The following is a 122,171-nucleotide window of genomic DNA, read 5'->3' as shown; positions in this document are numbered from 1 at the left end:
TGAGACGAGTGTGGAAGACTACCTACTCGACCAGAGATGTTCTTGAGTGTTAAACCCAGCCCACTCATCTCACATGGGTGGCACATGGGAGCGCATGATAGGTATTGCGCGGCGCATCCTCGACTCAATGCTCCTACAAGCTGGACACTAGGCTAACTCATGAGGTTCTGACAACGTTAATGGCCGAAGTCACAGCTTTTATTAATGCAAGACCTCTGGTGCCTGTCTCCTCTGACCCAGAAGCACCTCTAATCCTGACCCCTGCAGCTCTCCTCACCCAGAAGTTCGGTGTAGCCTTACCTCCCCCCGGAGACTTCACGAAGTGCGACATGTTTAAGCTTCAGTGGAAGAGGGTTCAAGTTCTTGCTGACACCTTCTGGGCTCGATGGCAGAAAGAGTATCTCAACACACTTCAGAGACTTCAAGTGGCATCTAAACAGGCCAAACCTGAAGGAAGGGGACATTTTTCTTCTGAGGGATAAGCAAATAAGAAGAAATTAATGGCCAACGGGTGTCATTGTGAAGGCTCTCCCAAGCAAAGATGGGAGTAGTCAGGAAAGTGGAGGTCAAGCTCACCCGTCATAAGACTACTAAGACTTTCTCCAGACCCATCTCAGAGTGTATTCTTCTCTTGTCTCCAGAAGATTAGATTATGTAAATGTTTATTGGGGCATTTTAAATAATGCCAGATGGGGAGTGTAATGGAATGGTTTCCTTTATTTTTAGAGCCTCCCTGTCACTAGGGGCATAGTTCCATTATCTTTAGAGTCTTTTGTCTTCTAGTGGCATAGTTATGTACTGCAGTTTCAGCTACTTCCTTGTCCTGTGACAAAGAAAATGGTGAGGCTTCAGTGCAGCAATATTCATGCTCCATCATTAGCCATCACCTAGTTTCTACCCCTTTGAGTGGCAATATCCGTAAGTAAAACTATTATCCATCATTGCTAGAATCTTTATTTTGAAGTATTTTTTACATATTTGCTACAGTTTGTATAATTTTGGTAACATGTATGACAGCACATTTTAATGATGGCATTCAGGCTATACTTTTGATGCTAGCGTAAATACAGTGTTCAATGCAATACCTGATTAGTTACAACTTACATTTTATTCCTGCAAAGAAAAATGTTAGTTTTATACTTACCTTTGTTTCCTGAAAAATAGAGGATTAGTTATCCTAACTATAACTCTAGATTGAGTAAGCTATTTTGTATTGTATACTGATGTATGCTTTTCTGTATGTTTATTTTCAGTTTCACACTTCCTTGTTATTAAATCCCATCCATGTACAACACTGGTCTGTTCCTTGGAGGATATGATGCAAGGGAGAGTTTAGCTGGCTGTAAAAACCTAATATAGGACAAGAGTCACATTGGGTGTAGCAATAAAATGCTGTTTCATAAGATATTGAATATTATGGCATTGAGGCATGGCTAACAAATGAGGTGGTGTGCATAATTCTGATTGCCACTGTTATCAGCCCAAGTCGGTTTGTATGCTTGTGCATTTCCTGTCAGTGGGTGTTTGAGTATTTTTGTAGCCTTGTGTGGCTGCTCGCCCCTTCTCTTTGAATGGCTCTGCAAAACAGATTGGGGAAGCTGTCCTCCCCAGTTTTAGCATACAATCTGATTTCACAATCAGTCTTAGCAGACATGACAGTTAGATGCAAGTGGATAAGAGAGAGCGGCTGTTCAGGTGTTCATTTTACACTGTTTGCCAGTAGTGTTTCTCAGTTTGGACCACTGTCTGGTACAGGAACACGAGCTGCGTCTCACTGGGTGAATACTCCTGAGAACATTACTCTTGAAGAAAGTGACAGGCTAAGGGGGCTTCACCGTCAACGGCAATTACTAACTGACAAACTGTAACGTGGCCTTCGTGTTTCACTGAGATCTACAAGCATAAACACTCCGACTGAGCACAGACGGAAGAGTTTAAAATGTTGACGTTGTGTCATACTTTTATACCATGTCAGTATAAAATCCCATTTGTGACACAGGCGACGCAGTTATTTAAAAAAAAAGTCACACTTGTTACAAGTTTTCAGCTGCCTGCTTGAGACGTCCATCTTTGTGTCAGTGAAGCACCGAAGAAGAACTGCACTGATCTTAGTTGCACTGTGCACAATAGATCTTGCTAAAGCATCAGTAGCCACATTGACATCGAGCATTAAACAATGCAGAGGGTTTTATTTATTTATTTTGATTTTGGTATAATCTATTGATCCCCGTACGGAAATGCTTTCTCTGCATTTAACCCATCCTAGCTGTGTAGTTGGGAGCAGTGGGCAGTCGCCGTGCAGCACCCGGGGACGAACTCCAGTTCGTCTTGCCATGTCTCGGTCAGGGGCACAGACAGGAGTACTAACCCTAACATGCATGTCTTTTTGATGGTGGGGGAAAGCGCAGCAGCTGGAGAAAACCCAACACAGACACGGGGAGAACATGTAAACTCCACACAGGACGACCTGGGATGACTCCCAAGCTTGGACAACCCCAGGGTTCGAACCCAGAACATTCTTGCTGTGAGGCAAAAGTGCCAACCACTGCGCCACCATGCCGCCAGTGAAGGATTATAAAGGTGCATGTTATTGACATCAAACGTCCAGATGGAGGAGACTGATTAAGATCTCCAGCAAATGTTCCATCTGTGCAATAACATTCAGACTAATTAGTCATATGTGGTAATGCAATCACTGCTGATTTTTTAGGGATAGTGCCCTGAGCGACAGCATCCAGTATGCCAATGTGACTATGGAGGAGAAACCCTTGCGGTTGATCTGATGGGTCCATGGCTTACCACCGTGACAGACTAGATAGAAAGAAAGACTAGATAGAAAAGTGGCTGTCATTGTAATGATGCAAACACACTGATTCCTCTGTGACCACATCCTTGATCGCTGCTTTGGACACTACACAGAAATAAGAAAAACAGCCAGAGATTGAAAAAAACTTCATTAACACAGATGAACGATTTATGAGAGCTATGGGTATATAAGATGAAAACATAAAATGTCCATTTAATCTTGAAAAGGATGCATGTATAGAAAGCTTTTTTTCCTCTCTCACCAGTACCCATTGCACACAAACTGTTGATTTTGAGGTAAGATTGACCTACAATTAAGACATGATAGATTAACCTACTATGATATTGAAACAGTCATATCTATATCCATTTTGTGACACACTAGCAGATGAATGGGGCTTTTCATGACATCTTTTGTGCAATATGACAACCACCACGACTTGAATTACAAGTCATAAACGGTATGGTGACCAGTGGTTAGCACTGTTGCCTGCCTCACAGCAAGAAGGTCCTGGGTTCGAACCCCGTGGTTGTCCAACCTTGGGGGGTCATCCCAGGCCGTCCTCTGTGTGGAGTTTGCATGTTCTCCCCGTGTCTGCAGTGGGGTTTTTCCGGGTGCTCCGGTTTCCCCCTCCATCAAAAAGACATGCATGTTAGGGTTAATACTCCTGTCTGTACCCCTGACCAAGGCATGCTGAGATGAACTGGAATTGGTCCACGGGCGCTGCACTAGCAGCTGCCCACTGCTCTTAGCTACACAGCTAGGATGGGTTAAATGCAGAGAAGAACTTCCCCATGGGGATGAATAAAGTATATCAAAATCAAATAAATAACAAATTAAGCATTACTCTTCCTATCATCTGTATAACTTTTGGAGTGCTTGATACAAAGCAGACATGCAAATCCTGTGGATTTATAGGACAAAATGTGTGGCTGGTGGGCAGACCTTTGTTGCCCTCTGCCTTGACCTCTTTCTGGGTAGCATTGGCTCGGCGGGGGGACGAATAAGCAGAATGAGCCAATGGCTCTGGCCACAGCAGCTGAAACTTGACATGTAATTTCATAACCATGCTGAGAAATAATGAGCAAACATTCCCAGAGCAGAAAAGTAGATTTTTTTTAAATACCCTTCACTGTTTAGTCGTCTGAAAAACAAGACTTTCCTCATCTCTTAAAAATTTCAAAAGAAAAAACAACCACCGAAGATACTCTTTCCGAGTGAAACTGAGAAAACCCCAACAACGGATTGACAGTGAGCAGGAAGCAGCTGAATACACACAGTAAAAGCTGCAGGTCCACATGAGCGAAAGTCGGGCTGCCACGATGCGCCTGCCATACACTTTCATCAGTTTGGCACTGTGAGACACTTGTCACCACTTCCTGTGTGCCGACTTTGCTGTGATTTATTTCATGTACCAATAGTCATCAGTTTGCAATCTGCACTTCACAGGGTTTAAACAACTAGGGGTAAATGGGTCCTTGTGAAGTGTGATGAGACAGTGAATTCTTGTCTACCGGTTGTGGATGTGGGTGTCAGGTAATTAACACAATGCAATTAACGCAATGCAAATGTTAGCAGGTTTTTCTTGTTAGCCTACAACTACTGTCTTACAAAAAATCACACTGCAATACAGACAGGTGCAAAAACAACTCTGCATGAAATAGTGCACACACGCATATGCCTGAACATAGCACATAGTCCATGTGGTTGATCTGAAGCTCCAGAAAGGTCTGAAAGGACTTCCTGTCTCAACCTCTGTCATGGTGGCTGACAGGGCCTTAGTGATGCTAACACTGGCTGCTTGGAACTCTTCCTTCAATCACTGGACAAGGCCGTTAACCAACCTGATCTTTTGTTGTATCAACGTTATATTGAAACACTCAAATCAGCAGAGAGAAGGCAGTATTTTCTTGTTACTCATGTTACATATTGCAGTTGTTGCACTTCGATCATCTGAGATTTTTGTGTAATTTTTTTACAGCAGTGTCAGATGCGCCTTTGTCAACGCAGCACTTACAGCAAGCAGATACACAACTGCACAAGGTGCAAAACACATACCGACACAGGGTGAAGTAAGGACAGACTGTGGTTTGAAGAGTTTCATTAAAAACACATAGTAGGTAACAACTGAGTAGTGACCACAAGTCTCGTCAGTAGTCAAATTGTGACTCACAGTTTCATCACTCTGGTTAAGACATAAATAATGGGACTGGTATTTTTTATTTATTGCACAGACAGACTTGTTGCGGCTTGGCGCGAATGTTATGTGATTAGCTAAAATGGTTTTGTGCTGGGTTGAGATGGCAGCAATAGATTAAAGTAGACATTGCAATATTACCATTTTGTCCCCCTTAACAGTGATGTCTCCAGTGAGGTGAGATTACAGACTTTTAACTTTTGCACGCTACAATTATTTTTGCATGACATGGTAAAAAAAAAAATGTAATCCCTAAAAAGTATCTTAACTGGCATATGTAGAATGTTGTCTCATAAAAATCAGTCCTGTTGTCACAATGAGCTTGACATCTTAATTTACTGAGTTTGGTTGGTCGCAGAGAGTTCTTCACTCTATGTGAACCACACTGCAATTCACGACCAACCAGGAGCCAAGGAGAAGAACCACCACAAGTTCTTGTATTGAAATTGCATTGCAGCATTATCATAGTCCTAGTCATTCACAGATCAACTCATATACATACTACGTATTCAGCTTTCACATTTAGTTCACAATACACATCTGCCTTCTCCCTGTGTTGCTCGATTCAATTTTCATATTCTATTCTCGTCTTTTTCTGGCCACCTGAGATGTCAAAGGATATGGCTCTGGCCACCTACATCGCTAATACTGATGCACCAATTAACGTAGCGTGAATGAATCATGATCATAAGATGCAATCTATTATCTTCACTTCTAATTCAAAGTTATAACTTATAATAATAATCATTACATTTATATAGCATTATCCCTAGGTGTGAATGTGTGTGTGTGTGGGCCCTGTGATGGCCTGGCGGCCTGTCAGGGGTGTCTCCTCGCCTGCCGCCCAATGACTGCTGGGATGGGCTCCAGCATCCCCTTGACCTTGAGAGCAGGATAAGCGGTTTGGATAATGGATGGATGGATGGACTTTTATATAGCACTTTTCTAGACACCCAAAGCACTTAACATTGAAGGGGGTAACTCACCTCAACCACCAATGTGTAGCACCACCTGGGAGATGCATGGGAGCCATTTTGCACCAGAACACTCACTACACATCAACTTATAAGGTGGAGAGGGAGGAATCATTGAGCCAATTTACATGGGGGGATGATTAGGTGGCCAGTTGGAGAGAGCCAGGTTGGGAATTTTGCCAGGACACTGGGGAAACCCCTACTCTTTACGATAAGTGCCATGGGATCTTTAATGACCACAGTGAGTCAGAACCTCAGTTTAACGTCTCATCTGAAGGACTGCATCTCCTACAGCCCAGTGTCCCCGTCACTGCACTGGGGCATTAGGATTTTTATTTTTGTTTTTTTTAATGCACCCTACTGGTCCACCAACACCACTTCCAGCTGAAACTCATTTTCCCGGGATGTCTCCCATCCAAGTACTAGCCAAGCCCATACCTGCTTAGCTTCCGTCATTCAGCGGAGCTAGGGTACAAGTTGGCACGGCTGCCGGCCATGTGGAAAGGCATTGAAATATTGTTAGTTTATATATTTCATCAACTGCACAAGTAACTCGAAAGAACCTTTGAAACAACATGGGAAGTGCCGGCTTAAAGAGCGCCTCCTTCCCTGCAGCATCAGAAAACACAGCGGGTGAGGGAAGAAACTGTGGTCAGGGATACTCCAGCATCTATCCCGCTAGCAGCCATGCCACAAGGCTTCTTTGACCCCCCCCCCAAAAACATAAAAAGAATAACCAGAAATAAGACTAACCAAAATGTAAGTATTAATTGATGAAAAAGACAAAAAAAATCTTCCAATTTGGTAAAAGCTTTTATTACCCCAGACTTTGCACAATACAAACAAATGCACATCTAGTACAATATCGATGTATCATACTCTACAAGAGCATTACATCATGAACATAACCATATACACTTTTATCACCCACAAGAATAAGAAAAATCCACTGTTAAGTTTTCAGATAAAAATATTCTATGCACACTGTGTTGGGACAATAGGAAATATAGGAAATATGAAATATCTTTCTAGGTCACTCTTCCTTCCAAACATTAATTTGCAAGAGCAGAAATATAAATGTAAGAAATTAAAGTAAACATGTCATTTTTCCATTCATCAGTTTCATTCTTTTCTACCCAAAACCTTCCTCCAACATGCTATAAAACAGATTATAGTGAATGGAACATAAAATAAGGTCAAGGACCATCATCTTAAAGCTCTTTTATGTTTATGAACAAACTGACTTGGAAGTGAATTCTCCCGGGTGATTACTGGCTTTAACAGAGCAGCTAAAATTTAGCCCAATGAGCAGGCTAGTCATGACGAGAGGCAACCATCAACGACATGGCGCCATACACAGCACTATGTATAACCTACAGCCCTCAGATAAATCAGACTAAAGGCAGACACTACCTGCCCAAATCAGCATATGGACAAGGCCTCTTTAAATAGGGACATGACAGTACTTGCATAGAGCAATGAGGGAAGCCAACTACTTACTCTAATATGAGCTCCAAAATTGTAATGTAGAAGAAGAAAAAAGCACACCTGAGGAAAGCCAGAATTTGTCACTGCTTTGTTTTGAATCCATCCTCTCCAAATCTGCCCTTCTTTCCCAGTAAGTCCTCTACTAAAGCCAATGACTACTCAAGATGCTGGATAAAGCGGAATATAAACACTTTTTCAGGGAAGCTCTCCTTCCTGTTTTCTCTCTAATTTTAGAGCGGCTGAATTAACAGTTCTCTGAAACCTATTAAATACAACAGTTGAAAATTTTGGTTCCCTCTTAACCCCATGGTCATCTGTGTTGCATCAACTACCTTGGGTGATGCTCATTCATCTGACTCGTATCTGAAATACAAAGCACAGTTGTCTTAATGAAAGAGAAAATTATAACACTGGTCAACCACATCTGCACCAGTCTATTACATAAACAGGGAATGTACACACAATGTGTTTCCTACTTCTACAAACCCACCAAAATTCTGGGATTCAATACAGTGTCAATTCAAACTTCACTGTTCACCAAGCTTACAAAGGAAACAACAGGCAAGTACTGTGACACACGTAACAGACTGCTGCAACGGACTCCACATAGGCAAACCTTATATAAAAGTTGATCAACAATGTAAAAGTTCTGATGGGGGTTAAAAAAACTGCATTGTTTTCTATGCAAATTCAAACCTGAGATGAGGCACTCTAAAACAGTGCACAAAGGGCATTGAGACAAACTGCCATCAAACTCAGGGACATGAACACCTGAGAAGGACCTGTTAAATTTTGTCCATATAGATAAAATGCATAGTCAGTGTGAACAAGATGGTTTTCTTCACTCACCTCTGCAGTCGTTTTCTGATCTCTTTAATTTGCTCATTCTTCTTGGTCAGGATTTCCTTCATGTTGCGGTAGGCAGCAGTTTGCTGAAACTTCTTCTCCAACTCCTGAGTACATCACACAAATGCAGACAATATAAATTGCATGCAATCTGAATGTACTAAGGTGGTACAGCATACGATGGGGTGTCAGTAAAAAGTGTTGGGCTTTTTGCTCAGAAAAAGTAATGCAAACTCCTGATATTTCTTCTCCATGATGCCTAAAAAATTGCCAATTTGATCCTCCCCCTTCAAAAGTCTGGATCACTTTATTTTCCCAATGCTACTATTTTGATAATAAAGATGAAGTTTATTTTCAAATATACTTATCTGTTGGCATGTCCAAGTAGTGGATTTTTTTTGTTTGTTTACCTTTGTGTGAATCTCCTTCAACTGAGAGGACAACGGCTGATTATGAGAAATGTTAATTAAGGGATTTTGGTGGAATACAGCTTTTATATCATATAAATGTAATATTCAAGATACAATCCTGCTGCTTTACATGTAGGAAAATGTATTTGTTGATACTTTCTGTTGCTGGCATATTTAAAAAAAAAAAGGCTAATCTTTGTATATCCAATCATTAACGCTTTAGTAGTTCCTTTTTTAAAAGGTTACTGTCGGGTAGGAATTTCCCAGAAAAAATTATTACAGTGCATGGCATCTGATGTCTTCACCATAGCAGCCAAACGTGAAATGGTAAAGTAGGCAGTTTTATGGGGAAGTAAGATCACTGACAACTCATTTCAAATGGATCTCTGGGATTTCCATCCATTATCCAAGCCGCTTATCCCAACCGGGGTCGCGGGATGCTGGAGCCTATCCCAGCAGTCATTGGGCGGCAGGCAGGGAAACACCCTGTACATGCCGCCAGTACATCACAGGGCCGACACATACACACATTCACACCTGGGGGACAATTTAGTATGGCCAATTCACCTGATCTACATGTCTTTGGATTGTGGGCGCAAACCGGAGCACCCGGAGGAAACCCATGCAGACACGGGGAGAACATGCAAACTCCACACAGAAGAAAACCCGGGATGAACCCCAAGGTTGGACTACCCCGGGGCTCGAATCCAGGATGGAGGAAACCCACGCAGACACAGGGAGAACATGCAAACACCACACAGAGGACGACCCGGGATGACCCCCAAGGTTGGACTACCCTGGGGCTCAAACCCAGGACCTTCTTGCTGTGAGGCGACCACACTAACCACTGCGCCACCATGCCGCCTGATCTCTGGGATTTAAGGTGGTCAAACAATTATGCAGTTACGTGTATCAACACAGGGTTTCACCGAGTTGAACAATAATGACAATCTTCGTTACTGCAGCTTTAAGAGTGGATGAAAATGGAGTGAAGAGTTACTCTTACTAGTAACTGTAATATCACTTAAATTTAAGAATGTATGTCTGCACAAGTCATTATCAGTGAAAGTAATCATACTGCTGCAACATAAGACTGAATCACACATCATCACTAATCTCTGCTGTTCAGCTGGTCAGGCAAAGAACAGAGGTGGTACCTTCTCTGTCAGGGACAGCTGCTCCTGCACTCGCAACAGCTCATGCTTAGCGGAGACCAAGTTCTCCTGCAAGTCCTTCTGGGAGGCAACATTGGCACTAAGAGATCTCTCGTAGTCCTCCCTCAAAGCTGTCACGGTGTCCTCTAGGTTGTTGATCTCCTGTGAATGGGTAGCCAGCTTGGAGAAAAATTAAATTACACATCTAATAAAACTGCATGCAACACTGTGGACTTGATAAAGAGACATATACAGTTAGGTCCATAAGTAGACAGTGCCACAATATTTGTAATTTTGCCTCTGCACACCACCACAGTGGATTCGAAATGAAGTAACAAATATGTGATTGAAGTGTGGACTTTCAGCTTTAATTTAAGGGGTTGGACAAAAATATTGTATTAACCGTTCAGGAATTACAGCCAGTTTTATATATGGTCACCCCATTTTCAGAGGATCAAACGCAATTGGACAGTTGGCTAACAAGTGGTTTCATGGGCAAGTAAGACCCTTTCCATCATTATTCCATGACAAATTAAGCAGATAAAAGGTCTGGACTTCATTCCAAGTATTTACATTTGCATTTGGTAGCTGTTCATTGGAACTCTCAACATGAAGTCCATAGAGGTGTCAATACAAGTGATGAAGTCCATCATTAGGCTGAAAAATCAAAGGAAATCTATCAGATGGATAGTAAACACTTCAGGAGTGGCCAAATCAACATGTTGGTACATTCTTAAAAAGAAAGAATGCACTGGCAAGCTCAGCAACACCAAAAGGCTTGGAAGACCACGGAACACAACTACAGTGGATGATCGCAGAATTCTTTCCCTAGTGAAGACAAACATATTCACAACATCTAGTGAAGTCAAAAACACACTTGAGAGGTAGGGGTATCATTGTCCAAGTCTACAATCAAAAGACACCTGCATGAAAATACAATACAGAGGGTTTATGACAAGGTGAAAACCACTGGTGTCACTTAAGAACAGGAAGGCCAGATTAGACTGTGTTTAAAAACATCTAAAAACCTACCCAGTTCTGGAACAGAGTTCTTTGGACAGGTGAAGCAATGATTAACTTGTACCAGAAGTATGGGAAGAGGAAAAGTGTGGAGAACAAAAGGAACAGCTCATGATTCTCAGCATACCACATCATCTGTCAGATATGGTGGAGGTAGTGTTATGAAATGGGCATGTGTGGTTGCCAGTGGAACTTGGTCATTGATGTTTATTGATGATGTGACTACTGACAGAAGTAGCAGGATGGATTGTGACGTTTATAAGCATATACCATTTGCTCCGATTTAGCCAAATGTCACAAAACTGAAAGGATGGCGCTTCACACTGCAGATGGATGACACAAAACAAGCTGAGAAAGCAACCCAAGAGTCTCTCAAGGCAGAAAAGTGGAATATTCATCAGTGACCAAGTCAGTCACCTGACTTGCTTTTAACTTGCTGAAGCTCAAACTAATAGCCAAAAGACCCACAAACAGCCAGCAACTGAAGGCAGCTGCCGTCAAGTCTTGGCAGAGCATTTCAAAGGAGGAAACTCAGAATTTGAAGATGTCGATGGGTTCCAGACTTAAGACAGTCATTGACTGCAAAGGATTTTCCTCCAAACATGAAATATAATTGTTATAATCATAGTTATGTTTGTTTTTCCGATTACTTTTGAGCCTCTGAAAATGGGGTGACCCTGCATATCCATGGCTGTAATTCCTGAACAGTTAATGCCATATTTTTATCCAACCCCTTAAATTAAAGCTAAAAGTCTACTCTTCAAACATATCCCAAATACTTCATGTCAAATCCACTGTGGTGGTGTACAGGGGCAAAATTACAAATATTGTGTAACTGTCCAAATACTTATGGACCTAACTGTACATAGTGAGCATTAAAAGACATATATAAACAGTGTTGTAAACATAAAGAAAATCTTTTAGTCACATTTACAATAATTATAAAGATAACTCTTGGATCAGTTGCAGATACATACAATTGCAAATCCAAGTTAGCAGATAAAGTAAAAAAAAAAATTCAAAAAAAAGAGCAAATATTCAGAAACAAAAAAAGTGGAAAAAACTGAGTAAAATATGTATAGAAAAAGGCAGAAAATCAAAATGTAGTCTTAAACGAAGACTCAACAGTATTACTTACAAACCCAGCTCTTACAAAACAATACCTGTTTTTCACCCTGGACCTTCTTAAGGTCTTTCAGAGCTCTCTCAGCCCTGGTTTTCTCATCAAGTGCATTCATAGCCTAAAAAAGGAAATAGGACACAGAGTTTTAAGTGCCGTATAAGAGTAGTGGGGATATTTCAAGTAACTCATAGTCCAAAAACTTTACTTGGGGGGGGGGGGGGTTCTCCCCTTTCTCCTAAGGTCCCACCATTTCAAAAGTACTAATGTGGCTGAGGAAGGCATAGACTTCCATATGCATCCTCCAATACACATGAAGCCAGCTGTGTGCTTCTTTTCAACTGCCAGCTGCAGGTTTCTCCATGGGAACGTTATGCATTTGGAATGTCACGCCATTTCCCCATAGAGACGTACTGTACGGGTACCCCACTACTTGTAGGAGTTACCATTAAAATGGCAGGGCATGTTACCCATACTATTTCCTCAACTAGTAGCCCTGCCATTCGTGTAACAGCTGGCAAAGCCGGAGGCAACACCATGGCCAAGCATTCCAAAACATAAAAAAATAAAAATAATATGTTTGATTTATATACCTGGGATTCTAAAGTCCGAAGCCTAGCTTTAAGTTTGTCATTTTCCTCCCGAAGTCTTGTTATTTCCTGTAGAAACGTTAAAGAAAAAACATATGAACAGCTGCACTGGTGTAATGTAATGTAATGTAATGACGATCCAACTCTTGACATTAAACCAATAAACAACGCCAAAGTTACAGAATCCTTTACCTTGTTTAGAAGTTCAGACACACCACCTTCATTCAGTGGTGCCAACTTGGGTTTGCTGATCTCCTGGACAACCTGAAAATAAGACAAAGAAATAGTATGCAGTTCAAATAATGATAATGTGCACAGAACTTCTGTGATCAAAAAACATCTTTGACCCTATCTATATAATTGTTGATTCAACACTGAGAGCATAACTTTTTAGTCATGTTTTTAGTCAATGCTTGTATGCCCTTTTGTTGCATACATGTGGAGGCAATAATATTTTAATATCCAGCAAGTCTCACTAATAAATGTGAGTCATAAACTCAGGATGTGAAAGTGAGCCCAGGAGTCCATGTAGTTTTTATCAATCAATCAATCAGATTTTATTTGTATAGCACTTTTCATACAAACAAATGTAACACAAAGTGCTTCATACAGTAAAACAATAAAATCTCCCCCCTCACACACACAAAAAAGTGAAAGTACCAGCAAATATTATAAAAGTACAGACAAGTTTAAAACTAAGTTAGTAAAATAAATAAAAGTGCCATAAACATTGATTAATTAAGAGTAACAACAGAGCAGAATATATAAAAATAGCAAAATATATAAAATACTCACACACACACTATGAATTTAGCTGTAGGCTGTTCTAAAAAGTAAGGTTTTCAACATGCTTTTAAATGTGTCCAGTGTGGGGGCCTCTCTCTGGTCCTCAGGCATTCCATCTACTTGGGGCATAAATAGAAAATGCAGCTTCCCCTGCTCTAGACCTAGCATGAGGGATGGTTAAAAGGCCACTGCCATTGGACCAGAGTTCTTGCTGGTTTTTAAGGAATTAACATGTCTTTTATATAGTGTGGTGCAAGGCCATTTAGCGCTTTGTATACAATCAAAATAATTTTAAAATCAGTTCTAGTTTTGACAGGGAGCCAGTGGAAAGATCTAAGAACAGGTGTAATGTGCTCATACTTTTTAGTTCTGGTGAGAATACATGCTGCCGCATTTTGCATTAACTGTAGTTGGCGCACAACTGATTTTGGGAGGCCGGTGAGTAGTCCATTGCAGTAGTCTAATCTACTTGTTATAAGTGAATGGTTTAATTTCTCACAGTCTGATACTGATAGAAAACCCCTTAGTTTTTTAAAAATTTTAAGATGGTAGAAGGCTGATTTTATGAGATGATTGATGTGGCTCTTAAAATTTAGATCACTGTCTATGATTACACCAAGATTTCTAGCTTCACTTTTGCACTCCAGAGACAGAGAGCTGAGATTAGCTGCAATTCTCTGTCTCTGAGTCTTTTCACCAAAAATAAGCATTTCTGTCTTGTCTTTGTTCAGTTGTAAAAAGTTATCTGACATCCATAGATTAATATCATCAATATACTGAATTAGGGAATGTATTGGATCTAGGTCATCTGGAGATAGGGATATGTACAGTTGTGAATTATCTGCATAATTATGGTAATTTATTTTGTGTTTCTGTATAACATGTGCAAGTGGGAGCATATAGAGATTGAATAGTAGTGGTCCAAGAATCGAACCTTGGGGTACCCCACACATTAAACCCACTTTGTCAGAGGAAAAGTCTCCAATTAACACAAAGAACTGCCTGTCCTGAAGGTATGTTCTAAACCAATTGAGAACTGGGCCAGAAAGGACAACCCATTTTTCCAATCTCTCTAGCAAAATATCATGGTCAACAGTGTCAAAGGCGGCACTGAGATCCAGGAGCACAAGAACAGACAATTTATTAGAATCTGTGTTCATATGCAGATCGTTCACAACTTTGACAAGTGCTGTTTCTGTGCTATGGTGAAATCTAAAACCTGATTGATAAATGCCTAGAAGGTTTTTAGATATTAAATAGTTATTAAATTGAGAATAAACTGTTTTTTCAAGAATTTTGCTGAGGAATGGTAAGTTGGAGATGGGCCTGTAGTTGGCAGTAACTGTTGCATCAAGATTACTCTCCTTCAGAAGTGGTTTAATGACAGCTGTCTTAAGTGCTGCTGGAAATATACCTGCCTGAAGAGAGTAGTTAATAATTTCTAAAAATCATGTGCTAAGCAATTAAAAACATTTTTAAAAAATTTGGTAGGGAGAGGATCCAAGCAGCAGGTGGACGACCTGAGCTGCCTAACAATATTGTCTAGACTTTTAAGGTCTAGAGTGTCAAAGTGAGACATGGCGCCAGTGATATTTCTGGAGAACTGGAGGGTAGGTTCATTACTGGATCTTGAGGCACCAATGTTCTGTCTAATGGCAATACTTTTGTTATTGAAGAATGTAGCGAATTGCTCACATTTTTCAGTGGACATCATCTCTGATGGTTTGGAGATGGTGGATTAATAAGTCGGTCAATAGTAGAGAAAAGCCCTTTACTATTGTTAATATTTTCATTAATGATTTTAGAGAAAAAAAGACTGTCTTGCCTGTTTAATTTCTTTGCTGTACTTGTTCAGTCTATCCTTGTAAATTTCATGGTGAATCTGAAGTTTAGTCTTTCTCCACTGTCGTTCTGCCTGGCGACAGTCTCTCTTAAGCTGCCTAACAACCACTCCGTTTCTCCAGGGGGCTTTCTGTTTTTCTATGTTTTTAGTTTTAACAGGTGCAATGTTGTCAAAGATATTTCGTATTTTTGAGTGGAAATTGTTCACAAGATCCTCAGTTTGTGATGACATGAACGGCGACAACTCATTTACAGTTTTCTGAAAGGTTTCAATTGTATTATTGTCAATGAAGCATTTTTAATCATTCGAGTGCTCTTCTGTTGTACAGGAAGTGCAGACACATCAAAAAATATACAACAGTGATCAGAGATAGCAACATCCATGACACAGGGTACAGTAATATTAAGTCCTTTTGATATGACTAAGTCTAGAGTATGCCCCTTATTGTGGGTGGGTCCAGAAACATGTTGAGTGAGAGCAAATGCCTCCAGTAAGCTAATTAGGTTTCCAGCATCGGGGTCTGTTTGATTGTCAACATGAACATTAAAATCGCCCAGGATGATGAAATAATCATAATAAGTGGAAATCATAGACAGTAGCTCCGAACATTCACCAAGAAAGCCATGTTTAGATTTTGGTGGCTGATAGACAGTAATTATTAAAATCGTAGCATTACAATGTATAGTAAAAGCAAGGCATTCAAAAGACGTGAATTTCCCGAGGGGGATTTCCTTGCAGCTATATGAATCAGAGAAGACAGCAGCTATTCCACCGCCTCTCTTATCAGATCTGGTAGTATGGAGGAATTTGAAGCCAGGAGGTGCAGTCTCAATAAACGCGACTGCACAATTTCTATCCAGCCAGGTCTCAGTCAGTAGTGTGAAGTCCAAGTTATAGATACTTATAAGATCATGAACTAAAAATGACTTATTAGTTAGCGACCTGACATTTAATAAAACCATTTTTATTGTCTGAGGTGCATGGCTTTGTGGGGGACTGATAATTGAAGTCCATACTGGCAGCAAATTGTTTAGCTCCCTGTATGTTACAGGGAGATTACGGGGTCTGTGTCTATGGTTTATTATTACAGGAATTAGTATGGCAGAGTGACAGTCATTGGTATGATGGATCGAACTCACCAAAGGACCTAAATAAGTATGGTTTACAATGGAACCAAAATGGAAGCCACTCTGCTCCTGTGGACGTCGATTAGTGACGGAACTGTCCGCAGCTGTGTGCGGGCACCAAACATTATTGTCCATAGCACAAACACGAGAGATGGAGACAATGGAATAAAACACATTTGCAGCCAGCATTCATGAGCCTGCTCGAGTTGGATGGAGTCCATTACGTTTAAAAATAGAAGAGTGCTCCCAGAACAGATGAAATTTGTCAATAAAACCAAATTGTAAACAAGAGCACTGCGACTGAAGCCAGGTGTCCAGCTGCAAAAGTCTGCTAAAACAACCAGTGCCACGGCCGAAAGTGGGAAGTGGGGCAGAGATAAAAACTTCCTTCTTACTAAGTTTTAGAAGGTCAAAAAGCTGCATGAAATCCGATTTTAAAACCTCTGACTGCTGCCGTGGAATATCATTTGTGCCAACGTGAATGACAACGTTCTCAACAGAGGTATATTGGGATAGCAGATTAGGAAGCGCTACCCGAATGTCATTTACCTTGGCACCTGGAAAGCAGTGTGTTGCAGCTCTGTTGGACTTGACTTCCCTGATGATAGAATCACCCACAATCAGAACAGAAGATGGCTGTGGAAGGGTGCAGTAGAAGAGTGCACTCGACCATCATACATCGGTGGATGGGGGCTCCCAGCCAGTGTGGGGGACACAGCACCAGGGGAGATGCCACCAGTGGCCAGTTTAGAACCAGCAGAGTGTTTGGACACTGCCTCCTTCAACAACCTATGTCGAATGGATGAGGTTTCTTTTTGGGATCCGGGGTGGTGAGCAGTAGCCGGTGGTCAGCAGTAGCCAATGGTGAGCATTCCGCTCCTGGATGCGACACACTGGTCAGCGGAGGCACATTTTTGTTGACCAGAATGTCAAATCCATTTGCTGGAAGGTCAGGAGGAGCAGCTGAGGAAGAACAGCCAGCCGGATCAGGATGTACCAGGGGAGTTGGAGAGGTCAGATTTTCCAAGACTTGAAATTTATTTCCAAGCTGGAAAGCCTCATTTGAAAGCGGTTGGAGGTGGTGTTTAGCCAGGCAGTTTTTACAGCTCTTAACCTGGACCCAAGGCTCTGGGGTGGATGGCATTGAGCAAACTTGGGGCTTAGGTTTTGCTCCAAGGCTGAGCCACATGTCCTCCCCCAAGACATGAATACTGTCCACATATATCAATGAGTGTGACAATGCAGTTGATTTGTTATTACTTGACAGTGTGCAGAAAACCACATGGCAACCTGCCTGGCATTGGTGTCAAAAGCTGACAGCTATTTTCGCCATCAAAGCTACATTCCAAAAACACTGCACCACTGTCTTGTTGTCTAAGTTACTGATTTATTGAGTTACTGGTTTATTTATTGAGTTATTAAGTTACTGCTACTACACTATGGGGAACCTATCTCTGCCTAAGTGAGGCATGGCAGCACATTACAAATACAGTACCTTATTAGAGGTTTTAAAGTCAGTCTTCTCAAACTCAGCCACTTGCTCTAATAGTTCCCTGTAAAGGTAGAGTTAAAGATAGATGGTCAGACAGGGCATAATGATGACAGGAGAAGTAGGAGATCGCTTTAACTCTTACAAACAATGCCAACTTAATGCACTGAACTCTGTAAAATACAGAAGCTTGAGCAGAAGGACAAATTTATTGGATCACCTATAACACCAGTCATCAAATGTAGAAACTGTGGCTGTTGTTATACCAAAGAGTACTGATCAAATGACCACAGTAGCCTCTTGTATGCCTTATATGTTGATAAATGGAGATTTTTGATAACACCCTGTCGAACAATAAATATTGAAAACTTAAAGCCGAGAATTTAGGTGAAGATCAAGTCTCTTACTTGACTGTAAATATTTGAAAGAGGGAAACACAACACCTAATACAGTTGTGTAGAAAATTTTTCAGTACATGTACAAAAATGTTCTTGTGGTAAGCAAAGCAGTTCTCTACTTTGCTTAAATGTGGTTTTAAAAAGCTGCTGAATGCACGTAGGTTGGTGGTAAGGGGCGTATACGCCACCTCCAACACCCTAACAGCCACCTGGAGCTGGGGCCTGGGGGGGGGGGGAACATACGGCGATCGTTTATCTACTTAAGTGCACTTAAACAACGAACAAAACAACTTTCCAAAACAAGTCAATGTTTGTGACATCAGTAGAGGCTAAAAGGTCGACAAGGTGAGACAAAGTTCAACGAAACCCGAGCCTTAGAAGTACCTTAGCTTACATGAGTACAAATTCAAATCAGTTTTCATGTGCACGCTTTTGTTTTTTTACAAAGTAACTATCCCAATTTCTGCATGAAAGACAATGGATTGTAGTGTTTTTAAAAAGCCAGCTGTAGGATATTGAGTTTGTCTTCTATTGCTCTTATATGAAAGATCCTCCACATGCAATTGCATGATGAGGAAAGACGGGGGACTGGTACACCTGATAGTATAATACATAAAACTTCAAAAAACCTAAGTCCAGGATAATGGACTGGGCATATCTTGTGTTTGAATAGATGTTTTTTAGCGTTTCAGAACCAATCCTTGTCAGTTTTGCTCTTTTAAGCCAAGACATGATGATAAACGAGCAAAATGTGACTTCAGTGTGCTTAAAAAAAAACATTATTACATTTCTTGGCACATTATCAAGAGTAAGAGATCATCCTCGATGCCCGCATCACTCTACACAAAAGCAAGTAATATTAGAAATGCCTTCCGACAGTCCTGGCAGGCCTGCTTAGTAACCCTAATGTTCTCTTTGGTTAAGGGACCTTTATGGTTGCTCTGGCCCATGATGTTCCTTTTACAACTGTGAGTTGCCAGCCTAATGTAGATGATGTGCTCAGTCCTAATGTATACGTTGTCATCTCTAACTCCTTCATGTTAAGAGTACTATTTAAAGACAGCGTAAAAGACTTGGACTCTGAAAAACCAAAGATGGAAAAATAATCTCAGAGTAAATTTTTTGCTTTTGCACTAAACAAGTCACTACTCTTTTTTCCTAATAAATGTTGCCTAGTTGTGAAAATATCTCACAATGGTTCTTTGGTGTAATATGTAAACCCTCAGTAAAACCTATCTACACATGTAATAGGCGCTGTCATGTCAAGTTAGGTTTAACGTTAATTATAAAAGACATCACTAAAATGGAAAAGAATGATAGAACCCACAAGTGAATGTGTAGCTTGGCAGTGACGTATGTGCCTGGCTCACATGCTTGAACCTAGCTAAATTGAAATAGTGCTGAAGAAATGGGCCTTTGTTTTAAAATGGAGTTGTTCTCAGTGAACATTTTCTAGTGAAATGTGTGATTATAGCTCTGTTGCACTGTTTATGCCTTTGAACTACTACATCAAACTGTTTTTAAAAAGTAGCTTTCAATGGTGTGCTCCCAGCTATGATTTCTGTGACAACTATAGGCAAACCCCTTCCTCCTGCCGTCCTCACAGCCCCACCTGTTCTCCAGCTCTGAGATGTCAGACTGTAGTCGGAGATAAAACTTCTCAGCCTGGGAGAAGAGTTGTCTGAGCAGTAGCACGTTTGTGTGGGCTGTGTTGATGAGCTCTATCTCCATTTCCCCACGCACCACTGCCTGCAACCCATCCAGCATCTCCTTCACTTCATCCACTGTATATGTTTCCTCCACAAGTCTGCAGACAGACACGGATAGATGTGCAGAAATAAAGACAGACAAATATCTGTCAGACAACAGATAATCACTGGTTACACATTACAAAATTACACCAGAAAGGGTAACTAATATCTGACAAATCACCTGCTGTCTTTGAGCTCTTCAAAGCATGAGTCGATTGTCTTGAGTCTCAGCACCCTCTTTGAACGTGCAAATCGCATGTAGTTGATTACTTCATTCTGATGCTGTTGATTAAAACCAAATTCAGCCTGTATGGCACAAGAGGTAGAAAGAAGGTCGATGTAGTTAAGAGCTGTTGTAAGGGGTCGTTGGTTACCTGTTGCAATGAACGTATACAAGCAATTAAAGCTAACAGCTTGTCGTCTCCCTTGGAGAGGATTTCCCTCAGCATCAGACTGGGCCCGTAACACGAGCTTGCATGGATAACTTTACCATGTATGGGGATGCTAGCGTTAATTATCTATTTTTCATCTAAGTGGAGCAGCAGGCACATTGGAAATCAACGCGTTTAGACAGTCGGCTTTGTGGGTAACGTTAAAGTGACAGAGAGCAGCTAACGCTACTTACCATGATGGCTAGGAGGCTAACGTTTACTCGCTAGCTTGTAGACAGTGCTAATCCCACACACTGTTAAACAGCTAGGATTTTACCTTGTGCCTTCCGGTACACAACTAATCAAACAAGCAATCAAATGTTACTTGCAAGACAGACTTTTCAAAGGACCTGCTCTATGAATGCAATTTGGCCGTGTGGTTTAACATAGATAATATCTCAGAAGATTAACTGTCAAAGTGACTAGCTTAGCTTCAGTGTTTGCCTCTAGAATGTACCTTGGTTACGAGGGACAGCGTCATCGCCTTGGTTACCGCTGCTGAGCTCATCGGCGCTACGTTCCGTATGCAAACAAGAACTACTGTTACTTTCTTTACATGTCTTAAATTCCACTGCTACACGAATCAAGCCTTCAAAATATCTGAATTTAACAGAAGAAATAAAAGTCTGGATTATTAGAATAATCTAGCAAATGGGTGAAGGCTACATTTTTAAGGCTACATTTCATTTAAGAAAATCCCCCAAATCCAAAACGATCACATCTGACTGCAGTTACTCTTTATTCAAATACAATGTGACCTATGATTACTAATTAGGATTGTGTAATATCAGCAATGCAATGATGACATTGTGCTGATTGCATTCAAAAGCGAAGGGCGGAAATCGGCTACATAGTTTCCTTCATTAACCGTGATTTCATGCAGTCTGCTTGTGTCGAAACTGCGGTTTTAAAATGTTTGTTGCATCAAACTGTGGATCATAGATCTACGTTATCAGCTATAAAGAATTTTCAAATTGTTGTTTGGAGATACAATAGACAATAAAACCAAAATTGATGTGAAAGAACGGTTAATCTCCTTATTGAGATTTTTAGGATTTTTTTTTTCATTTTTCATTTTATTTTTGTATTTATGGTGAACATACAGTAGGCCTTTAATGTACAGGGGGGGAAAGCCCCATGCCGGTATAAATAATCTCCCATTAGTATTTTGACTTTCAATAACTGTTCAAAATTATCTACTGATTAACACAACATATGACCTCCCCCATCATCTGACTGTGGGCTACTTAATGTAAACTGAGGAGAAAAAAACGTTTATAGAATTTCACTTGGTCTTTCTCCTCCTCTTTTCCTGAAGCCCAGTGGAAACTAATATTCATTTTGTTAAGATGGATTCTGGAAAAAGAAGGCAGCCTCTCTCCTCTTGCTCATAAATGAATTATACTAACGGGCAGCACATGGTAGGCCACTAGATCAGATGCTTCAGAGCATGACCACTCTGGGCCACCCCATTCAAGTTTATTTAGTCACGTCAGTCACTCACAGAGACCACCATGTTTCCCCTTTACCTTCAATCACGGTGAGTTTCTCAGACTTCTACACAGATGCTAGGCCATTTAAAGTGAAAACAATACTCTGGCAGGAAGATTGTTATACGTATACAGTATATTAGAGGGACGTGTTTGAATTAGTACAGCTATTTCAAACAATTTTTGTAGCATAGTATACTTGTGACTTATTGTTCTTATGCATTTTCGCTGTTTCATGCCTGCCTTTTTGATGTGATGTATCATTAAATGACCATTATCCTCCTTAATGAAATGGAGAACCACATAACATGGGAATTCTGAGTCTGGATTGCAGCTGTGCTGACCAACGATACACAACAACTCAATAGTTGAAATTCATGCCATGAGGATCTTGCATTCATAAAATGAAAACAGAATGAAAACAAGTTATAGTAATTCCATTTCAGTAGATAAGAACTAACTTAGGGTCGTGGCTGACACAGTGATAACCCTCACTATTACAACGGCCCATTATATTTTGGAAATACCAAATGAAAATTGAATTTCCCCCCAGGAGGGGGTTTACCCTTTCCCCTTGTCCAAGCCCCTTCAACTTGAGAGACTGAGGTACATTTTCCAAAGAGCCATTGCCTGCAGGAACTACGTGCTAAAAAGGGTATATAATCAGAATAAAACTAATTTACACCACGATATTCGAACTGTAGTGGCAAATTAACTGTGGTGGCCTGCACATATAGAACTTGGACATCATAATACCATATTAACCATCTCCATTCAAAGCATTGTTATATTGAAAATGTTAGTCTGTATACAGTTAGCAATAACTGAAAGGGGCATGTGCAATTTTTTGTGTGCATTTTTAGGAATGCGTGCATGTGAAGTATTCTGTCATAGAGAATAGTACATGCATTATCTCTCGCTTAATCTGGTCAGCAGTGGCATTCCAGGGCATATAGTTGTTTCATCTGGTTGAAAAAATCAGCGGAACTTGCCTCCTTCTCATATTCAGTGTCCAGCTACATGGCCTAGAGAAAATCTGACAGAATGTAACATATAGGATAATGTTAATTCAGATTGCACATTTACTACTACCCTTCTATCAGAAGTGAGAGTGAATAGACATGTAAACACTATTCCTGTCTTTGTTGTTTAGTGAGAACATCTTTTTTTTTTTGGTCCCTGTGTATTGCAGCAATGGAAGGCTGAATTTAGGTCTGCCTTCTTCTAAATGTAAAAAGAGGAATGCTGACAGATTATCCTTCTTGATTCTTTACTCTGATGATGATGGTAAACAACAAAACATTAATACATGTTAATGACAATCATGGCAGCATAACTTTTAGGCAGGTTTGATTTAGGTGTGTGGGGGGGGTTGACTATAAAATTATTTTTTGCAGACGAGAAAAAAACTATTTTCTTTCATAAAAAGACACAATAAAACAACAGTTAAGAAAACAATCACTGGAGAATCATTGGAGAGGAAGTATTGAAGTATACCTGCCATGTTTGAAAAGTGTCCCTAGGGGGTGCAATAGGTTTGAATTTCAGATAATATTCACCGTGAGCTCGCAGGAAAGACATGAGAGAAACTGAAAATGTTGACAGATGGACAGAATGCAACTGGAGAATATTTCTCTGCCCTTGCCTTATGTATTGTCACAACTATATCAAACCATTAGCATTCAGGGTGACAAAACGCGCACGCACACACACAGAAAACACGCACGCACGCACACACATTCACTTGAGAGAGAGACAGGAAAAGTAATAGACGTAAACAAAATAATAGAGATGCGCAGTAGGTTCCAGCAAAGCAAATCTCTCTCTCTCTGTCTCTCTCTCTCACACACACACACACACAGGGGGGCAAGAGAGGTAAACAAAGCAATAGTGAGAGGCATATGAACTCCAAAAAGTAGGTTGTCGTTTAAAGACGTGGGATACTGAAAACAAGAGAGTAGAAAAGCCGTAAGTTAGTTTTCAAGTTGTCTGACTTTTACAGTTAATGGAAGAAGGCGACAATCGTTGTATATCCTCCTGAGACCCGGCAATTGTTATAGTTTTAGGTTTGCTTCAGGCTGGGCGATAAGGACAAAATCAAATACCATGATATTTTTAACCAAATACCCTGATATTGATATTGTGGGGATGACAGTTGGTGCTTTCACAAAACATTTACACAATCAGATTTTGGATACATTTTCGTCAGTAATGCCTGTATAATAACTAAGTGGGTAAAGGCAAATAATAGAACAGGCAGAACAGTCTGGTCCATTCAGAAAATGACATCACTTTACTGTAATCCAGCCTTTAAAACCGGGAAAAGAAAACACTCATGTCATCTCACGTTATTACGACAGCCAAAATCCCAGACAATATCTAGTCGCACATAACAATAAAGATATAATATCGATATATTGCTCAGCCCTAGGTTTACTTAACTTCTTTTTATTCAGTAACATACCGTCTTTAAGTATTTAAATCGTGTCTCTCTCTGACGTCACTGGAGTTCAAACCTAGGACGCAATATTTTATTTTGTTGAAACTGCATTTTGGTTCATCATGCCGTGCAGCAGGTGGGTATGGTTGTTTTTGTTCTTTGTTGTTGTTTATCTAAACTGTAAATGATTTAGCCTGCAAAGGGAATACTTTAGTCTCTGGTAACCTCACACAAAATGGCTAAATAAGGGCAACCGATCGTGTGAAAACCACTCGACTGCTGTCAGTATAGGGGCACAGAAATAACGCGAATAAAAATCTATAAATTGTTAAACAAAACTGTTTCCAAGTCAGTTGCGGCTGTGCTAAGCAATGTCGACGACGGAGAATCCAAAATAAGCACCGTTCCTGGATCAGATCGCTTGCCAATTTTACTTCCTGACAAACCAATCAGCTGACAGACCCATGACAGACAGACGTTGCGCATGCGCTGTCGAGCGCCTTTGGCATCGGGAACATGGCAGCGTCCTGAGTCTTGTGGGGAAGACGGCGTTAATTGGGCACCTTAGGCATCGGATTGGGAAAACAGAGACGCACCGGCCACATTCAGAGGAGGGTGGGGGACTTGAGGGACGGATACAAATTGCGTTGTGTAGCAATTATTAAGGTAAATGCATCCGTGGCTGCTACTCTCCTCCATGTTTGCTCTCTCCTGATTGAATCCTATTGCTCATATACGATTAGCACGACTCTTGTGGCAAATCCGGCTAGTTTGCTAGCTGTTCACCAAGAACTCAGCCGACGTTGGATTCCCACGACTCCTATTAAATTGACGAGGAAACGCCAAGATCGGTAGTGTCTGGGCCTTACAGGATGTCCCCGTCGCAATACTGTGCACGTCTGCCTGCAGCATAGAAAACGCTTTTGCCGTTGTTGTTTATAGCCGCTCAGTGACCGTGCTAGGGCCCGCTGCACTGAGGCAGAGTTTTATGTTAGCTTTCAAAGCAGAGGCAGGTAGCCTCGTGTGTGCCGGCTCATAGCTGACAGCTCCTCAAACCCACATACCGTATCCTCACTTTGTGCATTTGCATCTGATGCTAGTGTATTTTTCTTTAATAGTTTAAAATTACAAGCTGTCAGTGCTCGAAGTGGGTTTACAGAAAGCCCTGTATTTTTTTAAGGCTGACTTTTAAGGCTACCAACATAATACCAACATCGGGTTAATCACTGTGTCTTGGCTCGGTTGGATTTCAATTAACTTCGTCAGTGGTGACTCAAGATGTCCCTGTGTCAGTCAGATTTTCTCTCTTCAACATGTTTCGTTTTGGCTCAAGTAAATGTTATTGTAAATTAACACACACCATTGTGAACTGCGAGCCACCTATCAAAATCAGTTACAGCAACAACATTATGTTCAGTTTTTACAGCCTAATCAACAAACTGAGCCAGAAAGAAGACTAAAGCGACCACTGATCTAAAAGCCTGTGACAGTAGTCTCTTTCATGCACATGATGTCGCTATATGAGATGTACTTTTCAACAGATGACAATTGATCTGCATTGTATCAACAGCTAAGAGCTATATTTGTGCTAACACATGTGTGAAAAGGCTGAAGTTGAACAAATAAATGCGTGTCTTGTGATTGTCCACACACGTTGTAGCCAAAGGTTACATGCTGATTTGATTTAAATTAAGTTACACAGGTGACTACAATTGTGATATGTGTTTCTGAGTTCATCTTCAATAGGTCAGATATCACCCCCTCCTAGGTCTCTCCTAGAGGTTTGCACCAATCCTCTTAGCCATGCTACCTTTTTGAAAGTAGGGGCAAGGGACATGCAGACACTATGGGAGTGTAATTATTGTGTCATGGCCTCTTACTTCTTACAGTGCAATGTTTACATTAATCAAAGCTAGTATTTCCCTGAGTTCATGAGAACTTGTACTTCTCTAAGACACGTCTTCCCACAACTAAAACTGCACTCAGGTCGGGTCTTGTCCTCTAATCCCACCAGTGGTTAAGTGTTTTTGCTTTTAAACCTTGTCCGGGATCATCAGTGAAACACTCAGTATTGATCTGCATCCTCCCAGAATGAGTTCAGAAGAACAATCACATGACCAGGTCCTGGAATCTGTCTTGTTCTTTTTAAATACTTATCACAGTAACTGCTTTAAACTGTGCTGCCTTCCACAGTACCAGAAAGCACGTGATCCTATTCCTGTTGCTAACATCCCCTATTGCACATTCCACCAGCCCCCAGTTTTGGATTAGATTCATTATACAGCTCCATGAAAAGCTTGTCAGGGGGAAAAAGAAGGCATTGAAGCAAAACCTGGCTCTGGAGCATTCTTTTTGGCTTTCTTCCCTCTGCATAGACATTGCTTCAATGATAAGATAATTGCAGCTTTCAAAATTTTCAGTCCCAAACTCCAGTGGTGGGTTTCTTGAGCCTCACACTCACACACTTAATTGGATCCGTCGGTCGTTCATTATTCATTTTAGTACCCTGCTACGCAGCACCCTCTTTTGACAGCTAGACACTTGCCGCCCTGATGAACGGAGGACTTCATCATTTGGACTTATTTTGCTGCACCCTGCTCCATTTGCGCTCTGAAATGGAGAGGAAGGAAACCTGGAGTCAGTTATTTCCAGGACCCTGGCAGTGTGCTGACACAGGTTCCCCTTGTCACTGTGCAGCAGCCAGCAAAGAGAGGTTATTACTACTCTCAGGACAGGACGAGCACCCACCACCTCTCATTTTGGCACTTCTTTTGTACCTTGCCCTGATTGCCTGTTTTATTCAAAGTCTTTAGCCTGTATCTATGACTTGCCTGAAACAGTCATCAGCTTTTAGTACTGTGTTAGCACTAATTTTCTAAGCAGAGAAAGAGAGAGGAAAAAATACTACCTAAAAATTATGTGTGGTCCTGGAAAGACCTTTTCGTATTTTGATCGTGAAAGTATTAAGTTTGAAAGTATGTTGTTTTCAACACAAAAGTTCTTTCTGTAGTTGACAGAGATACGATTGTAGTTAATATTTTTTTTCTGAATTGATGGGATTTCCAGTCAGAAAGGTATATAACAGAGGTTTTTACTCAAATTGGATAAAGGAACCAAATGCTAACAGATTTACCCTTTTGGATTGCTCTAAAGTGATCAATAGATCATATTTACTTTGTACTCGACCATGTTGACATTTTCAGCGGGTGCTCTGTTGTGGTGGTGCTGCTGCTGCTGTTGGTCAGAAGTGAATAGAGTTCCTGTTTTTTTTATATATTTTGCTGAGCAAGTTGTATCTCTATGAGGCTTTGCCTGTAACTATGCCCATTTTCTGCTAAACATCCCTGCGACATGAATGAACAGCTAGATGAGACAGGAGGCCAAAGAAACGAAGATTAAGTAAACTCTGTTAAAGGGAAAACTTGCACCACCATGGCATTAACTGTAGTCCTGGTAGCTCAGAATATTGTTCTGGAGGGTCCATCAGCCAGGCAAAGTGTCATTACATTTCCACTTTGAATAGATAATCACCATCTGTTCTCTAAATGTAATAAGGCAAGTCCTCCTAACTGAACGAAGGTGACATTTGGATGCTGCCAGCCATGGGAGTGTTGCTGAATGGATCTCCCTTTGAGATGTAGAATTTAGTATTGCTATGTGAAGTGTGTTTGCAGCAGTACATTGGCATGTGGGTTTTACTCAACACAGTAATGATGGACAAAGGTCAGTTTTTTTTGTTTTTTTGTGAGTTCTGTTGGAGCTGACTTTTATTGAGAGTTTGCCTGGCTCATATGACTTTCTCTGATAGCAGTACAAAGGGACACCCCCCACCCCCATTACTGTGCTCTTTAATTGAATTGGTGCTTAAGCAAGGCTCATAAAGAATACACTGACTGATCTGTGCTGCCTCGTTGAATGTTTTCTGTTTGTCCTTGTATTTTTCACCCTGATTATAATTGTCTCTCTTCTGCATTATAGGTCCTGTGAGAAGATGAATGTTGTCAAAGAAAACAAAGACTTGGCCTGTTTCTACACCACCAAACACTCCTGGAGGGGAAAGTAAGACCCACACCTTGTTTGCTCCTCTTTCCCTGGCACTGATAGGATTTCAGAGCGGATGACACTATCTGTTTCACGTCTTCCTCATATCAGTTTACAAAACAGAGTTGATCCAAACGGCCCTCCTCCTCATCATTGTAGAAATTGAGCTACTGTGTATGGTTTGGGGGGGGGGGAATTCTTGAAATCCTGAGTCAGTGCTTCCATTGTGTTAACTTCCTTCATTTGGCTAAAGAAAAGATGGCCCCACAATGCTGATCAGTACCAGGATGACCTTTGACTTTAGTAGGGCAGCAATGTGTTGGGAAATGCAATGAATGGAACAAGGCTGCATCAATGTGTTGATGACTAGTTATTGCCTGTGAACAAAAACAATAAGCTGCTTCATTCAAAAGCACCAATATTATTCCTCTTGCAATTCATTTTTTCCCCTCACTGTCCTATGAGGTGTTTGTGCGGGTGGGGGAATGGGCAAAAAGTAAATGCATAGGCTATAGCACAGCCTGCTAGTAAGTTAAATAAGACCACGACTGCAGACTATTCCTCCTCTTCAAACAACAGACGTGTGAAATGAGTTGATTTTGATTATTGTAGGCATGAGGCAGATTACAATTCTGTACATTCAGACATTTGTAGTTAGTGAGCTGTCACAAGGTTGAAAATCTGATTCCGTACACCAAATAGACAGTTTTACATGTTTACAGCCATGATAACAATGCAGACATGACTTTTCCTTGACTTGGATTTTTCATAGAAATTGTTCTCATAACAGTGTGGAAGTGTCAGAAAAGATATGAAGTATGAGTAGAATAAAAAATATTAATGAAAAAAAAAAGAAGTATGAGTAGAGGGCCCATCACAATACAAGCTGTGCAACCTAGTGTACTAGATAAGCTTAGAAATAATTTTTAAAAAAAAACATGCAAGGGAAAAAAATCCTTTCTCTAGTTTTCCAGTGCTTGTAATATAGTCGATGATATCGCATCTCAAAATGAATGTCCTTAGCCTGTGCCCTGTAATATACTATGATGGGGCGGCATGGTTCAGGAGGTCGAGCAGATCGTCTAGTAATCATCGATCCCCGGCTCCACCAGAGTACATGTTGAAGTTTCCTTGAGCAAGACACTGGACCCAAACTTTTCCTGATAAGCAGGTTGGCACCTTGCATGGCAGCCTCCATCATCAGTGTATGAATGTGTGTGTGAATAGGTGAATGGGAGGCATACATTGTAAAGTGCTTTGAGTGGTCAGTAGACTAGAAAAGTGCTTTATAACCGCAGTCATTTTACCATTTATTATGATAAGTATATTATCAGTAAAGTATATGTGTATGTTCGCAGCGAATATGGTAAAGCAAATTGACCCCAGATTATCTTTTATTACCATAATGAAAATAATGAAGAGCGTGAAACGCACTTTTGACAAACTAGTCCTAGTTATTTGTTTGCCCCCAGAGTTAAAGAAGGAGTTAGCGTACATGTTCCACTTTGGATATTGAGCCAGTGAGATCACATTACCAATACCTGCTTTCTGAATGGCTATGTCCCACCAAGGTCTGCTATTGACTGAGGTAATTTAAGCAGTGCTGCAGAGCGATAGCCACCATCATGGCTCCATCCTGCTAATGCCCCCTGATGTGCCTGCTAGGGCCTGGTGTTTATTTGTGTGAAGTGGACAGTGAACCAAACAGAAAGAAAGGGGGTTGGTTGTATTAGGATGGGCCTGCTTTATCTAACTCCAGATAATTATAAGTCTTTAGGCATACCAGTAAAGTGAAAAAATTTTAGTCTCTGGTAGATTCTGAAATGCATGCTTCATGTTGACTAATTTACCAGGCAACCCAGTTTTTATGACAGAACAGGACCTCTTAAGAGGATTTTCTTCACTACTTTAAGTACCTCTGGGTACCCTGCCTGTAGAACAGACGGGGTACCCACTTGAACCTCTGAGTGCCATTTTTGGGGTGGTTCCAGCTGGAGCACACTTAAATACTGCCCAGGCAAACTTGTTTGGCCTACTCCACTTTACTAGCTAGGAGATTGAGTCTGTTTAAATGGAAGCAGGTTTCCCCTCCTACTTTTCACGTTGGATTACAGAGGTTAATTAGTCACTGAAACTAGAAAAGATTAGATACACCATGAGAGGACCTACATCCAAATTCCACTCTACGTGACAGCCATTTTTAGACTTTGTGGAGGAATTGGATGCTGGGTTAGTAGCTGGAATTGATCATGTACAATCTAGGGCTCAATCCTGTTTCTTCTATCCTCTTTTCTATTTACTTGTTGTTGTTGTTTTTTTTGTCTCTGTTCTTTCATCCATGGAATTCACACTTATTACTTTATTGATTTTTGTTATGGTTTGATTTAATTCAACCTATTTGACATTATCTTGGTGGCATGGTGGCGCAGTAGTTAGCATGACCGCCTCACAGCAAAAAGGTCCTGGGTTCAAACCCCGGGCTAGTTGAACCTTGGGGGTCGTCCCGGGTCGTCATCTGTGTGGAGTTTGCATGTTCTCCCCGTGTCTGTGTGGGTTTTCTCCGGGGGCTCCGCTTTCCTCCCACAGTCCAAAGACGTGGGTCAGGTGACTCGGCCATATTAAGTTGCGCCTTGGTGTGAATGTGTGTTTGTACGTGTGTCGGCCCTGTGATGGACTTGCAGCCTGTCCAGGGTGTCTCCCCACCTGCCGCCCATGAATGCTGGGATAGGCTCCAGCATCCCCACGACCCTGAGTAAGATAAGCAGTTTGGATAATGGATGGATGGATGACATTATCTTGAATAGTGTGCCCAACGGGGTGGGAATATGAGGATGGGTCTGTGGGGAGCGGTAGGGGTGTTGGAGTTGTGAGTTCATTATTTACTCCAGGAATTGTATTGTTTGTATTTGAAAACTGAAAATAAACCTTGTTTTTGAAAGAAAAAGAAAAAAAAAGCAGACAAGGTACAAGGCACAGTAAAAATTCCCTACCATTTGGCAGGCTACTGATATTTGAATTCCCATCTTTGGGTCAGCCCTGTGATGGCCTGGCGGCCTGTCCAGGGTGTCTCCCCGTCTGCCGCCCAGTGACTGCTGGGATAGGCTCCAGCATCACCGCGACCCTGAGAGCAGGATAAGCGGTTCGGATAATGGATGGATCTTTGGTCAGATACAAGAATCTGCAGGCTACTGCAGTGTTTTTAGGTAGCCATAGGATCAGCTCACATGGTTGTTGTGTCATTGATGAGAAGGGGCTTGGCTCTTCATCCCAGGGCCAGCTTTAGTTGCGGTCAGAGTTGATTTGCTCTCTTTGCCCATATGTGAAATCACCTTTGTCACATGCGAATAGTCGATGCACAGCACATTATCATACACCAGCCCAGTGTTCTACGTCAGCTCAAGTGCCAGCGCCTCCAAGAGCTCCGCACGGGATTGTCTTCCTAGTCAAATCTATTCAATGTCATTTGATTCTCTTAAGCATCTCCAACCAGCAGAAGACCTTTTTAAGATATGCCTCGTTTCTTTATGGTGCCTGGTATTACAGTGGCATTTTTCTGTCCTCTCTGTACCCGTGATTGTGTTTTATTTGCAAGCCTTGTGATTCAGGCTTGTTAAGTTTCTATTGAATTTGGCTTTGGTTGGTGTGTCATTTTTGTTGTTGTTTTTGTTTTGTGTTTATAAATGTATCAAGAGCGCTTTTCTCAATACCATCTGTTGATGTATTCCTGAAAGTTTTCCAGGCTTCCCGAGCTTTTTCAGATCTGCACCATGTTTTATTTTGGTCCATGAAGTTTGGAAATGACGCTCTGTGAATTCCTTTATAGTTTGTCATGCAGTTTTGTTTTTGGTAAGATAGAGGAGCTGCATTGCCCCGGTTTCTCAAGTCATCTTTGATACGTTCATCACTTGTCGGTATTCCCATGCAAATTTCTCTTTCTTTCCGATGAAAGTTATTTCAGTCGTTATTTACTCGCAATTATTCAGGTTAGAAAGGGTATAACTGGGATTTTCGTTTCTACTTCCTTTGTTGTAGCTTTTCCACTGAAGGGTTCATTTGCTCAGTAATCTAATTGACTGACTGACTCTGTTGACTGTTAATCCTATTTAGGCTTAGAGTACAATTCACATCGACTAAGATATTTGTTAGAGCATTCTCCTCAGAAAACATTTCGTTAAATTTTGTCAGGAAAGTTTGCCTAAGCTTGAGGTTTTGGTTAAAGGAACCAGAGTCTACCGCATCTGTGCATTATTGTGTATTGCGTCTTGTATTTTGTAACATCACATCATATACGTATTTCTATGACTACATTCCTGCCCTTTTTTGAAAGACTGCATATTTTGTGTGTGAGGGGGAGGTGTAGATGTCCACAAGCTTTGGGTGGGTGCAGGAAGTTGCCTAATGTGATGGGTTACTCTGAAATCTTAGAGTGGAAGGGAAAGCAAAACTATGAAGCTATTGTATACGGCATGACTGAATGAAGAATGACCAGTCTCACATAGAGTATCTATATCTGACTGCATGCACAGGCCAGCCATCAGTGTAATGCTTTCTTCATAATGTACCGTCTTCCATAAACTTCCTTTACGGAAATACTAAGTGCTATGGATTCTTCATTCATTCATTTTCCAAGCTGCTTATCATAATTAGGGTCACAGAGTGCTGCAGCCTATCCCAGCTATGGACTCTTGCATATTGGTAATACGATCCTCCACCTCCTCTCTTCCTTTCCACCTTCCTCCATCTCTGTCCAAACTTGACTGACGGTGTCAAGGAAACACATTGTGTGTGTGTGTGTGTGTGTGTGTGTGTGTGTGTGTGTGTGTGTGTGTGTGTGTGTGTGTGTGTGTGTGTGTGTGTGTGTGTACAAAAACAGTGCATGTGTAGTTGTGTCCTAGCAGTAGGCATTGAGTGCTCCAGGCGAGGCAGTGTCACAGTTGCTCCGTTGTATTTTTCTCACTGCATTGCTTTGTAACAGTGTTAGTTGCACATTTACAGTATCACTGCACTCAATACAGTTCATTTCCATAACTGTAATCGGTGTATTTTAGCAAGGACATTTCTCTCCCCTAATGCGCTAACATCTAGTTACCTTTAAAAAAGTAAAGCATTGGCCTTTTCAAGTGAATTAATTGAAGATTTTTCTTGACCCTGTTATAGCCCAACTATTGAGGATGAAAGAGCCTCTGCAAGATGTTTTTAAACAAAGCATCAAGCTATCTGTAAAAAAGCCATGTTAATCAATGACTTGGGGGAAGATGGGCAATTCAAGCAAATGAGAAAATCTGACGTGCTACATTTGACATCATGCTATTGTTGTAGTCCAGGAAATGACTCTCAGCCTTCAAATGATACCACTGAAATCTGATAGTGACAGGTTCTTGTTGCAAACATTTGATGTATTTCTGAAGGAAGTGAGCGGAAGTGTCTGGATTTGTCTGGATTTGTTGGTTGTGCAGTAGCTCTGTGCACTCACAGGCCAGAGCAGGTTAGAGATCAAATGTCTGCCAAGCAAATATGGAAGAAAAATTATTTCTACCCACAGAGAATGAATAATTTACCGAGCTTGCAATAAGACCTAGTTTAGCCAGCCGCTGAGCTCCAAGGTCAATGCCTCTTGTGGACAAGCAGCACCCTCAGAGCAAAGGTAAACACAGTACGCTGGCACTTGGAAGAAGAGAGGAAAAGAGAGTTGTGGAAGGAATGGGAGATGAAATAGAATATACTAGAGCGAGCTGTGTAATGGAAAGATGGTTGGAAAAGCTATGTGCGTGTCAGTGTCTGTCTGTGTGTGTTTTTGTGTGTGTCACAGTGGGAAGGGATGGAGATGACAATCTGACCCATGGGAGTCCACTTTGGCCTTGCCCCTGGCCACTGTCTGTCCTATCTATCTGTTTGTGCTCATCACTCAATACTCACAGGAAACAATAGTTTGGCAAACGTTGTCTCAGTTTGAGTTTGTTTTTTAGAGCGGTCTGTCAGTCGGTCTCAGGCGAGCATCAACTGGGTTTCATGTATTCTCTCTAGGTGTAATGAGGATGTGCAGACAAAATTTAAGATCTGTTGGCCTGTTTAGTGAGGAGGACAACAGTGCCTTGAAAATGTTGAAATGGACATTTTCCTTGCATACATAAACACACAGGGCGATAGTTTAATTCCTGATGGTTGTTTAATTGAATTCTGGTATAGATAGATAGGCCAGTGTAATTTGTTTTTGGTATAATATATAAAAACTCTTGGCGGCACGGTGGCGCAGTGGTTAAGCACGGTTGCCTCACAGCAAGAAGCTCCAGGGTTTGAGCCCCGGGGTAGTCCAACCTTGGGTTTCCTCCGGGTGCTCCGGTTTCCTCCCACACGCCAAAGACATGTAGGTCAGGTGAATCAGCTGTACTAAAATTGTCCCTAGGTGTGTGTGTGTGTGTGTGTGTGTGTGTGTGTGTGTGTGTGTGTGTGTGTGTGTGTGTGTGTGTGTGTGTGTGTGTGTGTGTGTGTGTGTGTGTCAGCCCTGTAATGGACTGGCGGCCTGTCCAGGGTGTCTCCCCACCTGCCACCCAATGACTGCTGGGATTGGCTCCAGCGACCCTGAGAGCAGGGTAAGCAGTTTGGATAATGGCTTGATGGATGGACATAAACACACTTTTTGTATTGTGAAGACTCCCAAACCCGAAAGCGTAACCAAAACCCAAATTTTAGCTGCTAAGTCCAACCCCTAATGCTCAAAAGATCACCTTTTACAAGGACCATCCATCATATTATAACTTTGGCAGACAGTCCTGCCTTCTTATGTCAGTGCCTCAGGGTTTTCCTCAGAGGAATATATTAATGCAAGTTCATGCACATGCACACACAATCATGAATACACAACATGCCAGGAAGACTTACAAAACAGTATTTTCAAACAGTACTTCCTTCCTGATTGGTCAAAATGATTTCAGTCCCACACTGTTCTTGCTTATTTTGGTTTGTCAGGCTGAATGATTGCTGAGTTGCCAACAATCATTTTACTTCATGGAATGCTTTATAGTCGGTGGTAGTCTTATCATTGCAAGCAGTTATTAATATGTGTGTCTCGGTGTCAGCCTCACACCATCTTTCACACCATCTGAAATACATGTGAGATAGGGCACATCAATTTCCTTTTGCATGGTCTCTCCATTATTGCTCATGCATACACTTTGACTTTGCCCATATAAATAGGTGATACAGCTGATACCAGGAAAGGCTGTGCTCCTTATATTGTACTGGGGAAATCTCACTTCAATGTCAAACATAAGTGGAAGTAAAACTGGTCAGTTGAAGCGGCAGCAGTTGAAGCGGCAGCCTAAACAGGAAGCAATGAATTCAGCTCATAAGTAAAACAGTATAACAAAGATAAAATGTGCCAATGACAAAAAGGAATTAAGATGAAGATCTGTGCCCACTTTAAAAACACCTAATTCTAGGTCCAGATTTTTCTCTCCCCTGGCCCCAAAATGGTGGAATGATGAACTCCCATCAGAGTCTGTAGCTCTTCCATCAGAGCTACAAACTTCCCCATTTCATTAAAAAAAAAAAAAAACAAAGGTAGGCCTTTTCCAGGCCTAGCTTCATCCATAGGTGGTCTTGAAGCATGACTATTCTACTGATTTGTGCCATTATTCAACCCCTTCTGTTACTCGTATCACTGCTGGAGCTCTACCTATCTTCTCTTCAATTTTATTTGTATAGCCCATTACCACAAATTACAAATTTGCCTCAATGGGCTTTACAGCAATACAACATCCTCTAAAGACAGGCTGTTGTATTGTCCTTACATTGGATAAGGACCAACTCCCTAAAAAGCCCTGTAACAGGGAGAAAAAATAGGAAGAAACCTCAGGCAGAGCAGTAGAGGAGGGCTCTCTCTCCCAAGATGGAGAGACATGCAATGGATGTTGTATGTACAGAATAAAACACAATTTACAGGATGCATCATTGAAAGAGAATATAATGCAATTGTAAGATATATGAAGAATATGAGGAGGAGGATGCCACGTAGTGTCCAGATGCCACTGGAACAGCTTGGGACCTGAGCCACATGACCACCATCACCATGTAGACCTGACAGGAGGACGAACTATAGATGTACACACGGGAGACTCGCATCACGCCATTCATATACGCGGGAGAAGAGATGAGAAAAAACATTCGTCACACATCAGAGGGAGAGAAGGATGTAACATATGGATTTATAAGATATATATATATATATAAATGTGATCGCAGTGTCCAGGTGGCAACCACCATCTTCATTGAGACCTGGGAGGAGGACAGACTACACGTGCACATGGGGAGTACACGGGAGAAGAGAAAGATGAAGACATCATTCAGAGAGAAGAGAACAGTTTGCAATAGTCAATAATCTATACTCTGTAATCTTGTCATCAGAATAGTGCTTGGTAAATTCATTGAGACAGAAACCAACCTGTCATGGAGTACAGGTTGTGAAGTACACAGCTTAAAGGCAACTAATTTTAGGTTAAGGCAAAAAGATGAGTTTTAAGTTTGGATTTAAAGGACTCAACAGATTGATTGTCTGACGGCAGCAGGCAGGTTAATCCACAAGAATGGGGCCTGATAGGAAAAAGCCCTGCCACCAGCTGACTTCTTTTTAACTTTGGGTACACACAGGAGCCCAGTATGTTGAGAGCGGAGAGCTTGAGATGGCATGTACGGTTTAAGGAGATCAGACAGGTATGATGGGACAAGTCTATTAAGATTTTGTAAGTCAGCAAAAGCACCTTAAAATCTGATCTAACATGGATAGGAAGCCAATGAAGGGAGGCAACAATTGGTGTAATGTGGTCAAATTTTCTAATTTATTTAGGATTCTAGCTAAAGCATTTTGAGCCATCTGAAGACTTAGTATTCGCATGTGGCAGACCTGACAACAACATTAAAATAATCAAGTCTGGATCAAACAAATGCATGTATTAGAGTCTCTGCGTCAGCCATTTGACAATAAAGACTGAATTTAAGCTATGTTACGTTAGCGAAAAAAGGCAGTCTTGGTGATTTCTTTATTGTGCTTATCAAAGGAAAAGCTGGAATCAAACATATCACCAAGATTTGTGGCTACCACACTTTGTGAAATCATAATGATCGATAGTTATTGTTGCTTGATCAAATTGGTGTCAGTGTATAGCAGGGCCAATGACCAGCATCTCAGTTTTATCCAAATTGAAAGGCAGGAAATTAAGTGACATTCAATTTTTCACAGCAGCCTAGCAGGCCTCTAAATTAGTCATTTGAGTGTGATCATCAGCACTTATAGGTACATATAGCTGAGTATTATCTACATAGCAATGAAAATGTATTCCATGACTGCATGTAATTTGGCCAAGAGGTGAAATATAAAGAGTGAAAAGTTGAGGGCCAAGAGCCGAGCCCTGAGGTACACCATATTTATCATCAGAGAATTTCAATGTAGGGCGGTACGTTGGTGCAATGATGAGCGCAGTCGCCTCACAGCAAGGTCCTGGGTTCGAGCCCCGAGGTAGTCCAACCTTGGTGGGTCATCCCGGGTCGTCCTCTGTGTGGCGTTTGCATGTTCTCCCCGTGTCTGCGTGGGTTTCCTCCGGGGGCTCCGGTTTCCTCCCGCAGTCCAAAGACATGTAAGTCTGGTGAATTGGCCGTACTAAAGTTGTCCCTGTGTGTGTGTGTGTGTGTGTGTGTGTGTGTGTGTGTGTGTGTGTGTGTGTGTGTGTGTGTGTGTGTGTGTGTGTGTGTGTGTGTGAGTGAGTGAGTGAGTGAGTGAGTGAGTGAGTGAGTGAGTGAGTGAGTGAGTGAGTGAGGGAGGGAGGGAGGGAGGGAGGGAGGGAGGGAGGGAGGGAGGGAGGGAGGGAGGGAGGGAGGGAGGGAGGGAGGGAGGGAGGGAGGGAGGGAGGGAGGGAGGGAGGGAGGGAGGGAGGGAGTGAGTGAGTGAGTGAGTGAGTGAGTGAGTGAGTGAGTGAGTGAGTGAGTGAGTGAGTGAGTGAGTGAGTGAGTGAGTGAGTGAGTGAGTGAGTGAGTGAGGGAGGGAGGGAGGGAGGGAGGGAGGGAGGGAGGGAGGGAGGGAGGGAGGGAGGGAGGGAGGGAGGGAGGGAGGGAGGGAGGGAGGGAGGGAGGGAGTGAGTGAGTGAGTGAGTGAGTGAGTGAGTGAGTGAGTGAGTGAGTGAGTGAGTGAGGGAGGGAGGGAGGGAGGGAGGGAGGGAGGGAGGGAGGGAGGGAGGGAGGGAGGGAGGGAGATGGCCTGGCGGCCTGTCCAGGGTGTCTCCCCGCCTGCCGCCCAATGACTGCTGAAATAGGCTCCAGCATCCCCGCGACCCTGAGAGCAGGATAAGCGGTTCGGAAAATGGATGGATTATTATAGTAGACACTGTTCGCTGTAGCGACCCCTGGGAAACAGGGAACAAGCCGGAAGAAGAAGAAAATTATTATAGTAGACACAGTGTGTTCTTCCAGATAAGTAGGACTTAAGCCAAGAGAGAGCTAAGCCAGAGACACCAAAATTACAATTCATTCTGTCTAATAATATCCAGTGATCTATGGTGTCAAAGGCTGCACTGCGGTCCAGTAGTAGAAGCACAGAGATGGAATCAGAGTCCATAGCTAGAAGATCGTTCACCACTGTGGTCAGAGCAATTTCAGTGGAGTGACAGGCCCTGAAAGCCAATTGAAAAGGTTCATATAGATAGTTTTCTTCTATATGGATTAAAGGTTGTTGATACACAACTCTCTCTAATACTTTAGAAAAGAATGGAAAATTAGAGACTGGTATAGTTATTAAGAAGCACTGGATCGAGGTGCGTTTTCTTAAGAAGGGGTTTGACTACAGCTGTCTTAAAACTGCTGGGAACAGTGTCAGTAGTAAGTGATAAATTAACAATGTCTAGCACTGTAGGTCCCAGGAAAGGCCAAAGGTCTTTAAAACGTTTTGCTGGTAAAGGGTAAAGTAGGCAAGTAGTTGGTTTAGAAGCTGACACGAATTTAGTCAAAGTATCAAGAGCGATAGTCTCAAAAGCTGTAATAATGGATTATCATTGACTCATTGTATTGATATGAATTTGGTAAAATGGGATCTGCAGGAGTAGCTAGAGTTGAAGAACTAATTTTGTTTATGATCTCATCAACCTTATTGCTGAAAAAGTCTAGAAACTCATGGGCCTTGAATGGTGAGCAGCTAATAGACGGCTGTTTTTAGTAAATTTAGCTACATGTCAAAGAGAAATCTGGGATTATGTTTATTAATATTGATTAAGCGAGAGAGATTCATTGCTTTTGCATTGCTTTTCCTGACTCAATCTTTGTCTCTGTTCCAGGTACAATTGATATGAGCACTGTTTAACGTGCTAAGATACATGTGTATTGACACGACTATGTATGCTAATTGCTGATTTTCCTGTAAGTCACTTCGGACTTCAGACAAAAGTGCCTGCTAAATGAGAAAATGTAATATAAGTTCAATTTAGAATAGACATAATTCAACAAAATCTCAAGTTGGTCTACTGGTTTTCAAGGTTATAGCTTTTGGCTCAATGCCAGCTCTCTTTCCACTGTCTCACTGGACTCAGCCAGCGTCGGCCTCTCTCTTTGTGTCTGTGGTTGTGTGAGGTGGTCTGATGGAAATAACAGTCATCACAAAGCAATCTAGCTGAAAGTCCTCAGCCACTGAGGTAGGGTGGGGCATGCTGAATCACACATCTCATTGGCCCTCTCCCTCTCAACTGAAAAGCATACATATATACATACACACACAAAAAAACGCACACACACTGTGCGGTGTTGCTCCAGACCCATTAGCTGCACACAACATATTACACATATTGACTTTTCCATTCCTTCCACAGTGATTTGCAGTAAGTGCAACAGTAGAATAAGCTTTGGTTCCTAGACCACCAAAATAAAAAAGAGAAACGAAAATTGCTAACAATTAGGGCCTTAGTACTTTTTATGTCAATGATCTATGACCCATGATGTAATAACAAAACAATAGAAGATAAATGTTTTAGATAATTTCACATGTGCACGGAAGCCCTAAAAGGCAAGTAAAAAAATTTGTTTTCGTTGTTGTTGTCAGGATCATTTTTCCCTGTGTTTGTTGTTTCAGCCACAAGATTTTTTTGCCTGTGAAAACGGGGGGAAAAAGTTTTGCTAGGTGAAAAAAATGTTTTCTGTCAGGACCATTTTTCAAGTTTTTGTAGTTGTGATACTCATTTCGGCCACAAGAGGCTAAAGTGAATCAATACCCCATGTTCTAAACAGCCCAGTGAGCACCAACCGGGATTTCAGCGTTACTTTCTAGTTTAAAACTGCGTGATTTTCAGTCTGAACGTCTATGACCTCTTTCTCCTGTTTTCAACCAGCTAAAATGCGGTCACAACATCCACATGTCACAAAACACATTTGTTTAATCATTTTGATAATTTGTTCAGTTGTAGGTTGAAAGAGAGGTGATATCGATTAGTGTGAAGGTATTTCTCCAAAGTCATATTGCACTGGTAGGTGAAATGTGGTCCACACAAAGACGTAAATTCAATGCATTTAATGTTTCATATAAAATGTCAAATATGGAACTATATAGACCGTGTGCTGCCAGCAAGAAGCTTCCAGGACATCGTAATGGAAGCAGTTCTATACATTAATGTAAATGAACTAATAAATAAAGAAATTGAAACTCAACCTGGAGGAAAACATGATTGCTTTTAGTCCTACCAGTGCACATTTTTCTGTTGAAAAGACTTTGCAATAGTGACATTTTTATTTCTATACAATTAATTATACTTTTGTCTTGCATTACTCCATAAGAATAAAAAGTGTGGTCATACGGGAATTGAACCCACAGGAAATGGCTTGGTCTTGTGTACTGAGCTATTGTAAGTACAAGTGATTCCCCATGTAGGGGTTATAGCCCAGTCAAGGCATTTTCTAGAAGATACAACCTCTCAACAAATGCTCATGACTTTATTAGTTAATTTACATTAATGTATAGAACTACTCCCATTACGATATCCTGGAAACTTCTCGTTGGTAGCACACAGCCTATATACTTAGCTATTTGACATTTTATATTAAACATTAAATGTTTTAAATTACGTCTTTGTGTAGACCACATTTCACCTACCAGTGCAGTATGTCTTTGGAGCAATACTTTCGCACTAATCATTATCATCTCTCTTTCAACCTACAACTGAAAAAATTATCAAACGGATTAAACTCATTTTTGTTTTGTGACACAATGTTGTAACTGCATTTTAGCTGGTTGGAAACAGGGAAAAGAGGTCTTAGACGTTCACACCGAATATCATCCAGTTTTAAACTAGAAATCAATGTTGAAATCCTGGTTGGTTCTCACTGGGCTATTTCGCCTCACAGCAAGAAGGTCCTGAGTTCGAGCCCTGGGGTAGTCCAACCTTGTGGGGGTGGGGTCATCCTCTGTGTTTGTATGTTCTCTCTGTGTCTGTGTGGGTTTCCTCCGGGTGCTCCAGTTTCCTCCCACAGTCCAAAGACATGTAGGTCAGGTGAATCAGCCATACTAGATTGTCCCTAGGTGTGCGTGTGCGTGTGCATGTGCGTGTCGGCCCTGTGATGGCCTGGCGGCCTGTCCAGGGTGTCTCCCTGCCTGCCACCCAATAACTGCTGGAATAGGCTCCAGCATCCCCGCGACCCTGAGAGCAGGATAAGCGGTTAAGATAATGGATGAATGGATGGTGCACTATAGCCTTATGTGGCCAAAATGAGTATTACAACAACTCACACTTGGAAAATCCTCCTCCTCCTCCTTCTTCTTCTTTCTTCTTCCTTCTTCAGCTTGTTCCCTGTTCCCAGGGGTTGCCACAGCAGATTTGATAGTTTCCATCGGTACCCTGTGAGAGCACAGCACCGATGGTGGTCTTGTCAATCCGCATAATGATTTGGTAAAATTTCATGCTGGATGACACAACCACTAACCCTATGGACGGGGGCACAGGTAAAGCGCTGGATGCCATCCCAGTATTTATGGACTTGCGCCCATACCTGTCGCCATAAACACTTGGAAAAATGATCGATCCTGATAAAAAAAAATAATTAATTTGCCTCTCAAGGCTTCTGTACACATGCCCCCCCCCCCTCTCCCAAAAGAAAAAAATCTCACACACAATAATTTATCATACCTCCTTGGGAATGTTTCTTATCTCAGTCATCAGATAATAAAAGTGTCTGGAAATGTAAGTGACGCAATGACCCTTTATGCAGATGACAGTTTCTTGCATCGCAATGATGTAATGGAGACGTGCGTTTCTGTGTCCCACTTGAATATTAGTCCGGAATATTAGAATACTAAATTCTACTATAGTCCAGTAGGTAGAGAGCCATTTAGCTGCTATTTTTATCTCACTTTGACCCCTGTCAGATGTCACTGGGTTTTATTTGCGTGATGAGCTGTATTCAACCGTTTTATCTGGAGATTGCCCATGGAAAGGGAATGATGTTAACTGATTTTAGGGTTTATTGAAACCACTAGGCTACCAGTAACCTCCACGTGTTTGAAATACCACCATTTACTTCAAGGACAGCCTCTGTTTGCCCCGTTCTCCTGCTCTTTGCAGTTAATTGCCTGTTATGTGGCTCACTGTCTGTTTCATTGAGCTTTTTTAGTTTTAGCCCTGTCTTGTCTGGGTGGTTGTTCAAGGGTAGATGTTTTTCCTGACTCAATCTTTGTCTCTGTCCCAGGTACAAACGAGTCTTTTCAGTTGGCACCCACGGCATCACCACCTACAACCCTACTACGCTAGAAGTAACAAACCAGGTCAGTATTTAGCCAGTTCTAGAGAAACGTTATCACATGTCCCATGTTTAGCACCTGTTTTAACTCTTGAGTAGAGTTGGGTCCGAGCCAGTATTGTTATCGGGTGCCGATACTGACGTAATTCACTCATTGGATATCAGACTGATGTTACCCGATCCACGACTAATCCAGATTCTATCATATGATGTTTTTATAAATATGTAATTATGGAATTTTAAGCCCATGGCCAAAATAGTTATGTAAGTTCAGGTAGTATGAACTGTTTTGAGTGTGGGAACGTGGGAGGCGAGCGTTTCACTAGCGGAGTATGTGGAAGCTGCAGACCAGGCAGTTGAAGCGGGGGGGAGTAGCGAGGAGGAGGCGGGGGTGTAACAAGGCCGATGGCTACAGGGAAACAAGTGAAATGCCACAAAAAGTAAACCTGAAGTCTCTTAAACTCCGGAGAAAGATGACGTAGTAACTATATCAGAGGGACTCGATGTGCATGGAGTTTGTGGTGCTGCTGCGTGTGTAACCTCCCCGGCTGCTACTGCAGAGTGACAGGGAGGAGGCGGATCCGTCTGTCACGTGATGACAAGTGACAGGACAGGAAAAGTGAAGAACCACATTTACATTCTTCCATCACTTATCCTGGCTATTGTCACAATTTGATTTTAATCGATGCTTGGAGAATAAAAAAATTCCAACACCAGATTTCAGGGAACAGGATCAGTGGTACCAGGCTAGACGGGGTGTATATCACCAGACTCCTTAACACCGGGTTAGTCAGGAGCAGCATACTTCCAGTTGCTTTTACAGATCACCACTTAGTCAATGTTCAATGTTCATTTATATCTTTCACCAAAAAAAAAATGTGTGTGTGTATATATATACACTACCGTTCAAAAGTTTGGGATCACCCAAACAATTTTGTGTTTTCCATGAAAAGTCACACTTATTCACCACCATATGTTGTGAAATGAATAGAAAATAGAGTCAAGACATTGACAAGGTTAGAAATAATGATTTGTATTTGAAATAAGATTTTTTTTACATCAAACTTTGCTTTCGTCAAAGAATCCTCCATTTGCAGCAATTACAGCATTGCAGACCTTTGGCATTCTAGCTGTTAATTTGTTGAGGTAATCTGGAGAAATTGCACCCCACGCTTCCAGAAGCAGCTCCCACAAGTTGGATTGGTTGGATGGGCACTTCTTTGAGCAGATTGAGTTTCTGGAGCATCACATTTGTGGGGTCAATTAAACGCTCAAAATGGCCAGAAAAAGAGAACTTTCATCTGAAACTCGACAGTCTATTCTTGTTCTTAGAAATGAAGGCTATTCCATGCGAGAAATTGCTAAGAAATTGAAGATTTCCTACACCGGTGTGTACTACTCCCTTCAGAGGACAGCACAAACAGGCTCTAACCAGAGTAGAAAAAGAAGTGGGAGGCCGCGTTGCACAACTGAGCAAGAAGATAAGTACATTAGAGTCTCTAGTTTGAGAAACAGACGCCTCACAGGTCCCCAACTGGCATCTTCATTAAATAGTACCTGTTAGAGCCTGTTTGTGCTGTCCTCTGAAGGGAGTAGTACACACCGGTGTAGGAAATCTTCAATTTCTTAGCAATTTCTCGCATGGAATAGCCTTCATTTCTAAGAACAAGAATAGACTGTCGAGTTTCAGATGAAAGTTCTCTTTTTCTGGCCATTTTGAGCGTTTAATTGACCCCACAAATGTGATGCTCCAGAAACTCAATCTGCTCAAAGAAGTGCCCATCCAACCAATCCAACTTGTGGGAGCTGCTTCTGGAAGCGTGGGGTGCAATTTCTCCAGATTACCTCAACAAATTAACAGCTAGAATGCCAAAGGTCTGCAATGCTGTAATTGCTGCAAATGGAGGATTCTTTAACGAAAGCAAAGTTTGATGTAAAAAAAATCTTATTTCAAATAAAAATCATTATTTCTAACCTTGTCAATGTCTTGACTCTATTTTCTATTCATTTCACAACATATGGTGGTGAATAAGTGTGACTTTTCATGGAAAACACGAAATTGTTTGGGTGATCCCAAACTTTTGAACGGTAGTGTATATATATATATCTTACTGGCATTTGACTACAAGATAGGTATTTTTTGTAAAAAAGTTGAATTATTTTGGGTAATTTGGAGAGGGGAAAAAAGCACGGTTTGACTCTTTAAAGTAAATTAACACATTAAAGGAGTTACCATAACAATTTGCACTCCCACACCTGTTTGTGTGTGAAGCCTGCTTAAACTACAGTTCAAATAAGTTTCTTTGGAATAAATATAAATTTAATGCATTTTTGTACTTTTTTTTTGCTCTTAATAAGAAAGTGCTGTGTGGTTTACTACAGCATCATGTAACCTTACACAATAATACCACCACCAACAGCTGCAATAATAATAATAATGATTATATTCAAGAAAAAAGAGCTCTGGTACTGGTACTGTTCAGTATCGGTATCCAAATTCAGATATTGGAATCGGATTGGAACTGAAAAAAAGTGAATTGGTGCACCTCTACTTTGTGTTCAGCAAAGGCTTGTGGGAAACGCTGATCAAGGCTGCTGCTGTACTTATGCACCTATTGAAAATCTGTTTTCTTAATACTATTTTTTTTTTAATTCTCCAAAATATGCTAAGTCCTCTGTGCTCTTTGAAGCTTACTAGAGTGTGGTCTAAAAAATAATAAGAGAATGAATGGTCAAAATAGAAATTCCAGCAGACCTTAAGCCTTACTCTTTAAATCCATCCTTTAAGAACATAGCTAATCAGTGACAATGTCCTGATGTTGGATTTTGGTCATTAATCATGTCATTGTATGAATTAATTTTTTTTGTTTTCTTTTTTTTATTATTATTTCTTTCTGTGTGTGTCCTGTGGTGTCAGTGGCCTTATGGAGACATCTGTGGTATCGGTCCGGTGGGAAAGGGGCAGGGCACAGAGTTCAACCTCACATTCCGTAAGGGCAGCGGCAAGAAGTCGGAAACGCTCAAGTTCTCCACAGAACACCGAACAGAGCTACTTACAGAGGCACTGGTGAGAACCGACCAATAACCAACCACCCAACTCGTTGAGTTTAATTTCAGCTTTTATTGCTTGCCAGTGAAGTTGGCACACGCCAGGAATTTGACGTGGCGTGGTGCTCGAATAAAAGACACGAGGGTTGCAAACTCACTTTCCGAAGTGGGAAGACTTGAGCGTCTAAGAATATCTTGATGTTGGCATTGGGCAATTTTAAGTGTTTGTACAACGTGCAAAATAAATTAACATTTTACATAAAAAAACGTCTGTACAATAGAAAATGGGTGGAGATTTTCTACTCTGCAGTATTCACACAATGAGTGCAGCACTGTGAAGAATGATATTGCAGTAGCAACCAGTTGAGTACCAACAATAACAGCTGGCTGATAGACATCAGAGACACAAGTGTTCACAGAGTCTGAAGTGTTGACTTTGACTGTGCCCATTCTAGTTATTCATTCTTTCACCTAAGTTAAACCGGTCATGAATAAAAATTTTGCTGTTCTGTCAAAAAAAGATAACTTCAGCAAAATCACTCGGTGTACAATGTGCAGCCTAGGACAGCAGTTCTTATGATCATTTGACAAAGATCTTTTCTCACACATGCACACACCAGAGAATTTGTTGGCACTGCGACATTAACTCATTATGCTGGAGAGTCACGAGAGTGTGAATGAGGCTGGTCTCTCCCGGGACCTCCTAATGGAGGTTCCTCAGCACAAGTGTGAAACAATCGAGTGTCTTTTCTCGTTTCATAATGATGACACCCTGTCAAAAGAATTACAGTGCAAAGCGGACGCTTGCCATGCAGATTTACACGATTATGTAATAACCTTTGTGTTTTTGGTTTTTTTGTTTTCTCACCAATTACACAGAGATTCCGAACAGACTTCTCAGAGGGAAAGATAACTGGGCGGGTAAGTCCTGACATATGTTAAGAGTGAGAGTTAAACAAGCAGTTGTGAATTTCAATGGGCTTCTGACAGCTGGATGACATAATATCTATTTGATAAGACATGTCCTCTTCCCTCCCAGCGCTACAACTGTTTCAAGCACCATTGGAGCGACACGCGAAAGTCTGTGAGTTTAGAGGTGACGCCAGGCGGCATTGACCAGATCGACCCCCACACTAACCGGGTTGTGTGCTCCTACGACTACCGCTCCATAGAGGGCTTTGCCGAGGTCTCCGACTATCAGGGCGGCTTCTGCATCATCCATGGTGGCTTCAGCAGGCTGGTATGCTCCGTGTGTGCGCGTGCGTGTGTGGTTTGTGGTTTTTATACACTCATTTACTTGGGTTCTTTATTTTCAGGTTTCACAACACAGAATAAATAATAGAAAAAAACAGAAGAGGAATAGATGTTAAGATGCAAGATATCCTAGGATTATGTGAGGTTAAAGCACTGTAGGAGGGAGGCATTGTTATTGTGGATGCCAGTACAGTAATTTCTAGGTCAGCCCATATCTAGTAAAAGCCGCTCAGTTGGTTTTCAGTACAGTCCAACTAGATGCTGGTCCAGGTAGTTACCATGAAATCCAGGTAAGAGACAGCTGAGGTAGTTATCAGCAGTGGGTTTAGTTTTTAAACCTTTAACGAGGTATTGTCAACAGAGAAAATTGCAGTCACTTTCCCCTCAAATCTGTGACTCAGACAGGTAACTGAAATACTTGGTTTGAAGCTTGCATCAAAATTGGTGCCTTTCAGTCTCAGCAACCACTCATATTTCCTGTCTTTCATTGGCTGCCTCTTGCCTCGAAAAGAAAAAAAATTCTCTCTCTGTCTCGTCTCTCTCTCTCTCTCTCTCTCTCTCTCTCAGCATCTGTTTGCCTCAGAGCATCGGGAAGAAATCATACGTAGTGCCATAGAGCATGCTGGGAACTTCATCGGCATCACGCTCCGGCTGAGGAAGGATGCCCTGATGTTTGAGGGCTTCATGACTGACAGGCTGGGGAAGTACAGCTCAGACGAGAGCATCACTTCACTGGCCGAGTTTGTGGTGCAGAAGATCTCCCCCCGCCACTCGGTCAGACAACTGTGATGTATATGAAAACTGGTCCTGTAGGTCTCCAGTTAGTCAGTGAGAATTTAAGGGGCTCCTGAACAAAGATAAATAGAAAAAAGAATTTGATATCTCCAGTCAAGCATTTCATTAAGACTTCACAGTTCTGTATAAAAATAAACTTCTCTTTGTTTATGATTGATTGGTTATCGTTAAGACTGTGACACTGACTGTAATTAGGGCTGAGCGATATGGACAAAATCAAATGTCACGATATTTTTGGACCAAATACCTCAATATTGACATTGTGATGATATTGTTTGGATGACTATTGGTGCTTTGACAAAACATTTACACAATCAGATATTTTCTAAATAATCATTAGTAATGCCTATATAATAACTAAGTGGGTAAAGGCAAATCGAACAGCTAGAACAGCCTGGTAAGTTCAGAAAATTGCATCACTTTACTGTAATGCAGCTTTTAAAACCAGAAAAAGACTTACGCTATATTATGATATCTAAAATCCCAGACGATATCGAGTGTCTTATCACATAGTATTAATATATTGCCCAGCCTCAACTGTTATTAATATTTGATTAGTCTGGTACACCCACCATACAAGGACTTCCTCTGCAAGTTTTTCTACTAAATGCACCTGCTTTATAATGCGCCTTTCCATTTTAGTTGGATTGCTGTAAATGACTTAAGATTTCCTTTGCAAAAAGTGGCTTTTCACATTGTATATTTTTCACGCAATTGTTTATCTGCTTTTCTGCCTCAGGTCTCATATTGTTACTTTTTTACTTCCATAAATCTTTTTCTTTTGTCATCTTCTTAAGTGAGAAGGCTCCTGTATTATGTGACTTATTTGCTGTGTCCTTTTTGTCCCTCCTAGGAGCCTGTTAAGCGCATACTGGCTTTGACAGAGACATGTCTAGTAGAGCGAGACCCAGCTTCCTACAACATTGTCACCATCAAACCATTTGGAGAGGTGGGAAGTCATTGACGTTAGCGATTTGACACTGACTGCCAAAGACACTCTGTTTTCCTCCCCTCTTCCTGTGTGAAGATCAGTGCATTCAGTACACTTTGTTCATTTCAACACCTGTCTCATTCACAAACACCACGGATGGAAGCAGATGATGAAGGTTAATAGCGCTCCCTCTCTCTTCTCTCTACCACACCTCCTTTTATTTTCCCTCTTCTCCACTCTTCTCTTCCTCCAGGTGTTCGCTCTCATATGTGATGTTGACAACCCCCAGGTGTTTACTGTAGAATTCATAAGAGGCCAAATCAGAAAGTTCTCCTCAACAGAAAGGTGAAGTACACAATTTTTTTTTTTGGCTTTTCCTCCCTCTTTTTCTCCCCAATTGAACTTGGCCAATTACCCTATTTTCGGAGCCGTTCCGGTCGCTGCTCCACCCCCTCTGCTGATCTGGGCAGAGGGGGTGTACTTCGGGGCATCTGCTACCCAGATGCCCCGAAGTACACAATTGTGATGCATATGACATAGTGTCCCTAGGTAGGTGTAGTCCCTTGGTGTGAATGTGTCGGCCTTGTGATGGACTGGCAGCCTGTCCAGGGTGTCTCCCCGCCTGCCGCCCAATGACTGCTGGGATAGACTCCAGCATCCTGTGACCTGAATTCGGATAAATGGCTTGGATAATGGATGGATGGATGGATGACATAGTGTTACTATGGACCCTGAAGGCAAATTAAACACAGGGTTTTATTTGTGGCCTACATTACTTGTTTGTGTGTAGCCTTGGTATTTTTCTTCCTTGTTGCTTTGTGAGCATAGCACTAGGACTTCCGAGCATCACTACTCATCTATTGTTAATCATGTGATAAGCTGAACAACTTTTGTGTGTTTGTGCATACAGGGACTCCTTGTTAGCCAGCCTATTGGATGGAGTTCGTGCATCAGGCAACCGGGACATATGTGTCAAGATGGCTCCCACTCGGCGGGGACAACGATGGGGTTTACTGAGCATGCCAGTGGACGAGGAAGTGGAGAGTCTGCATCTAAAATTCCTGGCAGCACCACCCAGTGAGTCAAAGCCCAAAATGAAAAACCTTTCAACAAATTGTATTGATTTAGTTATCATGTCTAAAATGGGTTTTATTGGATTTTAGTAATCACTAGTTTTGGTCATCGTAGCATCCAGAGAATTTCCTTTTTCCTCAGACAAAACATTGCAAATTGCTGGTTTTTTAAGTTGTTTTTTTTTTCCCCCAAAATTTTCTCTTTTGCTCAGATGGAAACTTTGCAGATGCAGTGTTCAGATTCAATGCCAACATATCCTACAGTGGAGTACTGCATGCCGTAACCCAAGATGTGAGTGCGCTTTCAAGCCCACAATGATTTGTTTCTAGCCATTTGTTGGCACCTATGTCACAATGCTTTGTTTCCCCTCCTCCCTTGTGCTCAGGGTCTTTTCTCAGAGAACAAAGAGAAACTGATTAACAACGCCATCCTGGCTCTACTGTCCCAGGAGGCTGAGCTGCCGGGTCCCAATTCTGAGCTCGAGAGCCATTTTCAGGCCATACGACGCTTGGTGGCCTCCAAGGCTGGCTTTCAAGCGTTCACCCAGTTGCCCAAGTAAGAGTCGGGTTCCTCTGCCGCTGCTCGCTTTCACTTCTTGGTTGCATGTGTGCTTTTTGTTGAACTGCGGCGTAACGGACATGCTCTGTCATTCCAAGGTCTGGTCAAGGGTCTGGACTCACAGATGCAACGTAAATATGAATCCATACATCTCAGTCAGCCCTCCATCTGCCTCAGTTTCTTATCCCTGTCATCCTCCATGAGTCTGTCTTGTCTGTTGGTCTGCCCATCTGGCCGCTCTCCTGCCTTTCATCTGCGTTCTGCCTTTCATGTGAGGCGTTCAGACTGACAGATGAGAGGGATAGGTTATGCCACCTCGCGCTCTGTTCTCTGCAGATGTCTGTCTCGATTTGCCTTGCTCTCGCTTTCATAGTACTCCCCCCTTTTTTTCTGTCTCCTTCTTGGCTCCCTGTGTACCTCCTGGTTTTTTTAAAAAAAATTTTTTTTACATTTTATCCTAAATATCAAGGAGACTCACTAGCCATCTTTCTGGGTCACTGAGATGTATGAGAGGGAACCGTATTTATTATATTCTTGTGTCCCTGTTGAGAATAAATCAGAACTGGGTTTCCTGAAACTTCCATCGCCCAAGTGGTTAAGTGTTTTCCTCCCGCAGTGTCAAGACGCGGACAATAGGACAATATGCTCTTTATCTTTTCCGTTAGGTTAATGCATTTTGTTTAATGTGGCCCTCAATAGTTCAGCAAGTGTTATGAAAGTGGGACAGCACTACAGCAAGACAATAATACCGCTGTGAATTCTTTGGGGGGAAAAAAGCCCCAGACCCCTCTAAATGATATTTGTATGCTTCATATTACATACAAATATTAGGACAGTCTGTCTATGGGATTTCCTATATTTATGGTAACCAACATTTTCAAAGCTGCTGGTCAGTACATCATTGTGTGTGTGTGTGTGTGTGTGTGTTTTTCAGGTTCAGGGAAAAGTTGGGAGTAAAGACGGTAAAAGCTTTGAAAAGAAATAACAACGGTGTGACGCATGCTGCTATAGACATGCTCTGCGCCCTCATGTGTGTAAGTCTCACCGAAATCACACATGTGCACTCATTCCATTGTTAAAAAGCAACCATTCACCCCAGGGCTGATGCTTAGATGCCTTTACTGGTGATGAGTGTTTTTCAGACCCCTGGTCAGAGATTTTAAGTTATATTTAAAAATGCTCAATTAAAGTTGGGCTTTTTAGAAGTTAATTTTTTTTTATTTCACTAATTACAAGCGTGTTATTTCCTTCATAAATATTTTGCTTTTGTCTTTTCCTCCTAGCCAATGCATGATGATTATGACCTGAGGCAGGAGCAGCTCAACAAGGCGTCTCTTCTTTCCTCCAAGAAGTTCCTGGAGAACCTGCTTGAAAAATTCATCAGTAACGTGGTGCGAATCTTGTTATTGTCAGACCCCCAGGCTACACCCTCGCCATTGTTATTCGCTGGAGTGTGCCTGAAAACTAACTGAGGGCTTTTCTCTCCGAATTTCTGTAGCTTTTGGCATTTCTAAGCCAGACTATTAAATGTTTGTTCTATTTATGCTAGTAATATTATTGTTGTGAAAATTGCAGTAGTAATAATAGTAGTAATAGTAATTATGATTAAAAATAAACTTTATTTATACAGGACTTTTCAAAACAACACTTATAAAGTGTTTTAAAGCGCTAACTCAAATCCATGAATTAAATGGGGGGGGGGCTCTTTGATCGTAACCTACCTCCAGCTTTTTCCCATTGTGCCGCCTTATCTATCTCTGATCAGTTTCATTGGTCTTTCTCTCCAGGATCATGGCACGGGGGCTCTGGTTATCAGCGCTTTGCTGGACTTTCTGACCTTTGCGCTGTGCGCTCCCTACAGCGAGACCACAGAGGGCCAGCAGTTTGACATGCTGCTGGAGATGGTGGCCTCCAACGGCCGCACCCTCTTTAAACTCTTTCAGGTACGAGCAATGTGGAGGAAGCACAAGGCTGATGAGTAGCTACAAGTTAGATCAATATTTGAACTTTGGAATTGGATGAAAAGTTAGGTGCTGGGGAGTGTAATTTTGAAAATGCTGACTGATTTATTCAGTAGAGGCTGTTGTATTGATTTTGGTTTGGTTTTCCTGCTGCCTCTAGCATCCCTCAATGGCCATTGTGAAGGGAGCAGGACTGGTGATGAAGGCCATCATTGAGGTAAGATCAGCGCTTGCTTTGGTGCTCTGTAATATTCAAGTTTTCTGCAGGTCCCGAAAAAGTTTTGAATTTGACACGTTTATATAAATTAAGCTTTTAATTCAATTTTAATGATCTTGGAAATCATTTGATTTATTTATCTATTCATTTTTATTTTTGGGGATGAAGCTGTTTTCCAGATAAGCAATCAGCTCTGTCAAGCAGATTTTTCTTCCAATAGCTCTTTATTTCATTTTTTCAATTGCAAACTTAACCTTGAAATGACATTAAGAGGGGTTCTCACATAGCTTATGACAAATGTGAGGAACCTTTCAGGCACTGATGTTGGTGTTTTATAATGAGAAGAAGTTTGGTGATCGTGTAAGTAGGTGGATAAATAAAGCTGTTTTTGTCTGTCAATGTTATCATTGTAGGAGGGAGATAAGGAGATAGCCGCCAAGATGCAGGAGCTGGCTTTGAGTGAGGGGGCTCTACCGAGGCATTTGCACACCTCCATGTTCACCATCAGCGTGGACCAGAGGATGCTTACCAACAGGTGACATGCGCACACGCATACACACACGCACGCACGCACAGGATGTGGTTATGTGTCCTGGTCGCTGCACTAGCGCCTCCTCTGGTCGGTCGGGGTGCCTGTTCAGGGGGGAGGGGGAACTGTGGGGAATAGCATGATCCTCCCATGCGCTACGTCCCCCTGGCGAAAGTCCTCACTATCATGTTAAAAGAAGCGGCTGGCGACTCCACATGTATCGGAGGAGGCATGCGGTAGTCTGCAGCCCTCCCCGGATCGGCAGAGGGGGTAGAGCAGCAACCGGGACAGCTTGGAAGAGTGGGGTAATTGGCCGGATACAGTTGGGGAGAAAAAGGGGGGGAAATAAAAAAAAAACGGTAACACTTTAGTATGGGGAACATATTCTAAGTAAAAAAAACTTAATTACTAGTGAATTAGTAATGATGAAGATGTCACTTTAGTATGGGGAACATATTCTAAGTAACAACAACTGAACTTAGAGTAATTTAACACTATTAACACTTGTACTTTTGTGTTTTGTTATGTAAGAACAGACCATATTCATTACGTATTAGTAAGGGAGAATAACTCTTCTTGTGGTACTACCACCTTATAAAGTCCATACTAAGCAAAGCATATTGAGATGGTACTAATAAGCAATAATTCTGAGGTTATAGAGGGAAAACTCATAGTTAATGGCTTACTGGATGTATAATAAGGCCATGTAGAATACGGCATTAATAAGTGCTTAATAAAGACCAATGAAGAGCCAATATGTTGCTAATTTGCATGCTAATACGCACCTAATTAATGGTGCATATGTTCCCCATACTAAAGTGTTACCACAAAAACAAATAATAATAATAATAGGAGTGAGTGTAGTGGGCACAAAACTGATCCTGTAAGATACAGCATGGACTTACACGTGCACAAATACACACATCAGCAAAAAAACTGTTTTTCTCACAGACAGCTTAGTCGTCACCTGGTTGGACTGTGGACAGCAGAAAACCCCATTGCCATGAACCTGCTAAAAAGGATTCTGGTAGGTCTTCAGATCGACCTAGTTCAAACCTCTTGACAAATCTTTGATCCCTGTCTAATGCTCACAGCAGGAGCCACTATTGTAATAAACTAAGTAATGACTCAGTAGTTCAGGATGTAAGCCAATAGCTTTTAAACTGTCAGCTGAGGCAGCATGTTGAAGTTCCCTCCTCACTCATTGCACCTTATTTTGTTTCTCTCTCTCCTAGCCAACAGGTCTGCTGGCGTACCTAGACAGCCCCGACCCAGTCCCCGAAAAAGACGTTGACCGAATGCACATTCGTGACAACTTAAAAATCGCCACGGTACCTGGACAAACTCGCACCACAGCTAGGAAATTATCCCAATGTACAGAAGGCAGATTTGTGTTTCCAGAATATTTAAATGTTTTCATCAATATGTTCTCTCTGACTATTTGGTTTCAATAGGACCAGATGGGCCGTAACAAGGTGCCTGAGTGGCAGCGGATAGCAGGCAAAGCAGCCAAAGAGGTGGAGAAGTTTGCCAAGGAGAAGGCAGACATAGTGCTAATGCACTGGAGAGATAAGATGGGCATAGCCCAAAAGGAGGTGAGGATCATTTTTAATTTTCTGCCACTGAGGACCATAGAGGTCAGTGGGCAATTTACGTAATATCTACCAGCTCTCCACTCCATTGCTGCTGACTCTTTGCGCTGACATGTCTGACTCTTGTGCCTCCTGCTGGTGTTGAGCGGTATTGCAGACTTTCAAGAGCAATTGAAAATGCAGGCCTTTAAAGTGAGGCTGTTGGGCCAGAGATATACTTGCTTTTAACTACACGTTCTCGTGTGCATGAAGGCTGCCTTGTGTATCTTGTGTCTGTTTGGCGCATTGGTTGTGCACATCCTCAGAAATTAACACTACGCGTTAGTAAGATGCAATACGCACATGAATAGTAGGGGCAGGTTGACAGCTGATGCCTGTTGCTAGAAAGTGGAGGGTGACAATGGCAAGCTGGTCTGCTGAACTGACTGGCTCACTGTGTGTGTTGTGGTGTATAATCAGCAGGCTAATCCAATGGAGAAAATCATCAAACATCCTGGCAGACATTTTAAAATACTGATGGTGATGGTCATCATCAATTTCTCGTATTGGCAGAACGAGAGAAACATACTTGCCATTGTCACAACATGCTTGCATTAGGGGCCTTACATGCCGATTACAATAGTGCCGCTGTCACTTTTTCTGCCGTGATCCCTGAATTAACAAAATAGTAACCTCCTCGAGAGTGTCGCCATGTTTATTGGTTACATCACGCGAATCCGGAAGTTCTATTTATTTCCTTAGTTCTGTGGTGTGCCCTCTAGTGGAATCCTCCAGTAACATGCACAATGCATAGGCAAGTAGGTGAACAGTTCCATTCACAACACAGCCGGCTGTCTACATGAATACGTGGTTAATAAGCGAGTATATCTCCAGCCTCACTCAGCTTGGCTGGCAGTGCTAGCATGTGAGCGCTCTGATGCTATTGGGCTTTGGGAAAATGGTTTGTTTCAAATTAAAACCCCTGACATTGTCTTTGCTTATGTATGTGCTTCAAAGAGACCGTTATATCTGTCCACCCAAGACAGATATTTCTTTTACAGGTTTATTTTTATTCACTAGAGACAGTTGTATTGTACAATTTATGGGCAAAGGGTACTTTGGCTTTCAGTGTAATCTCTTTCTCTTTGAGAATTCTGTTAGGAGACTCTCTTCATGCCATGGTGTGTTTGAATTTAATGTCAGTTTGGGGGGTGTCCGGGTAGTATAGCAGTCTATTCCCTTGCCTACCAACACGGCGATCGCTGGTTCGAATCCCCGTGTTACCTCCGGCTTGGTCGGGCGTCTCCACAGACACATCGGCCGTGTCTGCGGGTGGGAAGCCGAATGTGGGTGTGTGTCCTGGTCACTGCACTAATGCCTCCTCTGGTCAGTCGGGGCACCCGTTCAGAGGGAAGGGGAACTGGGGGGATAGCGTGATCCTCTCACGTGCTACGTCTCCCTGGTGAAACGCCTCACTGTCAGGCGAAAAGAAGCAGCTGGCCGACTCCTCACGTGTCGGAGGAGACGTGGTAGTCTGCAGCCCTCCCTGGATCGGCAGAGGGGGTGGGGCAGCGACCAGGACAGCTCAGAAGAGCAGGGTAATTGGCCGGGTGCAATTGGGGAGAAACGGGGTGAAAAAATCCCCCCAAAAAAGTCAGTTTGATACCACATAGTTGACCAAGCACAGTGAGGATTAAAACCGCGGGGACATTTCTGTGTCATGTATGTGTGTGTGGAGTGTTGGTGTCTCTGTGCTTGTCCTGTCCTGGTCATTCATTTCCAAAAAGATCTGAAATCAAACCTTCCAAATTAAGCTGGCTATCACCTCAAAAGTAATTTCACCTTAATGTCAGCACTTGGCTTTGCTTTCGCTAGTTCTCTTAACTACTGTGAAATTTTCACTTCGTTCTAAATGGTACTTTAGATGGATTCACTCACTATGTAGCACATCAATATTTGTTTGCCATTAATCTAGTAATTTGCACTGTTAAAAAAAAGCTTGTCACCCCCGATAGTGGTCAGTTGATGATTTTGGACAACTTAAATGTTTTTGGCACTCAGTTTTTACTTTTGCCAGCATTTGACTGATCTGTAAACGATACACCTGTTTGATTTAAGGAACAATAATCTCTCTGTGTTGTCTCTGTCCCACCCTCTGCTGGTCTTGTGATTTTCTCTGCTGTCAATCAATGCAGCAGGACAGAAATAACCTGGTAAGTAGGACTTACCAATGGGATCTACCTCCTCTCTATCAACCCCACCCTGTCATTATCTTTAGGCTCCTCCTTTGCATTTTGGGTGTGTTCTTTAATTCTACCCAGGTGATGGTCTGTCACATGCCTTACCTGGACCGGTGAGAGTGGAGCCAACACTCCGTCTGTTCACGGCAAAGGCATGTTCATGCAAAGGCGAAAACAGCAAATGCAGAGATTGTACCATCTGTTCAGTTCTGGAAAAAAAGAGATATTCACTGTTCCACATTGTGCTCAATAAGACTCCTGGCTCAGAGCCGGAGGGCCAACCTCTTGATTGATCAGTGCATGTTATCCCCGAACTGATGCCATCAGCGCATTCAGCTAGAGATTGAAGAACCCACCCACTATGTGGGATCCCATTTTGGTATATTGGTGTTGGACATGGTTATTGTTAGGCGTTATTCTCTCTTTATTGTGTTACCTTGCCTTTCACTTTAGTTTTAACTTTGCATAAGTTCATCAACCTCAAGACATTTTGGTCATCTAATTTATTGGTCATATTGTTACCATTTTCATGTTATGTCATCAACAGTCATTATGTCATGGATTAAAGTGGGATCAAAACTTTAACTGTATTCAATATAGAACAATCGCCGGCCATCACAAGACATCTACTAATGAACCCTGTTTGAAGTTGTTGAGTGTTTTTCGGTTGTTTCCAGAATCCAGCCCAAAAGCCTGTCATCCTGAGGAAGAGGAGGCAGAGAATCAAGATTGAAGCGAACTGGGAGCTGTTCTACTACAGGTATCTCACAGCCTGCTAATTGAAATCTCACCTTCCTCCAACTGTGTTGTGCTGTGTCTGGTGTGGTGTTGGGATTGTCCACTGCCACATCTCTAGAGCTAGTAGGGTTTCATTTTCTCATGCAAGGGCAGTGCAGCAGTGTGGATGCTTAAGCTTTTGCCCTCCAGATAAGGAGTTGATCGCCCATTCACCACGTCACCCTGCTTTCTACAGGGCTTTACATTTGTCACTCTATATGTTTGGCATTTGCCTGCCGCCCATAAGCAGAGAGTCAAAGCATAAATGAGGCAGGGGTCCAGTTTCTGGCTCACTTCAGTGGGGCAGAACAGCACTTGCAGGTGTAGGTTGTTGTGAATTCTTGTCGTGGGTTTTCCAGCAACTACAACTTGAAAATGGATAACCAGAATATTCATCACCATATTCATAAACACGGAGCGTGGTCTGACAGGACGCGGAAATGGGGCAGGCTAAGCTAACTGCTAGCCCATCCAGACCGGCAGTTCTGATAACACCAAGGCTGGTCTAGCGGCGGCCTTGCTTAGCATTGACTGTGTTTTTGGTGTCATCATGTGGAGTGCGGGGAGGTGTGTCAAGGGTGTCTGGCTGGAAGAGCTGGCATTGGATCAGCTGGGGGAGCCTGGTCTGCTGTGTCCGGTGGGCCCAGGGACCACGGCCCTGCCCGGAGTTGCGCCCAAAGAGGAAACCCCAAGGGCGGTCTGACGGGATGTGGAAGTGGGGCAGGCTAAGCTAACTGCTAGCCCATGCAGACCGGCAGTTCCGACAGTCATCCTGGCTGGCATTTGCTCTCTTGGACGGTGGAATTTTTTATTATTTTTTTAAAATTTAATTTAATTTATTTTTTTTTGGATATGTGTTTTTTTTTGGGGGGGGGTTTTGCAGTTTGGATATATGTGTTCTTGTAGGTTTTGGTTTTGTGTTTTTGTCTTTGTATGCGCTGCTGTGGGCTGGAGGAAATTATGTTTCATTTCATTTCATGTACTTGTGTACATGAAATTAAATGACAAAATATGTTCCTGATTCCTGATCTAGTGTAGCCACTGATGATCTAGTGTAGCCACTGATCTTTTTTGTGTTTTTTGGGGGGGGGGGGGCAAGGGATAATCAAAAAATTTGACCGTTATGAGTCTGAGAGTGAATTGGTTTGAGTCAGGGGAACTGTGCACAGATCAACCCAAATGCCCACTGTAGTGAGTAAGGTTGTATCATAACAGCTCAGTCATATCGTAGAACAGCACAGTATGCTTGTTTCCCTATACAGGAATAAGACCTGTAACTTTTACAATGTACAGGAGGGCCTCTTTAATCAATGTACCACTTGGACTGTTTTTTTTTCCCCCGCCTCTCCAGATTTCAGTTGGACCACGCACGGTCAAACCTCATCTGGAATCTGAAGACGAGGGAGGAGCTTCGGGATGCCCTGGAGGGGGAGATGCGCTCTTTCAACGTGGACCGGGAGCTGGGCAACGCCACCGTCATCTCTTGGAACCACCAGGAGTTTGAGGTCAGGGCTCACCGGGGCTAAATCGTATTGAGCTTTGATTTGATCTCACACATCACATCTATGGGGGGTGGGGGTGTGCTGTGAGATTGTGAAGGCTTGCAAGGTGACAGTTATGCTGGAGAGAAAAGTGATCAATAACATCCTCCAATTAATGATTCCTATTTGGCATTTCAGTTCATCTCTTTACAATATGACAGTGAGCTCATTGTTTTTATAAGTCCAAACTATATCCGTGTTTAGTCATATTCACACTCACACTCGGTGTTCTGCTCATACTTTTAGTGATAAACATTAATTGTAAACAGATGCACACACAGCTGAGAGGTGTCTCTGTGCTTGTCATGTTCCTGCTTTGCAGGTGAAGTATGAGTGCCTTTCAGATGAGATCAAGATTGGGGACTATTATCTGCGTCTGCTGCTGGAGGAGGATGAAAATGAAGAATCCAGTGCCATCAAGAGATCGTGAGACTACAGCATAGCAAACCTCTAGCCACTGACACCTGATGGGCAACGACATTAGAAACTGTATGTGAAAGATTCAAATGGAGCATTTGCACCCTGATTTCCTCTCCTCTTGTTTTCTTCTCCACTGTTTCAGGTATGAGTTCTTCAACGAGCTCTATCATCGTTTTCTGCTCACGCCCAAAGTCACCATGAAGTGCCTGTGCTTGCAGGCTCTCGCAATAGTCTACGGGAAGTGCTGCGAAGAAATCGGGCCGTTCACAGACACAAAGTACATTGTGGGCATGTTGGACCGGGTGAGTACAAGCACATCATTACTAATGAGTGTCAGCAAGGTGAACAGGTTTTCTCTTGAGATGTCTTTCATCCGTCTTGAAATCTGTTTGCGTTTGTGTGTTTTACAGTGTACAGACAAACTGGAAAGAGACAGACTCATTCTTTTCCTGAACAAACTCATTCTCAATAAGGTCAGCTAATGACAGCAATATGCTCCACAGACAGAATCCACACTACACTTCTTCTTTCTCTGCTGTTCATGGTTAATTTTTTGGTCTTGTGCAGAAAAATGTGAAGGAAGTGATGGACTCCAATGGAGTTCGCATCCTGGTGGACCTGCTCACCCTCGCCCATCTGCATACCAGCAGAGCCACGGTGCCACAACAGGTAAACAAGTGCTTTATCATGTTAACACAGTAGTTCATGGGATTCAGTCCTAAGTGTAGGACGCTCAAATATTTATTTCGATATAAGCCTCATCTAGGTAGAGATTAGATTTTAATCAACATTGATTCAATCTGCTTAACTCATATCACCATTTATTTTTTTATTATTTTTTTTTTCTGGACTCACTGACATAAGTGAAGTGTCCTTAGCAGACTCATAAAAGTGATTATTGTCTTGCTTTTCACAGAGCAATGTGCTGGAAGCAGCCCCAGACATGAAGAGGGAGAGTGAGAAGGAGTGGTACTTTGGCAATGCAGACAAAGAGAGGAGGGGACCCTTCAGTTTTGAGGAGGTATGCGTTTTTCATAAAGCGTTAAGTTCAACACTAAGATGCATTGCATAACTCTTGAGTCCTGAAGCATGTCAAATTTCTGGCTCCTCTAGTACTTGCAGTTGACGGACCCCTTTGTTGCTCTTCTTTCTCCTTTTTTGTTAAACACCTCTTTCCTCTGAGTTATTTATCCTAGTTTTATTTATATATTTTTTTGTGTAAAGGAGATTAGGTCGTCTTATTTTTCACTTTAAATGGGAAAGTAGAGAAGTTGACTGTGAAAGACCGCCATCTTAAAAAATGGCAGAATAGCCCATCCATGCTGTATTACACAAAGGCTGGCTGCTCTCCCTCATGTATGTATGTATACGCGTATGTGTTTAGTTGTTGTTTATTTTGTTTTATTTTGTATTATTTGATTGTTTATGAGTTAAACACCTCTAGGTTTGAAGGTTTTTTTTTTCCCCCAGTTGATTTTTTTATTTTTTATTTTCCCCCTTTTTCTCCCCAATTGTATCTGGCCAATTACCCAACTCTTCCGAGCCATCTCGGTCACTGCTCCACCCCCTCTGCCAATCCGGGGAGGTCTGCAGACTACCACATGCCTCCTCCAATACATGTGGAGTCGCCAGCCACTTTTCACCTGACAGTGAGGAGTTTCGCCAGGGGGATGTAGCGCGTGGGAGGTGTCATTCTATTCCCCCCAGTTCCCCCTCCCCCCAAACAGGCGTCCCTACCAGGGGAGGCGCTAGTGCAGTGACCAGAACACATACCCACATCTGGCTTCCCACCCGCAGACATGGCCAATTGTGTCTGTAGGGATGCCCGACCGAGCCGGAGGTAACACGGGGATTCGAACCGTCGATCCCCGTGTTGGTAAGCAACGGAATAGACCACTATGCTACCCAGACACCCCTCCCCATTGATTTTTCTTTGTATAAAGGAGTGTATAGGTGGTCAGACCTTGTATTCTCCACTTCAGTGGAAAAGTAGAGTTTGACAGAATGGGGAAATACACAGGAACAAAGCTCTGGCAGGTTTCACCCCCATGTGGTGGCCCACAAGTTGTTCCAGATGTAAGTTGGTAACTAAGTAACTCGCTCATGTTATCTGTCCCAGATGCAAGAGTTCTGGAATACGGGTGTCCTGACAGCAAAGACGCGGTGCTGGGCTCAGGGCATGGATGGCTGGCGTCCCCTTCAGGCCATACCCCAGCTCAAATGGTGCCTCTTAGCCACAGGACAGGCAGTGATGAATGAGACTGACCTGGCCACACTCATCCTCAACATGCTCATCACCATGTGCTCCTACTACCCCAGCAGGTGGGGGAAAACAAATTCTATGTGGCTGTGCATGGATGAATTCAAAAAGTAAAACCCTCCTCCACAGCCTTTTCCTCGACTGTTGATACAGAGATAAAGCAGGGTTTTTTTTAAAGCAAACTGCCACGAGACCCTGTGATTTATCATCATTTGAGAGCTATTGAGATATGATGCTAAACACACCTATCCACTTTACAAAAAGTTAATAATAAATTGGATAGTTTCAACATATTCCCTATTGTCTCTTGTCCCCATACCTTTGCTTCATAGTCATGGACTATGCTTATAACCTGATATATCTCTTTGTTTACTTGCTGTTACCCAGGGACCAGGATAATGCTATTATCCGTCCCTTGCCTAAGATCAAGAGGCTAATCAGTGACAACACCTGCCTCCCTCACATCGTCCAGGTGATTTGCATCTGATTTCTATGTCACTCAAATTATGCCCTGTTTTCAGTAGCACAGTTTGAAAATAGTTGTGTTGTTGATTTCTCTCCCTGCTCCTTTCCAGCTGCTGCTGACCTTTGACCCCATCCTGGTGGAAAAGGTGGCCAACCTCATGTACCTGGTGATGCAGGACAACCCCAATCTGCAACGCCTCTACCTCACTGGGGTCTTCTTCTTCATCATGATGTACACTGGCTCTAACGTGCTACCTGTTGCCAGGTGAAAAAACACATACTCCTCTGAAGGACTCACATACATGCACATGTAAAAACTTTTAATCTGTTTTTTGACGATGATCTGTCATACACTCTGTTTCCGTTAGGTTCCTGAAGTACACTCACCTAAAGCAAGCCTTCAAATCAGAGGAGGTAAACCCCGTTTTAGTGTTTTTCAGATCAATTAGGTGCTTATACTCTCCGGATTAAAGCAGAATGGATGTTACAAATCCTACCACCCTTTGAAAATGTCATTGGACTGATAATCCTCCTCCCCAGGCCAAAGGTCAGGATATAGTGCAGCGTAGCATTCTGGGCCCAGTGCTGCCTGAGGCCATGGTGTGTTACCTGGAGAACTATGAGGCTGAGCGCTTCTCTGAAATCTTCCTGGGAGAGTTTGACACCCCTGAGGCCATTTGGAGTAGTGAGATGAGGTAAAAGTCTGTTTGAATCACTGGTGAATCTGTCTCCTCTGTCCTTTATCACGTCCAGGTGGTTTCTGCTACACATATTGGGTGGTCTGAATAGTACATCCATTTGATAATAAAACTCTGCAACATCTGCAATTGCAAGCAGGCCTATAGTTAATGGGGCATTCCTTACAATAGTTATTGGTTGGTTTGTCTCCCTGCCCAGACGTATGATGATTGAGAAGATAGCTGCCCACCTGGCTGACTTCAGCCCCAGACTGCAGAGCAACACACGGGCCCTCTACCAGTACTGTCCCATTCCCGTGGTCAGCTTCCCTCAGCTCGACAATGAGCTCTTCTGCAACATCTACTACCTCAGACACCTGTGTGACACCAACCGCTTCCCCAACTGGCCCATCAGAGACCCTGTATGCACAACTGTTCTGTTTGTTCGTTGCACAATGCACAATTTATTGTTTGTAGCAAGCCACACTTTGATTCATGTCCTTTCATTTACATACATTCACACTTGTGAACTGCTCAGTGAAAGTACAATTCAATGCCTCTTAGTACCGAGTAGCTCTACTGAAGTAGTGGGGGGATAAATGTCTTGCTGAAAGGCACTCAATACTAGTTCTGTGTGTGTATCTGTGAATTTTCAAACAATCAAAAAGGAAGTCGAGTACAAAAGTATTGCAAGCAAAGCTGAGGAACAATTCTGTGAAAAAGCTTTATGACAACTGTGTTGCTTATGTGTCTCTCTGTTTTCTGAGGTTTAACTAAAAAGACAAATGGAGAAATGGTGTACAGACTTTTTATATTTTGCTCAACCTTACCGATGCAGGTTAAGCTGCTCAAAGACACTCTGGATGCCTGGAAAAGGGAGGTGGAGAAGAAGCCTCCCTCCATGTCTGTTGATGATGCCTATGAAGTTCTCTGCCTGCCCAAAGGACAGGGACAGTGAGTGGCCTCTCATTTGATACCATTCCTCTAAATCCATGAACAAGCTGATAACAAATTATTTGTTTTTCAGGAAGTCCCTATATTCAATAACACTAAAAATATGTGACTCATGTGATTCATCCTGGAAAAAAACAGGCATACTGTAGCAGATGTTTTTCCACATTTTCTTTTTATAGATCATTGATTATTGCATTCAGAACTTTAAAATAGTGTGTAAAGGATACAGGTTAAAATATTGTTTTTTGGTATTTAAAATTGTTTTGCTGTTAATTCGCCCCCTATCAGGTAGAGGGGACCTTGGTCTGACATGTGTCTCCAAGAGTTAACTGTTTGCTATCTTGTCATTAGGCATGAGGAGAGCAAGATCAGGAAAGCTTATTTCAGACTGGCTCAGAAGTACCATCCTGACAAGAATCCAGAGGGCAGGGTATGCATTTTGATTATCACTAATGTCATGAGTACCTCGCATCTTAGTCATCCACAGATTGACTTGAGAGTTTTGTCTTGTTTTCCCCTTTTAGGATATGTTTGAGAAAGTCAACAAAGCCTACGAGTTCCTCTGCACCAGGTCGGCTCGAATTCTGGACGGCCCAGACCCAGAAAACATCATCCTCATCCTCAAAACCCAGAGCATTCTCTTCAACCGACATAAACAAGGTCCAAATCACTGTGTTGTCATTGTGGCCTCCCTTTGACTTGTCAGTTGAGCAGAAAGTGAATTTGGCTAGTTGTGCCAAATTGTACTAATAGTCTCAAATCCTTGACTTCTTCATTGTCTGCTAACAGAACTGGAGCCCTACAAATATTCTGGTTACCCGATGCTCATCAAGACCATCACCATGGAAACAGGGGATGGGCAGCTCTTCTCCAAGACCTCGCCGCTCCTGCCGTCTGCCGCCGAGCTGGCCTTTCACACAGTCAACTGCTCCGCTCTCAATGCGGAGGAGCTGCGCCGCGAGAACGGCATCGAGGTACAAACCCACTCAAGAAATATCAGCCGAGGTCCATCACTCCATTTACCCAATTGTAAATTTTAAAATGAATCGTTTGGTGAGTGAAAACTTGGAAATTAACATTATCCACTAGGCAAATGCTGGGAAATGTTGGCGGTTATAGTTTGATACAAAAGCCTCTTTGGTGTGAAACCAGTCATCGTTTGGAAGTTCAGTTTTGCTGTTAAAATCGGAGGAAACTGTAGAAGCAGCTGATTCATTTTGGGATAAAAGTCATGATTTGTTGTGTACATTGCTCTTAGTTTTTATTTTTCATGGTAGCGCTTATTAATTTATTTATAAAACTGCTAAACTTGTTATTGCAAGCAGGCCTGTGGTTAATTGGGCATTCTTTTCAATCATTCTTTTATTAATCTTTTTATTTATTTATGTTTTCCTGTATTTATTCAGGTGTTGTTGGAGGCCCTTTCTCGGTGCGTTGCTGTGTTAACTGCATCAAGCAAGGCTGATGATATGGCTGTGCAGGTGGGATGACCATAGTGTCAGATGAACACTGAATTCAGTTATGTTTTTTTATGCAATTTATAGGTTTTTTTTACATCTATACTGGCAGTGTTATGATAACCGACGTTGTGCTCCCTTAGGTGTGCGGGCACATCTGTAAATGCTATAGTGTTGCAGCTCAGTTCGAGGAGTGCAGGGAAAAGATCATCGAGATGCCCAATATCATCAGAGACCTCTGTCACATTCTCTACTATGGAAAGGTGAGGCGTTTTAGTTGTATTCTCCCCTGTCTTCCTACCACTATCCAGCGAAAAAGAGGGTATGATGTTTTTCAATGTCAATTTAACACTTGTCCAGCTACCAAAACCACTGTGCGTAAGTTGTTTTTTTTTTTAACACAAATACAGTGTCACTCAGCAGCAATTTCTGTTGTCTTTCCACATGCCTCCCCTGCACTCAGGGCCTCCCAAGGACAGCAGCCCTGGCAGTGCAGTGCGTCAGCTCCTTTGCAGTGGACTTCTTCCTCCAGACCCACCTGTACCACGCTGGTGTGCTTTGGCACCTGCTGGTCCACCTCTTCAACTACGACTACACCTTGGAGGAGAGTGGGGTGCAGGCTAGCCAGGACACAAACCAGCAAGAGGTGGCCAACAGTCTGGCCAAGCTCAGCCTGGTAGCCCTCAGTCGCCTGGGGGGCTACTCCCAGACACCTCATGCACAGGAGGCGGGCAACCCTGGGGCAGAGACTAATGGTGTGGATGGCGTTCCTCCAGAAAACCCCACCATCTGTAAGAGCCTGGCAGCTATGCTCACACCATACATCGCCAAGAAGCTGGGATCAGGAACACCCGCTGAGGTAGGTCACACAGGTAGATTGTGGCCAGGGGAGTGAAGTTATCCTCACAGATGTAGCAAGATGAGTAACAAAGGCTTTGCAGACATTTACAAATGCATGGCTACACACACACACACATGCACTGTGTCCTGTCCCCCCCGTGATGTGTCCAGGTGTTGAAGCTGCTTAATAGTAATTCGGAGAACCCGTACCTAATCTGGAACAACAGAACACGGGCTGAGCTGCTAGAGTTCCTGGAGGATCAGCAGGAAGGGAACATCAAGAGAGTAAGACAAGATATCTGACAGCTCATTCTTTGCTTGTCTGGAACATCTGAAAAAGCACTCGAAGTGATTTAGCTGTTTTTTAGGGTTTGAAAAGCTTGAATATTTGACTTAAATTCGGGAAAGAACAGTAAAACTCACTGGGTACACATCTGACTGCAAGTTTGATGTTGTTGTTGTGCACCCTGCTGTCATTTCTCATATTCTGGTGTTTAGTTGATGTGAAGTAGTATCATCCTCAGCTATGGTGATATTCACTCGGTCTTATTACCTAGCAAATGTAAGCATGCATTCTTTGGAATTCTTGACCAAATTCTAAATTAGGTATGAAATTTAAGAAATGGCAAATGTGTTGAAATCCTGTACTGAGATTACTGTGGTCATTTTAATTATTTATATATTTGCTGTGGTCTCTTTCCAGGGGGAGAATGACCAAAGCTTTGGTGCAGAATTTCTATTCAGTGACCACAGCAAAGAGCTGATTGTGGGAGAGATTTTTGTCCGAGTTTACAATGAGCAGCCCTCCTTCCCCCTGGAGGTGGGTATAATGACATGAAAATATTAATGATGCTTACATTATTAATGCTGCATTTCTTATTCTTTCTCCCACTACCAATATTGCATAACTCATCAGCCCTCTGTCAGTCAGCAGGGATCTTTTTGGTAGGAAATCAATCCAGAAACTTTAAGGAGGAAAGCCAGTGAAAATATGTTCAATATTACAAAGCTGAGCCCTGTAATTTCACCAAGTTGTACTAATTAGAAACTTACAAGTAGCGTTTAAACACTTCTTTTTTTTTAACCACACCTCTACTAGACGATCCCCAGTCTTGAACTTCTCATTAACTATTAGCAGAGGTCGTCTTCAGTATTTTCTTCAATTATTCAGTTTCTGTTTAAAGTGAGCCCAAATTTCATAATGCTGTTGTGACATGCTCTACCTTCTCCATGTTAAGTTTCCCAAGGCATTTGCTGCAAGTCTGCTGGACTATGTGGGCTCCCAGGCCCAGTACCTCTACACACTGTTGGCCATGAGCCAGAGTAACAAGGTGGAGTCCCAGCAGCATGCTGAGAGGCTCCACTTTGCTGAGATGGCCCTGGAGGCCCTCCGTAACGTCATCAAAAACAATCCTGGTAAGATGTTGGATACAACCTTGGGCCCTGTCTTATTTTGTCCTAAGAACACCAATACAGATGAAATTGAATGTCTTATAGTGTCAGCTGAAACCCTGTTCTTTAGCGCATCTATCCCGAGCTGTGTTCTCTGTCTGCCTCCAGGTTCTGAGTCAGAGTGCATTGGCCATTTCAAGCTGCTCTTCTCCTTGTTGCGGGTTCATGGAGCTGGCAGAGTGCAACAGCTCGCTTTGGAGGTTAAGTAAAGCTTTTCCTTATCCCCATTCCGTTTAGTTGTCAGTATTTGTAGTCCTTAATGTTTCAAGTATTGCATTGTTTTCCTCTGTAGGTTGTAAACACAGTGACGTCTAACCAAGAGTGTGTGAGCAACATCGCAGAGTCTCTGGTGCTGTCCAACCTTCTGGTGCTGCTGCACTGTCTTCCTTCCAGTAAGAATATACACTCAAGTTTTCCAGGTAGCATAGCGGTCTATTCCGTTGTCTACCAATACGGGGATCACCGTGTTACCTCCGGCTTGTTTGGGCGTCCCTACAGACACAATTGGCCGTGTCTGTGGGTGGGAAGCCAGATTTGGGCATGTGTCCTGGTCGCTGCACTAGTGCCTCCTCTGGTCGGTCAGGGCGCCTGTTCAGGGGGGAGGGGGAACTGGAGGGAATAGCTTGATCCTCCCAGGCACTACGTCCCCCTGGTAAAACTCCTCACTGGCTGGTGAAAAGAAGTGGCTGGCGACTCCACATGCATCGATGGAGGTATGTGGTAGCCTGCAGCCCTCCCTGGCTTGGCAGAGGGGGTGGAGCAGCAACCGGGATGGCTCAGAGAGTGGGGTAATTGCATTTGGGGAGAAAAAAAAAGGGGGGGGTCCAAAAAAGAGAATATACACTCAAGTTTAAATGGGCAAAAACGCATCAACTTAATGCATTTGTACATTTTTTTTCTTCATGTTCATTATTATATGTTTCATTAGAGTGAACCACATAGCACAGCTTATTACTTTCCTTCTCTCTCAGGCCGCCAGCTTGTGCTGGAAACCCTGTATGCCTTGACTTCTAACACAAAGATAGTCAAAGAGGCTATGGCCAAAGGTTAGTGTAATACTGCATTTTACTGTGTTTTGTGGGGAAAATTTATCCATATTTGAAATGAATGAAGAGTGTCAGCATTGCTCATTTTCAATCTCTTTGTTTTCATGGCCCCACAGGTGCTCTGATTTACCTGCTGGACCTCTTCTGTAACTCCACACACCCGCAGGTGCGCTCACAGACAGCAGAACTCTTCTCCAAAATGACCTCCGACAAGCTGATTGGGCCAAAGGTGGGTGTGGTTAAATTGTCTAAAAGGTAGGCTTATCAATATCAGAGGTTTGTAGAAAAATGTGAAAGTGGTTTGAAATCGTGCACTGCGGTGTGCTATGTATTTGATCCCCCCCCCCATTTCAACTGAACACTACACCAGCTGATTTTGGTAATTAACACATTGACATTTCAGATGTAAAATGAAAATAGGCCATGTCCTGTAATGATGTAGTGGTTACAGGTTCTACCACCTGCTGAGGCCTGTCGGAATTTGTTTTACCCTGTGTCTCCCATATTCAAGTGTCCCCTTCAAGTTTCCTATTCTTGGCTTAAAAAAAAAAAAGAGTCATTGGGTCATTAAGTACTTTCATCCCCACCTTTTTGAAAGTACATGTGCCTCAACTGGCTAAGGATCAAAATGTGTCAGAGCTCTCTCCCTAGTGTCTTACAATTAAGAATGAAAATAATTTTTTTTAAAAATGAGTGAACTGCCCACACCTTTAAAAAAAAAAACTTGCCTTAAACACTTCAATTATCATGCATCCGTTTATCGTTTGTCTAATCTTTTTCCATCAATTGTTCTCTGCCAGGTGCGGCTGACGCTAATACGTTTCCTACCAGGCGTTTTTATGGATGCCATGCGAGACAATGCAGAGGCAGCGGTGCACATATTTGAGGGAACGCACGAGAATCCCGAGCTCATCTGGAACGACGGCTCCAGGGAGACTGTCTCCACCACTGTCCGGGAGATGATGCTCGAGTATGTCATTCTCTCCGATTTGAAGTTTATATTGTACTGATAGCATAAGGTGGCCAGCAAGATGACAGCTGTGACACTGCAGAATCCTAACATAATCTTAGCATTTACAGATGGGATGCCTTAAGCCATGCTCTGATATTACAGTCCTTACTTTCTCTCACAATTTCCAGGCACTTTAAACAGCAGAAGGATAATCCTGATGTGAACTGGAGAGTAAGTTCAGTATATATTTTACAATTAAGTGGCTATGATCCAGAGAAACATATAGTGAGGGAACATGTATTGGTCCTGTGTCTGCTCAAGCAGATGCTGACAGCATATATGGCAGGGATGGAATGTGCGACCTTCCAATTATGGGATGGTCTGTAACCACTAGGCCAGCAGTGGTGAACCATGTGCCATGGAGAGCCTGTGTATGCAGGTTTTCATTCCAACCCAACTCCACACCAGGTGATTTCACTGATTGGGTTGGAATGAAAACCTGCATACACAGGCTCTCCATGGCACATTGTTAGCCACCCCTGCACTAGGCTATAATGCCACCCTTCAGGTGGCGTTATTAAACATTGCATATACTTAAATGTCACCTGAAACTCTTTGACTATGTACCCAGCTGCCAGAGGACTTCACAGTGGCTTACGGAGCAGGACAGGGTGAGCTAGAAGTGGGCGGAGTGTTCCTGCGTATCTTCATCGCTCAGCCAGGCTGGGTGCTACGCAAGCCTCGGGAGTTCCTAGTGTCCCTTTTGGAGACCCTTACTGAGCTGCTGGAGAAAAACAACCCCAATGTGAGCCTCACTCAGAAACAAAACACACCCACACACACTCTCACTCAATCACTTGCCGACTCATTAATTTTATGTCCCTCATCCAAGGTTGTATTGACCTGATAATTTTGCTAGTTCTGTTTTCTCTTGCCATCGTCATCACTCCTTACTGACACTGCTGGTTTCCTACAGGGTGAAGCCCTGGAGACGATCACCACGGCAACAGTGTGCCTGTTCAGCACACAGAGCCAGCTGGCTGATCAGGTTCCTCCTTTGGGCCACCTGCCCCGGATCGTGGCAGCACTTAACCACAAGAACAACGCCATTCCCAAGAGCTCCATTCGTGTCATCCATGTTCTCTCTGACAATGAGGTGAGGTAGCGGAGAACAGCCGAACCACACGTCAGAAAATTAATGCATAATTAAGGGGATCATGTCTGGGTCTTAAAAACCTTTTGCTTGGTTTGGGAAAAGTATTCTTAAAAATAATATCCACCATTTGAAAAAGATAATCCCTACTCACATGAAACTGAAGCACATTTTGTGTTACTAATAAGATAATGGGCTTGCTTAATACCTAGACTCATGGAACAGTCACATTTTTGAGAATGTTTTGGAATCATTTTTTTTTTCTTCCTCAAAATGGAAATTTAATGTTTTGGAATGAAACATCTTGCATTGTAGATTGCAAAGAATGCAAGTTCAGTCAGGGACCTCTTGCTAACTGCAGCCTCATTTGGCCTCATTCACATATTAACCATACATACACCAGTCACAATTGCCCCTGCTAAAGGGTGGACTACTTAACTAAAGGAAACCAGATTGTTCGGCTTACTGATGCCCACATCGCTACTTCTGTTGTAACACTTGCTTGGTTGTTGCTTACCTAACTGCCACCTGTTAGGATCTGCTTCTTTGCACTGTACAGGGGATTTGTGCTCTTATGTTCTTGATGGATTTAGTTTAGTCTAGATGAGTTCTGTACATCCAAGCAGACCCATTCACTGACAGTCATATTGTCATCTTGCATTTCAAATGAAATTACAAAATATTTTTCAGAATGTGAGTGGTCCTGACAAATAATTTTCAGCTACAATGTTAAGCTAGTTGATATGTTTTTGCCCAGCCATTGCAACGATACATTATAATAACTGCAGTCTTAGGATCCATTTAAGTGGTTAAGACTTGAGAAAAAAAGCACAAGATATATTTAAAACAATAAGCTAGAACCTTGAATCAATCTACAATTTCACACAGAACCCACCCGATGTTTTTTTCCTCTGATGCATTGTGAAAATTATTCACTAAATGACATCCCAATTTGTCCGTGCAGCTGTGTGTGCGCTCTATGGCCTCTCTAGAGACCATTGGTCCTCTGATGAATGGGATGAAAATCAGAGCAGACATGGCAGGACTGGCCTGTGAAGCCCTCAACCGCATGTTCCAGAAGGAGCAGACGGACCTAGTGGCTCAGGTAATCTGCCGATATTATTTTGGGATGCCCCCCCCCTTTTTTTTTTAAATTTTTAAAAAAAAAATTGTATTACAATACCATGTATGATTGCTAATTAGTTATCTGGTATTGAGTGCATGTTGGTGCTCTGTGAACTCATCAGGCTCTAAGAGTGGAGCTGGTGCCATACCTTCTGAAGCTCCTGGAAGGAATAGGCCTGGAGACATTAGACAACCCTTCAGCCACCAAAGCTCAGATAGTAAAGGCTCTCAAGTCCATGACACGCAGTCTACAGTATGGAGAACAGGTACAATGCCATTCCAGGGTCAGGAGCATTAGGAGCTGTTTGATGGAGACTCACATTCTTCATTTTGAATTTTAAGTTTATAAAATTTCAGGTGCCCAAGCTTTGTTTGATTTGAAACAACTGTGATGAAACCATGCTTTGCAGGTGAATGAGATTCTAGCCAGGTCCACTGTGTGGAGTGCCTTCAAAGACCAGAAACATGACCTCTTCATCTCAGATTCTCAGACTGCAGGCTACCTGACAGGTATCATGAGATAAAATGGACTTTATTTGCTGTTGTGGGGAAATTTGATCATGACCTTACCTAAACCCTTTGTCTACCATTCTTTTAACACAAAACCTTACATTTACTTGGCAAGCAAAAGTTTTGAAATGCTGTGTTACACTGCTGCACTCCAAGGTGAGTCTTGTGTGCCTTTTTCTGAGCTGATGTTCAATCTTAATCCTTTTCTTGTGGCTTGTAAATCCACTCTGTGGCCGACTCCTCACTTTTGGTTCATGCCTTTCTGACACCCTACCACCCTTTTTTTTTTCCTCCGCCTCCCTCTTTCTCCCTGGCTTTGCTTCCCTCTTCCTCCCTCTCCTCTGCCACATTTCCTCTTCAGGGGTATCAACTCCTTCTCTCCTGGCCGCCAGTAGCCCACTTCGAGGTGGGCTCTAGACCCTTGAGTTGGGCCCTTCGCAGCCCTCCTCTCTTGCTCTGATGCAGGTAGACTCTGACCTTGCTCCTACTGCCTCTCCTTGCTTCTTAACCTTCCATCTTGCTGCACATTCCATGTTCCATTCCCACCTCCCTACCTGCCCATACAAGGAGATAAAATTGAACCCCACATGAGGGCTGATTGAGAAGATCTAAGTCATTCAGCTTTAAGGCAACAGGAAGTAAATGTCCCTAAATTTCATCTGTCTGTAACTCCATAAACATCTTCTCGCACTCTGTGCCATATCACCAATAGCATTGTACCAACTTTTCTTACACCAGTTCAAGTAATTTAGTCTAAAACTCACAGTAGCTCACCAGTAGCCCAATAAAAAATAACAGGCCACTCACACCCCTCACTCCTGTTTTCACCCACTCTACATTCACTTGTGCAGGTCCAGGAGTAGCAGGCTACCTTACAGCAGGAACTGGCACCACCGTGATGCCCAGCGTCCCACCCCCTGTGGACAATGATATCGGAGACCTGGGCTGATGGACACACAAGACAGTCACGCTCGGATGCCCAGATTTCCCTGCAGCTTCACGGCTGTAGCTCGGAGGGACGTTTTGCCTCCCTAGTTGAGGGGACAGAGAGAGAGAGAGAGAGAGAGAGAGAGAGGGAGAGGGGTGGGGGCAGAGGGAGACACGGGAGAGCAGGCTGTCACCGACTACCACTGACTGTCACCAGAAAGTCCACAACATCTCGAAGTATCCTTCTCCTTCCCGTGCTTCTGAACTTCACACAAACATCTTGATAAAACACTTTCTAATTGCTTTAAGCAATGACCACATGTGTTTTGTTTTTTTGTGCTTCTTTCTAGTTTCTTCCAATGAGACAAATAGTTTACTTTTTGTATGAATATATTTTTTACTCTTGATTGTGTATTTTTTTTTTTTTTGGTGAAACAAAGACATTGGGATACTGAGGTTGATTATTATTGTAATGTAAATTCAAATCCCCCATTTCAACCTCCTTCCTCTCCTTCATTACACTCTAATCAGCATCCTCATCCTGAAGTCAACTGCCATTGTTGGGGGCACACAAGCTGACAGTTTGAGGTCAAAGAACAAAGACGTCTATTGCTAAGTTGATTTCACGTCACACTTGTCTGTGCACGGGACTGGTCTACATCTCACATAACATAACATTTCATTTACTATTTAATAATTGTATCGGGGTTTTTTTTAAAGAAAACATGTTAACAGGAACTCACCGCTGTCTGTTTTGTAATGTTTTTCTTGCCCAATTTCCCATCGAGGAAACATTGTTCAGACACCCAGACTAATGCCGAGTTGCTGTTCTGTTTAATTTGGCCCTGACACTGATGTGCTCTCCTTGCATCGCTGTACCCAACAGTAATGATGTTGACTCATACATCTCTCTCCTCTCTCTATTTGAACGCTATACTTTACCCTTTTTTTTCCCTACGTAATTTTCCTTCCCCCAGAATGCAAAAAGCACTAGAATATTTATGGTTGAATAGTAATGTTTTACCACCTGAAATGAGCATCTGAAAAGACATGAGGAATGATATTGACTGATTATGAATCTTATGTGAAAGATTAGTGCAATTGTGAAATGTTCAATGTAATATTGCGTATATAAACTTTCTATATTGAATGTACATTAAAGAAATCAGTCGCACTTGTACATAAAATTTTAAGAATAAAAGGGAACCCACAGTGTTGTTCTTTTGTAAATGTGTTGGTTTGTCAAAGTGATAGACAATGATAATTTATCATCAAATACGAACAAAAAATCACTCACATCTCATCTCATCTTCAGCTGCTTTTCCGGGGTCGGGTCGCGGTGGCAGCAAGCTAAGCAGGGCACTCCAGACGTCCCTCTCCCCAGCAACACCCTCCAGCTCCTCCTGGGGGATCCCAAGGCATTCCTAGGCCAGACTGGACATGTAGTTCCTCCAGCGAGTTCTGGGTCTACCCCGGGGTCTCCTCCCAGTTGGCCGTGTCCGTTAAACCTCCAGAGGAAGGCGCCCAGGAGGCGTCCTAATCAGATGCTCGAACCATCTCAACTGGCTCCTTTCGATGCGAAGGAGCAGCGGCTCTACTCCAAGCTCTCTCCGGATGCCCGAGCTCTCCCTAAAAAAATCACTCACAAATTTTGTAATTACCAAATAAGAAATGAATGTTGATTTTCTCAGGAATCGTAAGTGATCATAAGGATGTTTGTTGGCACTGTAAGGGAAATCATAAGATTTACTGAGGTTTCTGTTACCGATTACAATGACATGACAGACCATCTTTGTTTTAATTACTACTGAAGACCAAATTTAGTTCTAAGTAAGTTTGTTGCTTCAGTATGTGTATATATACTTACAAACCTGTCAGAAAGAACTTAGATTATACAAATCCAGCGAACACACACACACACACACACACACACACACAGATACAGATGAGCCAAAACATTAAAACCACCTCCCTAATATTGTTTAGTTCCCTCTCGTGCTGCCAAAACAGCTCTGACCTGTCGAGGTGTGGACTCCACAAGACCTCTGAAGGTGTCCTCTGGTATCTGGCACCAAGACGTTAGCAGCAGATCCTTTGAATCTTGTAAGTTGCGAGGTAGGACCTTCATGGATCGGACTTGTTTTTCCAGCACATCCCGAAGATGCTTGATCGGATTGAGATCTGGGAAATTTGGAGGCCAAGGCCTTGAACTCTTTGTCATGTTCCTCAAACCATTCCTGAACAATTTTTTGCAGTGAGGCAGGGTGCGTTATCCTGCTGAAAGAGGCCACTGCCATCAGGGAATACCGTTGCCGTAAAGGGGTGTAGTATGTCTGTAATGATGTTTAGGTAGGTGGTATGTGTCAAAGTATCATCCATATGAATGCCAGGACCCAAGCTTTCCCAGCAGACTATTGTCCAGAACATCACACTGCCTCCACCAGCTTGCCTTCCCATAGTGGATCCTGGTACCACCTCTTCCACAGGAAAACAACACACCAGGCTGTCCACATGATATAAAAGAAAACGTGACTCATCAGACCAGGCCACCTTCTTCCATTGCTCCGTGGTCCTGCTCTGATGCTCATGTGCCCATTGTAGGTGCTTTCACCAGTGGACAGGGGTCATCATGGGCACTCTGGCTGGTCTGCAGCTACGCAGCCCCATACACAGCAAGCTGTGATGCATTGTGTTTTTTTATACCTGTTTATCATAGCCAGCATTAACTTTTTCAGCAATTTGAGCTACAGTAGCTCTTATGTGGGATCAGACCAGATGGGCTTGCCTTTGCTTCTCACATACATCAATGAGCCTCGGGCGCCCACGACCCTTCGCTGGTTCACCGGTTGTCCATCCTTGGACCACTTTTGGTAGGAACTGACCACTGCATACCAGGAACACCCCAAGAGACCAACCGTTTTGGAGATGTTCTTACCCAGACATCTTCCCATCACAATTTGGCCCTTGTCAAAGTCGCTCAGATCCTTACGCTTGCCCATATTTCCTGCTTCCAACACATCAACTTCAAGAACTGACTATTCACTTGCTGCAAAATACATCCCACCCCTTGACAGGTGCCATTGTAGTGAGATAATGTTATTCACTTCATCAGAGAGGGAGAGAGAGAGATGAGGCGACAATGATGGTAAGTAGTTCCTTTGTTTCAAGAAACGCCTTCATTAAACACTAATAATTAATCAGAAAAACTTTAAAAGAACAAATTCCTAAAACTACTCAGATCAGATCACGCTTCGACATGTTTTTCCCCTCCTAGGTTTCACACATTTTTATATTGGGCGTATGTGTTATTTGTAGCCAGGGAAAGTCGTGTCGACGAGTCGCGGGGGGCGCGGCGGAAACCGGGACACGAGAGGGTTTGAAAACAATAAAAGGAAGAAGAGCACGTCGAATCACTCAAGCGATTCTTGCCAGTCATTGAGAACGGAGGAGGCGCATCTTGTTGGGATGATAGCCGTGACGAGGGAAGACGGGATTCTTAACGAATGTTTGTAGGGGGGGGTGGGACTTGGGAGACGTACGATCGATCAGGATAACTAGAAGTGCGATGGTTATTGATCGTATCTCAAGGCGTCAGAGCCCGTAAGGTTTATGTACTTGAAAACCATTGCTGGGTGGATCGCTTCCCACTCGGATGAAAAGCAACGAAGAGGGGAGTAGAGGCTGATGTTGTAGGTGTTCGTGAGGCAAGAAGAAAAACTAGATTCCGTGAAGGGGAGGAGGAGGACAGCACTTCCGTGTATTTTATTTTTGAAAGGGAATTGCCGGAAAGAGTGTGCCTTGATCATGTGTGTTACATGGTGAGGCCGTACAACAGAGCTTCTCTCTGATGTTCTTTGCTGTCAAGAATATTGTAGCGAATTCGGGGGACAACGCCACCACAGGAACTGCCGCGGCCGGGAAGCGAACCCGTACCGCCCGCAACGCAGGAGGCATCGCTAACCGCTAGACTAAAGGGTCAGATCCGCCAGCCAGCTGCCAGCGTGTCTTCTTATCCATGCACGTTACAATATGGACGTGTTGCTGCGGTGTGTAATGGAGTCAGAAGATATGGGAGATGCGGGAAGGTCAACTGCAATGTCGAAGATGATCAAGTTGACAATGTCAGTACATTGTCCAAAAAGAGAGACGGAAAAGAAAGCAATTAAGATGAGAACAGAAAAGGGATCGTGCTCCGCCGAGAAATGGCGAGATGGTGGAAGTGCACAAGGAACCGGAGCAGAAAATGAATGCAGCTGGTAGAAATATCTGCATGGACAAGAGAAGATTTTTGGCATTTATTACTGTTGTGTAATTTTATGTTATGTTCTGGTTACTTTATGTAACAATACCCGAGCGGAGGGTGGCTATGCTCACAGTAACGACACCGAGTCAAGGCTGAAAGTTGAACGGGTCTTTACTGTCTAACGTTGTGTCATCCACAGGCAGAAGCAGTCCAACCACAATGTGCTTCGTCAATAGTCCAACTTAGTGGATCACCGAGTGCTCATTCAAATACACCACGTCCCCCTTTTCTAGATTAGGACGTGGTCCATGCATTCCGTTAGGTTTACGTTGAACATATTTAACAATAAACATCTCTATCAAATATTTGTTGCTTCTCATTTGTGCATGTAGTTATACACACTAGACAAAATACAATGCAATAATGTAATGTAATAAAATAGCACATTGCCATGAACACACACTACACCGGAAACAATTACATCTTTTTTTGTTTTTTTGAGAGAGAGAGAGCTTGATCTTAGTGAGGCCTTTCAATTAAGTGTCCATAACATAGTCTCTGTATCTAGTAGGGTGTCTGGATCAACGTGTCTACTTATCCATGCACGTTACACTACCCCGCTCCTTCGGGCTTCAGCATATCAGCTCCCTCACGCCTCTGGGTGCACGCGCTACCGATGACCTCACGGTCTCACCATCTCACTTCTGACACCAATGTAGAGTATTTGGGGGGCAGTCCGGGAGACCGTCGCCACAGCCGGGACGCGAACCCGTGTCTCCTGCTCCGCAAGCGACAACATTAACCAGTCGACTAAAGGGTCCGACCCGTTAGTCAAGGACCAACGTGTCTACTTATCCATGCACGTTACAATATGTTATGTTCTAGTTACGTTATGTAACAATACCCGAGTGGTGGGTGGCTATACTCAGAATAACGATACGGAGTCAAGGCCACTGAGCGCTCGTTCAAATACACCACAATTGCCATGGTCATAAATGGCGCTGCTGAAATGAAGGGGAAGCCGGAAAGAATCAAAACGGTGCTGGACGCTGCCAGGTGATATTTGAATGTTTTTGACATATCTTGGGAAGATCTATCAGTGGTCACCAACCCTGCTGCTGGAGAGCTACCGGCCTGCCGGTTTTCACTCCAACCCTAATTTAACACACCCGATTCTACTGATTACCTACTTAACAAGACTGGTTAATTGAATGAGAGGGAGGACAGCGGAGGACGCAAGCAGAGGTGACGAAGACATACGAGTTTAAATATACTGCTAAAAAAAATAAAGGGAACACCTAAAAACACAATATAGACCTCGATGAATGAAATATTTCAGCTGAAAATCTTTATTTATTAGACAGAGGAATGTGTTTAGAGCAAAATAACCTAAGAATGATCAATGGAAATCAAAATCATTAGCCCATTAAGGTCTGGATTCAGAATCATACTCAAAATCAAAGTGGAAAATGAGAACATAGGCTGATCCAACTTCTGTGGAAATTCTTCAAGATGATTCAAAATGAGGCTCAGTAGTGTGTGTGGCCTCCACGTGCCTGTATGCACTCCCTACAACGTCTGGGCATGCTCCTGATGAGACGACGGATGGTCTCCTGAGGGATCTCCTCCCAAACCTGGATCAGGGCATCGGTCAACTCCTGGACAGTCTGTGGTGCGACATCGCGTTGGCGGATGGTACGAGACATGATGTCCCAGAGGTGCTCGATTGGATTCAGGTCTGGGGAACGTGCAGGCCAGTCCATAGCATCAATGCCCTCGACATACAGGAACTGCTGACACACTCTGGCCACATGAGGACGAGCATTGTCATGCATGAGCAGGAACCCAGGGCCCACTGCACCGGCATATGGTCTGACAATGGGTCTGAGGATCTCATCCCGGTACCTAATGGCAGTCATGGTACCTCTGGCTAGCACGTAGAGGTCTGTGCGGCCCTCCAAGGATATGCCTCCCCAGACCATCACTGACCCACCGCCAAACCGGTCATGCTGGAGGATGTTGCAGGCAGCAGAACGTTCTCCACAGCGTCTCCAGACTCTCTCACGTCTGTCACATGTGTTCAGTGTGAACCTGCTCTCATCTGTGAAGAGCACAGGGCGCCAATGGCGAATCTGCCAACCAAGATGTTCTCTGGCAAAGGTCAATCGGGCTGCACGGTGTTGGGCTGTGAGCACAGGCCCCAATTGTGGACGTCGGGCCCTCATACCATCCTCATGCATTCTGTTTCTCACTGTTTGAGCAGAAACCTGCACATTAGGGGCCTGTTGAAGGTCGTTTTGTAGGGCTCCGGCAGTGCTCCTCCTGTTCCTCCTTGCACAAAGGACCAGATAGCGGTCCTGCTGCGGGGTTGTTGTCCTCCTGCGGCCCCCTCCACGTCTCCTGGTGTACTGGCCTGTCTCCTGGTACCTCCTCCATGCTCTGGACACTGTGCTGGGAGACACATCAAATCTTCTTGCCACAGCACGCATTGATGTGCCATCCTGGATGAGCTGCACTACCTGAGCAACTTCTGTAGGTTGCAGATACCGCCTCATGCCACCTCTAGTGGTGAGGGCACTAGCAAAATGAAAAACTAACCAAAGATCGGCCAGAAAAGATGAGGACAGGCAAATGGTCTGTGGCCACCATCTGCAAATCCATTCCTGTTATAGGGGTTGTCTTGCAAATTGTCTAATTTCCACCTGGTGGAAATTAGACAATTTACCAACAGGTGAAATTGATTCACAAATCAGTGTTGCTTCCTAACTGGACAGGTGGATATCTCAAAAGTGTGATTGACTTGGAGCTACATTGCATTGCTTATGTGTTCCCTTTATTTTTTTGAGCAGTGTACTTGAGGTCAACTGTCCAAAGTAATGGGGCGTGCAGAAGAAAGGTGAAGAAGAAAGAGTGCAGGTAGGGTGGAGTGGGTGAAGAAGAGTGTCAGGAGTGATTTGCGACAGAAGGGTGCAAGAGTTAAAGGGAAGGTTTACAAGATGGTTGTGAGACAAGCTGGTTTGGAGACAGTGGCACTAATGAAAAGACAGGAGGCGGAGCTGGAGGTGGCAAGAGTTGAAGATGCTATGATTTTCATTGGGAGTGATGAAGAAGAGGATTAGGAACGATTATATTAGAGGGACCGCTCAAGTTGGACTGTTTTGGAGACAAAGCAAGAGAGGCAAGATTGAGATGGCTTGGACATGTGTGGAGGGACAGAGGCTGGGTATATTGGGAGAAGGATGCTGAATATGGAGCTGCCAGGGAAGAGGAAAAAAGGAAGGCTAAAGAGGAGGTTTATGGATGTGGTGAGGGAAGACATACAGGTGGCTGGTGGGACAGGAAGATCCAGAAGACAGGAAGAAATGGAAACGGATGATCCGCTGTGGCGAATCCTAACGGGAGCAGCCGAAAGTAGTAGTAGTAGTAGTAGTAGTAGTAGTAGTAGTGAAAAGCGACAGGACGGTAGCTCTCCAGGAGCAGGGTTGGTGGCCACTGACACACTGCGGGAAGGATTTCTCAAGACTGGGTCTAGGTCAGGGGTGGGTAACCAGGGGCCATGGAGAGCCATGTGTATGAAGGTTTTCCTTCCAGCCGGACTCCACACCAGGTGAGGTCACTGATTAACAACCCTTCAACCAAAGAGGAGGAATGTATCAGTGAAGTCACCTGGTGTGGAGTCCGGCTGGAATGAAAACCTGCATACACATGGCTCTCCATGGCCCCTGGTTACCCACCCCTGGTCTAGGTTATAGTCGGGAATGGGATGATTTTGGGTGTACAACGTTCTTACGTTTCAGTAGGTGGCGGTAATACGACATTTCGGGTGCCAACCGCCAATAAACACCAACAAGAAGAGAAGAAGAAAAGAACCGGGGACCTGTAGTAACACCGGAAATGACGACATTGGCGCGAATAAACAACAATGCGATTACTTCCGGAACTTACGAAACGTTGTGATAAGCCGGTTGCATTTTAATAATTTATCTTCTCGGTGTCCATTCAGTTGACAAAGATGCACTTTCGGTTATATTAATATGAATATCAACGACGTGCCAAACATTTAGTTGTAGCTCTGCCTTCGGTTCAAAGCTGACCCAAACTACGGTACTCTGCTCTCGACTATACCAGCTATGTTTCTGTCCATCTAGCGGGACACTGTCTCTCCCTTTAGTTTATTATTTCTTATACGGTAATGTGTGCTTGCTAATTACCCATATTTAGCTCGTATTGATTCTGCGTAGTAACTGGAGCGCTTGTCGACTGGAGAAATAGAACACTTGATACTGTAAAATATATTAGAGGAAGAGACCGAGTAGCAGCTAGCAGTAAAGGCCAAGGTAACTGTTGACTACTGTTTGAATAGCTAATTGAAGACGCAGTTTTGAATGTATCTATTAAGCTTAGTCGTCAATGCTAAGTTCAGCCGGCTCACAATCCTTCCGTTTTTGCACTCTTGCAAATGCAGATAAACCATGTCCACAGGAGATGGAGAACGCTTCATTGTGAAGTTTGTAGAAAGTAAAGGACAAAAGACAGATTGTGCTGCAAAGGCTTATGAGGTAAGCTTCACTGAAGTAATTTCAACCCCATTGGTTCTGGTATATGTTGAAATGTCAGACTGGCATTTCACAGATGGTAACCCTTTCTTTTTGTTGATGTTTCTTTTTGCTTTGTTTTCCATACAGGCCGTCTTGGAGCTGCAGTCTGAGAAATACGTGAAGGTCATTGATGAGGATGTTGCTCTCCAGCAAGACCATAAAGACAAGTCTCTGTTTGTCTTCAGCAGTTTCACCTCTCCTGCCTTCCACCACTGCAAGAAGGTCTCAGCTCAGTACTCCCATACATTTTCATGTCAGCTGTTGAATTTTAGATTTTAAGGTGTGATTATAGTTTACACTCAAGTTGATTTTTCTCTGGCCCATCAACACTGAACTTTTTATTTTTTAGTTATTTTTATTTTTTAATTTCTCATGCTGGATTGTAAATACTGTAATTTTATATTGTTAATTTTTTTATTTTTAGTTTCAGCTTAACCTGTTATGTCATATTCTTTACCTTTTTGAGTTTGAACTAATGCCTAAGCATTTCATTGCCAGCAATGTCTGCTACACTATATTGTTGTGCATCTGACAATAAAAGAACTTGAACATTTTAAATGTTCATCCTACATGGACATCACAGAAAGTGTATATTCAGCCACACCGCTGGTTGTGTTTTTTAACAATTGCTTTTTGTTTCTTCTTCATTTTCACACTGTGTGTAGCTTGGCTGTAGAGTGGTGAGTCCACTGGTGGTGTTATATTGTCTGCAGCATCAGTGCTGTGTTCCCAGAGCAGAAAAGCCCATCTATAATATGGCCATGGCTGATGTCACTAGCTCCTGCACCAGTCTGGACAAGGCAGCACGGGTCAGTCAACTGCAGTTCCTTGGTCTGACTTTTCACTGCAGTTTGAGTGTGGGTTTTTTTTGTGCAAGTGTAACTTCTCAGGATACTTGCAGTGCTGTTGTGCTTTTGGTGATTTAAATATAGGAACTTGGAATATATTGGGTTAGTATAATATTCTCAAAACCGTGACAACATAGTGTGATGTGTATGTTTGTGTCCATGTACAGACAGAAGTGATGGACCTTATACAGCTAATGGGTGGAAAGGTCTGTCGTGACCTTAATACGTCTGTCACCCACCTGATAGCAGGTGAAGTGGGCAGCAAGAAATACCTGGTAGCTGCCAGCCTTGGTAAACCCATCCTTCTGCCCACATGGGTCAAAACCTGCTGGGAGAAATCACAGGACAGGTATTTACAGTAAAGATTTGTGATATCCGTGTTATGTTTTGCAACCTGCCTCCATCACAACTTCTTTTTTTTAAGTGGAGTCAAATTTAGAAATCAAACACATTTGAATCTACTAGAATTAAGGAATATTTGAAATACAAAATGTTATTCGTGGGTTAGATTAGAAATCTTGAACTTTATCATGAAGTTCATCATTTCCTATCCCTAAGATATAGAATCTACACTAGAAGTGCTCTCAATTCATCAGAAAAGGATTAAAGTCACAAACTTTGCTTTAAAATGCATCAGTTTTTATCCAATTGTTAGGAAAAAAGTTTTGTTTAAGTGACGCCTCTTTTCCATCATTTCACTCTCCCTCTCTCAGTCTGTTCAGGTACACTGACCTGCCCATGGAGGAGCACCTGTGCCCTGTGCTCCTTGGCTGTACAGTTTGTGTCACTGGCCTCTCCAGTGTCGAGCGCAAAGAGGTGCAGCGGCTCTGCCAGCAGCATGGGGCTGAATACACTGGTCAGCTCAAAATGAGCGAGTGCACTCACCTCATTGTTAGTGAGCCAACAGGTGAATTAATAAGTCAAGGGCTGTTAGCCCTCATTCTTTCTTGTGCATCTGTTTCAAAATGTCTTAATTCGTACTAGGGCTGTAGAGTTTATTTTTTTGCAGGTATGTCATGCCTTTAGTTTTCTTTATTCAAGATTTGTTGAATTCTGGTTTATTGGAGGTTGATTGCTATTCGAATGCTTACTGTCCTTGAAAATAGCCAAGAATTGGAAATACAATGCAAAAAGTACAGTAAAATCATTGTTACCATTATAGACATGGATAATCACCTTGATAAAGATATCAGTGTAATCGGATTATTTTAATCATAATCATGCAGTCCTTAATATTGCCTGCATCACCAGTATAATTCTGAATATTTGGATCCATTTGCAGGTCAGAAGTATGAGTGTGCAAAAAAGTGGAACGTGTACTGCGTGTCTTTGCAGTGGTTGTTTGACAGCATAGAAAAGGGTTTTTGTCAAGACGAGAGCCGCTACGCAGTGGAACAAAGGGCACCAAGGACCGGCCGGCCACATACTTCTACACCAACTGGTACCAACAAGAAGGAGGGTGTGCTATAGATCCATTGTCTATGTTTTGGGTTTTATAATGTCTTATGTCCCCTTAGTATCATTTAAGTTGTATGCATCTGCATTCACATGCCAAGCTGCTCAGAGTTTGAGATTTAGATCTGTGTTGTAACAACGGGAGTACATAGTAATATGATGAATTCTTAAGGAAATTTTTGTTTTCCCACTTCAGAGGGTCTGTCTGTGTTGGGGTTGAGCAACATCTCTGTGAATGTCAGTATGACAGCAAACGACACAGCCCTCACCAATGGCACCTTCAGTCGATTAGAAGCTCCAGACCCTATAGAAAGTCTTGATCTTGCCTCCTGCCCTTCTGATGATATATTGGATGGCTGTAAGGTAAATGGGAGATAGCCTCCACTTTAACTGCAATAGAAGATAGCCTCTACTTTGACTGCAATGTTATTGACCCTGTTAAACATGGATTGGATGCTAATCCTATTGGTTTAAGATAGATAAACAAATTCGCCTTTTTACACTCAAATTCTGATTGAAGTTATGAAACAAAGACATGCGTCTTTATTTAACAAATCATATTTTTTCTGTAGTTGTATCTGTGTGGCCTACCAGGGAAGAAACTGGAGAAGCTACGTCGCCTGGTGAGCACTGCAGGTGGCCTGTGCTTGAACCTGCTCAGTGAAGAACTCACACACGTGGTGATGGGAGAGCCAGACCATGACCTAAAGAGCTTCCTGTCCAGGACTACTCACAGGTCTGAGGTCCTGAGATGCGGGGAAGGAGTGCTCACCTTTGCTTATTTGTTATTTCTCATACTCTGCATTCTCACTTTTGCCCCAATAATATGGTCTGTTATCAGCTCAGGAAGTCGGGAGTGGCAGAGAAGTATGTAGGAGTGGTGCAGGATATGTATGAGGGCAGTGTGACAGTGATGTGTGCAGTTGGCATGACAGATGGGTTCAAGGTGGAGGTGGGATTACATCAAGGATCGGCCCTGAGCCCTTTCTTATTCGCAGTGGTGATGAACAGGTTGACGGACGAGATCAAACAGGAGTCTCTGTGGACTATGATGCTTGCAGATGACATCGTGATCTGTAGTGAGAGTAGGGTGCAGGTTGAGGAGAGCCTGGAGAAGTGGAGGTATGCACTGGAGAGAAGAGGAATGAAAGTCAGTAGGAGCAAGACGGAATACATATGCGTGAACGAGAGGGAGGACAGCAGAATGGTGAGGATGCAAGGAGTAGAGGTGACGAAGGCGTATGAGTTTAGATACTTGGGATCAACTGTTCAAAGTAAGGGGGAGTGTGGAAGAGAGGTGAAGAGGAGAGTGCAGGCAGGATGGAGTGGGTGGAGAAGCGTGTCAGGAGTGATTTGCGACAGAAGGGTGCCAGCAAGAGTTAAAGGGAAGGTTTACAAGATGGTTGAGAGACCAGCTATGTTTGGAGACAGTGGCACTAATGAAAAGACAGGAGGCAGAGCTGGAGATGGCAGAGTTGAAGATGCTAAGATTTTCATTGGGAGTGACAAAGAAGGACAGGTTTAAGAATGAGTATGTTAGAGGGACAACTCAGTTTGGACGATTTGGAGATAATGCAAGACAGGCAAGGTTGAGATGGTTTGGACATGTGTGGAGGAGAGATGCTGGATATACTGGGAGAAGGATGCTGAATATGGAGCTGCCAGGGAAGCTGAGAAGAAGGAAGGCCAAAGAGGAGGTTTATGGATGTAGTGAGGGAGGACATGCAGGTGGCTGGCATGACGGGAAGAAACAGGACAGGAAGAGATGGAAACAGATGACTCACTGTGGCAACCCCTAACGGGAGCAGCCGAAAGTAGTAGTAGTAATAGTAGATCAGCTAATTAGTTTATCTGTCATCAGATTAAGGTCAAAGTTCAAGTTCCAGAATTAATTGTCCCCAATGAGAAATTTGGTTTGAAGCAGTAAGTTGGCTAATCAGGCAACCAAGGTCCTAATGAGCATTAGGTGAAAGGTAGGGTGATATCCTGGACAGATTGTCAGTCCATCACTAGGCTCACACCAATGATCCCGCACCTGTCGTACCATCAGAAAATTTAGTCTGTAGTTCACCAAGCTTGTATGTCTATGGATTGTGGGAGGAAACCTGAGTATCCAAAAGAAGTCAGCATGAATACACACACGGGAATTTCATGTAGAGGGGCTGAAGTTGAACCCAGGACTCTCTTGCTGTGAGGCAGTAGTGCTAACTAGAGTGCAACTGCCCGCAGTGTTGACACAGGATAAATGACACGTCGATGCTTAAAATCCTTATGTCCTTATGTCCATACATGTCATTTCCCAGGCCCCATGTGGTGACAGTTCAGTGGCTTCTAGACAGCTTCTCCAGTGGCACCCTACGGGCAGAAGAGGGCTACCTCCATCCTGACTGTCTGCCCCCTGCTCCCATTGCTGCAGCAAAGCCTGCCTCTCACACCACCACGTCCAGACCCAGCTTTACCTCAGCTGCTCTCCCTGCTGCCAGCCCCACCACCCCCAGGCAGAGAAGGGCAGAAGAGGACCTGCTGTCTCAGTACATGGATGAAGACCGCACTGTAGGTAAGAATCTACAGCACAGTAGAGTAAATTTGTGATAATCATGTGTGTTGTTGCATGTATATATTGTCCTTTCATAAATATTTATAATGTCCTGCACTTTCATTCTACTGTGGGATGCATGTTTTGCATTTATTGAACTGGTGAAAATGTTTTTGATGAAGACATTTACAACACTAATGTAATTCAACAGCTAAACATAAACTCGTGTTGTAATTCAACAATTCAGTATCTACTCTTGATCAATTGCATCACAATATCTTAAGCAAGAGAATTCTTGCATTCATACTTTAAAGGACCATAAATGTATTGCAGATCAAGTGCATTTGTCATGGTTTCAGTTAAATCCAACAAGACATTTTAAAGGACTTTGTCTTGAAGCAGGAATCCCTGGTCTGACAAAATGTTTTTTCCATTTTTATTAATAGCAGTAAATATAACTTTTTTTTCACTTTTAATTTAAGTGGAAATGCCCCTACCAGCAGAGGGCAGCACAAATAGGAGGTCCAGCAGTGCAGCTGTTGACACTGCTCGCTGGTGCCCAGACCAGACCAATGAACCAGACACAAACTCCACCCTGCAAGAAGCCAGTGAGGCAAGCCTGTTTGCTGGTAAACGTTTCATCCTGGTGGGCTTCGAAACTGAGGCTGAGGCCCAACTCTCCCTGCTGGTGACAGAGAATGCTGGCAAGGTGCTAGTGGGCCGTACACGTGCAGTGGTAGATTATGCTGTGGTACCGCTGTTGGGTTGTGAGGTGGAGGCCACTGTGGATGAGGTGGTCACTGATACCTGGCTGGTATGATTCACATATGATTTATTTAATTTACTACAATTTTACTGGTCAACTACAAAGTTTGTTGCTAATAGTGCCAAATGTTGGGTTTGTTTAGAGAAGACTAGACAAAGTATAGGCTTCACGTGGATACCCATTATAGGTTAATGTAACAATTGGCTTTTTCTATAGCATTTTATGTCTTATGGAATTACAAGTTTGCTGCTGCTGTGACAGTTGAATTTCCCTGTCAGACTGTCAGATAAATCTGTCATCCTGTAGATCAGTAAGTTCTTGTCTGTGATTATAACTCTGTTTATAATAACCCAGAGAATTAACTTCAGGATGAACTCCTGAATGATTCTGTTGGTTATGTAGTGTAGCATGAGTCTAGTCGAAGGTCTTACCTATTGGTAATGTCTTTGTCCTATCTTTCAGAACATGTGTGTGGAAAAGGAGCATGTTCTGCAGATTTCCTCCAACCCGCTGTTCACTCCTGTTCCTGTGATGGAAGGATGCTCTCCTCTCTCAGGCTGTGTCCTCTCTGTCAGCCAGTTCACCGGGGCTGAGAGGGAGTCTCTGGTGGAGCTGGTCAAGCACCTTGGTGCAAAGTATGACTACTTGGCAGTATCATCACGTACACTCTATCTGCAGGCTGAAGGGTGTAAAGATTAGGAGCTGGAGCAATGTTGTCTGAAGAATATTTTTAGATCTGGCGGGTCAGGGAAATTTTGGTTCCAAGCGTCTCCATTGCCCCTGGGCATGTTCTATGATCAGCTCTAGTAGGGCTTACAATTTTAGAGTGACTCTCATTTTGACTATTGTGTTGCATCAAATAAATTCCATTGTATTTTGCTTTGTTTTCTGGCTATTGGGCCAGACAAAGTCAAATGAATGTAAATAAAATGTTTGGCTGGAAGGTCATCACAATACCAATTCACCAACTTACCAGACCATTTTTCAAGTAACCTGCCCCCTCTACACATCTTTTAGTATTTACCCTACCAAACCCATTTGAAGGTGTTCCACCCACCTGAAATGAGTTGGTGTCCACTAAACACCCCTCACTCACCCCCCTCCAGCAAAGCAGTTTGTGCAACTTAACAGTAGCATAGAATTAGGCATTCTGGTCAAAGCGTTGCTTACTAATAAACAAGGGAGCTTCAATTATAGTGTGCAGATAATTTCATAATTTCTTTCACTGCTATCCCTTCTATAGCGTTCAAGATTTCTTTGTGCGCATGGCCAACAAGAAGAAAGGCATGCTGGCCAGCACCCACCTAGTTTTGCAGAGCCCAGCGGGCACCAAGTATCAGGCAGCGAAGAAATGGGGCCTGCCTCCTGTTACTATGCGCTGGGTGCTGGAGTCTGCAAAGAGAGGCCAGAGGGCTGAGGAGGAACGTTTTCTGGTTGACTTGCCACCGTCTCCAGGTTAGTGAGAGGCCTCTGGTCTTCAATAGACATTCACAAATACATTTGATTGATTAATTTAACCTGAGCTTGATGTGGGATATGACAGATGTAAATATATTAAAAGAATTGGTTACATTAGATTATAGCTAACTGCTAGCTAGATATAATACTACAGTGCATTTCCTAGACTGGTGATGGACACTCCATGTGCCATGGAAGGCCAGTTGTAAGCAAATTTTAAATCAGTAAACTATCCAGTTTAACCATGTAGCACACCTTTGCTTCAAAAAGGAGAGTAAATAAGCAGATTCAGTGTCATTTTTTGTGTGTGTGTGTGTGTGTGTGACACCCCCCCCCCTTCTCCCCAATTGTACTTGGCCAATTACCCCACTCCGAGTCGTTCTGGTCGCTGCTCCACCCCCTCTGCTGATCCGGGGATGGCTGCAGACTACCACATGCCTCCACCGATACATGTGGAGTTGCCAGCCGCTTCTTTTCACCTGACAGTGAAGAGGTTCGCCAGGGGGACGTAGCGCATGGGAGGATCACACTATTGCCCCCAGGCACCCCGACTGACCAGAGGAGGCGCTAGTGCAGCGACCAGGACACATAACCACATCCAGCTTCCCACCCATAGACACAGCCAATTATGTCTGTTGGGACGCCCGACCAAGCCAAAGGTAACATGAGGATTCGAACCGGTGATCCCCGTGTGGGTAGGCAATGGAATAGACTGCTACACTACCCGGATGCCCAACGTCGCGTTTTGTTGAAATTAAGATATGAATATATTTAGCTTTTAATGGAATAGAGCTGTGCAATATGACGATATATATCGTTTGATGATAGAAAACGTCTGTCGTTTCATATTAAACTGTCGTTTATTTCATTGTGTTGCAAATCACACTCTTTATGGCAATATTTTTCGTCATTTGGGTGGCCCTTTCCGCTCTTGGCACAGCACGGAAGCAGGCAGGAAATTTGTATGAAGGCAATACAAACAAACATTGAGGACAGTGAACATAATACAGAACAGGACTCCGACCAGCCAGGACAAAACTAGGAGCTTGTACCTAAAAGAGGGGCTACGTCTATCGTATGGACGTGGTTTGGGTATGAAAAGTCTGACATGGACCAGAAGACTGTACTTGGCAAAATATCCCGCACACCGGTCCCCACAACAGACTGAAACACCACTAGCCTCTTTTACCACCTATGCAAGAATCGTGTCAAACAGTACGGAGAGAGTCTATAGATGAATGCTCAAATGAAAATTTGCGCAAAGGTTCTAAATAAAAGGAGAAAAATAATCAAATATGAGTAAGTACCTTTTATTTGTTGAGTATGTAATTCAAAATGTAATAAGAAATAGGCCTTTCCATGTGGTCATTTTATATAAACTATTTGTTGAATTTATAGAAAATGTGCTATATTGTGATATGTATCATTATCGTGATGTGAATGATATATAGCCCTACAATGGTGTGTATATACTTGGCACAAAAAGTAAGAAAATTTGTGTTTGGTAGATTATTTCTTTGTTGTAACAATGCTTCCTGGCAATAAATCTTATACCATTGGAAAGCCTGTTTATTTCCCTTTTAAATGGTGCCACATTTGTAAGGAACATGCATTTGTGGGATGAGCAGCAGAGCTGAGTGTGTGGATTGCGCCTATGAAAAATTTGCCAAATCTTCTCTGCCAATGACAAACAGCTTATTTTGCTGTTGCTGTTGACTCTTGTTTTGAGCTTCTGGTACCCCAGGTGCTGACAATCAGGTGCCTGATATAAGATTTTTTGCCAAAAAGCATTGTTACAACAAAGAAATAATCTACCAAACACACATTTCCTTATTTTTTGTGCTCAGTTTAGTTGCCTGCCACTGACTTAGACCAACCAATTGCAAATCTCTGTTCGCTATTGCTTAGATAGGGACAATGTATATGTTCTGAAAACACTAGTGTTTAACATGACTTCCTGCACCCAAAGAATGATACAGCCTGATTTCTCTGTTCCGTAGACGGGGATGATGAGAGTTTTGTTGGCGGTTCACAGAAGCCAGCAATGCCTGCTCCTCCACTTCCAGCTCGTTCCTCGCCGGAGATCCCTTTACTTGGTCCCCAAAGTGGCAAGGCAGTCACACCGTTGGACGTGGGCCGCTTCCAGAGCAAGGTGTTCCATTCCTTACTGGACCAGATGAAGCCTAAAGAGAACCCCAGTACTCCTGTAGGTGGCCAGGAGGGCAGCAGCAAAACAAACTACACTCAGAAGGAGGTCCCCCTGCAGCTGGACACACCCTCCCGCTTCCTCAGCAGAGATCAGCTTTTCAGACCCTCTTTCAACGTTAAGGTCAGTGTCACTGATGGTGTCAAAATGTTTAAATTCCACACAATTAAATTGGACTCTACAGCAGTAGCAGCAAAAATAAGGTAAATAAGAAAAGAAAGTGTAGAGAATTAAAGCTATAAAAAAAACTGACAAAAAGTGTAGAGAATTAATGATATTAAAAAAAAAAAACAGACAAAAAACATTCAAGAGGTTTATAGATTAATAATGGGAGGTTGAGCCATTAACTCATGCAGGGTTGTCAAACAGAGAAGTGCAAGAACTCCATGCCAGCGTTTCCCAACCCAGTCCTCAAGGAATCCCTATCCTGCAGATTTTCCTTGTAACCCTGCATAGGTAGCCCTGCTTGTACTTACTCAACCAATCATCTCACAGCACTTAATTATGCAAGGTGTGCAACATCTGACATAATTCATTGCTGATTGGTTAAATAACTACAAACAGGAACCTATTCAGGGTTGCAAAGAAAATCTGCAAGATAGGGGTTCCTTGAGGACTGGGTTGGGAAACACTGCTCGATGCTATAGGTTATTTTGTACAGGACCAATGTAGACTGACATACCAGTTGCAGTATATTGCACTGTGGTGTTTGAGAGACATCTGATAATTCCTGCTTGGCCAGCATATACTCTTAATTTCCCACTGATACTGAATATACTTGAGCTCTGGTTAAGTAATTGATATCCTCTTTATGTCTCGATGCATGCTCAATAATCCAAGTAAGAAAATTAAAGAAGTTTGAATCGGTTCATCTGGATACAACATTTATTGACATGCATTTCATCATTCATCTAAGTGATCTCTTCAGTCTAAACTGACTGCAGGTATCCCCACCCTTATAAACAACACAGTTGCATAATGACTGAAGCCAACGGCCAGTTTCATATGCAGATATGGGCGTGACCGTTAACTATAGTTTCAAAGGCCATGTGTACTATTCACAGAGGATTCTAGTTAATGGCCACACCCATATTTGTATATGAAACTGGTCGTTGGTTTCGGGCATTAATCTAGTTAATGGTCACACCCATATTTGCATATGAAATTGGTCGTTGGTTTTGGTCGTTATACATCTGTCGCCATATTACAATGCTGTGATTGCAACATTCCCTAGTCCTCTGTGAATAGTATACATGGCCTTTGAAGCTCTAATTAATGGTCACACCCATTCTTGCATATGAAACTGGTCATTGGTTTCGGTTGTTATGCAACTGTATTGTACTGAAGGCTCAGCGTTTTCGGTTTTTATTTTTCAAAGCCATCCAGCATGCCGAATTTCGCCACAAGAGGACACTGTTACATAACCTCACACGAACAAGAACAACTTTTGGATCTGTGGAAACATATAATCCTGGTGATAATTGGTTTAAACTGATCTGCTGCTCCTTTTAAAAAATCTGGGTGTTTTTCGGTGAAAATCGGTAAAAACTGAAAACGCTGAGCCTTGATTATGCTGTATTGTTTATAAGGGGTGGAGATACCTGCAGTCAGTTTAGACTGAAGATGTCACTTAGTTGAGTGATGAAACGTATCTGATGTATCAAGATGAACTGGTTCAACCTTCTTTGATATCCTCTTTATTACACTGAATCCCATATGCTTTCCTATAGACCCCTTTTCTGTTAGTAAACATACTGACTTTTTTGTGGGCGGAGCTTAGCTGGAGGCAAAACATTCCGCTCAGAGACATTTAAGGGAAGCCGTTAGCTAGCTAGCTGACGAAGAAACCCGTATTTCTGAATATGTAGTTGCTTTCTCCCTGGGACCACGAGTCTTACTTGAAAAAGTTAACATTAACCAATGGGACCAGATGGGCATGACAAACCTTTAGACACATATCCATACCTACAACAGACAACAGTATAGTTTAACGTTACCTTACTTACCTGATATGAAGTGTGTGCTACAAACACGACCATTTTTGATGATCTCCTGAGTCCAGTCCTTTCGTCTTATCGCGTTTAACCACAGTTGTCTCCGATCTTTTTGACTGGGAGTGGCAGCTGGTATGCGATAAAACTTCAAGTTTAGTTTATTACTTCTTCAATTCTGGCACCCAAAAACAGCATGAAGACATGTTCGCTAACGTTAGCTAGATGATGTACGCTTGCCTGAGGACATGATTCATATTTAATGTTACCACTTCTGGCTTTGTTTTGCCTCCAGCTGACGCCCTGACATAATCATTATGTAGGCTCTAAAAGGGTCTATAGTCACTTTATCTGCATTAATCATTCTACATTCACAGAAATGTTTTAGGGCATAATACATCCTTAATGCTTACATTCCTTACTGTTGGTGGCTCCTAAATTTGTTAGTTTAGGAAATTGAGCTTTTTCCTTTCTTGCATAAATTGAGTTGCTAAACTTTTAAATGTAAAAAGTCCTGCTGTCCCTCTTGTTCAGGATGCACTAGGAATGTTGGACACTCCGGCTGGGAGGTCTAAGCCAGGGGATAAAATGGAGACCCCGCTGACTGATGTCATAAACAGGAACTTTCAGGTGGCTCTGGCTAACAGCACCCGTAGCCATGCCAAAGACATGGAGACCCTCACCGCCAGCCCTGAGTTCAGCAAGAAGTCTGAGCAGGAGGTGAGAAAACGCATGTGCATACACATATGGACCGGCAGAGTCCTTGCAGTTAGAGATACTGGCCTGTAATCATTAGGTGAGTTTCAGTCTCCAAAGCAGCCAGCGTATTTTGTCAAAGTATCCTTGAGCAAGATACTCAATCTGCTACAGTATTCATACCCCTTGAATTTTTCCTCATTTTGTCACGTTACGACCACAAACATAAATATATTTTATTGGAATTTCATGTGAAAGACCAACACAAAGTGGCACACAATTGTGAAGTACAAAGAAAGTTATACATGATTTAAAAAAAAAATTACAAATAAAAAACTGAAAAGTGCGGTGTGCAAAAGTATTCAGCCCCCTTTTCTCTGAGTGCAACCAATTGCCTTCAGAAGTTGCCTGATGATTGCTGAATGATCGAATGTTGACCTAATGACTAAATAGAGTCAACCTGTGTGTAATCCAATCTCAGTACAAATACAGCTGTTCTGTGACGGCCTCAGAGGTTTGTTAAGAGAATATTGGGGAGCAAACAGCATCATGAAGTCCAAGGAACACACCAGACAGGTCAGGGATAAAGTTGTGGAGAAGTTTAAAGCAGGGTTAGGCTATAAAAAGATTTCCCAAGCTTTGAACATCTCACCGAGCACTGTTCAATCCATCATCCGGAAATGGAGAGAGTATGGCACAACTGCAAACCTACCAAGACATGGCCGTCCACCTAAACTTACAGGCCAAGCAATGAGAGCACTGATCAGAGATGCAGCCAAGAGGCCCATGGTGACTCTGGACGAACTGCAGAGATCCACAGCTCAGGTGGGGGAATCTGTCCGCAGGACAACTATTGGTCATGCACCGCACAAATATGGCCTTTATGGAAGAGTGGCAAGAAGAAAGCCATTGTTAAAAGAAAACCATAACAAGTACCGTTTGCAGTTTTCCAGAAGCCATGTGGGGGACACAGCAAACGTGGAAGAAGGTGCTCTGGTCAGATGAGACCAAAATGAACTTTTCGGCCTAAATGCAAAACGCTATGTGTGGCGGAAAACTAACACTGCACATCACTCTGAACACAGCATCCCCACTCTCAAACATGGTGGAGGCAGCATCATGCTCTTGGGGTGCTTCTCTTCAGCAGGGACAGGGAAGACGGTCAGAGTTGATGTGAAGATGGATGGAGCCAAATACAGGGCAATCTTGGAAGAAAACCTGTTGGAGTCTGCAAAAGACTTGAGACTGAGGTGGAGGTTCACCTTCCAGCAGGACAACGACCCTAAACATAAAGCCAGGGCTACAATGGAATGGTTTAAAACAAAACATATTCATGTGTTAGAATGGCCCAGTCAAAGTCCAGACCTAAATCCAATTGAGAATCTGTGGCAAGATCTGAAAACTGCCGTTCACAAACGCTCTCCATCTAATCTGACTGAGCTTGAGCTGTTTTGCAAAGAAGAATGGGCAAAAATTTCAGTCTAGATGTGCAAAGCTGGTAGAGACATACCCCAAAAGATTTGCAGCTGTAATTGCAGCAAAAGGCGGTTCCACAAAGTATTGATTCAGGGGGGCTGAATACTTTTGCACACCGCACTTTTCAGTTTTTTATTTGTAAAAAAATTTTAAAATCATGTATAATTTTCTTTGTACTTCACAATTGTGTGCCACTTTGTGTTGGTCTTTCACATAAAATTCCAATAAAATATATTAATGTTTGTGGTCGTAACGTGACAAAATGTGGAAAAGTTCAAGCAGTATGAATACTTTTGCAAGCCACTGTATCTGCTTATACAATCTGTTTGGATAAGAACATCGGGTAAATCCTTTCACTGTGTAAACAACAGCAACAACACACTCTTGAAGACATGCACTATAACATACACAACTCAACTCAGGCTAATTAGCATAACACCATTGCATAGCATAATCCTCAAGTTGTTATATGTTCAGAATCACATACATTAAAAGTTCGGGAGGTTTACCTGGTGACTTTAGTAGAGAAATCCACAGTGACCTCAGTATATACTGGTACAGGGACAACAGCACCTTTTCTGTTCTGTTTTGTTTCCCTGTGTTTTAATGCACCGATCAGTGTTGTTTTATGTACAATGACAATAAAGGCTTTCTATTCTATGTCATCAAAGCCTTTTCTGGCGACGAAGTCATGTGGCTGAATGTCTCTACAGCAAAGTGTGACACATTTCTTGGTAGTATCTTATTTAATATGTGCAGGCAGAAGTGCTTTATCTTTGAAGGAGAGCTTACTTTGACCAGGGCAGGTATGTTGCCTCAACCCAGAGGTACCAGATTTGTGCCCATTGTAGATCAATACTTTTGTACATTTGTCACAACCACTAAAGTACAGCCATTTCTATCTTTGTCAGTAGTAACTGAGAAATGTTTCCAAATGTCAGACTTGTCTTGCTTTTCTTTTATATTGTAATGACCTGCTTTGATCTTCTTTTCAACTTAATTTGTTGACTCCATCCTTCTGGTTGGCACTAGCTAAATCCTGGGACCTGCAGTTTATCTTTTGACTGCTCGCTCCCACCTGCAGCAAAGTTAAAACCGTCAGCTGGATCCCAATCCCAATGCAGTCCTCCAGTACAGTATTTTCAATTGAGTCACAAGATTAAATTGTCTGTCATCTAGTGGCCTTATTTGAAAGGCAGTGCATTCATCCAACAAAATTACATTGTATAAGTTGATTTGAAACATAAATTGTAGGACCAGCCAGACAAGTAAAAAAACAGTGAATTATAGTCTGGGAAATACAGTATTTATATCACTAAAGATACTGTATACAAAAGCATTCCCCTTTTTATTTATTTTTTTATGATTAGACCAAAGGAAAGCAACCCAGTCCCCTGGTTGGTGTGGTGATCTGTGTGGGGAAGAAACTGAGCAAGATGCAGAGTGAACTTTATGCCATAGCTGCCTCACTGGGAGCAGACTTCAGGTATTCTTTGCAGTTCCGCCGTCATCCCCTTTTTTATATTAAAGGCACTGGGAAGGAGCTGAAAGACAGAGGAAGATGGCTGATTCAGGAAAAAGCTGCCCCTAGCTTTGGCCCAGAGCATTTTCTAAAGCCCAAGAGAAATTTAACTTTTTTCCAGAGGTGGCTTTTTTATGAATTGGTCAGTCTTGAAAGAACAGGAAGTTGGATTTCACTCTACATGGGCAGCTGACCATTTGAGAGACTCCTGTGTCTCTCTTCTTTGTCTTTCACAAAAGCCATAACTATGAATTCTCTCTTTGCCACTGGTGAACAAAATACACACAGAAGAATTGAAACCAAGATGGATAAATCAATTGTTCTTTATATAACTTTTGTTTATTTTATGATAGAAAATCATGCTCACCAGTCTAACAGAGCATCTGATGTTAATACACATACTGTGCCCTGCTTTGTTCATACTGTTAACTCAGAATGTGACTGGCATTTTCTATTCTAAAAAAAAAGCAGTATTGTTACTTAAGGTGACTAAGTATAAGTGTTTATGCTGATAAATGTTAACATCAATGGGAGTTTTTTTTTCTCAAAATAAAGTATTATATTTAATTTTCTCAGGTGGTCTTGTGACGACACTGTGACCCACTACATCTACCAAGGCCGGGTGGGGGACAATACACGAGAGTACAGAGCGGTGAAGGAAAGAGGGCTGCATGTTGTGTCCCACCACTGGCTACAAGCTGTAAGTTTTTCCTAGTCTCAAATCTAAACTTATCCCGATATCTAGACTACCGGTATTTTTGATGGAGCACTGCACAGGAAGAGATGGAACATTTTTCTTTCCATTGATGGCTTCTATACAGCTGTCACTTTTTTGGGGAGCTTTTTCTCAGATTTCAAATTTTTGTTTCAAATTCTTCAACAGAGGAAACAACATTTGATATCGTGCATTTTCTTGGCTAAGGCGCAGACTCTGCCTCAGAATAACTTCACCAGATATGTTCATGTTTTGAACGACTTCCTGATGATGGTCTGATTGTATGATACCGATCAATAACAATGGTTGTCAGCAAATTTGAGTCATTTTATTTTTATCTGTTGACCTCAGCACTTTAGTGGTTTATGACGTGATTAATAAAAACATACCGGTCTCATGAAAACTTCATTCAATGCACATTCAAAACAGAAGCCTGTCTCTTGAAACAAAACAATGTTTGTTTTTTTTTTTTTTTGTCATTGCTAATACGAGTCTTTCCGTTAATTATCTTTGCGTCACACTGGGAGCAGGAACTGAGGACCCAAATGCAGACAGCAGAGACAGGCTGGGATAGAGCAATGATTTAATGGTGCAGGGGTTCAAAAGTCCACACAACAGGCAAGGTACAAATGACAAGGAAGGCTTGAGGACAAGGCATGATGCACAGTCACCAACCCTGCTCCTGGAGAGCTACCATCCTGCTGGGTTTCACTCCAACCCTAATTTAACACGTCTGATTCAGTTAATCAACGTCTTGGTAAGTCGGGAATTAGTAGAATCAGGTGTGTTAAATTAGGGTTGGAGTGAAAACCGGCAGGATGGTAGTTCTCCAGGAGCAGGTTTGATGACCACCAGTCTGACCGAGACAGGGCAACCAGGGGGACTATAACTACTGGGGAGCCAATCAGGGAAATGGGGAACAGGTGAGCAGGGCATGAACCGAAATGGCATGCCAATCAGGGAACGGGAAACAGGTGAGCAAAGCAGGAGCAGGAACAGAAATGGCAAGACCAGTGAGCCTTCAAAATAAAATGGGAAACCCGAACAATACAACCATGACACTTTGTAATGGCTGCTGCTTTTTAAGACAATTTTTATTCCACGTGGAACCAAAGTGAAAGACATTGCTGTCCGTCCATCCATTATCCAAACTGCTTATCCCAATCGGGGTTGCGGGGATGCTGGATCCTATCCCAGCAGTCATTGGGTGGCAGGTGGGGAGACACCCTGGACAGGCAGCCAGGCTATCACAGGGCCACATTAAATAAGTATTAAGCAAAATTGTTGAAAATGTTTCAAAGACTTCAAAAACATTGCTGTCTATACTGTATGTGTGTATGTGTGTGTGTGTATGTATATATATATATATATATGAAAAAAGTATTGGGACACACCTCTTAATCATTGTTTCGTTCAGACCCATTGCCACAGGTGTATAAAATCAAGCAGCTAGCCATGCAGTCTGCATTTACAAACATTTGTGAAAGAATGGGTCGTTTTGAAGAGCTCAGTGAATTCAAGCGTGTTACTGTCATAGGATACCATCTTTGCAATGAGTCAGTTTGTGAAATTTCTTCCCTGCTAGATATTCCACAGTCAACTGTAAGTGATATTATTGAAAAGTAGAAGTGTTTAGGAACAACAGCAACTCAGCCACGAAGTGACAGACCATGTAAAGTCGTACAGCTGGATCAACGAGTGCTGAGACGCATAGTGCGTAAAAGTCGCCAACGCTCTGTTAACTCAATAACTGCAGCGTTCCAAACTTTCTCTGGCATTAACATCAGCACAAAAACTGCGCCGGGCGCTTTATGGAATGGGTTTCCATGGCCGAGCAGCTGCATGCAAGCCTTACATCACCAAGCACAATGCCAAGCGTCCGATGGAGTGGTGTAAAGCACGCTGCTGACTCTGGAGCAGTGAAAACATGTTCTGTGGAGTGACGAATTACGCTTCTCTGTCTGGCAGTCTGATGGACGAGTCTGGGTTTGGCAGATGCCAGGAGAACGTTGCCTGCCTGACTGCATTGTGACAACTGTAAAGTTTGGTGGAGAAGGGATAATGGTATGGGGTTGTTTTTCAGGGGTTGGGCTAGGCCCCTTGGTTCCAGTGAAGAGAAATCTTAATGCTTCAGCATATCAAGACATTTTGGACAATTGTATGCTTCCAACTTTGTGGGAACAGTTTGGGGAGGAACCTTTTCTGTTCCAGCATGACTGTGCCCCAGTGCACAAAGCAAGGTCCATTAAGACATGGTCGGGTGAGTTTGGTGTGGAAGAACTTAACTGGCCCACACAGAGCCCTGACCTCAACCTCATCGAACACCGTTGGGATGAGCTAGAACAGAGATTGCGAGTCAGGTCTTCTTGTCCAACATCAGTTCCTGACCTCACAAATGCTCTTCTGGATGAATGGGCAAAAATTCCCACAGACATACTCCAAAATCTTGTGGAAAGCCTTCCCAGAAGAGTGGAAGCTATTATAGCTTCAAAGGGGGGACCAACCCTAAAAACCCTTCAACCCTAAAAACAGAGTTGCCACAGTTAAACATGGTGGTGGGAGCATAATGCTGTGGGGCTGTTTTGTTGCTTCTTCAGGCAAGGGAACCTTGTTTGGGTGCATGGGTTCATGAAGAAAGAAGATTATGTTGACATTTTGAAGGATAATGTAAAGAAATATGCTGCCAGTCTAGCTTTAGGTCGCTGCTGGGACTTCCAGCAAGACAATGACCTGAAGCATACATCCAAGTTGGTCCCAAACTTTTTGAAAGACACCAAAATCAAGATCTTGCAGTGGCCCTCTCAGACCCCAGATCTCAATCCTATTGAGAATCTGTGGCGGGAGCTCAAGGTTAATGTCCATGCTCGAAAACCACGCAATTTGGATGAGCTGGAACAATTTGCCATGGAAGAATGAGCTAAGATCCCTAAAGAGACATGGGCCAACCTAGTTAGGAACTATCATAAGAGGTTGTTGTCAGTTGTGAGTCAGAAAGGTTACACTGTTGACTATTAATTATCAGAGGGCTAATACTTTTGGCCTTGTCATTTTTGTTTTTTCTTGTTTCAATTCAGCGCATCAGTAAAATATCTTAATCAAGCTTAAGAAGTCTTTGTTCTTTTGGAAGCAATTAAACTATAAACACTTTTGGTTATGGTAATTTCCATGGAAAAGTTAAGGTTTTGTTCGATTTCATAAAGGGGGCTAATAGTTTTGACCTTAACTGTGTGTGTGTGTGTGTGTGTGTGTGTGTGTGTGTATATGCTGTCTATACTGTACTGCATTTAACATTTACATTGTATACAATCTCCCATGGATGAGATTTGCACCATTATCAACATTTGCTTACTAAGTGGCATTAAATTGCTTACTAAGATGCACTAATTTTTCAGGCAAAAAAGGTAGTCCTCTGTTCATGGTTTCAATTACAAAATTATTTGAAAAAGGGTCCATTTTAATGCACTTGTTGATAGTGTCTGTGTAAAGCCTGCTCTAACAACTAGCTGGTGCTGTCTTTTGCAGTGTGCTGAAGAGCAGAGGCATGTCTCAGAGTCTCTGTATCCATTCACCTACAACCCCAAAATGAGCCTGAACCTCAGCCAGGTGCCTGAAAGTACCCAGAGGTCACCACCTTTCTCGCGGTCCCAAATCAAGGACCTCAAGGAGACTCGGAACAACAAGGTGGGTCTGAAATCCTGTAGTTTGCCCGTTTTTGTCTCGTGCTGCACTGAGAAGGGAGAACAAGTTGGCAAAACATCCATACTGCCGAAGTATCCTGCGGCGAGTCACTGAATCCCTACAAGCTCCAGGACCACTGTTCAGACACTGGCTCTATACTCTGACTTCCTAAAGAAGAGCATGTGGGGGAAAATCCCAAACAACTCTTGCTCTATGGGGGTCAAGCAAGTGTAACATTATTAAATTGTATAGAACAGACGTCATAGGCTACATGACCACTAAGAGGGTATTATACCTTAGTTTTTTCCAGTATTCTCACTAGTGAAAAATTGAGAACTGTGCATGCTTGCTCCTTATTCTGACCACTAAGAATGTGCAAATTTCAAAATGGTCTACAAATTGGCAAAGGAACGGTGCATTTGAAATATGTTTTCATTATTACTTTTGGAACGGTATTGTCTCTAAATGATACTTAGTACATGCATCTACTAGCCAAAACAGAGGGCCTTTATTGATACCTGTTGATTTTATTCCTCTTCCTTAGCCTGAAGACAAAGCCACAGAAGAAGCCACATCGTCCCGTTGTGTAAGTGACGGAGAAGTACCAGAGATATCTCTAGACACAACAAAGACAGAAGGTGGGTTGCATTTGCTCATTTTCCTCATTTTACCCCAAATAGTTCCTACACATGATGAACTGAACAACCACTTGACACACTTGTCCTTTCTCTTAGATATGTCAGAAATGAGCGAGAACCTGCAAAGACAGCTGCAGGAGATCATGTCAGCCACTAAGCTGACCACGGGGAGGCGAGCCTCAGCCCGACTGTCCAGGATGGGCTCAGGCGGAGCCGATTCGAGCCTCCAGACCCCCGATGGCCTTGGGCGCCGGGTTGGACGCAGTGGGAGCAGACGCACTCTAGAGGCTCTGAGGTAGGGGGGAGGTGCATTTGCCAGAAAACACTCATGTATCTTGCTGGTCTATGTCAAAATCCACATACCTGTAATTGTGCACATAATATAATTGCAGGGCTGAAGGTTACCTAGATGTTAGACATGGGCTTTGATTCCCTAGGTCAGATAGGGAAACTATGAGCAGGCAAAGTAAATAGAATTGACTCCGCTCTCCTCTCCAACAGCCAGTCACTTTGTTTAAACAGTACATTCATACATTAAATGGTAATGCAATGTGCTTCACATGAGATCAGCTAAAAATATTAAAAATATATACATATATCAAGGAATATACATAGAATAAGAGGGTGTGTGTGTAGAGGGTGAATACCAACCCTGGTTTGACAAGTTTATTTTGGGGCAGGATGTACAGACTGGGTTGGGGTAAAGGAGAAGTAAGAACTACTAGTGAGGTGCCCTTGTGGCCAGGCACTTAAAGGCCCCCCATCAGCTTCAGTTGAGCTTTTTTCAGTGTTCTCTTTACATAGATTGTTGTTTTAATGCTGGTATTAATTTAAAAAGAAAAATCATCTGTGTGGGTCTCAGTCCCAGTTCATACTAAATCCTCTCTTTCTGGGCCACAGGGTATCCAGGGATGCAGCTCTGGACCTGAACACAGAGCCATCTCAGACTGAACAAATTGTTTGGGATGACCCCACAGCCAGGGAAGAGAGGGCCAAGCTGGCTGACAATTTACAGTGGCCGGGAAGCCCCTCACAACACTTTGAGCCCCTTGTAATGCCTGCACCCTCCACTCCACAACCAGAAAACAACTGTCATTTTAAATACTCCATGACTGACTCAGAGCTGGTGGAGATGGGTAAGACAGGTTTCTGGAATTTGTACTGAGCCTAGTCAAAAGTCTTTATGTATCTGTGTGTCTATGCCCTTAAAAGGAAGTAGTCACATTAAACTAATTAAAAAGCCACATAATATATAAAGGGGGGGATCTTATAATGCATAAGAATCATTTTCTGTTCCTAAATTCGCACATATTGGGATATTGGCTTGATGTTTTGCTCACATGGATTATAAAGACAATATATTTAAATTTTATCTTTTGGTTGAAGCTACAATCCTGAAAGTTGTCATATTCAGAGATAATAATTATCTATCACGAAACGTGACAGAAAATTTTGTTCAATTTACTGACACCCAAGGTGATCCTTGGGTCCTGAACTGCATTGGTGTTAAACCCCCAAATCTCTACTCAGGATTGTAGCTCTAAAGCATTCAATTAATTTTACTTACCAATTAACCTATCCCCAGCTGCATGTGATGTCATCGACCAGCAAATGAGGAAGGTCATGACTCCTGCTGTAGAGGAGCCAGAGAATGACATCCTGACTCCCAAAGCCCCCAGCATAGCCTTTCCGCTTGCCAATCCCCAGGTACCACCAGAGCCACAGGTAAATGAGCGAAGACCTTTGTAGAACGTGAAGTTGCTGCCCTTTCATAGTCTCGTTGCAGATTATCTTCATCAGAAAACTCATTGATACAGTATTTGAATTCTGTTTTTTCAACTTGATATTTTCTGTGTTTTAAAAGCATTTATTGAAAGGTGTACCTGACTCATTGCTAATCAACTTCCAGTTCCAGGAGTGAAGTAATTTGTTGCTCTCTAAACATACACAAACAGACATGAGTGTAGACAAATTCAAAAGCAGGTATCAACATTATTTGTATCAAACACCCACCTTGTATCAAACACTCGACCTTCAAGCAGAGGTGAGCACAGACTCACCACTCTACTTGAGACCGTCAGACTTCACTCAGGGCCAAATGTTTTCTGTTAATTTGACAGGCTTGGGTAAGGTGTGGGTGTCAGAGATCCCTCCTCTGTTGCTCTCCCTGAGGCTTCTTCCTATTTTTTCTCCCTGTTAAAGGTTTTTTTTTTTAGGGAGTTGTTCCTTATCCGATGAGAGGGTCTAAGGACAGGATGATGTGTTACTGTTAAGCCCACTGAGGCTAATTTGTGATATTGGGCCATACAAATAAAATTGATTTGATTTAGCCAACTGCTAATGTTTACAGTTATTACCCTTTAAGACTGTGTAGCATTATTTTACACAGTTCAATGATACACATGAAAAACCAGGACCCAACCCTGGACCTGCAGCCCTGGGTTTGGCTAGCAGACCTCTCAACCTCAAACCTTGTTTATTTATTTATTTCTCACAGGAGGAGTGTGAGGAAGAGCAGGAGCCACCAAGATTCCAGCTCTCTTCTCTCAGCCCACAGGAACGCATTGATTACAGTCAGCTCATAGAGGAGCTTGGTGAGTCTACCTTCTTACCGAGGCTAAAATGGCATGAGGTTCTCCAGTCTGCTGTAGAAAGGGCACATATCACAGTGGTGTGTGGCACTACTGTCTGCCAGTGTTAATTTTGATAAGAATTTTAAATTAAGTTTTAGTCTTAGTCGCTTACTGGAAATGGTAGTAGGTTAAAGTCACATTTTAGTCTTTTTGTTTTGCTTTGTTTTAGTCAAGATTTAGTCAGTGGACCTGTGTTTTAATTGTAGTCTAATTTTAGTCAATGGTTTAGTCATAATTATTATGATACTATATGGTACTGATTTTGCTGAATGACATTCTAGCTGTAAAAATTCCTTTTAGAGGTAAGCATACCTTGAAATATATGTTTAATTATCTAGGGTGAGAATGTGTTACTGACTTACCGTGCTTCTTTCATACATCATGAACAAATGAATGCCTAAAGTTTGCTAGAAATGATCATGTGATTGGTTAACAAGAAAAATAACCAATGTTTTGAATTGTACGGCGTAACCTAGGTTCTCGTGTGCTGAAAGAGGGCATGGAATTTTGTCTGGTATTTTCTCGTCAGTGCACAATGATTTAAGATTTTGTCGTAATTTGTACTGTAAAATATGTTTTCATTTATGTTGTCATTAAAATTAAGTCATGAAATAAAAGGGTCGTCAACGAAATATTTTTGTCAAAATTTTCATCGACAAAATTAACACTGCTCTCTGCTGAAAGACTTCATACTAAATGGAAATACTTTGGTTTGGTGTGTTAAGCATTTAGATGACATTCCTACCCAGAGCAAAATAACAAGGAGTGAGGAGGAAGTTAGGCATCTTGTTCAGAGACTTGAATGGGAAGCAACTTGTGCAGAGGTCTAATACATAACTGATTTTTTTTTGGTTCTGGTAGCCTCCAGCATTTTTTTTCATGGGGTCTGGAGTCAACGTGTGTGTGTGTGTTTTTTTTTTAAGAATAACTTGAAGCATACTGAATATGATTCAGGCTTTGAACTTCTTGTCCCTTCTCTACCATGTTTGGCTCCTTGCAGGTGGTATAGTCCTTGACAAGCAGTCTTTTGATCCCCGCTGTTCCCACATTATCGTCGGGACCCCCCTGCGTAATGAGAAGTACCTGGCAGCAATGGCTGCTGGAAAATGGATCCTGCACCGCTCCTACATGGAGGCCTGTCGCTCCGTGGGTCACTTCATCCAGGTCAGGGACTGAACATCAGCCCTCATATAATTTACTACCTCTGGCTAAGAAGAATCTGGCAGCTACGTAGACTATTTTTCCACCTTAGTAGATTCTTAGAACAGAACGTCCTCAAAATGATGGATGGATACCAACCAAAATGGCACAAAGATCAGACAGACATTGCAGCCTCATAGGGCACAACCAGTTTGCTTGTACTTGGCTGGTGGCTAGTGTTGATTTCCCTGAATAAGAATAAGTTTACATCTTTGTAGGGTTGTCTGGGTAGTGTAGTGGTCTATTCCATTGCCTACCAATATGGGGATCGCCAGTTCGAATCCCCGTGTTACCTCCAGCTTGGTCGGGCGTCCCTACAGACACAACTGACCGTGTCTGTGGGTGGGAAGCTGGATGTGGGTGTATGTCCTGGTCGCTGTACTAGCACCTCCTCTGGTTGGTTGGGGTGCCTGGTCGAGAGGAAACTGGGGGGAATTGCATGATCCTCCCACATGCTACATCCCCCTGGTGAAACTCCTCACTGTCAGGTGAAAAGAAGCAGCTGGCCGACTCCACATGTACAGTTTTAATCTCGTCAACGAAATTATTGATGAAAATGCTAATTGACGAAGTTTTTTTCAATGTAGTCAACGATAACGACAACTAGACGAACCCCCTGCACCATGACAATATTAAAAATTATTTGATTTCATCTTATTATTGACAAAAATATGACTAAACGAAAACAACACTGTGAGACAAAACAACCAGGACAGCTCGGAAGAGTCGGGTAATTGACCGGGTACAATTGGGGAGAAAAAGTATGCATCTTTGTAGAAATCAAGCTCATTGGCTCACTGATCTAATTTGTGGAAGATTCTGTATCTCTTTCAGGAGGATGAGTATGAGTGGGGCAATAGTTCCATTCTGGATGCCCTGCCCACCATCACCTCCCAGCAGAAGAGACTAGCATTAGCTGCCATGCGCTGGAGAAAAGCCCTGCAAGGCCGCTCTGACCAGGAGGTACACGCAAGCTTTTTCAAGCATAATTGGTGCAGAGCTTGAGCTCAGTTATTGTTGCATTGATGTTGTACAGCATTCTCCATTTCCTTTTCGTGTTGATTTGTTTGCCATGTTAGCTATTTCTTCCCCTAAGCTAGCACTGGTGTTGTTGTCCTCAGGGAGCCTTCAGTGGCTGGGCAGTCATACTGAACATTGATCAGAACAGAGAAGCAGGATTCAGGCGATTACTGCAATCAGGTGGAGCCAAGGTTGGTTGCTGTTACTTTGTCATGTCATATCTGTCACCATCTATTAATTTGTTAACCGTTTTTTTGAATGGAAATAATAACTGCACAACAGTATGTCAGCACTCTTAAATGCTGGTTTTGCCCTGACAACGTATGCTGATATTCTTTGTGGAGAGGTTAAAAAAGTTGAAATCGGGCATCCGGGTAGCATAGCGATCTATTCCGTTGCCTACCAACACGGGGATCGCCGGTTCAAATCCCCGTGTTACCTCTGGCTTGGTCGAGCGTCCGTACAGACACAATTGGCTGTGTCTGCGGGTAGGAAGCTGGATGTGGGTATGTGTCCTGGTCACTGCACTAACCCCTCTGGTCGGTCAGTCGGGGTGCCTGTTCAGGGGGGAGTAGCGTGATCCTCCCATGCGCTACATCCCCCTGGCGAAACTCCTCACTGTCAGGTGAAAAGAAACGGCTGGCGACTCCACATGTACCGGTGCAGCGACTGGGATGGCTTGGAAAATAGGGTAATTGGCCAAGTACAATTGGGGAGAAAAAAAGGGGGGGGGGGATCCAAAGAAAAAAGTTGAAATCAACATATTGAACATATAAATTATCACTTTTTTTTCCTTTTTTTTCCTTAAAATGGAGTCAAAGATGTACTATGTTTTAGACTGCCCCCTCAACACTGTCAACAAGAGCCAGACAGATTTATTTTCCAGTGAAACAACTTGCGGCCCTGAGATGGCCTGGTGGCCTGTACAGGGTGTCTCCCCACCTGCCGCCCAGTGACTGCTGGGACAGGCTCCAGCATCCCCGTGACCCTGAGAGCAGGATAAGCGGTTTGGATAATGGATGGAAAACAACTTGCACATTTGAGAATATCTTTAAGTTCAAATGAAGTTGATTCTAAGCATTTATTTGTCGTGTTGGTGCATGCCAGGCTACACATCAGCACCTTTTTCGTGTTTGCTTGTTAATTTTGTTTATATTTATTACTTTTCAACAAGTGCTTTTGAGCTGCTGTCCTGGAATGATTATTTTGCCTTTCAATTTATAGTTAATATTTATAGTGTTTTTGTTTAGTATGTTATATAGGACAGTGCATCAGCACTGTATCTGCAGTCCTGTAATGTTTTGTCCTACACTTTGTGTGTCAATCCTGTATAGAATTTCCTCAGTGGTATATAACCACATCATATTCCTTATGCACTCATTGGCATATCAGTTGCGACTCTGATTTGCATCTACTGTTCCCATGCTAAGCCCCATCTCTCACCTCACTCTAACTTTTCTCCAGGTTTTACCCAGTCCCACTTCGTCCTTATACAAGGAGGCCACTCACCTGTTTGCAGACTTTGGTCGGCTGAAACCGGGAGAGTTTCGGGTGGATGTGGCGGAGGCGACATCCCAGGGTGTCACATGCTTGAAGCCTGAGTACATTGCAGACTACCTCATGCAGGTTTGCAAGAAAACTGTTTATTATTGCTAATCATTGGTTACCCTTGTTGATGGATGATTATTGAGCAGTATTTCCTAATTAAATGGAATCAAAAGTAGGGCAATTTGTTGGCGCTTGTTTGTATTGACTGCTCTGTGTGTCTCTTCCTTCCAGGAGCCAGCACCACTCATTGAATTGTATTACCTGACTGAGTCTACCTCGGAGAACGACAATACCACTCCCTCCCGCAAACGCAAAGGAGTCACTGACACTTCCACGCTGAAAAAGACCCGTCTGAACTGAACAACTCTGGATTGTATTGGGTGCTGTTGACATTACCCTTCAAGTTAATTATTTGAAACTTCCTGTAAATAAGATTTTTATCATTTGTACAAAATAAAATGTATGTTAATTTCTTTGTCATTTTTAATATTTTTATCCAAGATTGGTGACAATTGAACCTCTGGTGATCCATGTGGGGAAATTAGGCTGTGGCAGCACCAGATAAAGAGAAACAGCTTGGAGAGAACATGATCTAAAGGGAAATTGTACCAAAGAGGGCAGAACACTAACACAAAACAAACAATCAGAACATTAATGAAAAGGTCATGGATGTACAAGAAAAACATTTAGAAGATATCGGATTACAGAATAAATACTGGAAGTAAAGAGCGTTGGTATAAGGCAAACTAACAATTAAATTAAAGCGTCGTTCCCGCCAACATAGTGAATCTGATAAAAGCAGTAAATTCAGCATGTCCGCAGAGCAGGGGTAGGCAATCCTATCCAGAAAGTGCCGGTGTGGGTGCAGGTTTTTGTTCCAACCAAGCAGTTACACACCTGTGTCAAAAACCTGCACCGGCACTTTCTGGATAAGACTGCCCACCCCTGCCGTAGAGGATGTCTGAAGTACTAAAGATGTTTCATTTTTTTGTGGAAATGGTCTGTCTGTATTTACGTCTTAACCTATAGAGGGCAGAGTATGTTCACTAGTCAACCGGCATGGGTCTTCCAAGCATCCGGAGTATGAAACCCATCGGCATCATCTCTTCAGAGCCAAGGAATACCACGACATGAAGGCAAAACAGAATTAATATCTATATCGGTAATAAGTCTTTGCTTTTGCATCTAAGATTAGGCTATTTGCGTGTTAAACATCTCCGAAAGGCTGATGTTTAATTATTTGGCCAATTCAGTTACCTGCCTCCATTCATCGGTGAACTTAGCTTTGTTTTATTTAACATTCAGTTAGCGGATCCTCATACAGCTTGTCTCACTCAGCCGTGAATTGGGCCACTGCAGGTCAATGAGCCCATCACTGTGGTGCATGTCATGTTTTTCTTCTCCTGTCTTACTCTTGTATCTATGCGATGTTTTAAAGCGTATGTGCTACAAACAACACGTGTGCTGGGGCGTCCCCCTTCTTTAAAAAAAAAATGTAACCGCAAAAATCGTGCTTATTTAACTGGTTATTTTCTTGCCCGGTGCGGGATTCGATACGAGGTGTACTTCACCACAAGGCGACATCACTAACCGTTCGGCTGAAGGGTCAGGCCTGTTAGCTAGGGGCTAACGTGTCTTATTAGTAGTTTACACTTATAATACGCTGTTTGCCCAGACGTCAGCTTGTGGCTGGGAATGTGATTGTAAAGCCCCGATATACTCCACAAAACAAACAAACAAAAACAAATAAATAAAAATAAACTAAATGCCATGGACGAGTAGCGGACGTGGGCAGCCTACAGGGATGGCGAACCTGCGGCTCACAAGCCGCATGCGGCCCGTTACCTGCTCCTGTGCGGCTCGTGGCTGTTCTCGTTTTTTCTCCGTCTTCGGAGTTATAAAATAAAATTAACATTTTAAAATGTTTCTATTTGACGGTAGGCTACTACAATAAAGTTGCCAATTTTGTAATAAAAAGAATAATGTTGTCATCGTGTGATCGATAGGAATCTTCTATGTCATGCATGTAGCTAGCCTAACATAGTTGCGCAAACGCACAAGTTTGTTAGTGTAAACTACTAATAAGACACGTGGCAGCTCCCGTGGTTGCGTTGTCCCCCGAATTCGCTACAATACGCTTCTTTACTTCAACGACACACGTCACACTCCTTCTCCCCTCTTACAGTCACTTACTTCCTATCTTGTCCTCTAGCTCCCCCTACTGTCCTCCAACTGCATCAACTCAAGACGTCACAAACGTCAGTCGGAGGAGCAGACTCGGCTTTTTCGAAATCTTACGAAGCGCTCAGAGACGGTCCCGTCGGCATCACACCAGGTGGCGTGGAACGTTGCTCGTGCTAGAAAGCCATACAACGAAGGGGGCTTTGTGAAGACGTGTGTCGGAGATATTGTGGCTATATCCTCACTCCTGAAAATGACCATTAGAAGCGCTCTGTGTCAGACCTGCAGCGTTCACGGCACACCGTCGAGCAGAGGATATCGGATATTAACAGGCCAACTGAAACACAGTTATATAATGTTACTGAGACATGCCGGTATTTCAGCATTGCGTTAGATGAGTCTTGCGACGTTCAAGATAAGCCACAGTTGGCAATATTTGTACGATCTGCGTCAGAAGACTGCACAATTAATGAAGAGTTGCCTGACATTGTGCCGTTAGAGACACTCGTGACTTGTTGCGAAGGCAAATTTGCAGTTATCAAAACTAACGGCAGTTGCCACAGATGGTGCGCCTGCTATGCTGGGGTCTGCAAATGGCCTTGTAGGGTTGTGTAAAGCTGACGACCATTTCCGGGATTTTTGGTCATTTCACTACATTATTCATCAAGAGCACCTGGTGTCTAAAAAGTGAACTTGGATCACGTCATGAACCCTGTGCTAGAAATTCTGAATTTTATTCACACTCATGCTCTCAATCATAGACAGTTCAAAATCCTCATAGCTGAACTTTGACGAAGGCCTCCCCAGTGGTCTGCTCCTCCCTCCACTGCACTGTGAGATGGCTTTCGAGAGGTAACATGCTTGCCCTTTTTTTTTTTGAACTTTTGAACCCAGTGAAGCTGTTTCTGGAAGAAACACATAAGGACAATCCTGAGCTACATGACCCCCAGTGGATTTCAGATTTGGGGTTTCTGGTCGACATGCTGCACTATCTGATCAAACAATCTAGATCTGCAAGGGAAGTTAAAAATGCTGCCTGACCTGGTGCAAAATGTTTTCACATTTGTCAACAAACTCAAGCTCTTTCGGACTCATCTTCAGAAGGGAGAGCTCACGCATCTGCTCTTGTTAAAGGCAAGGGGAGAAGAAACCGAGGTCTCAAAAGGGAGAATTGTATACTATGCAACACTGGTTGAAAATCTGCGGCAGTTTTGAGGACAGATTCTGCAACCTGAGGCAAAAGCGGCCACAGATCACATTCCTCATTAACCCTTTCACTGCCGAATCAGATTGTTTGAAAGCCCCTTTAGTTCCAGATGAAGCTGCATCCCAGCTGGAGATGATTGAACTTTGTGAGGACGACGGACTTAAATGTGTTTTGAGAGAGGGAACCACAGAGTTTTGGAAAAGTGTGCCCACAGACAGATATCCTAATGTCAAACAGGCTGCACTCAAGCTAATGTCAATGTTTGGATCCATTTTTTTCTACACTAAAAAAAGTGAAGTCAAAACGCCACTATGTTCTTACGGACACATGTGAAAGAGTTGCGTCGAGTAGCCACAACCGAGCACAAGCCAGACCTGAGAGAGATTGTGGAAAACAGAGACTGCCAGGTGTCCCACTGAGTAAACTGAGGTAAGAAAAGACCTATGAAAATTGTTAGGGTATGTGTTATGACATAACAGTTAGGCCTATGTCAATAGGCCTATAAGTCACTGTTACTGTAGTAGTGTGGGCATCTATTTGTTTTGTGGCTCTTTGCAATGACATGTTTGTTTTTTGTTTTTGTTTTGTTTTTTGATTGCTCTTTATGCTGGATTGGTTGGCCACCCCTGCTATAGGACGTTTTGGCGTCTGTGGACGCGGACGTGTTCCACGCGTGCACACTTGCAGAGCGTCGCTGAATGAGCAAGCACCAGTTCATCAAAATGAAACGCCAACAACAGCAGTTAAATTTAATGTTCTTCGGAGAGGCGATGAAAAGAAAAGGGAAATGTGAACAATCGTATTTTCTGTCTAGACCTGTTGATGCAAGGCTAACGTTGACCGAGTCAACAGCGATACACTGTTGCTAGGTAACGCTGGCTGGCGAGCGAAATAGTCACCAGCCCGCCACATATTTCCAAAGGGGGAAAGCGATTTGACAAGCTAAATATTTGAGGTGGTTTTAAAACGGTATGATTTTGTATTAAGCTATGTAACTTGACAATGAGTCCACCTTGAAGCGCAGCAAGTGTCCCATGTACGAGAAGAAGTGTCGCCGCTAGCTTACTTTAGCGTTAGACTCGCACCACGGGCTCAGTAGGATAACTCCTCTCCGCTGTCATGTCTACCTGCCTACCTGCATGTCATGTCATGTCATGCAGGTAGGTAGGCAGGTTATATGCTGTGCTGTATAAAGGGTCGGATGATTTTGGTTTGTTAATGAGAAGAAGACCGTCGGGTGACACGGTGGCGCAGTGGTTAGCGCGGTCGCCTCACAGCAAGAAGGTGCTGGGTTTGAGCCCCGGAGTGATCCAGCCTTTAGGAGCATGGCCAAGGGGGGGGGGCCACAGCCCCCATTGGTCAGAGCACGCCCCCCCCTCTCTGGCCCGCCCCCCCTCCCCTGTCCCGATTGGGTAAAAAAAACCAACAAACAAAAAAAACGCCTGCACAGAAACAGTCAAATGGAAGCTGAATGCATTATTATTAGTAGTCTATTATTATTATTAAGTCTTGTCATTTGCCACTAAAGTTATGAGCCCGGTGGGCTCATATTTGTGTAAATCCAGGTGTAAAAGCAAGAGTGTGTAAGTGCAGCATGGCAAGTCCAAGTGATGTAGTTTATTTAGCTGTGTGTGTTCACTATATGGAAATGTTGGCTTCATTGTGTACGTTTTCCCTTCATGCAACTGAAATACTAAATGACATTTCTGTCTTCGGTCTTTCAACTTTACAACACTTTAAACCATACCCCTTGCATTAACACCCGTGCATGGGACATGTAGATTAATGGATGATATCGTTCCATACCCTTTGGCTATACACAATCCATGGCATTGTTAAAAGGGTTATCATAATCTTCGAAAGTAGTTTTAAAATAGTAGTTTTGACAGGTGCCACCCTAATTAAATGGCTGGCCCAGCTGCCCCCCCCAGTAAAAAAAAAGTCCTGGCTACGCCCCTGCCAGCCTTGGTGGGTCGTCTCGGGTCATCCTCTGTGTGGAGTTTGTATGTTCTCCCCGTGTCTGCGTGGGTTTCCTCCAGGGGCTCTGGTTTCCTCCCACAGTCCAAAGACATGTAGGTCAGGTGAATCGGCCATACTAAATTGTCTCTGTGTGTGTGTGTGTGTGTGTGTGTGTGTGTGTGTGTGTGTGTGTGTGTGTGTGTGTACATATATACACACAGGGTGTTGTGATGCGTCTAGTGCAGCAGTGTGTAGTTGGAGGGAAGGTGCATGTGTTCTTCCAACCCGCTTGTGTCCTTCCTGCCCTTAGCTTGCTGCCGCTGGCTAGCCTTTGTGGCGAATAGGGGAGCATCCTAGCGTGTAAGCCTTCCCTTGCCAGTACATAGCCTCTCCTTCACCAAGACTCCTGCCAGGCCTCCCCGTGGCCACACATGGTAACTGGGGTCTTGCGGCCCCAGGCTAACTGGGCAGGGGATCTCGGAGCAGCAGTGGGCCCCAGAGATATGGTGTGCAGGCCCACCCTGGTGGACACGCCCTGGCACCTATTAACCACTGCCCCGCTGCCTTGTGGGTGAGTCTGGAAGAACCCCAACAGAAAAGGCAAGCTGTGGCGGCACGCTTCGAGGCGGTTTCCGAAAAACTGGATTTCCAGCAGCCCCCTGCAGTTGTGTGGAGGTGTCGGTCGTCTAGGGATCCCCCTTGCCATCGGAACCATCTCCTCTACAATCAAGTCATGTGGCGTTGGGAGAAGCGCACCCCCCATGCCACTTTAAAAACCATCTCTGCGCAGGTATCTTCTGCTATCTGAGTCCTCAAAGGACCCACAAATAGAAGAAGAAGATGGTCATCATCGGGCACGATGGACAACCAGCAAGCAAGCAAGTGTGTGTGTGTGTGTGTGTGTGTGTGTGTGTGTGTCTCCCCGCTTGCCGCCCAATGACTGCTGAGATAGGCTCCAGCATCCCCGCGACCCTGAGAGCAGGATAAGCGGTTAAGACAATGGATGGATGGATGGATAATGAGAGGAAGATGTGAATATGATAAGAAGTGAGCATGGTTGAATTAATGTAATGGCTGAATTAACATGATTTCAATATGACTCCAGCTTTTCCATCAGCATTGTTCTGTATCTACCTCGTTCATATCAGCTGCTTTTATGTCAGAGATCAGATGAGGTGCATACATCTGTTAGTCCTATTCTTAAAAAATATATATACTATATGTATATATATATACTATATGTCCATAATTTAATAACAACATGTGACGTTCAGTAAAGTTATGGGTTAAACAATACAGAAAGTACGACAGCTATTCTGACAGAATTTAGCATGATGACCAACTTAATTATTTCCTGGATATTGTGTTGGTTTCCGTAGTCCCTAAATGTATGTAGAAATGCAGGGAATGGGATTCAAATCGCAATTTTTTTTCTGGGGGGAGGATCCCCAGATCCTAATTTTATTATGCCCCCCCCCCCCATTTCTCAAACCAACGTTACGCCCTTGCGTGTGTGTGTAGCCTACTGCAGGGGTTCCCAAACTTTTCCATGCCAAGGTCCCCCAAATAGCATTAGCTTCTGGCCGGGGCCCCCCCTTTTGCAAGATGTCTTTAAAAACCCATTGACAATACTACGGCAAATGTTAAAAACAAGGAGAAAAAAAACTGAATATATTTCCTTACTTTTGTTAACACAATAATAATGACATTTATACTTCACATTTTAATCCTTCCATAATATTGAATATTTCAGTTTTCCATTATAAGCATTTTTTTGTTATAAAATATATTTGATCATAATATAAATAATAATTCAATTTATTTAAAAACGTTTTTTTTAGCATTTTCCCTCATCTTCCCTCCAATTTGCTGGGGCCGCGGCCCTCACTTTGAAAACCACTGGCCTGCTGTGTCTGCATTTTGCATAGGAGCGCACTGGAGCTCAGAGTTGACGTTGCTTACTTTATTTCACGTGTTTATGCAAGCAAAGTCATCTCGTGGCTCAGGTTGATTTGATAAAATCCAAGTCACATTATCAAGATGTGAGTCAGCCGGGTGTGTGCTTTTCCTGCCCGCTGATTAGCGGCCAGCGCTGTAAACAACAGAATTTGTTCACTCGCGTGGAAAAGCGCTGCCAGGGCGCCGGCTGAGGGCGTGCATGGGGCTCCCATATGGAGGTGTAAATGGTTTAACCTTATAATATGCAGACCAACCGGCAGCCTCTCCACAGATTCAAGGTTGAATTGATGTTGGAAAAGAGAGGGAGGAGGAGGAGGAGGCGGGAGAATGACGGAGGAGTATTTCTGTCTGTGTCTGCATAATGACGCGCCAAAGGCGGCAAGGGAGAACTTCGCTCATTGTTAAGATTTATTTTGGCATCGATGAACCATTCCAATGGTAGTACTTGCCTATGTGACAACTTAGACCCTTTCGTTGTCTAATGTGGAAAAGATAGGACAGTTCGCGTATTGCCGATGCACATGTAACGACCACGGATGACTAGACTCGCTAGCCCATGGCTAACGGGCCAGACCCTTTAGTCGACTAGTTAACGTAGTCGCCCGTGGTGCGGGAGACCCGGGTTCGCTTCCCGACTGCCCCCTGCATTCGCTACATTGGTTTCAGAAGTTGGACGGTGAAACCACGAGACCACCGGAAGCGCGTGCGCCCAGAGGTGTGAGGGAGCGGGATGAGCGCTTCCCGAAGGAGGGGGGCCGCGGCCCCGTAAGGCCGCCAGGGGCCGCCAAGGGGGCCTCCGCAAATTGGAGGGAAGATGGGGGAAAATGCTAAAAAAAAAAATTTTTTTGAAAAATAGATTGAATTATTATGTATGTTATGATCAAAATATATTTTATAACAAAAAATGCTTATAATGGAAAACAGAAATATTCAATATTATGGAAGGATTAAAATTTGAAGTATAAATGTCATTATTATTGCATTAACAATAGTAAGGAAATTTATTCAGGAGTTGTTTTTTCCCTTCTTTTTAACATTTGCCGTAGTATTGTCAATGGGTTTTTTAAAGACCTCTTGCAAAAAGGGGGGCCCGGCCAGAAGCTAATGCTATTTGGGGGGCCTTGGCATGGAAAAGTTGGGAACCCCTGGACTAGACTCGCTGGCCCTTGGCTAATGGGTCGGACCCTTTAGTCGACTGGTTAGCGCAGTCACCCGTGTGGTGTGCGCGACTCGGGTTCGCGTCCCGGCTGCGACGGTTTCCGGCTGCCCCCTGAATTCGCTACACACACATGGGCCAAGGCAAATGCTGAGATAATTAGGTTGGCCTTTGATGTAATAGACGTGACGAGGTTGTCCAATGGCCATTTAAAGTAAGAGACAAGTCACGTTTGGTTTAGATGACAAGGTTTAGACCAGACCTGTCCAACATGGACTATAGCCAACATGTCTTTAAATAGGTTTTAGTCAACCCCTGCCTTTTGAAGGTACATGGGCTGATGTATAACCTTGTCGGTGGCACCATGCCCACTAACTGGGTTTAAGTCATGTCACTGACCTCCCAGGCGAGCTGTGCCACTTTACTAATGTCAGCCCGCCACAGCTCACGGAAGGACCACCAATCTCTGAACAGGACACAAACTCTCCCTTGCTGTTTGCAGCAATGTCCTCGTTAAAATTCACAGACCGTACGTACACTCACACGGGAACCCACCAGTCTCGTACGTCACACCTACAGAATGAAGCACGTTGACGACGGCGACCAGTGATCCGGTCCGGGATCGCCTACAGTTCGTGGACGTCATCCATCTCTTTATACAGCCAGGTCGAGATTGACAGGGAGGGGGTGGGCACATCAGAGTCCCGGAGGTGCAGCAGGCGCGCGCACACACACACACACACACACACACACAGTGCAGCAGCATCCCGGGGGATCCAGTTAACTACAGCAGAGTTGGAGCTTCATTGGTTTGTTGCTTTGCAGCTCATGTGACACAGACTCGGCGGGGACTGGCAACATGTGCGCACCGTTCGTGTGAAGTGTGTGTGTGTGTTGTGTGTGTGTGTGTGTGAGAGAGAGAGAGAGAGAGAGAGAGAGAGAAGAGAGAGAGAGAGAGAGAGAGAGAGAGGAGAGAGAGAGAGAGAGAGAGAGGAGAGAGAGAGAGAGAGAGAGAGAGAGAGAGAGAGAGAGAGAGAGAGAGAGAGAGAGAGGAGAGAGAGAGAGAGAGAGAGAGAGAGAGAGAGAGAGAGAGAGAGAGAGAGAGACTCGGCGGCTTTGGGGATTCATTTCTCTCGGACACGCCAAGTACCCGACGGTGACAGCGCACCTTGTGTAATAGGTATGTAGACCAGTTTATTCCCCACTTTCGGATCACACAGCGTCTCGTTTGCAGGTGCATTCGAGCCGATAACAACACATCGGAGCACACTGGGCGTCTCAGACCGTTTTGTGACGGGACGATCGATCTGCATGTGCTGAGGTGTGCGTGTGTGTGTGTGTGTGTGGGGGGGGGTATTGTAGTCATTTTGCGTATTGATTATGGATGTGTGTTTGCTGCAAGACTGGCCGGAGGGTTTCGCGGAGATCGCCAGTGTCAATAAGTTTAACAGGGATGGAGATGCGTGCATCATAATCGTCTCATCGATTAATGCGAAGAACTAATAGGCCGTTCAGTCGGTCTCCTCGCGACTCGGTTACTGTGTCACCAATACGTGACACGATATCGTTTTTGACGAATGAACCGCAAATGTCATCAAGAGGGGACCTGGTGTCACAACCTTTAAGATGATAATGTAGGCTAAAGGGGCTGATGCGATTCCATACTTCGTATCCTTGTGGAAGGGGGTGTTTTTCATGCACCTTTATAACAGCGGAATTCAACGTGATCCCCCAAACCGAAGGTGGGCAAGCCAGGAATAGGAAAGACAGGAGCGTGTGAACACTGAGAAAAGGTGAAAAAGATTAAGATGAAGAGACCAGCTGTTGCCCAGTTCAATTCACAGCTTTAATTAAGCACCGGTTTAAAACGCACGGCTATCATCATTAGCAGTTGTGTTTGATGGAGGGACCCTGCGCGAAAGAGTCTTTGGACGCAGTCCAATGATAATTATGTTTTTTTTAAATGGAAAAAATTAACTTTTGGAGAGACTCTGTGAGAGAAAGCCATCAAATGTGCAAGGCGAAGATCTCCGTTTTTAAGTGGGGCCTATACCATCCAAGTGAGATTTTTTTTTAAGGGGGGCAGCATGGCAGGAACAAAGCAGATAATAGGAGAGACTCTCTTAAAATGTCAGACCATCAGCAAGCAGACTGGCATCACTAAATACCACCTTTCAATTGGATTGCTACAGCTTTGTTTTCAAGAGCAGTGAGTAGGTAAAGTGCATGGTAATTGCATACACTAATTGAGCCTCTTGGCTCCTCTCTCCATTGTGATTGGAATGTTTAGTTACTTCACAACCCCCCTCCCCCATTGTTGTTTGGGGACAATCCCTCAGTGCGATGGAGGGGGAAGGTTTGGGGTCAAGAGGAGTATTGACATCTGTGGATGACAGCTTCCTCGGAGCGACCTGCCATGCAGGGACCCCATGAATGGATAACAGGGAACATACTAGTATGAGCGAAGCACGTAGCGTTAATGATCAATTCACAGCTCAAAATGATTGAAGAAGGAGTTGGAGCCTTCTTATTTATTTTTTTGGGGGGGGGGCATTTAGCCATGAAATGTTGGTTTCTATCTTCCATCGTTACCTATGAATTGGCCCATGATTTGGAGGAATCTAGAACATTTGGATATTTCTCAGTTGAATACTTGCATAGATAACCATTTTGCAACCAAATGAGGTTTTTGAAAGTGTAATATGTAAGAAAGCTGAATGGAAGCTGTTTGTTTTACACCCTTTAGCATCGCTCGGTACTATAGCATTCGACTAAAATGGTTTGACTGAGCTCCTCTTACATCAGGACTCGTGTTGAGTGACTCTGAGAGAAAAGTGATCATTTTGTGGGGGGGAAATACTGTCAGTTATTGCCCAGCTCTGCTCGTCACGTCCAAAGTTGCCTCCCTAAACTACAGCGGGCGAGCGAGCGACCTCTAGCGGGTGGAGCACGAAACATTATCCCGTTAAACCACGACCGACGTCGAAGGGCAATGAGGGAATGATATTTGTCATTTTTTCTCTTTTGGCGCCGCTTTTGATTTCTTCCCCTGCAAAAGATTAAGTGTCTAAATTATTTATTCATAACTAACGTAATTTTATTCTCCTTAAATCATTTCCTCGGTCATTTAATTTCCTTACATTACTTAATGGCCGGCGTTACCGCTGGCTGGAGGGGAAACGGAAACGTTAAGGACGTCAGCGTCGAGTTTAACCAATGAAAATAGGTTGGGGGTGGGGCAATCGCGCGAAATTTCGCAAGGATGGAGCCAGGGCGAGCCATTTTTCAAACGAGCGACGCGGGTCAGGTGGGGACCATCTTCACTGGGAACAACTGAAACAATCCGGTGTTCGCTCGGTAGCTCGTTAGCATCGCGTCCAGTTAGGAACATAGAGACGTCGCAGCGCTTCCTCTGTAAACCAGCAAGCGTCTAAGTTGTTTATTCATAGCTAACGTAATTTTCTCAAGTTTTAATCATTTCCATCCATTATCCAAACCGCTTATCCTGCTGTCAGGGTCGCGGGATGCTGGAGCCTATGCCCCTATCCCACCAGTCATTGGGCGGCAAGCGGGGGAGACCTCCGGGTCCACAGAGTTGTAAAAACCAGGTCCAGAAAGTAAATGTCCAAACCGTGTATTTGCTCCAACCATGTCACTAAACCAAGCTGATTTCATTAGCTAGTTTTCCCTACCTAGTTGAGGAGTGGTGTTGACTAGAATCTGCTGGTATAGTGCATGAGTGGAGCAAATACATGGTTTGGATTTTTACTTTCTGGACCTGGTTTTTACACCTCTGCCCCGGACAGGGTTTAATTATTTCCTCAGTCATTTACTTTCCTTTAATTAATAGCTGGTGTTACTGCTGACTGGAAGGTAAACGGAAATGTCAAGGACATGAGCATCGATTTCTACCAGTGAAAATAGGTTGGAGGTGGAGCAAGTGTGCTAAACTTCGCAAGAATAGAGCCAGGAAGGCAAGAATAGAGCCAGGAAGGTGGCTGACGCACGGAGCAGGTTAGGACATCTGCATAGGGGGGAAAACTGAAACTAACAGTTCTGATGAACCTCTGTGAATTCGTAAACATGGAATTTTTGCATATGTAAGCAGATATCATGATATATGCTGCTATATAAATATCATGTAAAATTCCCTATGGTTATCACGATAATGATATTTTCCTTATTGCTCAGCACTACAGTGGAGGTGTCACAGCTTACCCTCTGTAGCGCATCTGCAGACAAAAGATGGGGAAAAATGTGTTTCTAGCGAGTGGATTGTGTTTCTAGCAAGTGGATTGTGTTTCTAGCAAGTGGATTGACTCTTACTGATCTTTTATCACCAATGTCAAGAAAAGCCTGTGTAGCTATTGGAAAACACCCGGAAAGTATCAGCATTCCCATCCCGAGAACCAGACCGCCCTTAAACAAACTTAGCAGGGGTGTTCCAGGAAAAAGGGAAAATCTGGTTTCTGACTCTTGAGGCAGAGCGGCGAGGTATCTCCCTATTGACGTGTTTGCCGCTCTGTGGAAAAGTGCTGGTGTGTTCTTACAACAGCCCCGACAGGCCTCATACCCGGCTCACACAAGTCC

The 122,171-nt window shown here is 43.0% G+C and overlaps 3 protein-coding genes across 5 annotated transcripts; 2 read left to right on the top strand and 1 right to left on the bottom strand.

Annotated features, from left to right (window-relative positions):
• Positions 1 to 6,779: 6,779 nt before the first annotated feature.
• On the bottom strand, positions 6,780 to 20,907 carry lztfl1 (leucine zipper transcription factor-like 1). 2 transcript variants are annotated; one of them, XM_056299663.1, is made up of 10 exons: positions 20,888 to 20,907; positions 20,181 to 20,305; positions 19,861 to 20,055; positions 17,857 to 17,914; positions 12,798 to 12,869; positions 12,609 to 12,674; positions 12,059 to 12,136; positions 9,879 to 10,055; positions 8,315 to 8,418; positions 6,780 to 7,828 (listed from the first exon to the last, which is right to left on the bottom strand). In XM_056299663.1, exons 2-10 carry the CDS (start codon positions 20,255 to 20,257, stop codon positions 7,810 to 7,812), a joined length of 846 nt encoding a protein of 281 aa, XP_056155638.1. In that variant the 5' UTR covers positions 20,258 to 20,305; positions 20,888 to 20,907; the 3' UTR covers positions 6,780 to 7,809. The 2 variants fall into 2 exon arrangements, with proteins under 2 accessions (XP_056155638.1, XP_056155637.1); XM_056299662.1 differs by lacking the exon at positions 20,888 to 20,907 and adding an exon at positions 20,625 to 20,857.
• A 3,986-nt stretch (positions 20,908 to 24,893) lies between these two features.
• Positions 24,894 to 74,042, top strand: LOC130129572 (dnaJ homolog subfamily C member 13). 2 transcript variants are annotated; one of them, XM_056299156.1, is made up of 56 exons: positions 24,894 to 25,026; positions 28,339 to 28,419; positions 43,108 to 43,183; positions 46,076 to 46,225; positions 47,086 to 47,127; positions 47,246 to 47,446; positions 48,028 to 48,234; positions 49,109 to 49,204; positions 49,440 to 49,531; positions 50,097 to 50,263; positions 50,472 to 50,551; positions 50,646 to 50,815; positions 51,753 to 51,852; positions 52,102 to 52,209; positions 52,606 to 52,761; positions 52,940 to 52,996; positions 53,410 to 53,531; positions 54,477 to 54,552; positions 54,761 to 54,856; positions 54,980 to 55,120; positions 57,292 to 57,309; positions 58,014 to 58,096; positions 59,465 to 59,618; positions 59,977 to 60,080; positions 60,217 to 60,376; positions 60,485 to 60,547; positions 60,642 to 60,743; positions 60,991 to 61,095; positions 62,194 to 62,396; positions 62,722 to 62,806; positions 62,910 to 63,064; positions 63,168 to 63,213; positions 63,340 to 63,494; positions 63,697 to 63,898; positions 64,315 to 64,430; positions 64,782 to 64,860; positions 64,955 to 65,090; positions 65,220 to 65,404; positions 65,837 to 65,911; positions 66,031 to 66,150; positions 66,351 to 66,746; positions 66,899 to 67,012; positions 67,431 to 67,547; positions 67,966 to 68,143; positions 68,288 to 68,379; positions 68,472 to 68,571; positions 69,151 to 69,225; positions 69,342 to 69,454; positions 70,026 to 70,195; positions 70,366 to 70,408; positions 70,809 to 70,982; positions 71,154 to 71,333; positions 72,295 to 72,435; positions 72,578 to 72,721; positions 72,866 to 72,965; positions 73,817 to 74,042. In XM_056299156.1, the coding sequence occupies exons 2-56, from the start codon at positions 28,352 to 28,354 to the stop codon at positions 73,912 to 73,914; spliced, it is 6,786 nt and encodes a 2,261-aa protein (XP_056155131.1). In that variant the 5' UTR covers positions 24,894 to 25,026; positions 28,339 to 28,351; the 3' UTR covers positions 73,915 to 74,042. The 2 variants fall into 2 exon arrangements, with proteins under 2 accessions (XP_056155131.1, XP_056155132.1); XM_056299157.1 differs by lacking the exons at positions 24,894 to 25,026; positions 28,339 to 28,419; positions 43,108 to 43,183; ... (1 more) ...; positions 47,086 to 47,127; positions 47,246 to 47,446 and having other exon boundaries at positions 48,173 to 48,269.
• An 8,364-nt stretch (positions 74,043 to 82,406) lies between these two features.
• Positions 82,407 to 109,563, top strand: topbp1 (DNA topoisomerase II binding protein 1). The gene is made up of 28 exons (XM_056299605.1): positions 82,407 to 82,472; positions 82,601 to 82,694; positions 82,821 to 82,955; positions 83,399 to 83,542; positions 83,749 to 83,930; positions 84,295 to 84,488; positions 84,864 to 85,040; positions 85,233 to 85,399; positions 85,609 to 85,772; positions 87,340 to 87,593; positions 88,055 to 88,386; positions 88,801 to 88,973; positions 89,582 to 89,793; positions 91,797 to 92,125; positions 94,528 to 94,713; positions 97,536 to 97,651; positions 98,264 to 98,387; positions 101,925 to 102,083; positions 102,625 to 102,718; positions 102,815 to 103,013; positions 103,619 to 103,854; positions 104,304 to 104,443; positions 105,216 to 105,312; positions 106,352 to 106,515; positions 107,386 to 107,514; positions 107,673 to 107,762; positions 109,036 to 109,197; positions 109,351 to 109,563. The coding sequence occupies exons 2-28, from the start codon at positions 82,608 to 82,610 to the stop codon at positions 109,477 to 109,479; spliced, it is 4,575 nt and encodes a 1,524-aa protein (XP_056155580.1). The 5' UTR covers positions 82,407 to 82,472; positions 82,601 to 82,607; the 3' UTR covers positions 109,480 to 109,563.
• Positions 109,564 to 122,171: the final 12,608 nt, after the last annotated feature.

Source organism: Lampris incognitus, chromosome 19 (assembly GCF_029633865.1).
Source record: "Lampris incognitus isolate fLamInc1 chromosome 19, fLamInc1.hap2, whole genome shotgun sequence".
Taxonomy (NCBI): domain Eukaryota; kingdom Metazoa; phylum Chordata; class Actinopteri; order Lampriformes; family Lampridae; genus Lampris; species Lampris incognitus.
This window is presented reverse-complemented; position numbering and strand designations above follow the sequence as displayed.

Coding starts and splice junctions, on each gene's coding strand:
- lztfl1 (XM_056299662.1), bottom strand. Junction 17,915..19,860: donor ATCTCAGAGCTGGAGAACAG/GTGGGGCTGTGA, acceptor CTACCTTTACAG/GGAACTATTAGAGCAAGTGG. Junction 12,870..17,856: donor ACTTTAAAACCTCTAATAAG/GTACTGTATTTG, acceptor TCTTATTTTCAG/GTTGTCCAGGAGATCAGCAA.
- LOC130129572 (XM_056299156.1), top strand. CDS start 28,352: ATGAATGTTGTCAAAGAAAACAAAGACTTGGCCTGTTTCTACACCACC. Junction 43,184..46,075: donor CGCTAGAAGTAACAAACCAG/GTCAGTATTTAG, acceptor CTGTGGTGTCAG/TGGCCTTATGGAGACATCTG. Junction 58,097..59,464: donor TGGGAGCTGTTCTACTACAG/GTATCTCACAGC, acceptor CCGCCTCTCCAG/ATTTCAGTTGGACCACGCAC.
- topbp1 (XM_056299605.1), top strand. CDS start 82,608: ATGTCCACAGGAGATGGAGAACGCTTCATTGTGAAGTTTGTAGAAAGT. Junction 84,489..84,863: donor CATTGTTAGTGAGCCAACAG/GTGAATTAATAA, acceptor ATCCATTTGCAG/GTCAGAAGTATGAGTGTGCA. Junction 85,773..87,339: donor CTGTCCAGGACTACTCACAG/GTCTGAGGTCCT, acceptor GTCATTTCCCAG/GCCCCATGTGGTGACAGTTC.